Raw genomic sequence first — 121,896 nt, 5'->3', positions numbered from 1 at the left:
ATTTTTCTTCACAAATCATGTCGGGGATAAAGATTGTCAGTCAACATTAAATATAGTCTTACAAAACAGACACTTTAAAATGGAATAAACATCTTGTTGTTTGGATAGTTCCATCCAAAATAGATAAGTTCAGTCGAGCTGTACTTCATGTTCATATTGTCTGCAAAAGATCTTAATAATCTATAACTATTCTATAACCACCCTCCTTAATTCATATGGCCATCCTTTTTAATAGATTTACAATACATCTGTGATTTGTGTACACTTTTTCGATTTACATAAATCTTACAAATACAATTAGAATTTTGTATTGATTTGTTACTTTGCTTATTTATTAAAGTCCCAAAACAACATGACAGTTAATCTTGTGTTGTGAGTTAATATCTCATTAATTGATAATACTGTAGTGAGACCGAGAGAAATTTACAGTGATGATGTAAAATTAATGTTTGGTGCTGTCATCTGTTTGACTCAATTTGGGTTACATTTTACAATTTTTTACACATCGGACTATTAATTAAATCGGTACTGTTTTGCGTTATATTTATTTAGACACATTTATAATATGTGGTTGGCAAATGCTATACTGTTCAAATATTGAATGACTCTTTAAAGCTGTTAAACATTTAATCACCATGAAGCTTGTTTTCTTGCTCAGATAATCTGAAGCCAATCGCAGCTGAGGATCGGCGGGTGGAGGAGGAGGAGAAGGCTCGTCGAGAACAAGAGCGCATCGCAAAACGTCTTGCAGAAGGTAACTAATCCTTCACTGAGCTGTGTGTTTGGTTTTTGTTTTAGTGCAGCTCCAGACAGATCTTCTTTGGACGAAGGTCTAATAGGGACGTGTTGTTTCCGTCTCAGATAATTGATGTCGGTGCAGGAACAGGTCCTGTGCTGCACTCTGACATCATTGTAGTTTCACAGGCCCAGTGAAGTTGTTCAAATCCTTCTAGTGTGACATGTGTGATCTATTATTGTAGTGTTTCATCGAGTGAAAACATCTGCAGCACTGTCGACAGCTTGAAACGACTGATATGAGTCTTCTCTCTTCACAGAAAGTGCAGACTCCATCCTGAAGTAAACCAGTAGCTGAACTCAACGTTTTCCCTCTTTGTTTGGTCAGACTTCACCTGCTCCTGTCGTTTCTCCGATTCCCTTATTCGTCTCAAATGAAACTGCAGTGCAGCTGCACTTTAAGTCTGTTGATGCTTTGTAAAGAATTTATATTTAATTAATAAACTAAAGTTCAATATGTCTCTTCTATATCAGACTTTTTTTTTTAATCTAAACTTCTTTTTTTTTTCAAAACGACAGGTTTCGTTTGAATGTAGGGGATGATGGGAAGACACACAAGAACACTAATATTAGACATGTATTCGTTTATCAACTTCGTCAATGAGAAACATTAATGCACTCGCCGCACATCAGGGGTAGTATTCTCTCAGATCCTCTTCAGTGCTCAGTAATCTTTCTTATTGGGACAAGAAAAGTTATCGTAATCTGCCTCAACCAGAGCTGAACACCACAAATTATCAGTGGTGGCGAGACGAAGCTTTGTACCTTTGAATTACCTTTCGGTTCGAGAGCTGCCTTGATTCTTTATGCCATAAACTGACATCAACTTTCAAAATAATCTTTCTTGAAGTTGGAGGCATAAATACATGTCCATATAACCGTTGGGATTTATCACTTTTCTTCCTTGTAAAGACACCAAAACACATCCAAATATCTCCATACTGCTCATCTGTAATGTCCTTCTCTAAATGAAGCCCTGGCATTAGAAATTGTTGCAAAACAAATTCGTTTTTTAGGTTGTTTGTAGTGAAAGATACCATCGTCTCAGTGTAAATCATAATTTTTAATTTTAAAATTCAGAATGGTTATTTCTATAGCACCTTTCTAGACCAGGGTCACAAAGTGCTTTAACGGTCATGCATTCCCTTATTCACACACTGATGGGAGTAGGCTGTGAGGCAGTGCGCCAGCTCTGCCATCAGGAGCAATCAGGGTAAAGTGTTTTGCTCAGAGACACATGCTGGTCGGGAGCTGGGATTGAAAGATTTAACCTTTTTAATGTTAAATTCAACCATTCAATATTCTGATGGAACTATAGGTAAACAATAAACAGCACAAAGCGCCACCTACTGTGGCTTCCAGGTGTTGCATAAATAGTTCTAACGGAAGGGAAAACACAAAAGAATTAAAGGTTACACGAAAGAAGCCTTTAGAGTTTTCCTCCATGCTGGCAGATCTACTCTCACACTTGACCAGAGGATGACCCATTCAGTGTCCGTGACCTGACCTGACTGCTGAAGAGGAAACAACAGTGAGAAAGTCAACCACAACTACCATCTATTCTGGGTCCACTGTCTTGCTCATGGGCAGCTATCAGCCAGATTAGAGTGAAGGTCGCAGAGTTGGTATCGGATTATGTCAGAGAGATTCATGTTATCTAATCTATCGTGCAATAATAATATATAACCTGGATGCACAGCAGCTCACCTATAAATGGCTACAGGTGACAAAAATATACTCATGGACTAATCCCTCGTAAGTGAATACTAACTTTGACCTTGTAATAGCAGAAAATAAACTTTTTTCAGCCGACACACAATAATGATGCTTTAACAGTGAATCCACTGGAGAGGGGAAATGAATCAACACTCATTCATGGTCCTCATATGGTCGTGTGTCAGGCTCTATTTAAAGGTCTCCGAAGGTAGTAAATAGGTACACGAGTCTGTTGACATAACATGGCAGGCTGTTACCGTGGAAACAAGCATGCTATAAATTGTCTCACATGTCGCTCCCTAAACCATCATGTCTCTGAAAATAGAACGCTTAAGAAATAAATATAATTTTCGCATACATTTTCTTAAAAATAAAAATGGTTTACTTCTACTGTTTATCTGATCTTTTCACTTTTGTATTTCCTCTAAATTAAAATATTGTAAAATAAATATAAATTATTTTCCCCAATTAATTGTACTTATTTCACAGACCCTTGTGACACTACTGGTTTATGAGGCCCTAGTTCTTTCAGAGTTAGGGTTCTCACAGCGTAGAACACTATTCATTCGTAAAAAAAAATGCCCCCTACGCCACTTGAGACACAGCATCGGTGCCCAATTCTCACCGATCAAAATCACAGCTTAGGGGCCCCTAAACTGATTCCACAGGCGAGAACCCTGAGAGTTACATATTGTTGATCTGAATATGATGTTTGTGTGGTTTTTCTGTGGGCATTTTGATATTACCTAAGCAACCTTCAATACATGTCTAGTGCTCGTCTACACTGAAGCTTAAAGGCTGTTTGTTCAAATCCTCTCTTCTCAAAAGACCTCCTCTTAGACATTATGAAATAATTCAACATATTGCAATATTATATTTTGTTTATTAAATTTATACCAGGTTTCTCAGATTTAAACTATACAATATAATATTCAGAACTCATGGTTCCTTTATTTATAATGAAAAGTGAGGTTAAAAATTATTATTTAAAGAATTAGAGATCATACATAAATAATCTCTCAAAAAATAAACTAGATACGTATATAACAACATAACATCTTGTACATAATGCAATGTTTAAATAACATTTCGTTATGAGAATAAAAGGTTTTTCAAACAATATTATGCAATATTATTTGTATTTTCAATTCAAAAATTCATTTTACTACATGTGTAGTGTAACCTGGAGCTGTCACATCTATAGCTCACTTCCTGAAACGTTACGAAGGCAGCATGTGAGAAGATTCTCTGCGAGTCGTCTCCACATAAACAATTACATAAAGCTCAGCATCTATTACGGCAGCACATCATCAGCTTACAGTCTGGGATTGTGCTAAGTGGATTTAGAGCAGATTATAACTCCACATTTAGTTCCAAGAAGAGAAAATAAACAGCGAGCCGTTTGTCCAAACAACTATAAAAGACCTCCAAGTGGACTTCCCACAGCATCTCTGACTGGCTGTAGGACCTGAACAGAACTTCTACCTCTTCACCAGGTGAGAACGCGCAGCACTGACGGACACATTGAGCAACATTTCACGCTGTGATCGTAATGTTGTTTGTGCTGCAGAATGGACCTCCAGATGTTCTCCCTGTTCATGCTGGCTCTGGCCTGTGTAGAGCAAAGTCTGGCCTCCTGTGTGGTCGACAGCTTCACGGTCAAGGAGGACTTCGAACCTCAGAGAGTGAGTACACTTTTGTCTGATGACAAAACATGGACGATAAGTAGGAGGAAGTCTTGGTTTAATGATGGAGCTGTGAGAGAAGTATCCAACATGTTGCTGTCCTCTTGTCTACGAAGACAAGTCAGACCGGCGTAGGATCAGACATCAAGCCTCACACTTCTTATGCTCAATCAAAATACTTTAGGAATTTGACTTTATTTTTATTTGATATATTTATCCTTCATCTAAGTTCTCTTGGAAATAATGAACATATTTGAAGCACAAAATAGCGAAACATTTGTGAGTAAAGTTGGAGCTTTTCCTGGCAGATGTGGATCATCTCTACTAGTCTCTATGACTAGTGCATGGTAGGTCTAGCTTAAACATGTCACTAACTAGACAGCTTGTCTATTGTTTAAATCAATATATTGAACTACCTTTTTTGTAATGATGGGTTTAACTTTGACCAGTAAAGAATCATGTAGCAGAACTCTCAAGCTATTATTTAAAAAATGTTCTTCACTACGTAACTTTGTCTGGACGTGTGAGTGTCATCTCTGCTGCTCTGCTGTTTTACAACAGTAGGTCAGAGATGGAGTTTTCATGTGTAGTTTCCGGACTTTTTTAAGTTGCCAGGAAGATAAAACAAGAAGCTCACACAACAAAAGCCTTTATCTTGTCAAGCAACCAAGTCCACATGCTGTATTTGGCATTGGCGCATATTTTATGGAATCGCAGTAACACTTTTCTGACTTGCCAGGAGATTTTATTTTAAACATACAGATTGTAAAATCTAGTCATGCATTCCTAAAGAAAATACAGATCCTTATGTTTGTCGTCCTCAACCATTGTGCCAAAGAAGACTAATTTTATTTAATTCAAGCCATTGTTTTCTTCAATGTCATCTATTATGAGTGTATTCAAATGTTTAGTCATGTCTCAACAGTATGGAGGAAAGTGGTACGCTCTGCAGAAGAAGGATCCAGAAGGTCTCTTCCTGCAGGACAACATCTCAGCTGAATACACAGTAGGAGACGACGGCTCCATGGTGGCCTCCTCCAGGGGCCGAGTCACTCTGTTCGGGTCAGTGTTCCCACATCTCAGTCATTGAGTTGTTTAGGAAGGTTTCTGAAAACAAGCTTCCACCTTCGTTCAGGTTCTGGGTCGTGTGCGCCGACATGGCGGCTCAGTACACGGTGCCAAACCCAGAAAGCCCAGGGAAGATGTTCATGAACTACCAGGGACTGGCCAGCTATCTGTCCAGCGGAGGTAGAGTGGCAAACACACACATGCATACACAGAACATACACCTGAGGCCAACCATTTGCTCTTCCAGGTGACAACTACTGGGTGATCGACACCGACTATGACAACTACGCCATCACCTACGCATGCCGCAGCCTGAAGGACGACGGAAGCTGCGACGACGGCTACGCCCTGGTCTTCTCCCGTAACCCCCGCGGCCTCCCCCCTCCCATCCAGAGAATTGTGCGTCAGAAGCAGGAGGAGATCTGCATGGCTGGACAGTTCCAGCCAGTGCAGCAGAACGGTGAGACGAGGATGTTGTCACAGTTGACCCTAAACAATAGATACAATTATCTGGAAGTTTTTAATTGTTAAGTCACTGTTACATCAAGATATAACTTTAATAGAAGAAATACTCTTGTAGAACCTTCTTAGACGTCCATACATATGATCTAAAGCGCTGTCGCTTCTTTGTTTTATTTGTTGTTGTTAGTTTGTTATTAAAACATTTTGTGTTTCCCTGCAGGTGCTTGCTAGATACTTCTTCGACAAAGACGCTGCGTCTCTATCACGCCATCAAGATTCTGCTCCTACTAAAATATTTCAACAGTCAATATAAACATGACTTTGGACTCAAAACAATTCTTAAGTTAAACAGCCCGAGTGTGACACAAGAACAGATGAATTCACTGCTTCGTAATCCTGTTTGTGTCAATAAATTTTCTAAAGAAACCAATGTTTTTATTTGACTTTCTTTTAAGGATGAATATATACAAGAACCTTTTTTTTTTAATGACAAGAAAATGTCGACAACAGAACATTTTTAAGCATAAATTGCCTTTTTTTATAGAAAAGTTGTACAGTTTCATTTACAAATGTTCAAAAGTGTAAAAATCTGATATTCTACATCCCAGCAAGCAAAAATTGATGAAGAAGCGATATGTAGAAGAGGTTGTCAAACTCAATCATTGTGTTTTTATTCTTGGAGGCTTAATCTATTTGAATCATCTTTGTTTGACCTCCTCAATCACATTCTACTTCAACATCAGTTGAAACTGTAAAGGAAACAACTGTATCTTATTGTTAGTCTCTGTATTGCAACATCCATGATCTCCGTTTCTTATCTTCTATTAAACACAGGCATCTTTAAAAGTCACTATACAAGACAACCATTTGTTGGGCCACATAAAATTATTTGGCTCGCCAGAACTATGATGGGATTATCATGGGATCTAGAGTGTCTCTCAGAGACATTAAGGTTATAACAAGCACTCCTGCTCCCTGAGAGAGGCAGGTATAATAATAAACCTAAACATAAATTCTGCAAAGTATGTTTTTTTCTGTGGTTAATCTTCCTTGCAGTAAAAGTATACTGGTTAGTGGTTTAAAATAACAACTGTTACAGAAACGTGGTCATTCTAAACAGCTATGAATTGGAAAACTAAAATGTAAATATTTACAGTTATCGAGTTCAAATACGAGTTAAATTGATCTAAACTTATAAAGAATGAATAATCTGCCGTGACTGAAGGTATTTGTAATGCTGTGATGTGACTATAAATTGAGTTGTCTCTCTAAAAAAGTTTTTTGTGCTGAAAGGCAAAATTACTTACTCTTCTTATTATAGTTTGTAATGTGTTGCATTGTTGTAAATCTTTCAAAGATGTGTATTTTTTTACTATCAAGTTTTGTCTTTGTTATGAAAGCACTCAGATGAACCTGCTCTTTAAGCTCTAATGTTAACCTTTTTGAAAATTTGCTCTTAAATGACAATTGAATGCAACTTTTTAAGTAAACAAAGACATGCTTAGTAGGGATAGTCCCAGCATGTGTGCCACACCTCAGTTTGTCTATGTGTCCTCAGAATACTTCTCAGGCGGCGAGTAGCGTCCAGGTCTCCCCCAGTAGTCCACAGCACGAACTCTGTACCAACCGTTCACTTCTTCATCCACTGCAGGTTGGATGAAGAAGTTATAGTCAAACATTCTTGTCAAACATTGTGAAAAGATATCATTTAAAAAGCCTCACCTGGTGCATAAACATAGGAGGTGAAGATGGTGCATTGCTTGTTGATTCTGCTGAAATTAGTCTGTGCGCCAGAAAATTCCACTTCAAAAGTGAGAATGGACCTGAAAGTCAAGGTGCAGCGATGAGTCTCACAGCAAATACCCCTTCTCTTGAGTTCTTGTACTACTCTTCTTAAGTTAACCTACTTGGAACGAACACAGTGGTCAGACCAGACGATCAGAACTTGACCTCTGGTGATTCGGATGAAGCGTAGTCCACTCACCTGGGAAGAAAAGTAATACAAATAGATTAAAAGAGCACTAAACCATCATGAAGAAGACACTCCAGGAACAGCAGACATTACTGTAAAATATCTGATACAAAAAAAAAACTAACCCGGGGCCAAATCTCTTTTGGAAGAGGGTTATTGGTTGATTGGATGATGCGAAAACGAACACGGGCAAAGAGTGAAAGAATTCTCGTTTAGAAGTTTAGAAGACGATATTAGCGTCAACACTTAGCAGCTTACCTTGCTTTCATTTTAGTATTAGAATAGAATATTCTAATACGCCTGAATATGATTGATAGAATTTTTTTTTTCAAATAACGACGATTGTATAAATGATGTAATTCAACAGTGAGCCTGGTCCCCTTTCATTCATGATTGATCATCATTTAAGTGTTATTGATGAGGATCTTGACTCGTCAAACACTGACCTGCTCAGGCTCATCTTGGGGTCGAGCACAAACATGCAGGAGTAGAACAGAAGGCAGCAGGAGTTTAAACTTCAGGACAAGCTTATCCCCAACAGGAACTGGCCATGGTCCGTCAATGTGGGCGTCCTGTCAAGAGAGACATTTAATTCAATCTTTTCTTTCCCTTTCATTCAAGGCTAGAGAAGGTGAAAAGTTAAATGTTTTCAAACACAGAACCCAATGAAAAGGTGGTTCTATATTGGCAGCACCTGCATGTTCCTGAGCCGTCTGAACTGGTCTGCTGTGGGGAAACTGGGGCTGCCCATTGTCTGCCACAAGTTGTAAGGATTGGTCTTGTTGTTGTCCATGTAGTAGGTTACATAAACCAGATCTAGCGCAAGAGAATTAAAACACTAGTCAATACAACACTGCAAGAAACTGTCTTGACGAGCTGTCAAACCTTTCCGTGAGGCCAGTCCTTCGACTGAGACGGTGACATCATCAGTCCTGCTGCTTGTTCTGTTGTCGTCACTGTTGTGTATCAGCACACATGTCTGCCAGATGTCTGAGCCGCCCGACACTCGAGGTGTGTGCGTGCTGGCCAGTACTCCCACTGTGCTGCTGCTCACCTCAGCCGGGCTCAAAACCTGCGTCCAGACCTGCGTGTCACCTCAAGACGGAACCAAACCAGTAAAATGATATTTATTTCTGTTTTGACTTAAATGATGAAGGTTTAAGAACCTGGTCTCACCCAGCAGTGCCAGCAAACCCATGACGGTGAGGATTGGTTTCCGGATCATCTGCACATGAGGCGGGCGAGTGTTGTTGACCTGGAATCGGGCGACGAGTGTGCGCTGGGTGAAAGGGTGAGGGTGGTAGCTAAGGAAGGCATTGTCGTTACTAAGAAGCGTGTAGTTGATGGTGCCGTTTGGGTTCGACAAGATGTAATCCTGATGCTGCTGAATCACCTTCGGAGATAATTCAATTATTATTGGATACATTATGTTCGTGAGTCTCTTGTACTCGTCTCACTTTGACGGCCATGGCAGCGTAGGTGACGTCCGCCCTCCACTCCTGAGGTCGAGACCAGCCCACCAGTGGATCAGCCTCATCATTGTAAACAGGAACGTTGCTGAAGCCAGGAAAGTGCTTCTGAATCTCCTCCATAGTCTGGATCTCCTGCAGCAGGATCGGCATGGATGCACCTCCGCCCTGCAGAGAAGGAGCATCACAGATATTTTCATTTAAAACTAGACTAAAATCTCTTCAATGAACGAGAAGAGAAAATAATGGACTTGACCTTTTTGTGCAGAGCGATGTAGTCGAGTCGCACTCCTCTCTCTCCTGTAAAATAGTTGGTACCATTGTAGCAGTGTTGGAGCATAGCCCAGCAATATGGGGAGTGTGGGGGAGAGTGACACGAGTCTCCAGGACCCCCAAACTTTAACAGGGTGCTAGCTGCACGCAGACCTTCAGAGCAGGCATCATAGTAGTTAAGAAACCCTGGACAAAACATTTTGTTAGTTATCTACACTCATATATAAAAAAAAAACATAAACAAGTTAGTTAGTTGTGTGTTTACCTTCAACTGAAACGCTGACATTGTCAAAGTCGTGATTATTTGGCTCATTCCAAGTCTCAAAGTTCCACTGAGAGACGTGTCCTAAACCAAATCTGTCTGAGGTTCAGAATAAGTTAAATATATTTTAATACAACTAAAATACACATTTTCAATAACATCTGTCTCTTTCAGTGAGCTTTATAAACATAAGACTATACGACACATACCAATGTACCTCTTGGCAATTAGATAAACCAGGTTTCTCCACTGCACAACTTGGGATTTGTCTTCAAAATTAGTAAAGTAGTTTGAGACGCTGCCCATCAATTCAAATCCTGCGAAAGATGAAAATAAGTGAGTAAGTCCATTTTTATTTGTAAAGTGCGTTTCACAGACCAGACGCTTAAACAAAGCAATCCACAGTTAAAAATAAATATCGTACTTTAAAGGTCAGAGAAATGGTAATATAATGACTTGATTTGTTTATAAAAAATTTTGCCAGTAATAAGTAGTGGTACAGAACCTGGTTTTAGTCCGTTCATCCACAGGAGTTCTATAAGTTGGTCCAGCTTGGTGAAATTGAACTGTGGTTGTCCATCAATTACTCTGGAAATATAGAATAATGGATAAGATGTTTACAAAAGGGAAATGGTTTTCATTTATTATCTCAAACAAGATAGTTATATTTTTTTGTTGGTGGAATTTTGTTACCAGGACAAGAGAGATGATTAAATCCATTGAGCTACATGTAGCAATAATAATGGTTAATTAAATGTTTTCACATATCTGCGATTTATGTTCTTTTCAAATGAAATTGAATAAGATGAACATAACAATGATTTCTACTATTGATATTTTTCATGTTTTAAATTCAATTTAATTGAATTTCAATTTAATTAAGTACATTTTTCAACAGCCTTTACATTAAGAATAATGGGGTCAAGGTTAAATTTTCAAATTCCAAGACATATTCCAGGATGAGGGAAGATAAATGTATCCGAAAGTTAGACTACTCATCAATGTATGATGTGCATTCTAGTGTGGTTTAGTTTATGCTCTTATAGCGTAACTATCCTTACATAACAAAACCAATGTTAGTGTGCATGTGGGCTCTGTGGTCCAGTTTAATGATGGCAGGCTAAACGTTAGCAATTCAGGCATTGGTTCAGTCTTTAAATAATAAAAACATACCTTTCAGTGAAATGATCTTATGGACATAAAGGTTGGATGAGATAAGGATGGTTGCCTATAATCATGGATATGTATCCAATGTCAAAGTCTACGCGCCCCAAAACAGATTTATGCCAGAAAAGATTGCCAGATGTTTCCCACTAGCTCCTGGACTTACTGTGCAGAGACCAGCTCCAACATCCAGTGAATCCGGACCTGCTGGATCCCTTCATGAGGAACTGAGCCCACATAGGCCAAATTCAGCTGCTGGTCGATGTTCAAGTCGAACTGGTGTGATTCAGTGTGTGGAAGTGGTGGGCTGGAAACATAAAATGCCATGTTTAATGCGTTTATTAAATAAACAGTAACATAAAAACAGCAACTTCACTGAATCAGAATCAGGAACGTTTATTTTCTCACTTATGTAGAATTGATAATGCTCTGGTAATATTGGACTGAATGATGGTTTGCTTTTATTCAACGTAAAGACTAAACTATAAGTTTAAAATACATTTAAAACCAGAGTGTTCGTCCAGGTAAAAGCTTACCTACCAGAATCCCGTGCTTCTCCAAAAATGCTTCAGCTCTGTCACAGGTCTTCCTACATCTACTTTGACGTCATATGCAGAAATAGTTGTGCATTCAAAGAGAATCGCGAAGATTAAAAAACATTCCCAGTTCATTTCTAAAACCCAGTAAATTCATCAGCCCCGCCAGAACTAACAGCTCGCTAGAACTTTTATCACATGACTTCTTCGGTGAAGAAAGTGAACTATTCGAGAGCTCGAGAAAAAAACAAAACACTAGAAACTTCAAGTCGCACACACCCGACGCCGGTGACGTCAACTTTATGCGACACTTTACAAACATATTATTTATAGTCTTATAGTGTTGCGTAGAAGTGTTCATTAGCAACAACGTAATAATAACTTAATGAAAACCAGTTAGATTTTTTTTTTTAATCTTCACAGATGAGAATGGGAAAAATAAAGATAATAAGTCAATATGTCAGATTAAAATTCATTATTCAGAACTGAAACATCACTAACCATGGCATTCAAGCACACCTGGGGAATGATGAATACGGTTGTCAAAATTGTCACGTAAAGACTTCCTAACCATTTTTTTGCTGACTAAACTTTTATAAGAAAGTCCCAACCATTAAAAAGATGAGATAAGACAATTGTTCCATCGTATTATAATGGGTGAAATTTAAAATATAGACCTTTCCAAATCAATTCTGGAAACTGTACTTCCACTCCTTCGCGATAGATGGCACTACACGCTCTCTGTTTCGGGTGTTTGACACAGTGGCCAGAGGCGGATTGTTCCTCTTCTTACAAGATACTTAGAACAGGATTATTTAGAATCAAGTCCCAGGTAAATTCATTTACATCTTTATATGACGTTGAGTAACGAATAATGTTGCCTTTCGTGATCCTTGCTTTAGTCGCGGTGTATGAGAGCGACGTTAATGGATCTGTTGACATTCCACGCACACGCGTTGAGATCAGACATTTGAATGATACAAGCCGAGCCACGTTCCAGACATCCGGTCGAAATAGCCATTATTGTCTCCATTCAGAATTAAAATATATATATATATTTGTATTCACATTTAATAAATAACCGTTTCATTGATGGCCTGTTAAGGATTTAACTAAAAACATCTGTTCTACCAAGATCTAACAATGTCTAAAGTAGTTCTAACTTCTGGTACATTCTAATCGATATATTGACTGTGTAGACTTTAGTCAGGGTACAGACTGTTTAACTAACCCGGTTGAGTGATTTCAGACCAATGGAATCTCAGAAAAAATAAGTAAGTTTTATATTTTAAGGGCCTTTCACAGACCAGGGTCACAAGGTGCTTAAACAACAAAACAATACACAGTTAAAAATAACAGGGCATTAAAGTAACCTTTGGGTTTGTCACAAGCCAAAGTCTAAAGGAATAACTAGGAGCTTTCAGTTGTACCATTTGTCTTTTTTCCTCATATAAAACAGAACCATTCAATTTACACCGATGTGTTTTGTTATATAACCAACAGGGATTTGCCATTGGACTGGGATTCAAGATGAGTGACAACCAGGTGATTCTGCAGTTCCGCTTCGCCACATTTGGCGACTCCATGTTGCAGAAGATGAATCTCCTGCGTCATCAGAAGCGTTTTTGTGACGTCGTTGTTTGTATAAACCAGTTGGAAGTGCCAGGTCACAAAGTGGTGTTTGCTGCCGGCTCATCTTTTCTCAGGGACCAGTTCATTCTTCAACAGAATTACAAAGAGGTTCGCATTTCCATGATCCAGGAGGCAAAGATAGGTCGCCAGCTGCTGCTCTCCTGCTACACGGGTCAGTTGGAGTTCCCTGAGCTGGAATTGGTCCATTACCTGACGGTGGCAAGCTTTCTCCAAATGGACCATATAGTGGAACAGTGCACGCAAGCCCTCAGTAAATTTATTAAGCCACAGGCACAACGCAAGATGGAGGATTTGGAGATGAGTAGAGAGAGTGGGGATGAGGATTTACTTTCTCAGGTACTGAGAAAACAAGATCAGTCACAGGTGGAGCCCGTCCATCAGGATGTTGAGGAGGTGGATGAAGTAGAGGAGGAGGATGAGGCAGAGCTGATAGAAGACAACAGTGGTGATGAAATAATTATTGATCCTAAGCCACCCTTACAGATTCCAGTTGCATATTCTCGACAAGGTATGCAGGAGAACCACATTGATCATGTGAAAGTGGAGTCCGGTACAGAAGAAAACTCCATCAGTAGTCATTTCTCTACTAGTCCTGCTGCTCCCCTGTGCTCGCCTGAGCCACAGCACTCCCTCATCAATTCCACAGTGGACGTGGCAGGCCGGGGCAATGAGGTGGCAGCTTCACCAGCGTCTGCCAGTTACTTGCCAGGCTCTGCCGCAGTCTACAACCCTGTTGAGAAGCATGGCGGGTACCAGAGAAGCTATGACAAGCCCCCCCACTGGTACCACCAGTGCCCAAAGTGTGCAAGAGTGTTTCGGCAACTGGAGAATTATGCCAATCACTTGAAGATGCACAAACTTTTCATGTGTCTTCTGTGTGGAAAAACCTTTACACAGAAGGGGAACCTGCACCGGCACATGCGCGTCCACGCTGGCATCAAACCATTCCAGTGTAAAATATGTGGAAAGACCTTTACTCAGAAGTGCTCATTGCTGGATCACCTCAACCTGCACAGTGGAGACAAGCCCCACCGCTGCAACTACTGTGACATGGTTTTTGCCCACAAGCCGGTTCTCCGAAAGCACCTCAAGCAGATTCACGGGAAGAACAGCTTTGACAATGCAAACGAGGGCAGCCTGCATGACGGAGTTGCTGAGGATTATGAAGCCTGTGGACATTTTTATTCAGCTGTTAACCCACCAAGCTCGGACTTCCCTTCCAGTTTAAGACATTGTAAAGATGATTCTGTCTAAGGTTGACACAAATCAAGCAACAATCAAGTGACCAAAAATATCTTTTGACATCATTCAGAGCATCTACAGTGTAATTATAATTGGAATATAATACTCTTTTCAACATTCCATTGTGCCAAAATGACAAGGAGGCCTCTACTAGACGTTGTAAATCTTAAACTGTTACTTAGTGATGTTCATGCAGATACCGTCAAAACTTAAAACTATATTATAGCCCTCTGGATTCATTCATCTGTACTGTTGAAATACTTTTAAAAATGTTTATATGCCTTGATATATATTTTAAAATCCACAAATATTGTTAAAGCATTTGGGTAGAAAGTTAATGACATATAGCAACTTAAATGTCATGACGTAGCTCAGATGTATAGATCAAAAAATCATGCTTGTGTCTTAGATTCAACCATCAGAAAGACAATGTCACCTCAGCCTCACGTGGTGTACTGTATATTAACTGTCAAGACAGATGTGTTAAGATTAAGAAACAAATGGTCTTTGTGTCGTGTGCTGTATACTCTGACTAGCAGGTAGACCATCATTTCTCACTTACCTCTTGTATCTCAAGAATTCACGAAAAGACATTGTGATTCTTTTTGTCACTACTTTGGTTTTACTCCGTGGAAGAGTATTATTTTTGGATTTGTATTGTACTTGAATAATCAACACTGAAACAACAAATATTGTTTTATTGATAAAGTGGAACAATGATATCAAATTGTATACTGTGGTAGCCCACTGTTACAGTTTTTGAATCTGTGTACTTGTAATGTGGGGACAGTAAAACTTACTCAAAAAAAGAACAGTTGTCACTTTAAAAACGGTTGTACAGTAAATATTTGCACAAAGTGATGCTTGTCCTGTGGAAATGTACAGTTAGGGGAAAAGTGTATATAACAGCCAGATTGTGCAAGTTGCCCCAGCTAAAAGGATGAGAGGTCTGTAAAGTTTGTCATAGGCACACTTCGACCGTTAGAGACAGAATGAAAAGAAAATAGGACATTGAATTATTTTCAAAGAGTTCATTTGTCATAATGGTCCAGAAAACAAATATTTAGTACATGCAAACAAGTTAGTTTTCTGGCCCTCACAGACCTGTTCTTAATTTAGTTCTATCCTCCACTTGTTACCTGTATAAAATAGAATAAATACAAGATCACTGATAATCTTTGCTGACTTGGGGCTCCATGCAAGATCTTAGTCCGTTGGTTACATATGATCTTGAGAACGGTGAGAAAAAAGCATAGAACCACACAGGAACTGGTCGATGGCCAGTAGCAGAGTAACAAAGGTTACTATTAGTACCACACTACTTCATGGATTTAAATCTTGCAGTGCCTAATCCAGCACATGTCCAGGCCCATCTACAGTTTGGCATTGACCATCTGGATGAGCCAGAGCAGGATTGGGAGGATGTCATGTGGTCAGATGAGACCACAATGGAACTCTTTCAACGCCTCTTGCCATGTTGGTAGGGAGAAGAATGCTTGGTTGCATCCCAAGAACACCATGGCCTCTGTGAAGCATGGGGGTGGAACATACTTTAATGCTCTGGGGCTGCTTTTTCTGGATATGGGGACCAGGCAACTGATCCCTATTATGGGGCATGATCCCAAACACATTACATAAAGATGAAGGTTTGGCAACATAAGAAAGCATTTCAAGGTATGCGTACCTCTATCCAATAACAAAGACTTAAAAGTCCTTGTTGCCTAGCGACAGCCCCAATTCATCACAGATCTGCATTTAAGAATTGTCTAAAATACTAGCTAAAGTATCTACAAACCTGTTAAAGACCTATATGAAATTCATCTGCACCAACATACAAACAAGTTATTTTAAATTAAGCAACGTGATCGCCTAGATTTTGTTACGTTCTGCCACTCATGTTTGAAGAGCACCTATGACAAACATTAAAGATCTTTTCAAGTGGGACAATTCGCAGAATCATTGACTGCCAAATAAATTTTGCCTCACTGTATGTCTTAAAATCTATCTTATGGGTTATATTGCTGTATCCCTCACAAACCATGCATGCTGCTAAATAGTTATAAATAAATATTGAATACTCATAAACATTTGACGCTTGACTTTATAGACTTTAACATTAACATCTTTTTCCTCAGTGCTATAGTTCTTTCTGGTCGGCCCATTTCCTTCACCAGGGGAGTCGAAAAAACGGCATATCTGAGTCATCTCTGAGTGAAAAGGTGGTGTTATGAGTAATTCCACAGCTGAAAGGATCAACTGTTATCAAAAACATGTACCTTTACAACAGATATCATGCTGCCTCACATTGTACCAGTCGACACAACTGGTGCTCATTACCTTTACCTGCACATTCTGTAATTGTCCGTAATGGCAAATAGCAGGAACTACATTTATCCATTTATTGTGTCTTCAAAACACTAAAAAGTAAAGTAACTACCTTGATACTGGACTTAAAGCTTGACCTCACTGAGTGATCATTTTGTGGGGATGATGTAGTCAAGATGCCTGCCAGGTAGTTGGCAAAGCAAAGATGCATGAGCTCAACTTTACCATAAATGAGGCTAAACACAAGTGACTGTTGCAGTCTCACAGCTGCACAAGATGTTTTTTTCGCAGCTCCATCTTCACCCAATACTTTCACATATTCCTTAAATATTCTACCCTGTGCTCAGACTACAAAACTGCATCTCAGTGTATTACAAATGAAGACCTTGTCATCCAAGTTGCAAACTACCCACGCACTCGCACGCCGAGCCAGTAAGAAATTCAGGCTCAGCAAGACTTTTTGGTTTTAAGATCCAGTCTAACCAATGTGTGTTTAAATGGGCTTGCCCTGGTGCTAGAAAAGTAGCAGACTCTTTATTCATTTGTTACCAGTTATCCTTATTATAGATTATCATTAAAATCTGATGGGGATAACGGTCAACCACTTTTCTGATTACATCTGATTACACTTTTATTCCTCTTCTTCTACCCCATTCATTTCAATGGGGAAAATCTTCAACTCATGTCCAACCCCTTCCAGTTTGACCTACTACTTATACTTTTACGACGAATTCTACTACTACTTCTACTACTAATACGACTTATACTTTTACTACTACTTTTACTTTACTTCTACCTTTTACTAATAATTCCACTTCTTCTACTTTAACTATTCATTCCACTCACACTTCCACGACTACTTCTACTACTAATACTACTACTACTTCTACTACTACTACTACTACTACTGCACAGCTACAGCTACGGCCAGCATTCACACTGCATTTTCTTCTGGAAATGCAATCTTTCTAGTATTAATAAATGCGTTGTTACATGAAATAATTTCATTTTTTTAAATGATGCAATTAAAGTTAATCATAGGTCAAATTAGTTTAAGGATAATACATGTGTTTATAATCTGGAAAAACAAAAACAATACCCGTTATTTATATAATCTGTATAGATTTGCATATTATTGTTTTATTTAATGTGGTTGTTTTTATCATGTAATATAAGTAACAGGGTTATTTATTTGCTGGTTTTGTCGTGTATCAGTCAAACAAACACGTCTTTCTTCGCTCGTGTTTACACGGATCTTGTGGAGGTCTCCTCCAGAGTGGGGGGCTCCTCTGCAGGGGGGGCTCCTCTGCAGGGGGAACAGCTGACAGGAAGCGTTCACACTTTCACCGGAAGCCAGGAGGAGAGGCTGCGTTCTCTTCGTGTTGCTAGTGCGCTGAGGTAATGGCGGTGTCTCGTCGCTCCTCGCAGCAGCAACAAAACACAGTACAGTCTCCGCCGCGAAGCAGCTCCCTCTCCGGAGCTCCAGCGGCCTCTCCGCCGATGGCTCTGCTCACCGCGGCCGTCGGAGCGCCGGAGCTGGAGCGGGAGTGCAGCGGGGGCATCGAGCCTGCTCTGGCCTCACCGGACCTTCCAGCCGCGGCCCTGGCGAGCAGCGCCAGCTCCACCAGCAGCGTCTCCAGCCCCGGGTCGGGGGCCACCAGCCCCTCGGACGCCCTCAGCGGCGTCGGCGGTGCGTTCAGGGAGCTCTTCGAGGCCTGTCGGAACGGAGACGTGTCCCGGGTGAAGAGGCTGGTGGACGCGGTGAACGTGAACGCGAAGGACATGGCTGGTCGCAAGTCTACTCCCCTGCACTTCGCTGCGGGTAACGAGCTAAGCTAATGCGACATTTGTTCGAAACTTAAAGTGACCATAAACACATCTGAACTCTCACCAGACACCCCTGGTTAAACTAGTTAACACCATAGCGACTTATTTGTTTACTACGTGTTTCCTGCATCGATCTAAGATCTGGTGTTTATAGCGGAGTTGAACCAGCTAACGCTGCTCGATCTTATTATCACACTGACCCTTGCTCACCAACACTCGCTTCCTGAGGCAACGTTTCTCAAGAATTATGATAGAAATGGATTTTAAAAGTCATGTTTTGGCTGCTGCGAGGTTAAAGAAAAAACCTATGTTTACGTTTGACGTCATCAGTCACAGTTACACGCAATCAAAACAAACAAGCCATTCGATGGCTGATCAAACAAGATGGTTCGATTATTCAGTGTACATTGGAAATCTGTTTCAGACACTTTTCCAAGTAATGTTTACTCATTATACGAATGGCGAGTACATTATTTAGTCATCATCTGAAATGTATTCATTTTATTCTCTTCACGGTGTCCAACACGGGCACCTTGTTTGCGATAGAAAGTGTAAATAGGTGAAGTAATTATTGCAGTTAATGTATAAAAATAAAACTTGTGTACAATTTACTTGTATTTCAAATAGTAGGCAAGAGTAAATTTATTTAACTGGCATTTTATGTTTTTTATTTATTAAATTATAATGCTTTTAAACTTTAGAGTAAAAACTAATAATTACTTTTTCAATATAACACAATGTTTTTCACACATAATTGAATAATGACAGTTGCTTAAATATTCAATCATTCTCCACCTGCTATCCTGTATTACCTTGTGAATTAAGGTTTTATAAACCTGCATGTCTTAAGGTGTTAAGTACCTTAACTTATTGTACAGTAAGTCAATTGGCTTTTCTTTTCATACATCCAGGATTTGGCCGGAAAGATGTGGTGGAACATCTCTTACAGACGGGTGCCAACGTTCATGCCAGAGATGATGGGGGACTGATCCCTCTTCACAATGCCTGCTCTTTTGGCCACGCCGAGGTCGTGAGCCTCCTCCTATGTCAGGGTGCAGACCCCAATGCCAGAGACAACTGGAACTACACTCCACTGCATGAAGCTGCCATCAAGGGCAAGATAGACGTGTGCATCGGTAAGGTTAAACCTAAACATAATTTCTGCCTTGTTAAGAGTTGTTCATCCTACATGCACAGTCGGTGCCATTATTAGTTTTTACTTGTATCATATATTTGCTAAATATGCTAATATACTACTAATTTTGGTGAAATTCGGCGATTGTCACAATATCATAAGATAAATACTGTCTGTTTGAGATATACAACTAGAATAAATACTGATTAAAGAATTATACCTTTGTATCTGTTAGTAAATAAGAATGCTCCTGCCATTGAAATTAAAAAATACTTTTCCATCGTCAGTTTTGCTTCAGCATGGAGCAGATCCTAACATCCGCAACACTGATGGGAAATCAGCTCTAGATCTGGCTGATCCTTCAGCCAAGGCTGTGCTCACTGGTGAGTTACCAATGTTGTTGCTCATTGTCTTTCCCCTGATGATCCCCTTTGTGTTGGCTCCATGTTGTTCAGTGTAACCTGTAAATATCCTGTTTCTTTAAGATAGTTTGACTAACTAGTGACTGACTAGTGTTGAATATAAAACACTATGCCACAGAAGTATGGTCTGGGGGGAGTGTAGGTTTGTGCCTCTCGGCTGAAGATCTGATTGAAGTTCTGATCAGAAGTTCACTAGTTTGCAAAGATTAAGTATTATAACTTCCCATCACCATTAGACTCATGCTTTAGTATGTTAAGCAATGTTGTATAAAGGTGTATAAACGGTAGGGGTGTGTAATAGGGCAATAATCTTGCGATACGTATCAGGATACAGGGTCGACAATACAATATATTGCGATACTGTAGAAAAGAGGAATAGAGGAAGAGGAAGTAATGTCCGATCACTTCTCTCCGGTGTTGCATCATTTACAGATAGTGTGAATCATGATGAAGTCCTAATCGCTTTAATTGGTTTTATAACCAAAATATCTCCAAACGTCAGCTTTAAAAGTTGCTCTAGTCAAATGTATCCTCTCGTCCTCAGTCATCACACAGATCAAGATTTTATTGTTCCTATAGCTGCGGAGGATGTAATGATGCTTGCCATCTAATGGCAGGAAGTTTAATGGCAACACAAAAATTAACAACTTATAAATAACATTTGTGTGAAACATATAATTACAATTTATCGCCATTTCGACATTTCTAACCCCCCTAATTAACTTGGACATGTTTTTTTTTATACTGCATGTTATTATTGTAATTTAGGTCACTGGTGCTGTTTTTCTGTTTCCTGTGAGAAGATTTCCCATTATACTAATATTTAAACAATTGAGGCAGTACTGGTGGTTGAACAGTACACACTCTCTGAGGAGGATCCTTTGTAACATAAACATAACTCGTACCTTGGATTAGGATTACTGAGGTGTGTCAAGTAGACATTAATAAATTGTGATCTAATCCGATGTGTTCCATTTGCTTCAGGTGAATACAAGAAGGATGAACTTCTGGAGGCAGCAAGGTGAGGGTCTTTGAGAGATAATATGAAACATACTTAGATTAAGCTGTGTAGTGAGTTTACTGGTAAAATAACACCCACACCTTAATTCCACATGTTTGTAATAAATAATGTCATTATGTTGATCACATTGATACATTATTAATGTCTTTATATATTTAAACTGATGCGTTTTACTGTGACCTCAGGAGTGGAAATGAAGATAAGCTCATGGCTCTGCTGACTCCATTAAACGTCAACTGCCATGCTAGCGATGGCCGCAAGGTAAACAAACCCACTTTCCATTTACACGTCTCCACAGTGAATCATGTCATGTCTAGAAGTACCTCTGATTTTAAGACAGTTTTCATCAGACGTTAACTTTAATAAGATTTGTATGCCTGCCTGTCATGTGACTTACAGTGACACTGAAGTCTTTGACGACCTTATTTACCCGCCTGCTTGGAATCTGCAGGCATTTCTTGTAAACAAACCGACTTGTTATCTAATTTAGAATTATAGACATTTTCTCAAGTCATTCATAAGAATAGTATTTACTTTGATTGACTGACTACCATACAATTACAGCCCTGCTTTTCTGTAAAGCATTGCATTGTGATCATGTGTCATGAAGGAAGTATTTCTCTTTAACTTTATTATCGTAAAACATAGATGTTTTTTTTACTTCTATTTATAATCGTTGCTTTCACTGATGTGCTTAAATGTTTCTTAACTGTGGAGGACCATCTGCTCCTCACTTAGACTCTCTCGCTCGTCTCACTCCAGTGTCACAATGACTTCCACACTTCATTAGATGATCACGGTGGTTCATGATCAGCATGACAACTGGTGTGTTACTGACAAGAGCGTGGAGGATAGGAATGATGTAAAAAGAAACTGCCATTTTGTAATTTTATTTTTCATTTTGTTTTCCGTGTGACTCTGGCTACATTTGTCGATCAGTCTACATCTCAAAAAATGCTGGTAAGTGGACCTTAATAACAGCCACTTGATTGATGCACTGATGTGATTCAAACATTTATTTTAATCCATTGTTTTCTGTATCATTTGACCAATAAGCTGGCTGTCACATGTTAATTGCACATTGTGGAACTTGGGTGTACGGGTCACTTATGTATCCTGCCCTGATGCTCCTATGTGTGTGTGGATGTGTGTGCGTGGCATGGGAGTGAGTGGGGTTGGTGCCGTGAATGACAAAGATTGAATCCGTTTTGGATCTGGCGATACTCTCGTATCCACTGCTTGCTACTGTCTGTTCCTCATCTGTGCACTCACCCACACATTAATCTGGCAGCATCTGATTTGACTCCTTCACATTCCTCATCGGTGATATGATTTGATAACCACTCATGCATGCCTGAAGGCCTGCCTGTCAGCAGCATGTCAGGAAGAGAAGGTGTCTCTGGTCTTCTTCACCTCCCTGTGGTGATTCAGTAGCAGTAATGAATGAACATATTGATGTGCTTTGTTTCCCTACATAGTAATGCTTGTGACATCCCACACTCTGTGATTCACCAATTCTCAAACGTTTTTTTCATAATCATTGCATGGAAATCTGAGCCAAGTTGAAAACTAAAAAGGTGGTGCTGCTTTAAAAAGAATCTGATTTACAAAGTTGTGCTCACTAGCTTCTTAACCTTTTATTAGGCTGCGACAGTGCTTCAGAGCTTCGCAATGGTTGCATCTTTGCATGCTTTTATGGTTGGGATTCGATTGCATCTGCTCAAATAAACAACCTGCAATTAGCACAGATGAAATACAAACCAGTTGCACTCAATCTTTAGCTGATGTTCTTAAAATGACATGTAATATATTTTTAATGGATTTTCGTCATTGGCATAACAACAGTGTAGTGCGTTAGTGAGAAACTGAGCCTGTTGACATGCTGTTTATGGACTTGAATAGTCTGAGCTACAGAAAAAGGAACATTTTGGTGCATTTTAAAGTGTGTATAAAAACATAATTGTATACTGAAACATTAAAGCCTTGCTTAAGTCATTGAGTTAAATACTGTTAATGTGTTGTATAATATAAAAATTTGAAATCTTTTAATAAGTTATTGTACAGGAAGACCATTGTACAATGGAAACAATAGCGCGAGTTGGTTGAATTAATACAAAACAATTATGACATATTTGAAAACATATTCTATATGTTGTATTGTAATTTGTTTTAACATATTAATAAAAGAGTGAGAATAGATTCTGTGTTTAAAGTTACAATAAGACATATTGCTCCTCGTAACAGTCACTCTTTTGGTGTAACTGTTAATGCTTATGATTTGACTGATATCAATGCCTTGACAAAACGGCATCAAACTAATCAACATTTGCAGAAGAAATCCAGAAATCCAAATCTTATATAGACAAGAGTATTTAAAAAAAAAAAAAACTAAATAATTCTCAAAAATAATTTAATTTGCAGATTAACTTTTTTAATGCATGTGATATTATAATTAAAGCAATGCCATCGACTCCCAACTCTAATTCCAATGAAGCATTTGGAAGAAGACAATCCGTATTTAAACGGCTCTTTCTGTTTCTGCTCTGCTAAATGGTCATGATCTGGTCATATGGATAACTTTTCTCGCACTTAAGTCACAGGCCATTGTGGGAACCCCCTGCCTGCCTCAAACTCCATTGTCTCCAGACAAAACGATAATTCTCAATCAACTGCTACAGGCCCAGCAAAATCACGTCGCTTCTGGCTCTAATCAGCCGCTTCGCTCCCATGGCCTCTCACCAGCACAACCACTCGCGTCCCAGCGCGTGTTCATAAGAGTCTCTGTCTTTCAGTCCACGCCGCTACATCTGGCCGCAGGGTACAACAGAGTCCGGATAGTTCAGCTCCTCCTGCAGCACGGAGCGGACGTTCATGCTAAGGATAAGGGGTGAGGAAAAATATTCAGCAACATGCTTTTTTTGTTCACATGCTGACATGTTTACGCTTTCATCCCTGCAGTGGTCTGGTCCCGCTTCATAACGCCTGCTCCTACGGTCACTTTGAGGTCACAGAGCTTCTGCTTAAAGTAAGTCATGTGGCGAACAAGTACTTCCTAAACAACAAATTACGAGCAAAAAAAATGTATAACTTGAATTATCTCAAATGAATGTCCTTTGAGTGATGGCTCAGTGGTTTAAACATGAATGTACATGTGATGCATGTTTTATTGTAATGGAACAAGAGAGAAAACATCAACATTTATTTCTGAATCAAGAGTGACAAACTTAATCACACAAGGGGCAAGAAGAAGGGAGCAAGCTGAACAAAATGTATATTCACGATTTTGACATTTTCTTTCCATTGTTGGAGACAATATATATATATATATATATATATATATATATATATATATTATATATCCGTGTTTGTCCTCCTTCACAAAACATTCCTTTTCTTGGTCACTTTACTCTTATTGGATGTCTCTGTATAATTCATGAAATCCATAATCTTATATTCATCTTGAACATTCATCTACTTTGATTTTGAGACGTATAAAATGCCCTGGCTGGTTGTATTTCGCCCCCGGACCTTGATTTTTACATATGTCATCTAAATAATGAAAAATACCTATTCGTGTCTCAATACATTATTATTTTATTGTTTATAAACCGTACTTTTGATTGATAGTTTTGAATCTTACTTCTGTTTGGTCAGAATTGATAGGCATTTAAATTTAATTTAAAGAGGAAAAGTCCTGCTGCTGGTGTGTGTTGAGATGGCCAGTTACTGCAAGTAGCTTTGATATTTTAGTTTTTTTAGATTAAGTTCTGTCCTTTTGTATTTTTTGTAGCATGGTGCGTGTGTCAACGCAATGGACCTGTGGCAGTTCACCCCTCTACACGAGGCGGCATCCAAAAACCGCGTGGAGGTTTGCTCCCTGCTGCTGAGCCACGGTGCCGACCCGACTCTTCTCAACTGTCACAGCAAGAGTGCAGTGGATATGGCGCCGACCCCCGAGCTGAAGGAGAGGCTGACCTGTGAGTTTTGTTTGTACCTTACCTAAGTTTACAGAGCAGCAAGACAAACTTGTTTTCTTCTCCCCTGTAGATGAGTTCAAAGGTCATTCCCTGCTCCAGGCTGCAAGAGAGGCTGATATGGCCAAAGTGAAGAAGACATTAGCTTTGGAGATCATCAGCTTCAAACATCCTCAGACCAATGAGACTGCTCTGGTGAGGAAGGAGCGCCATCAATTGAATTTATATATTAATTATTTAACATTACTCATATTTTAACCAGCGAAGATATTATTTGATCCAAAGTGTCGGATATCAAATGATCTTCTGAAATTGATTCTAGCACTGTGCTGTGGCCTCCCCCCACCCAAAGAGGAAGCAAGTGACGGAGCTGCTGCTGCGGAAAGGTGCCAACATCAATGAGAAGAACAAAGAGTGAGTCTTTTAATGACATTTAAAATCAGCTGAGAATAACTTGCCTGGATAGATGGATAAATAAACTTTATTGATCCCTCTGATAGAGATTAATAAACATGTGATAAAGCATGTCTTTGTTTTTTTTAAACGTAGAAACATACAATTATTATTAGTTAGATTCTCATTGTTATCAGGTCCAAATATATGGAAGTTGATCAATTCCAACGTAATATTGAAAGGTTGAATTCATTTCAATTACGCAATATTTGTTATATTTTAATTTTGATTATTCAATATTTGTTATATTTAATTTTCAATTATTCAATATTTGTTATATTTCAAATTCAATCATTCAATATTCTGATGGCACTGATGTACTTCCATACAAATACAAATCCCTCTTATAATGTGAGCACTTTTTGCTTTTCAGCTTCATGACTCCTCTGCATGTTGCTGCTGAGCGAGCTCACAATGACATCCTGGAAGTTCTGCAGAAACACGGAGCAAAGGTAATTTTTTGGCTTATTATGGTGTGTGATCTGAACAGCCATAGAATATTCATCCTCTACCTCCGACCTAAGGTCAATGCCGTGGACACACTCGGGCAGACGGCACTGCACCGAGCAGCACTGGCAGGTCACATCCAGACGTGCAAGCTGCTGCTGAGCTATGGCGCCGACCCCTCGATCGTGTCTTTACAGGGTTTCACTGCAGCACAGATGGGTAATGAAGCAGTGCAGCAGATTCTTAATGGTAATTTCTTACGCTTTTCATTTTATGCGTTTCATTTATATACGTGTAACATGAGTTTCAATTGTAGACCGAGAGACTGTCTCATCCAGTAATTGATTAAAAAATGGTTGTATAAGTATAACTCCCTTAATTTAATTTCTTTTTTCTTGTGTTTTTTAACAGAAAATGTTCCCACCCGCAACTCGGATGTCGACTACAGATTTCTGGAGGCGGCAAAGGCTGGAGATCTGGACACAGTGCAGGTACGTGGCTAGTCATTGAAGTTGATTTGCTGCATTTTTTATCATATTACTGTTTTTAAAATAAACATCTAGTGCAATATAAAATACATTTATTGTGGTTTTTAAAAGGAGTTTTTTAGATGTAATTGCAGTTTGTTTTTTGGATTATTGTCCCGAATTTTAAATGTTTACCTTCTTCAGGAAATGAAATATTATTAAGTAATACAGTCTCTCTAATAAATTGAAAAAAGTTTATTTTTGTTTTGTAGTTTTCATAGTTTTTACCAACATTGAATAGAAACAAAATGCATATTCATAACACATATTGATAATGCAAAGCTATTAAAATATAATTGATATTTGTACATTAAAATAAACATTTTTTGTTTGCTTTTGTGATTTCATTGAACTTTATTTCCTAAATATTTACGTTTTCCTCTCACATCTGTCTATGTTTGATATGTCTTTGACCTGAAACCGCAACAAATATATATATATATATAAAATAATTAGTCGGTGTATATCTTGATTGGATATAAGTTTGATATTTCTTTGTCTCTCTTCGTCAGCAACTGTGCACTCCTCAGAATGTGAACTGCAGAGACCTGGAGGGTCGACACTCGACACCACTGCACTTTGCTGCAGGTTACAACCGCGTGGCTGTGGTGGAGTATCTGCTGCACCACGGAGCTGACGTCCATGCTAAAGATAAAGGGTGAGCTCCTCAAACGGCTCTTGTGTTGATGTTTTCATTAACTGTCTCTTTTTCCCTCCAGTGGTCTTGTTCCTCTCCACAACGCCTGTTCTTACGGTCACTATGAAGTAGCTGAGCTGCTGGTCAGACACGGAGCTTCTGTGAACGTGGCTGACCTGTGGAAGTTCACGCCGCTTCACGAGGCTGCGGCCAAAGGCAAATATGAAATCTGCAAACTGCTGCTCAAGGTGAGAAAGACCGGGCCTCAAATAAGTGGAAAAAGTAATTAAGAAATGAGTGAAATCATCACAACAAATCTTGTTTCCAGCACGGAGCAGATCCATCCAAAAAGAACCGGGACGGCAACATGCCTCTGGACATGGTGAAGGACGGAGACACTGATATCCAGGACCTGCTCCGGGGTGACGCTGCTCTGCTGGATGCTGCTAAGAAAGGATGTCTGGCTCGAGTTCAAAAACTCTGCTCCCCTGAAAACATCAACTGCAGAGACACACAAGGCAGAAACTCTACGCCGCTCCACCTGGCAGGTATGTGACCACATCTGCTCACAGGGTTATTTCCTGATGTGACCGTGGTGTTCCCTTCTCAGCTGGCTACAACAACCTGGAGGTGGCTGAGTATTTGCTAGAGCATGGAGCAGATGTCAACGCCCAGGACAAAGGAGGTCTCATCCCTCTTCATAATGCTGCTTCTTATGGGGTAAGACCCAAATCACTTGCAGGGTCATTTATTAACTGGTTTTAAACTCCTTTTGACAATTGAACTAGTTAGTTGGACTACACTGATTCATCGTTTGTTGCCGATGTAACGTTCATTGAACGATATCTGGGAAGTAGTGACTATTTTATCAGTTTAAATTTAAAACACTAATTTAACAACATTTATTTTGACTTGCAAACTCAACACTGAGGTGCGACTCAACAACCCTCTCAGTAATGGTTACTGGAACACCTTTGATCATGCTTTGCCGCCCAGTTAACTAATCACAGCTGTCGATCACTTTTGACATGGCAACATAGACGAGGAAGAATAAAAAGATCTGACGATGACCAAGATGGACACAGCGTTAAGTACTTGTTAATAGAGTTTCTCTCCTCCTCCTGCCAGCATGTGGACATAGCAGCGCTGCTGATCAAGTACAACACTTGTGTGAACGCCACAGACAAATGGGCGTTCACTCCTCTTCATGAGGCGGCTCAAAAGGGCCGGACGCAACTGTGCGCACTGCTGCTGGCTCATGGTGCTGACCCAACAATGAAGAACCAGGAGGGACAGACGGCACTGGACTTGGCCACGGTAGTAAATGGGAGCCTAATCAACAATGGTCTTGACTCGCTTGTTTCAAATGATGTCATAATGAAGGACTTTCCCCTTCAGGCCGATGACATCCGAGCCCTGCTCATGGACGCCATGCCTCCTGATGCCCTGCCCAGCTGCTTCAAGCCTCAGGCCACAGTTGTCAGCGCCTCCGTCATCTCCCCGGCCTCGACGCCTTCCTGCCTCTCGGCCGCCAGCAGCATAGACAATCTTGCCGGGTCGCTCACAGAACTGGCCGCAGGCGCAGCATCGGGTTCTGCTGGAGTTGCTGACGGAGCAGCAGGAACTGAACGCAAAGAAGGAGAACGTAAGTTCAACCAGAGCTGTGTGACAACATGGCAGTTATTTGACCTAACAGAGCTTCTCCTATCACAGTAGCAATGCTGGACATGAACATCAGTCAGTTCCTGAAGAGTCTGGGTCTGGAGCACCTCAGGGACATATTTGAAAGGGAGCAGGTGAGCTTTAGAACAAATATTTAAGTTGAGACTGTTGGGTTCAAAATGCTTAATGAGATTTTCTTGATTCAGATAACGTTAGACGTCCTGGCAGACATGGGCCACGAGGAGCTAAAGGAGATCGGGATTAACGCCTACGGTCACAGACACAAGCTCATCAAAGGCATCGAGAGGCTGTTGGGCGGCCAGCAAGGTTTGTCGTCCTCTGTAGCGATGACACCTGAAGACTCTCCTCACTTTCTCTCACCAACGTCTCATTCTGCTTCTCACAGGCGCCAACCCTTATCTGACATTCCACTGTGCCAATCAAGGCACCATCCTGATCGACCTCGCCACTGACGACAAGGAGTATCAGTCTGTGGAGGAGGAGGTGAGTCAGTCGATCGTAATCACTTCGTTGTTACTTATTATGATGACAAATCTAATCTTCACTGAACTCTGTCTCTCCTCAGCTTCAGAGCACCATCAGGGAACACAGAGACGGAGGCAACGCCGGCGGAGTTTTCAGCCGATACAACATAATCAAGGTCGGGAACATGGGAACAGTCGAATAAAACCAAGTCGCTGAAATGAATTGGCAATAATAAAAAACATATTTCCACAGATCCAGAAAGTGGTGAACAAGAAGCTGCGGGAGAGATACACGCATCGACAGAAAGAGATCGCAGATGAAAATCACAATCACCACAACGAGCGCATGCTGTTCCACGGTAAACCAACACTCCTGATGTTCTGGACTGTCCTGGCTTAATATTTAACTATCATTATCAGCTTCAAATGTCCTGTCAGCAAAACATGTTTATGTTCACTCGATAATAAACATGGGTTTATAAAAAATAAATGTACTTTAAACCTGAAGAAATTTAAAAAATAAATTGTTCTGTAGTTTTAAGGTATAAGAATACGTTTTTTGGGTCTTTTTATGTTGTTCAAAAAGTTTCTTAGAGAGCAAACAATACCTGATGTTTGTTTGTTAAAATCCTCCTCACACCATCATTTCAGCCAGAAACCTAAACAATCTAAACAAAAGAGAAACATTTGAGTCACTTCTGGAATGTTGTAAAAACACTAAGTATTTTAAGTGGCACTTTCTAAACAATAAGATGCTAACATGTCAAAGTCAACTGGCATCTGGTCCATAAGATGAGGCGCATCTTTCGGAGCTGATGTTTCAGGTATTAGGTAGCCTTGGACTTTACTATATCTTCACAACCCTGTGAGGTGAAGACCTTTAAGTGTCCCTGTGTGTGTGTTTCTTCAGGTTCTCCCTTCATCAACGCCATCATCCACAAAGGGTTCGACGAGAGACACGCCTATATCGGAGGAATGTTCGGCGCGGGAATCTACTTTGCCGAGAACTCGTCCAAGAGTAACCAGTACGTGTACGGGATCGGTGGAGGAACAGGCTGCCCGACACACAAGGACCGTTCCTGTTACCTTTGTCACAGGTGAGTGAGTGTCTGTGTTGTTGACTCGAATGTTCTCACATCACTCACATCTTTATCTTCGTTTTATGATTACAGACAAATGCTGTTCTGCCGAGTGACCTTGGGGAAGTCCTTCCTACAGTTCAGTGCCATGAAGATGGCTCACGCCCCTCCAGGACATCACTCTGTGATTGGCCGGCCCAGTGTCAACGGTCTGGCCTACGCAGAGTACGTCATCTACAGAGGCGAGCAGGTAGGTCCATCTTTGCTCGTTCATATTCTACACCTGTGTCTCATGTCTGACCCTCATGTGCTGTTCGCCCCCCCAGGCCTTCCCAGAGTACCTCATCACCTACCAGATCCTCAAACCAGAGAGCGTGGCCCCGTCGGCTGCAGCAGCGGAGCAGAAGTCATAGTCGCTCGTGACACACACTCATGGACTTGTCGCTTGTTTCTGCTAGTGAAATCCTTTGACTCATCAGACACATTTCCAGTTTCCATAGTGACCAGATATGCTGTAAAATAATCGTGGTTTTGACCATCACTTCTCACTCTAGTGCATCGGCTGCATGTTGGCACGCATGTTAGGCCCAATAACGTATGTGGGTTCAATATCCTGCTCCCCCTCCCTCCTCAGGCCTCAGGAGAGTTGCTGTAGACAAGTTAGGGATTAAGCATTAACACCTCATTTTATTCTTATTATTTTTTTAGTCCATGTGACTACAGAGAAGTCATCTCTAGACACCCCCCCCCCCTTCACTGTCCTCCGCAAACATGGTGACTTCACCGTTACCTTCTTGACACTCTGAGCATTTCTGTGGAGTGCAATGTCAGGCGTCCCGATCAGTCGCCGCTGCACTTTCAAGCGTCAAACGTATCAGTGTGAGCTTGTGATGCTTCAGAAACACCCGCCGCCAGTGAACTCATCACAGCGCCCACACTCTGCCGCCATCGTCTCCACACGGACATAAGGATTTGCACTTTTACATAGAAACCTATTTAAGTTATTTTGAATTTAAATTGCAAATTTTTGGGAAAGAATATTTGTACAGTTTGTGTAAATGGTTGTGTATAACTGTTGCTGTTTAACAGTGTCATTGAGTTGACCTTCTAATGACATGGATTTTGCTTTCATGCCTTCTTTCTTCCCAATTTTTAAATAATAAATCCCGTTTAACGTTTTTCCTGTTTCTGTTTTGAACGTCAAATTTCTGACACAACACTCAACCGTAACGATCAGTTTTAAAGAAACCATTAATTACATTTACATTTTCTGCCTCATATTTTCAGATTTATGTAGTAAGTAAGTAATGGTTATTTGAAAACCTCCTTTCTAGGGGGCACGAAGCTCTTGAACAATCAAAAACAATACACGGATAAAACTATAAACTATAAAAGGCCAAGACGCATAAGTCGAACTATAATTATTTTAACAAAATTGTTCACTACCTAACTTTGACTAGACCTGCCAGGAGCCTCTGTGTCATGTGACCACCAAATTCCTTTACGACAGTGGGTCAGACACCATGTTTTCATATGAATTACTTGCCTTTTCATGTTACCAGGAAAATAACACCAGTAACTGGCACAACTTGAAACTTTCTCTTGTTTCGCTAACAAATGAAGACAAGGTGTAGAGGTTCCACGAAGTTGAAGTTGCACTGTTTTAACGCTGGGGGAGCCGGAAAACATGTTTCTGAGATTTTTTAGAAATAGTATTTTATTTGGAAGACTTGACGAGACACATTAACATCCTTGGACAAGCAGAGTCAATTAATCATATACAGGGAAACAAGCAAGTTATTGATAAGGGGAGAAGTAATTACTTCTCAATCTTCATGATGAGCTGTCGATTTCACCCAGCAGGGGGCAGTAGCCCACCAACAACATGTAAGTAAGAAAATCTTGTTGTAAACCGCCTTTCAAAGACCAGGGCCTCATGTCAGTATTTCATACTAATGGAATCATTCTGATGGACCACATGTTTACATTGGTCGATTACAAAGATGGCTACAAAGGTAACTTGTTGCTATGGGTGACACCATGCAATAGCAGTGAGATCAAGGTAACTGTAACTGAGGCCCCTCGACACCTCAAGTTGAATAAACTTGCAAGAGCGACTGGTTGTGAGCCACCGGAAGTCGAAACTTTTCTCTTGACTCGCACCAAGACACACTAGAAATCTATCTTTGTGTCTGACCTCTTTTACAGACCGTCTACAAATTACTTACAATGAAAAACAGGTACAACGAAAACATATTGGCAGATTTTAACTAGAAGTATTTAAATGTATTTATTTTACAAATAACTAACCTTCATATATTGTCTCTGCAATTGTTAGTTTTTAACATTTTAGTGTGTTGGTTTAGTTATTAGAAATACTTTCATGCAATATTCAAAACCCATTTCGTAATAACTCCTAGTTTCAACTTTGATGGGTAACACATTTATGTCACTTATAACAATCATCCTTATCATGTTATTACATTCCACAAATTTCCTCTAAATTCTTTAATATCAATATTTAGATGCAATTTTTCATAAACATTGTGTAATAAAGAGCTATATAAATACAAATTACTTAATAACTTACTTAATAACTTCGTTATTACAACTCTGATGGTCACTAAGTTCATGTCATGGAGTAGCTTCATATCATGTTACTACACTCATTTGTATTAAAAATGTTTCTCTAAAATCTTTTGAATCAATATTTTCATGCCATTTCTCATAGAAAAAATTGTAATAACTTTGTACTTACAACTCTGGTGGTCACCACATTTATGTCACCTATGGAGGACCTTCATATCATGTAACTTCACTCATTAGTGGTTATTTGTTCCTCTAAATTCTTTAAAATCAATATTTTCATGCCATTTTTAATAAACATTTTGTAATTATCTTCTTTGCCACACTCAGAAGGGCTGGGGATCCGTCTTCACCCTGGCATATGCCACGGCAGTTGAGCTGTCTGATAGCACTATGACATTCGACTGTGACAGTTGGGGAGAGAGGTGAAGCAGGACGTTGCAAATTGCTTTCAACTCTAGGCATGATGTGTCTGTACACCGGTCTGTTTCAGAACAACTGATTGTAATGAAGGACGCAACCTAATGGAACACTCTGTCTTGGGTAGGCTAAAGAGTTCCAAAACTTGATGTCCTGCAAATCCCGAGCGGGAAGGCTCACTCTTCGACCTTGGTCAGGCTTTGGGTCTAGCTTGAGATGACCAAACCATTTCTAGAGCTCCCTCATATGCAGCAAGCCCAGCCGCACTGGCGTGTGAGCTGCTGCCACAAGCCCCAGGAGGGACATAACAGCGCCTGCTGTCGTCACATGACGAAGAAAACAACCAGCGACAAAAGAGGAGCTACTGGAAAAGTATGCAGAGGTCTTCACTGGTCTTGGTGAGTTTCCTGGTGTTCAACACGTCCACTTAGATCGACCTGTCACACCAGTGATACATGGATGCAGAAATGTGCCACTGTCAATCATGGACTCATTGAAAGAGAAGCTTGAAAACCTAGAGAAAAGGAAGTGATTACAGCCGTGAATAAGCCTACAGACAGGGTCAACGGTATGGTGGTCACAAAAAGAATGGTTCAGTAAGGGTGTTTAAGAGAAGATAGAGAAATATGGTTACTGGCAAATAAAACTTCAACACACCATGGGGTCGGTTCCGCTTTCTCAGACTACCATTTGAGATTATGTCGGCAAGAGAAGTGTTTCAAACATTCTGTAACATTCCAGGAGTTAACGGAATTGCAGACGACGACATCATCATCGCAGCATCGTCAGAGAGAGAGAGCATGACAAGATACTAGAGCAAGTGATGGAGAGAGCAAAGACGGTTGGACTGACGCTTAACAAGGACAAAATACAGTTCAAGGTCAATGCTGTGAAATACATGGGACATGTAATTACTGAGGACAAAAAGGCTGATGACACAAAGATCAATTGTCGACATGCCAACCCCTGAAGTCTTCAGCGTTTGCTTGGTATGATCAAATTCCTTGCACAGTATATACCTAATGAAGCTTCACTCACTGCACCTCTCAGGGAGCAGCTGAGGAAAGACGCTATATTTGCAAGAGGTATCCTCATCACAGCCAGGCACTAAATACGCTTAACAAAAAACTCACACAAGCTCCAGTGAAATCTGCTTACAATTCAAGCAGACTCTTCAAAAGATGGGCTGGGGATGTGTCTGATGTCTTGAATGTTGTTAAAACACTGTCCAAGTATTTTAAATGGCACAATAAGATGCTAACATGTTGGTTGAAGTCAACTGGCATCTGGTCCATAAGATAACCAATTGTGCCCTTTTTTTTCCAAAGTTCTCATCATGTGGAGAGTGCAGTTCAAGCAGGTTTATGTGGAGAACTTTAAGGCTGTTGCAAAAACTGGACTGTGTCCCAACCACAGATGCGGCCCCAGCCCATCAGGGTTGCTCAGAGGTACTGCCTGTCTGAAGTGGATCTGAGTGCTTCAAAAACGCAGATTGAGCAGGACGAGCCTGGACTAGCTTAAAATGATCAAACCCTATCTGAAGCTGCCACCTGTTCTACAGTCCAAGTCTGACCACTGGTCTGATGACATGAGACCAGAGACCAAGGAGCCTAATTGTAGCTGCTCTGGCAGAGTTCAACCTTTCCCCCGGACGGTGAGAACCTCCGTCTTCAAGCAAAACAGCCAATCTTTAGACCGGACATAGATCCACAGGACTCTAGAGAATGTTGAGAGCAGAAATAAATGTTGCTCGTACCCTTACCTGTGCACTTATGACAGCCACATTGTGAACTGGAAATTCAAGCGTGAATAGCCTGTGAATTTTCGATCGTCTCTCAGTATTTCAGATGTGTCTCTGACCCACTGCTGTAGAGTTACATATTGAAGACAATTCTTAGAGTCCAACTGAGAAGTCGCCAGTGTAAGCAACCAGCACAACACAAAAGCAACAAATGTTGAGAAACATTTTATTCAAATATTTACAAATAGGATCACAAATAGAAAAGTGTAAGTTGTTTGTCAGTTATCACTGATGTTTGGCAGCCCTGTGAAAATAAAATGGTTTTAGTTAACATAAAGTTTCTTTGTGCAGTTGACAGAAAGCGGCCTACCATAAATAAGTGTATCCAGCTAAAGCTGCTAGTGACAACAGCGCCACAGACGCAGCAGCGCACAACGATGCGAGCCTCAGAATGTAGGCGGTGCCTGCAAACATCCAACTGTTGGTTAATGTGTACAAACAAACAACAATGAACCAATAAAGATCACCTTTGACTTTAGCCCACAGTACACAGCTGCTGGTCATGGCCTGATAAGAAAAAAAGTGTCAATTAAAATTAAAACATGATGACCGGGAACACAGGAAAGCTCACCCTCTTCCACCGACTCTCCACTCTCAGGATGATGTAATAGCTGTGGCCGTTTTCTAGTGGTGCGTTCGAGAAGCCCTCGTACCAAAGTCCGTCCCCGACGGTGAAGTTCATCTCCGACTTCACTCGGCTTACATGAATGAGAGCTGAAATGTAGTCGGCTGCAGACTTGCTGAAGCCGGAAGAGTTTGGACCTTCTGGAGTCAAGCAGTCAAACACCATCATGTTGTCCACTGGAAGCACGAACACCTGGTACACACTGTGCAGGAGAAATAGAAATCAATGGATCTGCTTCTTCATCCCCCCCCCCGCCACAGTAATCTATGTTAAGATATTAAACAACCAGATAAGAAATTAAAAATCCATTTTAATTTTGTGTGCGTTATCGACCCTTTATAAATGTATTTTCTGATGCCCTCTTTTAAACATCAAAATGTATTTTTCCTCCACATTTACATTTTTACTTATATAGAACATTTTAAAGTGATATCATTAAAATAATGAATGCCTATTTATCTTAATATTACACAGCATCTTTACAGAAATTCTTGATGTGGATATTTATTTTCTTTTCTTGAGTAATAAATTATCTAATGTATTATCCTGTGTCCAAATATGGTGGTAACAGCTCTGAATACAACGTTTTCAGTGTATTTTATAAAATTGGTTTTAAAATGCTGTTGAATCAGGTTATTTACAGTATTTTGTGCTATATTGAATGAAATTTAAATACAAAATAAAAAGGGCATCTAGTTTGAAGATGTAACTGTCTCTTACAATGATCTTGGACCTCTATTGTATCATCAGTATGCGTCTGTTTGTACAAAACTCTCTTTTCATTGAAATATTTACATTAGAAAATGTGCTTAAGCCCCACACACTGAAAATAGATGAAATATTGTCAACCATAACCAAACCGACTTTGTTGTGATTGGTCAAGCATCAAGGTTGATCATGTCACCATGCGTTTTCAATTCCGGTAAGTCTCCACCTATAAGGTACTTATTGTATAAACAAAGCGGGCGTGATTACAACTGGCTAGAGGAGGAGTGAAGACCATTATGTTGAACTACAACTTTGACTGTATTGTTAAAAGTGTAGAAGGTATAAAACCGATTCCAGCTAAGTAAGCTACATTTTTACCATTCAAAACTACTAACAATCAAAACAACATTCATACCAATCATTCATTACGATGGGTCGGCTTAACTATTCTCTATTCTCTTCTCTTCTATCTCTATACAGCACTGAACCTTCAACAGATGACTAAAGGTTTTCATTTAAGCGTGAGATTATTAATTAATTGGTTGCATCCGTGAAAAACACCAAAAACTGACAAAACAAGAGTGAGATAACTTGTTTTGGTCTCTGTCTTGTTTCCACAGTCTATCGGCTTGTCGTGGTCTAGGTCTTGTGTTCTCTCCATCTTCTGATCTCAGGCCGCAATATTGATGTTCAAGGGTAATGGACTGTTATTATTTATTATTATTATCTACTCTTTCAGTGAACACATACATGAACCAACTCTCTCTCTCCTAACAGTTCACTCCACGGAGATCTATTGATCGAAGTAGAAGTCCTATATGATGCAGGTTTTTTACATGTTTTCTATTTTTATTTTTGTCTTGGCCTCAATCTGGAAAAGTCTTTGTCTCATCCTGGTCTGTGCACTCTTGTTTTGGTAGTATCTTGGTCTCGGTTCAGTCCAGTCAAAATGCTTTAGGAAAACATCAGCTACTCCATCTTTACTTTATGGCACACAAAGTCATCTCTAACTGTGTCGTCTACATTCTGATCAAGAATCATTCTGTTTACCTCAGTGGGTCCAGAGAGTTGGGCGATCTGCGAAGACTCAAAGTCGGGACAGGAGTCTGAAATTCTTTGTAGTAAACGGTTGGAGCAGAAGGAACTGCAGAAAAACATTTCATAATAGATGTAAGGACATGGTGAACTGGTAGTGTGCAACAGATGGTTCATAACATTGAAAAGAGTTTCAACTCTTAAAAATATCTTTTCATCTTTAAACACTTATTATGATTCAAATATTGCACATAACTATAAGACTATTGGTAAATTACCTCATGATAAAGAAAAGTCCCAGAGTTAAATGTATAAATAAAGTGATTCTATTTTACCAGATTTTTACAAGTAAGACAGGAATTGCAATGTAGGTGATATTATAAATATAACAATAAATTATCTTGTTTATTCTGGTATCACTGGAGCTAATCTTTTCATCATCTTCAATTTAGCACTAGATTTACCTGATATTACTGACTTTCTTAATATAATTACTTATATATGCAGGCTATACAACATTAAACTTAAATAATAGGTATAGTAGCTAAAACATGAGTATGATTGGTGTTTGTTGAAACAGAACTAGTGTGTACCTGGTAAACTGGTGTTGGCACTGATAGAGACGGTGAATCTGGCAGAAACTGCTGAGATGTGAATAGTATAGTTGGTCACTGGAAGCAGGTCCAGACAAACGTCAACCTGGGAGGACTTGGATCGAAGAAACTGTTTTCTCTGGTCACGGAAAGTCAGGTCGAAGTCTCTGGATCCATCGTACGTTATCTAGTAGATGTAATGATGTTGAATTGAATTAGTGTTTTTGGTCATCAGTTACACTTGTTTAAAATGTTTTAATGATTCACTGTGACTAGGGTGGAAGTGTGTCAACTGTGTGTCCAAATATGTTGTCAACAGACAGTATGAAGCCAAATAACTTCACTTAAAGACATTACCACCCAATCTCTGTCATCTCAACAGTCTTGAGCGTATTCAGTCTCAACTGTCCAAAACTAGTCATTGGTGAGTGTCCACAAGTAGTAGATCCATCAAATGCAGAGAGAGAGGAAGATTGTTTCAAAGCTTAGGAGCAACAGCCTGGAAGGATTTCCCTCCTTACTACAAACAAAAAAAACTACAAACAATCAAAACAGTATTCAACAAAGTATATACTTTAAAGGTCAAGATAACACTGAGAACAATGACCCTGGTCTGGAAAAGCGCTATATAAATACAAATTACTGACTTACTTACTTGCTTACTTACTTATTATTACTGCAAAAGATTCCAGAACAACAACACTGTGTTCTCCTCTCCCCTCTATTGAAGTTTGTGGACACTCAACAATGACTAGTTTTGGACAGTTGAACCTGAACTATCTATTGTTTTAAATCAGCGTTTCTAGTGAAACTTCACATTATTTTTTAAATATGTAAGTGCGCCACCTACTGACAAACTTCATCTTTTTCTCTTCACTGGACCACTTAGAACAATCCAAAAACACATGCTCTGCTGCCCTACACTATACTCTTCTATTTTCTCTCACTGTATCCTCCCTCCCTCTTTTATCCATTCATTTGTGCATCCATCCATCCTCCCAGTCGGTCACAGGAGTCTGGTTCTGCTCGATCTTTCTGCCTTCTAAAAGGACAATTTTCCACGCCACTTTCAAACTGTGATTCAATCATTTTTCATTGCCTGGGATCTGTTTTTTCTCCAATATAGTCTTACTTTAACTGTAAAGTGTCTTGGTATTACTTTGTAATGAAATGGTACTTTAAATAAAATTGAATAAAATTGACATGCTTATAAACCAGACCGAGCTGAGCTTATACCTTGTACACTTCTGTGTCTTCGTCAAACTTCTCTGCTCGCCAGTGTAAACACTTTTCATCAGCTAGAGAGAGATGACTGATCGCAGGCTGGATTTCTGATGATACAAAACTATTAGAAGGTCTTGATAAACACAAACAATTCTTGTCTGCTGACTCTCTTCAACATTTTTTTGTGATTACCTCTGTGTTTACTCACCAACACAAGTAAGAGTTGCTCTTTGCCAGACGCCAGAGCTGCTGCACACTGAGGTGTTGTGGCCCCGCCAGCTGTGGAATCCCAGGACACACTGGTGGACGGCCACACTGGTGTTCTGCCAAATTACCTCGGAGTGGGCAAGGACAGGTACTGGACCACACTTGGCTGATGGACACAGATTAAGATACACAAAAATGAATAATCTCATCGAAACCCACACAAATTCCAATATCTCAACAAAAAGTCACACTCAATGGCACAACATTAGACATGTTTATATTTTAGTTTACTCAGCTTAGCTGGCTCTGTATTGTATGTGGCTTTTATGTGAATATCAACTCCCATGTTTTTAATCTTAATAGCGCAGAAGTTGTTGAAACAATTTTCAATATTGCATTTAAATAACAAATCTCAGCACCAGTATTGTTTTAATCATTTGATTATATTTATTACTCTCATATTTGTTATTCTCCACTAAGGGAGAGGGAAATGGACATCAAAGTATTATTAATTCTATTATTTTCCTTGTGGACAAGGGCGACTGGCAGATGCTCTAGGCAACTTTATAAAATGAAAAATTAATAAAAAATAGCAAATGTATTTGAAATTGATGCATTTAAAATAACATAATTTAAAATGCAAAAATTGTATTTTAACACGACGTTGTTAACTGTGTATTTCTCTTAAATATGCATCCTTGTTATTAATTTTGAGTATTTATAAGTATAATTAAGTATAATAAGTAATTGGTTCTGTGCTCAACAGTACTTATGCACTTACAAAATGGCATTTTTCATAAAATGTAAACACTAGTTACAGTAACACAGTGACAGAAAAGATATATAGTGTAGGGCAGCAGGAGCATTCTGTTTGGAAAGGTAATAACAAATGCCTCTCTAAGTGATCAGTTTGTGTCAAAGATAGGTTTGTTAACTTGGAAGACAATATTAGTTGATTAGTTTATAACTGTCTTAAGTACATCTCATTAAATGACAAATGTAAAAAAAAACAGTATGTTCAGAATATCAATTGTCCTTCATCACCTTACCAATAAAGTTGAACCCCATAAAGTGAAAAATTCCTCAGTGCATTTGTGTTTCTTCAAAAATGTACCTGTGCATGTGAGGGACACTTTGGTCCACTCCCCTGAGGTTAGACATGCGATCACAGAGCTCCCACTCTCCAGGTAAAAACCTTCCGCACACTCATACATAGCCACACTAGATGGACGAGTGGAGCCATCCCACAGCAGGTTAGTATGGGGGAGTGTTAGTGGGGAGCCACAGCTGACTTCTGCACAAACAAATGTTGAGAAAGTGCATAACATCGGAGCATCATGCTGACGGTCAGTGTTTTACTGGTTCCAAAAACCATGTTGAGTTAGTCATTTACTGGAAAATAAAAACACTTTGAGTGGTTGTGTCGTCACACCTTCACACACCAGATCGACGTCCTCCCAAATTCCATTCTCTCCACAACGCGAAGAGTTTTTCAGGCCGAGTGTAATGAATCCTTCATTACACTGGTATTGGACCTCACTGTTGAGCCGTGATGTTCCGTCCCACAGAAGCTTGCTGTTTGCTTTGTGAACCGGCTGCTGACAGTTGATTTCTACAACAAAGAAAACATCAAGGTCATCAATTATGCCCTTCTGTTAATTTTTTTTTAACTCTAAACAAATGAACAGATATCAATGAATCTCCAGTTCTGTTTGATACAATAATTTAGGGTGAATATGTGTTATAGTGTGAGACATGATCATGTGGGCTAGTCTTGATGCACAATTTACATTACAGCGTAACTAATGCATTGTTACCTTATTAGCGAGGATTAGTGAAATACCTATTCAATGTGATTAGTGATTGATTTGATGCAGTGATAGGAACACCCACTACATACACCAGGGAGACCAATGAGTTTATCTACAACACACCAGATTGGTGGACTGTACAATCACCATGAACAAGGAGCCGGGACCCACGCAGTGGCGGGCATAAGAAAAAGTCTTAGGTATGAAGAAAAGGACAGCATCAGGCCTGGACATGATCATGTCTGACCTCACTTCATGAATAGCCAGCAATACAACCAAACCAACTGCTGAGAGAAGTGACCAGGGATGGCTGATCCTCAGAAGGGAAAAAGTCAGATTTAACTTGCCGCCAATCACCTGCCTCTACACAACATGGAAACTCCTGTCAGACACCACTGCCGCTAAGTTGAGTGGATCAAAACATGACAGTGACACAGAAGGACATTGGAAAAAATATCAGGGGTTCAAAACACCAACTACTGGATGACGAACAGAGACTGTAGAACCAGACTGAATAACCTGTGGGTTGGTAGCAAGAACACCTATGACTCAATGCCCCCTTGATCTGAAACTGTACATGGTCAAAAAGACTCTATGGGCCTTTATTGCAAACACAATGCGGGAATGGAATACCATCCTTGAGGTAAACGTCAAGCCTATTGCACTAATATCTATCAAATCAGTATATCAGTTTACAACTGAACCCCACTCGTCAAAGTAATCAACCAGACTGGCTAAAGAAATTGAAACCCCGAAATGCACCGCCTCCGCCTGGATGACATCAAGCTATAACCGAGGATGAGCCACAAGGTTTAGCGACTGAGCCACACTACCAGAATCTACAGCAGTGACATCAGAATGTCATTTGAGTTGGAGAAAGAAGCTTCTCGACATGGGAAGCTAATCCAAACAGAAGGCATTGCACTTCAGAATTGCAAAATTTGAAGGAACAGTCCATACCCTAGCTGGCATACCATGGACAAATGGCGATCAAAAAGAGGCTGCTAGTAAAGGACTGGCAGATAAATAGCTCAATAAACTAACAAAATGAAAATAAGGAAGAGGTTTAATGAGCATTGGAGCCACTATTCAATATGAAACATCCACATACCATTACTGCCTCAGGAAGATGGTAGAGATATACAATAAGTGAATGTCCTCAAAAGTCCTGAAGTGGCTAATATGATTCAATCCTTACAATGGTTAGAGACGGCTGGACTAAATGACAGGGCAGAGGCATTCATAGTGGAGGCATAGGAAGAGACATTGAGCATGAGAGCTAGAGACACCCTGATCCACCACACCAGACAAGATCTTAGGTGCAGGCTGTGCAAAGAGGGCCCTGAAGCAGGCCAGCACCTAACAGCATGGTGTGAGATGCTGGAAGGTAATACATGGGACACCATAACCAAGTATACAGTATAGCATTCAGGAACATCTGTGCAGAATACACCCTGAAAACTCAGAGCTCAAGATTGGAAGCACTTCAATTTTTCAGCCAAGATCCTGATACCGATATTAATCTTTCCATCTGGCAGTTTGGTTGAGTGCTGGCTCATCTCTGTCCTGTTTTCACAAGAACACTCTCTGAATTGAGCCATCATAGTGTAGTTTGACTGTGTGATCCAACATGTACATTGATGAAGTGTCACAAGAGTATATATATACTGTATATATAAATATATATATATACTTATATAAATATATATATATATACTGCAAACATGAAGCTGTCACTCCCCATCAGCCACAGACACATTATTATGACTGAGCAGGAAGAGGTGTTACCTGTACACGAGATGTTGGGCTCAGTCCAGTAACCGTCAGGCGTACACAAAGCTACATAATTTCCTCCGTCAGAGTAAAATCCTGCTTGACAGCGATATGTTGCTGTACTTCCTGGAGTGAATCTGATTCTCACATTATGTTCAGCGTTTTGCAGCGCTGGAGGGTCCCCACATAGTATCTCTGGGACAAGAATGATGACATTAAGTTGTGCTATGACACAATAACATATAATATAAAACAGATGAAACGTGATGGACCAAAGTTAGGCTCAAACTAGCAGGGTTACACTCTACAAAAAAACATTTAAATACATGAATATGTATTTCTTATTATTACATTTGTTGTTCAAAATGTTGTCTGTGACATTTCACGGGTCCATGAAAAGTCTTTACCTTGACATGAGAGAGTGGGACGTGTCCACTGACCATCGAACCCACAGACAGACTGATTGTTTCCTCCTGTGCTTTTAAAATCGTCTTTACAGAAATACTCCGCTGAGCTTCCTGGAGCTGAGCGACCACTCCACAGGTGGTCAGTGAGATCTATCCGAGGAGGATTCCCACATTCAATCTCTGCACATGACACGGCAATGTTGACTGGTACAAACAAAACTGTCCTGAAGTCAGTGGGGGAGTTCAGTGACGGTACCTCGACAGAACACATCAGCTCCCTCCCAGTGTCCTGCGGCTCCACAGGTGGACACGTTACTCCCTCCGGTGTCATTATATCCAGAGTCACACTGATAGAATACTTTGCTGTCCAGCAGTGACCTCTGGTCCCACAACATGTGAGAGTGAGGGAATGTAGGCGGGGAACCACAGTCTACACCTGAGGGCCACAATACAACACTCACAGTCCATGTGGTTCTGAAAAAAACACATCTCCATACGTGGACATTAAAGCGTGAGTCTCTAATTACTCACTATGTGAGCTAAATCTGCTTCACTTTAAAAGCCTCATCTGCAATTTACTGCTGAAGACCAACGTCTCATCTGGTAAAGGAGCTTTGAAGTGGATATATTGTCTATTCTCAGTCTGATTGCTACACTAGAACACATGCTAACCTGACAAAATGTTATCTATATGTGTTATAGTTAATTCTTGTTTCCATTGATTTAGTTTTTTGTTTTATTTTGGTTCTAATTGAACTAGTCATATATGGATTTTTTGTTTCTATACATTTACTACATAGATGCATTTTAATTGTTATTTTTCTCAACAGTGGTTCTATTGATAATTCGAATCTAACTCCCTTTTTGAAATGTTTGTTTCAGCCTCTCGTTGGTATGTATCGCTGAAGCTTCATGAAGCAGTGTCAAATTTGATCATTAAAATTATGTGAAGTTTCAGTGGAATCACTGTTCAAAACAATAGATTATGGAGCAGAGAGTGATTCTGTAAATGAAGACAACGCTTCATCAACATATAACCTTTGGTCTTCCAATAGTTTCTGAATAATTTTCAGTTGAAATAAACTATATTTGTAGAAGCCTCTTTTAACTCTCACGGCCCATATATATGAGGACATGACGTTTCAGAGAATATTGATATTAATTTAAATTAATTTTATTTCCCAGATGAGGACTCATCTTTACTCATACTGTATTCTGGATCACAACCAAAGTTCATCAAGAAATTGTCCTCATCCTCACCCTCACAGATGATGCTCGGCTTTGTCCAGAGTCCGTCAGCGCCACAGACAGACGTGTTGTCTCCACTCCTCCAGAGGAATCCTTCCTCACACACCAGCATCACCACTTTGCCATACGTGGTTCCGGTAGCTGACCACAGTGAGGTGTTGTACGGCAGCAGGGGCGGCCCGCAGTTCACCTCTGAGATTTGCCAGAGTAAAAAAACTTGTTTACTGACCACAACTACTTTTGTCTGTGAGTGACCACAGCGTCAGATATATGGCACGAGTGTCGGTGAGTGGGTCCTTTCTCACCTCTGCAGGTTGACAAATCTCTTTGAGGGTGAAAAGGTTCTCTTCCGTTGTAGATCGTGTAACCCAGCTGGCAGCTGCACTCATAGCTGCCCTCCAGGTTTGAGCAGAGAGCTCCTTGTCCACACAGACCTTGCACTTCACACTCATCGACGTCTGCACACCCACAGCATCAGTGTCTCACTTAGATGAAGCAAATACTAGAGTGCTATGCTCTTCACAACAAATGCACGGACTCACCCCGGCAATGCGTCCCATCATTGGGGATGAAGATGTTCATGTTGTTGGAGGGGCTGTAGCCCTCCAGGCAGGTGCAGTAGTAGCTGCCGAACGTGTTGTGACAGGTGGTGTGTGGACCACAGATCCGCATGGCTCCAATCTGACACTCATCTTTGTCTGTGAAGGATATCACCTCCTGCTTTGATCACTTCAACTTCAACACGTGGCCAACTCGAGAATTAAACAATGACAAAAGTTACAACTGAAACTTAATTTTAACTTTTTTTATCCTACTTGTGTTTGGATCATTCTCCACAGCTATTACGGTATTTGAAAACAGACTAATGCTACAGTATTATAATGTATAATTTCATAATAAGATTAATTGCATAATTTAATTTAATTAATTTAATTCTCATTAGTAAATATTTTATTTTTCAATCACAAAAATAATTTATAATGTATTTACATGTTTAACTCAATTTCATTAACTGACTTCAACCAAGATTATCAAGCCCTCACTGGTGAACCATGAGCCACACAGTTGTACTTCAACTCAATCATCAATGCCCAAAAACAAACTAAAATTAAATACTCCAAATATAACTCTACTCAACATTTACTTGAGAAAATTAGAGATCACCTACATATTTGAATAAGTGTCATCCTGTGACACTGCTAAGACGTTGACCTTCAGCCAGTTATTCACAGATAGCACAGATGATTTTCTGCCTTGAAACCGCTTTACACTTATTTTTTTCTTAACTCAAAATTTCAGTCCTAATTCTAAAGTTCCTTTTTTTTTATTCGTTTTTAATCATTTACTTGTTTATTTGCAAACGCTTAAAAGAAATCTATACACATAACATTAAAAACACATTCATAAGAAAAGGTTTTGACAGTTTATAATCATGTATGACAACTTATTACAAGCCTTATGAAATATTATACTGTACGTGATGAACTTTATTAACTTTAAGTCAAGTGTAAACAATGTCTTCTAATTATATTGTATATAACAAAATAACACTATAAAGATTTGATTTAAACATCTTTTTTAAATTTGATACTGTTATTGCTAAGTCTTTAGAACTTATAATATGTAATTTATAATTCACCTTCAGTGGTCCTAGGATGAGCTAGAAGGGGACCAGATCACTTATGGTTCGAGCATTTAAAAGGCTGATCCATAAACTGATTCTCTCACAACGTGTTTTATTTGAGGACACCATTTTGATCAGACAAAGAAAAGTGATTTTTAGATAAAGATTGACTGATTTAAACGGTTTTAAAATCATCATATGACCATTATATGCTGGGACAATGACCTCTGGAATAATGACTTTCTCCTTCTCGTAAGTTCTGACTTACCTTGGCATAAAGTCCGTCCGTTCCCAACGAACCCATATCTGCAGTTACACACTTTCCCAGAATCATACAGCTTGTCTTCGCATGTGGCGTTGATGTGGCAGGACGCGCACACGTCCAGAGTGAAACCTGATGAAGGCTGAGCTGAGAGTGAGGAAGAGAAGAAGGACCCAAGTCAGACCTTATCTAGAACCAAACTTCAAATCAGAAGACTCACCTAAGATGAAGCAGAAGAACAGCAACAATGAAGTCTTGTGTCTCTTGTCCATCTCGGCATCACATCTCCTGCAGTCGTCCTCACCAAACACTTGACCTCTTCTCTTCACTCACTCTGTCCATCTGAGTCATGTGTGTGTGTGTTTGTGTGTGTGTTTGTGACAGCAAGAAGAAGAGGAAGCTGGGTGTTTGAGTTGCGGTCATGCTGAGAAACTCTTTCTTTCAATGGCTTTATCTGTCCTCCACTGACACATTCAGTTACACATTTGTGGTCCAATTCTTTCACTCTGGTGACTGATAACAGCTAAATTTAGACCAACGGACCTCTTGAGTTATGTCACCATCACTCCAGGGTCTATTTAGAAAGGGTAGCAAGTGTCAACGCCCTCACTCAGTGTGAGAATGAAAGATCTTACCTCTGTCTAGAACACTAAAAAAAAAGTATATCTGCTCAACAACATATTGATGTTTGTAGATGTTGGACCCCAATGAAACCCCATGAGGGTTGAACCAGGGGCCGGGGGCTGACGGCTCGTGTGCAGCGCGAGATAAGAGTGAAGAGCTGCTATCTCTGGTGCCAGCAGGGTCTCACTGGGGTCTCACTGTCACTCCAAGGTTTGTGTGCCTGATAGGACCAACAGTTCCTCACGATGACAACGATGATGTCACTAACACTACGCTGACACAGCAGTCCTTCATTCACAACAAGTTGACGTGAATGTGCGTCCTGAGGCGGTACATCGCTGCATCACATCTATAAAACTCAATTTTCAGAAACGTTTGGAGATGGAACTACTCATCTGTTTGTATTTAAAGGGATCAGCAGGGTTGTGGCTGTTTTTATAATGTAAACCAATAACTGTGGTTTATGATGTATCAGGTTTTTTTTCACAATTTCCAAAAATCTAGATATCCAAAAGGGTTATAGTGCATAGTAAGAACAAACACTATGAGAAACCAGTGTAGTTCTTTTTCAGTACATGTTCAGTACATGATCCTTTCGAAAGAGAAACAAAAAATACAAAAATAATGGATTTTTTTTTTTTTTACATTAGCTTTGTTACCATTGTTTGAATATAAATATGTTTCTGTTGTAGAGAAGATGATTTCAAGAAGAAACTTCCTTAAGAAGAAATAACTAATAAATAATAAAGGTGTGGATTAAAGACCAGGTTAAAGTGCAGCGTTTTGCCCTCATCGGGTCAATATTAAATTATTAAACCACTTTTTAATATTATAGAAATTACTTTGATTATTTAATTTTATGTTCAATTAGAGGCATCAATTTATACAATACAATATAGTTTGACCTTTCAAATTTTAGATTAATTAAAAATTTAATTTGATATATAACATTATTGTCTTTGGAACAATAAAAGTCTGCCTCGCCCATTTTCCTTTCTCCCCATTTAATAACAGTGAACTTGAAATAATAGTACTTTATATACTTTGTTCAAGGAATTTTTTATTAATTTATGTTTGTTTTGGGAAATCCAAGTGTTTGTCCATTAAGCAGAATTTATGTTGGAAATCACACTGGAAAATACTTTTATACAGCATTTTAAGCTTCATTTTTTATGTTCTCTCTTGGCGAGTTTTGTGAAATTACTAAGGCAACAATGGGTCTGTGGTTTTCATCCCAATATATATTCTTTGCTCTTGTCTTGTCAGGAATTATGGTCATCTGTAAAAGTGTAACTTCATCTTAAGGTGTAAAAAGTACCTATAATACACTAATAAGTTATTGTATTAATTGTGTATGGCAGCTGAAAAGTGATTGATTCATCATTTGGTTAAAACCTTTTTTGTATTCATCAGCATATGTTATACAGAAATCACATGAGGTGAAAGTGTTTTCTGCTGTGGCTGAGGGAGGAGGCCAAAACGTGACCAATCTGGTAAAATATATTGCCTTCTGTCTATAAAAAGTGTGAGAAATGGGAAGTGAAACCAGTGAGTTTGGAGTCAACAACAACATGCATGAACAGGGTGTTCAGAGCTGAAAGGAGAAGCAGTTCTTGCCTGACAAGAATCAGCTTGTCACTGGCTCATCTTGCATCACTTTGTTTCAGAATTCAACATTTTCACAATTCTTATAATTTTAATTTCAATTGTTGTAAATCTTCTTCACAATCTGTGAACTTTTATACGTGTGTATTTTGTTTAAAATGTCTACATTTGTGTGGAATTTGTTTCAAGACTTTGTAAATTTGTTTGAAATGTTTCACAGTGGCATACATCACTTCCATCTGGAGGCGAACTGGGCCTCTCTGTGCGGTGTTTCCTAGTCTTTGTGTGGCACTCTGGTTTCCTCCCACAGACCTAAAACATACAGAGGTTGATTCAGAGCTTTAAATTATTTGACTAGGTGAATCGTTGTGTGCTCAGTGACTGATCACCTGTTGTGGGATAGATTTGTGAATCCTTTCATTCATTCTTTTACTACCGCTTATTCACTTATGGGGGCCTGGAACCTATGCCAGTTTCTTTGAGCGAGAGAAGGGGGACACCCTGGACAGGACGCCAGTCTGTCGCAGGGCACACAAAGCCATTCAACCATTCACACACACACAAATACCTATGATTTCCCGAAAGTTCTCAATCAACCTCTGTATGTTTTTGGACTGTGGGAGGAAATGAAGTGCCCGGAGTAAACCCGAGTAGCCCGAACATACAAACTCTACACAGAAATGATGTAAGTCGCCTTCCCCCAAACCGGCAAATGAACTTGCAATCTTGTTTGGTTATATATTTTTGGAAACATTCTCTTATCCCTCCATGATAAAGTGTTACATTTTCCTTTTTATTCTCCTTCCACCCCTCGCTTTACTTTCCTTCTTTGCTTTGGAATTCATCATTTCTATCATCTTTAGTTCTTCCTATCCACACTGATTCTGATTCATGAATGGTTTATCAATGGAAACAAGAATTACTGTAGACACAAATGATCTTTTTTATTCAGGAGGTGAACATCTGGACAGAGAGGTCCAGTCAAGGAGCAGAAGCGTGCACACACTTAATTATCAAAATGTTAGAAATGCTACGAAGGTATTTCAAAATGAGCATCTAAAAACTCACACGAGCGAAGAGACATACCAAATCTAAATGACTCTAATATTTAAAATAACTTTCTTAAGTCAGTCTCTAGAGTGTCCTTCACTTTGAGAAGGTCTTCAGAACCAGATCCTGGCAGTCTTCAACCTCTGGACGGGTCATAGAACGGTGCAGGAGCAGCATCGCTGTGGCGTTTGCAGCTGCTCTCTGTCCTCTGCAGGGGTCAACACGGGACTCAGAGCGTCCTCCTTACCTTCAGACATGGAGCCACTGGAGGTGGACAGCAATCTGCCACAGACCAGCTCTGCTGCTCTCCTGTCCATCACACTCAGGTCTATGACCGTCTTCTCCCGTAGAGACATGTCTCCATCGTCATCATCATCTATCAGCACAAACTCCTTCAGCTGGACAATCTCCACGCCCTGAAGACTGTTTTCACCCGAGTCCTCCATCATGTTCCCTTCTAAGTAGGTGAGGGTGGAGGTCTCGGTCATGGTCTCGTGAGGGTCGGTGGAGTCCTCTGGTCCTGAGTAGACCTGGCTGCTGGAGTCCAACGTCCAGGGAGAGCTTCTGTGACTGTTGAAGACAGGAGACATGTTGTCCGTGTCCTCCCTGTAGAGGAGCTGCTCCCTCCTGCTGTTGGGCTCATTGTCCACCGTGTGGCCGTTTCCAGGGTTCATCTTGAAGGCCACTCTCTGGTAGTCATGGTACACCTGCACGCTGCTGCCCCCTGTTGGAGAGGGGAGGCGGATGCTGGCTGTGCTGCCTTGATTCTTCATCAACCTTCAGTAACCTGCAGAGAAGAAAGAGGTGATTTTCTCAGCAAAAGTGGGGGCCACGTTTTGTTCCTGTAGTAACATCTTATTGAAATGTTCAATTAAATGACATTATAGACTTACACATCCGGAGAGATTCTGCTGCTCCTCTCTGCCCACTGCAGTAAAGTTATTTAATAAAATAATATATGTTTTTTGTTTATAACATTTTTATAACTCCCGGCCCTCACTTCTAAAGTGTGTTCATGTGTATAAATGTTTATTGATTTATCAATATGTTGTTTATTGTGATGTACCCTTTTATTTTAAGGGTTTCGTTTTCATTATTATTGTATTATTTTTTTCGTATTTATTTTATTTATATATATATAAATAAATAAATATATATTGTATATATATATATATATATATATATATATATATATATGTTCACCTAATGTCTTAATAAAATGTATTTTTTAACTGCTGTGACCATTTTAATTTCCCCAAGGCGGAAAGAATAAAGATTTATCAATCTATACTTTAACAAGCCTTTTTATATTTCTTCTTGATATCAGTCAAAAGAAAATGAAAAAAACAAGTGCATTTGATCCTATAAACATGGATTACACAACGGTATTTCAGATATCTTCACATTTAAATTGAGCATCTCGAAAAAATTCACTTAATTTGAGGCATACATATTGGAAATGTCTTATTAAGTCTGCGTGGCCCTTAACAACAGTCACAGTGCATAAAAGTGGCGCCTGTGAGGCAAAGTCGTAGCTCACCTCTGGGGTCTGGCTTAAAAACATGTGATGTGAACATGATGACATCAGCGCTACTGCATACAGGAGGCGTTAAGTCTCTACTGAGTGTTACTTAGCAACACTGTAAAAATGTTGAATGAATTAAACCACAGTTTCATGAAGGTTGTTTGATTTTGGGCGACTCAATTTGACGTTTTTTTTTGTGGCTAGTTCAAATCGCAGTTCCCTCGGTTGAGCAGCATTACTTTTTCTCATGAACAAATTCAAAAAGTTAAATATTTTTTGTGGTTATTTCAGTTAACCCTTGTGTTATCTCAGGGTTAATGTGACCTAAAGGCCCAGAAACAAATGTTTTTGTGGTATCCCTTGTGTTGCCTGTGAAGGTCAACAACCTCCACCGCTGCAAATGTATTTTTAGAAGCCAGGGAGGTCGTTCACCTTCACTCAGAAGCAAAACAAACACATTGTCTTCGTGCCTATGGCTCACATTGACCCTGAGATAACACAAGGGTTAAAGAGACAGACAGACATAAAAATGCTACAAAAACATAACCTTGGTTACATGAACAGTGAGAGCAGCTTGAACACATTGAAGCACAGCGACACAAATTATGTTTATAACTCTCAGTTTTGTTATTATCATCTATAAAATACAGAACAAAATGTAATGATTACTGTTACCTAAGAGGCCCAGTGATAAAGGTGACGTATTGTTGTCTGACCAAACTAAAATTTAACAGTTGGGATTGAACCATTATCACCATGGTAACACTTTTAGTGTAACAATGCCCCAACTCCTCTGTTACACATCAATAATTTAAAATAAGTAAACACACTAGTATATACAGGGATGAGTCGTCAATTCAAGCTTTGAGACTTCAATTTTAGATCATTTTCACTCACTGTCATAAATAATATGTTTAATCGTTATTTTTGGCGACTTCTTCCATAAATAGACCATACTAAATATACTCGCTGCTATTTTTAGACAAAGGTTCGACTCAAGGCGTTTCATGATAAAAAAGATGATGCTGAAGAGAAAGTTGTGGCTCAGTTGTGACCTACATTCATCCAGCTCGCCAAAGAAGCCAACATTTTTATTTGAGTCCCTGGAGAAGAGGCTGGTAACAGTTGGATATGTGCACACACATTTCTAAGAGCATTTTGGGATGTCTGTGTAGTTTAAGGTGATCTGAAAGGACGTCCTGTCACAGTCAACAGCGCTGCTCAACAGCGACGAATAGTTCCATGTTCTTCTCGTGCAGCTTGACATGCTCTCAACCTGCATCTGAACAGACCCGTCGTCTTACACTTGAGTGAGTCACATGCATGACAGAATCAGGACTCTATAAATGAATAATAACAGCAGCCCTCACGTTCAGGCGGGGAGCGGTGGGCCGCACCCCGGCGCTGCTGGCTCAGGAACAAAAGATGGAAAATAGAATTAATACACAGTCCTTGATTCTAATGATCCAGTGTTTTGTTTCAACAACTGAAGAACCAACATATTTTACTTCATAAAAATATTCGCATGTATAGTGTATTATGAAAATGTTAGATCAAGAACTAAATACACATTTAAATGAAGTTAACTTCAACTATGATCTGACAGTTAATATTTTACTGACATTTTGATATAGATAATAATTGATTAAGCCTTCATTAAAACATGGTTAATTATATTACAATAAGACTAGAACAACTATTCCTAATAATCTTACTTTAAATGTCATTTTCATATATTCTAAAGAAAAATGCTCTTTTGTTCTAATTCAAATAAGTTCATAAATAAATGAGTTTTAGATTTAAATAGTGACTTTAAAATACAGACCATCAAATTATACGGTTAAAAAACATTAGATCAATCAGATTCAGAATTTTAAACAAATTAATAAACATATCAGAGGAGTGGGAGAAACTAATTGTACGTATCAACACATTTTTGTGAATTACTTGATGATTATTGTAAGATCAGCTACCTTGAAGATACATTGTATTATTACTCAATTAAACATAATTTACCTTGTTCAGTCCACAGATGTCAAACATGCTCCTCTAGTGAAAATCCCATGTCAAAGGTGAAACCCTGGAGTGTCTCCGATCTGATGATGAGTGTTTGGCTCTGAGACTCCAACTCTCCTCCTCTCTGGTCTACACCCTCACTCTCTGAGCGGGGAGGGTGTGGACCGTCTCCTGGTGCTCGTGTTAGAAATAACATGAAACAACTTTTTTAAAGGGATGTGTTTCGGAAACAGGAGGCGCAAACAAACCAGCAATGTTTTTGGTTGTGTAAGTCCAACCCATCTATAGACAGGAGACAGACTGGAAAAGTGTCCATCATAGGACACATACAGACAGACGACCACTCCCGAACACTCAGACCTGTCAATCATTTGGAGTCAAAAGAACCTGAGAAACTTGATATTGGGCGGCTTTAGAAATCAAAGAAGTGGAAATGAAACACACAGATTGAGCTTTACATGAAATTGCCTTCCAATATAAGTAAGTAAGTAAGTAATTTTTATTTTTATAGCGCTTTTCCAGACCAGGGTCACAAAGCGCTTAAACAATCAAAACAATATTCAATAAAGAATATACTTTAAAGATCAAGATAAAACTGATAACACAACAGGAGTTCCAGAAAATCAAGGAAAAGCCTGAACAAATAAAAACGTCTTAAGATGTTTCTTAAAGGAGTCGGTAGATCCATCAAGCGCAAAGAGAGAGGAAGATCGTTCCAAAGCTTAGGAGCAACAGCCTGGAAGGATTTCTCTCCTCTGGTCCTGAACCGTGTGAGGAACCATCAGTAGATTCTGATCCACAGACCTCAGAGGCCGAGCTGGGGTGTGAGTCTGGATCAGATCACTGATGTAAGGTTCTTAATTCATTTATTTGAGGATTAACGCAGACTACTACACACATTATACTGGTCTTTCCATATAATCCAATCACCTGGAGCCAGCTCTGACACTGACACTTAGTATGAAGTGTTGAAGCTGTTTAACCACAAATTCAATGAAGAAAAAAAACCTTATCTATAATGCAGGCATGCCTAGTGTCAGATGTGAAATCATTATTGATGATAAAATATGTATAGTTTCTCTAATTAAGAACTTATGGGTACAATAATAAAATCATCACAATAACTGAAGTAGTAGGATTTTATTAATGAATATAGTCACCCCCTCAATCCCTAATGGTATTGTGAGGAGTTGGAGCAATCCTAGCTATTTGGGGCAAGAAATAGAGAACACCATGAACAGGTCCCCTATTGCAGCGAATGCAAATAGACAAAAAAAAACAACGGCCCATCTAACATTTAGATGATCAACTAACCCGTAGTTTTTTTGGAGCAGAGTTCTTGGAGAAAACTACAAACTCCAAAAAAAACCATACTCTTTGCCTCAAATGGAATCAAACCATGAACTACTGTTGCCTATGAATACACTGTAAAGGACTGATAAAGGAACTCTGGTGTCTGAATACATTTAAAGATAAAACTGGGTGTTGTGTCACACTTTAATATGAATAAAACAATGTCAACTAGGATAGCTGCCACATATGCACTCCATCCAATTTTATCATATTTATTCTTACACTCCTGATCCAACATAAGAAACACTAATGTAATTTGAATTGCTCAATGGTAGTGGCTAATATTTCTGCCCATAAATATTATAGCTGTTAACACCTTTTTGGACTCATTTAAAAAGTTTTTTAGTCAATAAATACTATACTCAACATCAGTCACAGCTTTTCTCTTTTAGAATTGAGACTTTTTTATCTCCAAAATCACTCATGTTCTCTGGTCAAGAAGCCAGTATGGTTTATATGACTAAAGTGTCAGGATTAACAACTACGTCACATATGCAGGACTTTAAGACAGAGATGTTAAATGAGACCCTCTTTTGAAACAGCTGTTTATGTAGAAGATAGTGACGTTTAAGTGACGTAAACTTTGATTATACAGCTGCACACATGAACAAGTTTAACTGAATAATAGAAGAGTTGAGACACACATGGAAGCTGCTAACAGCTTTATGAGAAAGATCAAATATTGAAGAACCTTCATTCTCTTTGGGGACGACTACACTACATTAGTCCGTGAAGAAGACACACACACGCACACACACACACAGTATCATTGTGGACCTGATCAGCTTGTTGAATATCTCAGCTATAATATTTCATTTTAATCTTCTGATAAAACGTCTTTAGCTTTAAACTTTTAGCCCTTTTTTTATAGAAATAACCTGTACAAAATGTTTTATATAATTAAAATGTAAATACTTTGATCAGCACTTCCTTAAATTTGTATTTAATTTTTAAATAGTTTCGACAGATGTAGAACAGCTCTCTAGCGATTATTATAAAGACTTCTTCACTACGTAACTTCATGGGACGACCTGCCTGGAGAGTCTGTGAGTGTCATGTGACCGCCAAACTGCTTTACAACAGTGGAGTTTTATACGAACTATTAAAATACTTTTAGCGTTATCAGGAAAATAAAAACATATTTTTTAACAAATGCACATGCAGTATGTGACAATGGAGGTTCCATGACGTTGTAGTTACACTATGAAGACAAGTACATATTTTATTTCAGATTCAAAAAACATTTAAAAATGTATTTTAATAGTTTTGAAGACTGGTTCAGCTGGCTTGATGATGTCATCACAGGGACCTGGAGATGTTTCCCTCCATGAGGCACAGACTGTCTTCAGGCTGCATCATTTTGAAGTTGAGGCATGGAACTGACAGGTGGCTCTTAACCTTCCCTGTTTCCCAGAACTGGATGTTAACCTTTCCTGGAGCTCTCAGCGGCCTGATGAAGTGCACAGAGATGTTGACCGGCGCCGTGATGACCCCGACACCTGACCACATCACAGAGAGACTCAACCACTGAAGACAAGTTCAGGTCATGAATGAGCCACAATTCATCTGCAAACCTTTGTGCTTCTCCACCTCCGCCAGCGAGACTGACAGCATCCATAGACTCGGGGCGAGAGTCTGAGGTCTGTGGCCGAGGAGTCGTGCAGGTCGGGAGAGGAGTTGAAAGAAGGACGAGAGGTAGTACGGACGACCACCACACGGGACACTGACCATCACCTGCTTTACATCTTCAGACACAAGTGCCTGATTCCCACCTCAGGAGTCACAGGAAGACATTTTCGTCAACACTGACTGTGGCTCAACGGCCAATTTTTTCTTTATTTTAATTATATTTTAATTATATTTTAATTTTACAAGAAGTACTCGTCAGCTTTTTCTCACCTGAAACTACAGTCAAATCTGTTGCCACAGTAACAGCATCATAAATATTCTCAAGGAACCATTTTTATGAAATAAAACAAATCATAAAACTAAGGTCAACACATATACTTACTGTCATTCTGGTCCTTGTTTGTGGTCTTTCCAGGCTTGCTGGTAGAAAACAGCGTCAGGACACTTTCCCACACAAGACTTTGGAATCGGGACACAGCAGACAGATGGACGTCCACCTCCACTCCTGCATCTACTGGACGATACTCCAAAACACAGACCCGCAGCATGAAGCGGCCCTTCTTTAACTCGTCCACCGACTGGTGAGTTCTTAAAGTCTGTCGCACACAAATCAAACCTGGAGAGAAGACCCATCGAAAATCAGGAAAAATGGAGAGAGACGTTTGAATGTCTGGCTCACCTGCAGGACTGAGTCTAAAGTTCTTGTCGCTCAGAACCATGAGGAGAGGAGTGCGGCAGAGGAACTCTGGGAAGCACAAAGGGATGTCTCTGTATTCACTGTCGGGATAATCCCAACCATATCCAGCTGAATCACAGAACTTCCGCAACACTGACTCCTCCAGCCTGAAATCATTTAAAATAAAAACAGGATTAATACAAAAACAATGATCTCAGAAATTCTTTTTTTTTGTATTTGCTATGTACAGTATATGGCACAAATGATGCCTTCAAGTTTATGTTATTTTGCTCTAATTTATTGTAATATGTAACAGGGCCGGGTCTAAGCAGGGGCAAGAGGGGGCCTGGCCCCCTCAAATAAGTGTTGTGCCCCCTCAAACTTACATGTAAGTAAGTAAGTAACAGCACAATGCCCCCTCAAGATTTGTGGCTGCCCCCTCATACATGCCTGTCTAGACCCGGCCCTGATATGTAACTTATTTATGACATTAATAGCTGCTCTGCAGTTCATCCAGACTCACCTGTTGTGGCTGACGGTGTAAACAAGTCTACTGAGGTCTGAGGGCGTCGAGCTTAAACGACCTCTCGTCCTCGACAGAGCTCTGCGGAAATATCTCAAATACAAATATGTGACAGATGGAAGTTTGTCGCTCCTGAATTCGCGAGTTTTAAAAAATTTAAAAGAGCAGTAAATGTGAAAATAGATCAAATAAAACGAACACGCAGAGGCGACAACGTAACTGTGTACATTTCCCATCTCTTCTCAAAATGTATATGAAAGTTTTGACTATTTATATGCTCAACATATGAGTAGTACACATTTATGACACCAAACTCAAGCCTGATCTGAGATCAGACTAATGTTATGACGCGAACAGTATGCGCGAGGTAACTCGTTAGACGCGTGGAATGACGTCACTCCATCTTATTTTAATTTATTTTCGCTCTGCTTACACCTTTTACTCGTTTTGAAAAGTATTTAATAAGAGTCATAAGGTCTACAAAGTGCAATCGAAACAGAAGTGTTATTTATTTAGCTTTTCCTGATGATCTGAGAGCATAAAGTACGATAGCCGCTTTAGGACAAACAACCAAAACCGAAAACTTTCGAGAGTTTTTACCAGTTATTCATTTAATTTTCTACTGACAATTATCTTACGGGGAACTGGATGTTGCGTTCAACACATGATTTCTCTGCAAAAATACAAGTATTCACATAAATAATAAATTTATGAATTTGACTGTCCATGGTGTCCCCCGCCTCTCGCCCTAAGACACTGGGATAGGCTCCACATCTGTCCAAGAATACTGAAAACAAACTGGCATGTATTGTTGCTTCAAAATGTTTGTGTTGCATTAGTGACTATGACAGATATCTGAAGACAATGGCAATGTGTTCAGGATGATGATACATACACCTCTATAATTAATTTACTCTTCCAAGTATACGGTCACTCTGAATGCATTTTTAAATGGGCTGACAATGTCAATGTCTTTTCATGTTTACTTAAAATATATTCATGCAGCATTTTCTTCCTGGTTTTAAACTATTTTATTTTTTTTACCGAAGCAAGAGCACAATTTCATCTAAACAGGTATTGCTATCCCAGTTATAGAACTCTGGGATTCATTTGAACAGTGTTGTAGAAAAATAAATAATAGGCTTGGATAATTAAGATAGCTGGTCAACTTAAGAGAAGAGTAAATGACTTGAGAGGAAGAAAGGGGACATTCTTGTGTCGCAGAAGGCTCCAGATGCAGTGGTGGTGTCAACACTAGAAGTGTTTTCCATTGTTGGCTTCTTTCTTCAACCAAACAGCAGCAACAGCACAATGCAGACCGAATTCACTGCTATCAAGGGCACTGAAACAAAATCAAAAGTTAACAAATACATTTGTAACATCATGCATCAAAAGATTGCACCACATACCTCTCATGACTGTCCTCACTGAGCGGATGAGATTCATGATCTGAACTTTGACTCCTGGTTCATCACCAAAACCTCCAACACTCTGATCCACCCCCCAACCAACTGGTTAGATATCAAACACAAAACACGTCATGGACAACAATATCACGAAGACACAAGGTGCATGTGAGCTACAATATAAAGTTCAAGTAGTATATCTTTCAAAGCTCATATCTCACACTACCTACTGTAACCAGTGTAGAGGAATTTGTAACATTTTTATAACCGTAAAACTCTTAGAATATACAGTAGTTCCTGCAACTTCTAATATCGTTTTGGAGTCAGACAAGTCTACTACTGACCAGTAACAATATACATTTTCTTTTTTATATGTCATTTGAACCGGAACCGGAGTTTAGCTATGCTAATGTCCGCGCCAGCTAACTAGTAGAATAAGGCGAAATATCGAAAAATCATAACAGCGAGCTTGGAAAACTTACTTTTACTTAAGAATCTCTCTTCGTGTAAAACAGCAACAGCATTCACACACAGAAGCGCGGCCTGGATAAGCGAATACAAAGTAAAAGCCATTTTTGTCAAACCCCAAAGTTAGCAGGCAGTGTTTACGTGTGACGTTGCCTACGGCATCCGAGGAAGGACAAATCCTTAACCCTTGTGTGACGCTTACCGTAAGTAATATTTATTTATATAGCGCTTTTCCAGACCAGGGTCACAAAGCGCTTTAACAATAAAAACAAAACTAAAAAAGTATATACTTTAAAGATCAAGATAAAACTGATAACACAACAGGAGTTCCAGAAAATCAAGGAAAAGCCTGAACAAATAGAAACGTCTTAAGATGTTTCTTAAAGGAGTCAGTAGACTCCATCAAGCGCAAAGAGTTTCGTTGTGTTCATAACGTTGTTAAATCGAGGAAAAAAGTATCGAAACAAATGAGTGAGATTATGAATCAATTATAACTCATATGATTGAGGTTTTTTTTTATATGATAATTTAAGACAAACCAATAGAATGTATTAAAGGAAAACGTTCTCAAACAATATATTTTTTGTTTGACAATTAAAAAGACAATACGCAGAGTCATGAGAATAAAAATCTTTATTAGTGTTTTATGAAGTCTGCATAATATGTCACACGCCTGAGAAGCTTATGTCCGAAAAAAAAAAAAAATTGCTCTATTAATACCGCCCTCTACTGGTAAAACAACAGCGACAACTACTGTACTGACTGCTTTGCAAAAAAAGATTACTTTTAAATACTCACATACTGTACTACTATTATGTATATGTACGTCTGGTCCACTTCGGTATTTGTAAGGTTTCTTTTTTTCACATTCATATGTTGTAGGCCAAAGATAAAAAACAATGTAACACTGGACCCAACACATGACTCGTTTCCCCAAATCCACACGTCACTAGGTGCACTTGCAGTACAATCACTAGTGCCATGAGGTGAACACATTTACATCAAGAAGGGAGAAAACATGTTTACAGCCACATACCGACATTGAGGGCAGAAACTGAGTGAGTCCTGATGTATAGACTGTATTTTACAGACAAAGACAAATACAGACACGTAAACACTGAATGTCCCAGAGTGCAGGCACATTCACACTTCCTTTTTCGCTAAACGCTCTCCTACCACATTTCTTGTAACATCAGGAGAGCCAATAATTTTTGGTTAACCCTATCATAGGATACACGTCTTCATCTGGTTTTAGTTCAACTGTCTTCAAACACAAAAAAAACCACGATTAATGCCAAGGATATTTGGACCCTGAAACTATCAAAAACATCTCCTGAAATTTCGAACATCTTAAATTCACCTAATTCTTTGGAAAAACTAAGTAGGGAAAGTGAAATACTGAACTTGTGGGGCAGTGATTTGCAACTGAGCTGAAAACAGAAAACTGAGGACCGTGTCCTCTACACTTCAGTTTAGAAACATCTGTGGTCTTTGAAAATATTACTTTAATAAAAAGTGAACGACAAAAAGTTTAAGTATATTTATATAGAAAAATACATGAGAATACAAAAAAGTAGCAAAACAATGGGATATAGGCTAAAAACAGAATTAATTCATTGATACCTTCAATTTCTCCTGCCGAGACCTTAACGCTCCCCCTTCAAGACGCCCAGAATTCCCAGTGTCGAATAAAGGAGGAAAAAAAAAAGAGCAAACTAATTCTCTGGTCCCTGCCCAGCACTCTCTTGCACAGACCTTCTCACAGAACTCAGCCTCAGAGGGCTGTGCAGTGACAGGCCATCAAGAGATCTAAGGACACTAACAGTGCCATATAATGACAAAGACTCAAGCTACAGCCACATTGACTTCAGTTATTTCGGGCATGAATTCTTCTTCTTGACCCGACATTCCTATTTATTTAACTAGTGTGTCTTATAAAGACACACGAAAAAGCTTAAAGACGGTACGCCACGATGGCACTCTTTGATGTCACTTTAACCCAATTTAATAGTTTTCCCAGGGAGGAGAATGGCATAAATGTAGTCACAACTTCTCCTCTGGGAAAACAAAAAGATGGAGGCCAGTTTACTGGAGAAAAGTAAACTTTTGTTCAGAACAATGGTCAGTCAACCTGGACACAAATCATTTAGCGTTCCAGCTCGCATTACTCATACAAGCAATCTTCAATACTGAGAAAGTCTTCACAGATATTTTTGGTATATCTACTTCCTGGACTAAAACCAATATACATTTCATTTGTACCACAAATAGATCTAATATTAAGGATTTAGGGAAAGCAATTTAACAAGGTGCATGACGAAGATGAGAACAAAGTGCCAATTTTTTCTTTTTACTGAGAAATTCATGAGTGTGTGAGTGCAATAAGTGTAAGTGTTGTGTATTAAAGTTTAAAGAGGGATGTGGAACTTTCACCACAAACACTTTGAAGTATGTTACAGAAAATTCATTCTAAGGGTTTTCCATGATTCATGACTCACACGAAAAGAATTGAAAGATCCTTGTAATGGGCTGATTTTTTTTCTTTTCTTTTTGGGGTGAGGGTGGTCCAGTTTAGGACATACTCGAGCAGCGTGCAGACGGGGAACCCATCTGGGTCAGAACCTTGTCTAGCCACTGCAGCGGACCGTTCAAATGTAGCTCGATCCAGCAAGGAGTGCTCGTTACGGTCTGTCGCCTGGGAGGGAAAAGAAATATATGGAGGCTTTTAAGTTGTGGACATAAATGTAATAATTTGTTTGTTTAAAAAAACAACACATGAATGCTTGTAGAAAACACAAATGTTAAAAGAAGAATAAAAAGATGACACGTAAAAAGCAGTGTTGCCCTTATACCAATTAAAACATGTAACTAATGATCAACGCTGATACTCAACGATCAACACATATAACAAAGTCAGTCTTTTTAATGACTTGAGATCATCATTTAGTCACAAAGTGCTACATCAAAGGGCCACAATTGTCTCTGAATTTCAAAGATGAAACAACTGCTCTGCAGTGTCTACATTTATCTAGTGAGCAATCCAAGCACAAATCATTTCCTTTCAGGGGTCAGATAGGAGGATGCATTAATAGAACATTATAGCCACTTTTACACTTTAGGGGGCGTGGAGACACTGCAATCATGTATTGGAAAACAGTTTTGAGCTCTTCCTTGAGCTGCTTGGTCAGAATGAAGGATCATTTAAGGTCAGCTTAGACAGAATCAATTTGGGGGAAGAAGAAAACATAACTGAAGATGTACGGTAAATAACCAATGTTGTTACGTGTCCCCAATATGATATCCATTTACTTCTTTACATGTATAAGAGGTCATTAGTAGGTTGTTAAAACAAGAGTTCACATAATAGTTTGATAACACCATGCATTGATAGCCAGGTCAGCGCTCACCTGTACTCTGCTCCCCAGCCTTTGACGAAGCTCATGCGGATGGTACACATCCTAGTCAGTTGGTAGACGGCTTCAAAGCCCTGGTTTACAGACTGTGCGAGGAGAGCCGCAAACTCCTGGTTGTTGAAGATTTTTAAATTACATCCTGAGGAAGCAAAGATAAACTTGTTCAATGATCTGTTGGATGAAAACCTACCCAAACCCAAGCTTTATATCAAATAAAAAGATGCCGTTTTATTGATGACTACACAGAAATAAGAGCCAAAGTATGCAGTTGCATATTCAAAAAGCACAACTGTTGCCTTTACTTTTCATGTAAAAGATGAGAAATATAGGGTTGCTGTAATATAATCCGTTTGCTCTCACAGACAAAAACAACTGGTTTCTAACAATAAAAAAAAAAAATAGTAAGGTACTTATTATAGGGGTTTAACAAAATAAATAAATAAAAAGAATAAGGAAGAGCAGTAATCATTCATGATCCAGTTTACATGCACAAAGGTATTTCACAACCACAATGGAAAGATGACACTCGCCTCTTGCCATTAAAGTAAATAAATAGACGATAAAAAAAAAAAAGTTATGTTTTCTATATCTCACAAATGTTGCCAATTTATTAAGCACAAAAAAACCCACTAAAACTGAATTCCCTTGTAGGCTACTTATCATCAAGACCATCTAACTCTTATTGTCTAACAGTTCTAAAAACAAGCATATCCATTGTCCGGACATAATGGGTCAAAGGAGGAATTTGTTCAGTCCTTACCTGGTGGAATTTTACACACGGTTGCTGGATGCCAGCCGTATCGCTGGTTGCAATTTGGACTCTGAACAAAGATGGCACTATCACTCAGGCACTCTGCAAATACCTCACCGCCAATGTAGTAAAGTCTAACTCCCCTTCCTGTCATTGAAAAAAACAAGAAAATATCACCACAGATATTTTTAACTAGTATCATCTAATGGCAATATTGAAAACTCAGAATCTTGCCTATGTGCCTCCTAGTCATCTCCACAGTAGCATTCCTGTTGACATTAGAAAGCAGACCCAGGCAGAATCTTTCAGAGTTGGACGGGTCTGTGAATCCATCTACTGTCAGCGAGGGTTGGGAGGCGTGGAATGTCTCTCCCACACGCTGGTTGAGCTCGTAGTAAGCTATCGAGCACCAAAAGGCCGGCTCTGAGTAGGTAACTGGTTGCAGGTCTGTGAAAACAATAGACAGCTCAGTGGTGGTTTACATCACTAAAAGAATTTGGAGGATATGGAAACGGCTTCATATGCAATTGCAATCCAAATGTGTCAATTTCTTAATATAATCAACATAAGTAATACCTACTGGGTATTCTGTCTCCTGAATATGTCCCTCTTGGAAATGTTATGGTGTTTGTTTCTTTTCAGTTCTTTTTAAAACTTCATTTACATTTGGCCAGACTTACCCATGCTGTGATTAACAGGTGACAAGGTGCTGGGTGACAGCTCTGCTGGTGAACCTGAATGGAAAACACAGATAGATGTTCATATAGATGTCATATTATATATAATCGTATCTCTAGAGTTCAAAGATGCATGGAAATCAATGCATCAAATATGAAATACACTTATAAGAGCACAATCAAGGGTTAGATAAAACCTAAAAAGGTTCAATCACATTTGTATATATGGTGAAAAAGGGTCCTGGATGGTAAAGGAAGGAACTAGTCTAGTATACCTGTATCCATACTTTGATTCATCTGTTGATCACTAGCCTCTCCATCCTCACTGATGTAGCCTGGTGGTGGCGTTTCTATCGAAGGGAGGAATAGAGGGAAAAAAAACACAAAGCACTTAATATGCACTCTATAAATTATATGAAATGTGACTCATATAGGTTCGTTATGATGAAATGCCTGTGTAACACATTTCTCTGCATCTAAAAGAAGGCACAGATTAAAGATTTACCAACCTGGTATATAATTATTTGGAGGCTCAATTCCTGCAGGAAAGTTTGTATTCTCAGGTATGGAATGAGTATAGTCATCCAGAGGCGGCAGCTCAGTCAAGATTTCACATTGTCTTGGCACGAGAACTGGAGGCAGTACTACAGTTTGGAGGAAACAAAGAAGATTCAAATGGTTTAGTACATTTGCAACTTAATGGACAAACATGTTTGGTCTCACCTGGTGTCTCCACCCTCTGGTAGTGGTAGGGGTTGATGCAGACCTCATCCTTCTTCAGGTGGAATGCATACTCACAGGCCTCGATGGCGCGCAGCTCATGGTGGCTGTGAAGGTCCGGCCATCGCCACAAGCGGCAATAGATAACATGAGGAAGACCCTTCCTGTGGGAAACTTGCATTCTTCCATCTATGGATCTGAAGTGAGAAAATACAAAGCAAACATTAGCCAAGTACGCAAGCAAAGGGATCTAAAAAGACGTAGAATACAACATGTAAGATTAGGGTGGTCACCTGGTTTGGTCAGTGTAGCTGTATAGGCCTGATGAATCCCACTGTTCTATCGTATTTGGTGTACTCAGACCCCATATTTCAGAGCAATTGCTGTGCAGAGAGGGAAAAAAATAGAATAAACAATGATAAAATAGGTCATGGTACAACTCGTCATCTTTAAATAAGTGTAAAAAGTTCTACAAGAGACTTATAATATATTTTGTTTTGATTTAGAAAATTTAAAAGATTTGTTTCCCAGATGGACTTCAGAAAACTATAATGCAAACAGAAAACAAAAATGGTGGTGAAACCATACATCATTCCACAAAGTGGGAAGTTCTTTACCACAGTTGTGTATGTAGGGATAAATCTGGCATCATTTAAATAAACATTGAACACAATAGAACCAAACAACAATATATCAAATTAAATATTGAAAAACACAATAAAAAGCACTGACAGACAAGGGGAAAGAATGAGTGGTTGCCTCAGAATAACAGGATAATAACAACATTCCTACATCTAGAATGCCGCAAAAAAAACATGCACTACTTTGAATGGAGTGTGGGCAGAAAATTACAATACACTGATTCACAAAAGGCAGGAAACCCACTTTTGTTTACCAATGATGGAGACGCATTGTTCTTCACTTTTACAAAGACTTTCAAAAATCACAAATATCTGTTATATAATAATTTCAAGTTACATACAAAACCACCATTGATCTGCACATGGTGTGTTTAAGCCATTATAAATATTTATTGACATTTAGTAAATCTTTCCGCATTTTAGTGCTAGTCATCAATGAACCATTTGAATTTTTTGCAATTTTGAATGTGAACCAAAAAATAACGTTTTAAAATGATACTGTATAAAGGTTTTGATCTAAAAAAAACTTTTACTTTTACACATTAGAATTAAAGTCATCTTAAATTATTTTTAATTATCTTTTTTTGACTAATCAGTAATTGTAAAATGTATTACATTTATTACAGAATTCCTGCATTGATAACAAACAAGCAAAGACCTGATACTCTTGTATAAAATAATATATATCATTTAAATAGCTTAACGTATTATTATAATGGGAGCAACAAAAAGGCACCAGCAGAAAGTCATGAAAAGGAAATAGACAGTATATAAATCCAGATAGCATACCTCGGGATAGTGACACACTTGGTGTTGCAGTTTTGTGTTGTTATAGCTTTTTCCAGTTCATCTAGCTGACCGGTCTTTTTCAGCTTCTTCACCAAGCTCTTGACAGCTTTCTCGCACCACTTCTCCTCCTGACCATTTTGGTCTCCACCACCTGCTCCACCAGGTCCATTATTTGACTTCTTCCAGCCCAGCAGCCTCTTCACCACAGGAGGAGTGAATGGCAGGATGGAGGACATTTTTCTTCTGGCCAGGTAGTCAGACGACCAACAACACTATACAAGCTTCTTGCTCGATTCCTGTCACAACGTTGAAATTCAGAGGGAACCAGGAGCAAAGTGTGGGCCCTCCCTCTGTTAGGGCCCCTCAACTGACCAGTGGTTAGGCCAGTAAAGGCAGGATTTCAGATAATCAGAACCTTGTGGGAGAAAAAAACATTAGAATTATTAACAGTACAGAGCAGATATTTAACTAAAAGGTCATGTTGTGCAGATATTCGAAAGGATGTCAAGCCCGTGTGCTGGTCAATTACTCCTTTTAAGACTTTTTGAATGTTAGGCAAAGAGATTCAAGACAGATAGATACACGTTGTTATATTTCATTGAGCACTTGTATATTTAAAAAGGCAACAGTCACTTTAAGCATTTGTTTTCTGTAGATATGTTTCAGTCCATTAGACATTAAATCTTCCATTTCCTTGTCAACGTTGAATACTTTGAGAAGGCGATGTTACATTATCCAAGTCAGCTTTGCTGAAAAGTTACGCAAAGTGCTGCTGCTATTCAAAAACTACAGTTTTAACACATCTATTATTTATGAGCGAATGGACCAGTCCAAATTGCGAACGACCAGATCTGGCCTGTTGGCCACAAGTTGAATAGCATTGGTACAGAGTGAAACATCAATAAAAAGAACCTGCTAAAATACGTTTTCTCATGAGGACAGGAGTATGATAATACACTGTGCCCATGTTAGAACTTTGAAGGTTTGTTGTTGTGATGTGACAGAGCTAACCACAACAGAACTCTCACGTCTCTGTCATTGGATATATCTCGACCCAAACATACAGAAAATCAAATTCAATTGTGTAAATAGTAATAGTAACGCGCACAGTGATTCATGTTTGGAAAATAAATCAAAACTCTAGCAGTGTTCTAGTGATAGTGAGGGTTAGGAGTATTAGGTGACAGGCCTCTGCTAACACCAACTGGCTCACGAAGGCCGGTGTTGCTACCTAGTAGATGCCTATTTGAGTAGATACCCAACTTAACATTTTAGTCATGGAAAAAACGTGAAAAACGCATGCATGCCAGGTAAAAAAAACAACATTGCCAAATATAAACAGGTAGCTTTGTAGCTAGGCCTCCATTTGGCACGGCCAGCTAACGTTAGCACACCTCAGCTAGCTTGTTATCAAAAATCCTTTTGTTGTGATCCATGGATGCGCAACAGTCAAGTCCACTTATCACAAGAACACCAAAGACAATGTTATAAACACACTAAAACACGGCATAGGCTTGGGCGCCTTTATAAAAGCTGACAGTATGCGAACGTTCGTTTTAATACTATAAAGACGATGGTGCAAAAATGAGTTAGCATCGAGGACGAACTCTTCCAAAACTCCAGCTCCCGCTTGTTCTCGGACACTAAACAAAACGACGCAAAAGTCGAAAACCATGGCTGGATAGTTCGGATAGTTACCCCAAGATGTTGCGTTCCCGAAAGTCCAGCGTAAACTCGCAGCTCCTGTGGCAGAAGTACGAGCGTGAAAACAGTCGAGCAAAGTGAGGTCCTGCTAATGTTGTTGACGAGGGTTCGGGCTCCACTCCAAGTGCTGCTGCTGGACCCAGTGAGCAGGAGTCGGTGGACCGGGGCGACACTGCTCTGAACACCCCTCAATAAACGGCCATTTAAAGATGCGATTGCGATTTATTAAGCGTTAATGGTTTATTAACACCATCACCACTAATTTACAGATACATATACAGGATTAGAATAATTATTTGTGATAAACCCAAATAAATAAAAGGCTCAGGTTTGGGACCCTGAAAATAAACTCCAAAGAAACAAAAATACATTAAAAAATCAATATCTTAAAAGTGCACGGGAGAAGCCACGCCCCCTCCTCAGGTGTTTAATTAGGTGCTATTCTGAGCACCTGTTACCTATATTAACACGTGGGCGGACTGTGGACACGTTTAGTTCATTTTATTTTATCCCTGCCATGGATATATGTCTTCTTCTTCTTCTGCTGATATGGAGTTTTTCAAGGTGTTTACAAGGTGAGACAAAATATATTTGTCTAACATATACTATTTCTTTTAAATGTTGTACTTTTTCGCCAACTTGTAGTTGGTGCCGGTCCTATGAGGTGTGGCCGAACCTCAAAGCCGTGCAGGGATGGATCAGAGTGCGTGTTCTTAACTCATGTCTGTGATGGGGAACCGGATTGTGAAGATGGCTCTGATGAAGAGGACTGTGAAACAAAATGCACTGAAGGTAGAGTCCCAAGTCTGGGTGTTTGGTTTTATGGGCATTTCCCAAACAAGCTCTGAGTTGTATTTTGCTTTTCACATACTGACAGAACAGTTCCAATGCTCTCATGGGAAAAAGTGCATAGGGAATGATCAGGTCTGTGACGGTGTTCCGGACTGTCAGGACCGGTCGGATGAACTGAATTGCGTAAAACGCACTGAAGGATGTGTTCACTATTGCGACGACAACAGCCGTTGTTTGCCTGAAATATTTCTGTGTGACGGTGAGAAAGACTGTTCTGATGGCACGGATGAGGACAAGTGTGGTAGGTGTTAAGTTTTTGAAATCTGGGACTACATTGTGGTCATTGTGTGAACCGTTTGCACATCTTGTTTGACTTGCGCTCCAGAGAAGGAAGAAGAGACTCGTCCAACCACTCCGCCTCCTGTTTTAACATTGACTACACCTGTGAAATGTCCCCGAAACTCCAAACACTGCAAAGACAAATTGGAATGCGTTTTCTACATCCATGTGTGTGATGGGGAAGCTGACTGCAAAGATGGCTCGGATGAAGAGGAATGCTCAACGGCTTGTGAATCTGGTACAAACGTGTTCTACACTTAAGTGTTAAAGATGTGCATCTCAAAAATGTCTTTCTTGGGCGGGACCCACTCTTTTGTGACAGGAAGGTAAACTTTGCAAATATTAAACCGTATTTAAAAATGTGAGTTTACTATGCTTTATGTTCTCTTTAAAATTGCACAACAACCCTCAAGGAAAATGATTAAAGAAAAATCCATTTTAAAGTTAAAGTGACTTGATTAAACTTTTTTTTTTAACTGATTTAACTTTATTTTAGATTTATTCCCTGACCAACATCAGGATCGAATCCCCTACACATTTGACGAGTCTTGAATCCTAGTTAAGAGTCTAAAAAAGATTGTGCTTTTAAGCATCTCCATGTGACTTTTTCCTCAACAGGCCAGTTCCAGTGTGCCCATGGTATGAAGTGCATTGAGCAGAGCCAGCTTTGTGACGGTGTCTTGCACTGCCAGGATCACTCTGATGAACTGGATTGTGCAGTTCAAATGGAAGACTGTGCTCATCAATGTGATGGGAAAAGTCGCTGCCTCCCGAAAAGCTTCCTGTGTGACGGAGAGGGAGATTGTCTTGATGGAAGTGACGAAGCCAACTGTGGTATGAAATTTTTTTTGTGCTCCATCTTATTGTGAACATTGCGTAATATCACTTCAACCGTGTCTGCAGAGTTCAAGGTCTGCAGCGCTAATCAGTTCAAGTGTACCACTGGTCAGTGTGTGTCTGCTGCCATGCGCTGTGACGGTCACACAGACTGTGTGGACCACTCTGATGAGAAGAACTGTATCGAGGCACCAGTCTGTGACATGATGCTGAGCTGCCCTCAGAGCAAAGAATGTCTCCTGCAAGAGTGGATGTGTGATGGCGAGCCAGATTGCAGAGATGGCACAGATGAAAAGGTTGAGTATTACATTTTGCTTGTAATACTACCTTCCTAACCAGACCGCTGTTCAACTGTACTAAGAAATTTGCTTTCAGAATTGCTCTGTGTCTTTGCTGAACTGTGGCGACTACCAGTGGATGTGCAATTCTAAGTCTCAGTGCGTCTCCTCATCCTGGAGGTGTGATGGCATGAAAGACTGTGAAGATGGAAGTGATGAAATGAAATGTAAGTAGCTCTACTCTGGAAAACCACTGCTTTTTATGCAGTATTTTGTCAAAAAAAAATACCATGGAATGTCACACGAAGTAAAATAAAAACAATGTTCCTTTCCTTAGGTGGTGTTGTGAGCTGCCTGCCTCACCAGTTTATGTGTGGTAGTCAGGAATGTCTGGAGCCAGCCCTGGTGTGTAACGGCATCACCAACTGTGCTGATGGTTCTGATGAGGAGGGAAAGTGCCAACGCTCCTGCACTGAGGTGGATCTGAGCTGCTCTCAAAGTTGCTACAGTACACCACAGGGGCCTGTAAGAATATTAACTAAAACTAAAACGATGCTGAAATGTATAATAAAGTACGCAAATGGTTGTTTTCCAGCGTTGTGGCTGTGCGCCAGGGTTCCGGCTTCTGGAGAATGGCAAGACGTGTGTTGATATTGACGAGTGTGAAGGCTATAACCGTGTGTGTAGTCAGCTGTGCACAAACTCTGCTGGGTCATACCAGTGTGACTGCCACCCAGGTTTTGTTATGGAAGCTGATGGACATCACTGCAAAATCACAGGTGAGATTCTGAAAAAAAAAAGTACAGGTATTTTGTTGTGCAATAAAGTAGTATGCTCTTGGTACAGGTCAGCATCCTCCACCCGTCTTGAACGGTCTTATAGTCAAACCTACAGTACCCCCTTAATGTTCTTATTTTAAAACTTTGCTCCTTTTCTTGCACCTCATAAATTTCATCTCCAACATTATGTTCAATGAATGAGGGTTATTGTCCGGCCAATAAATGGGTTCTAACTGAATTACAATAGAGAAGTTTGGCATAAAGCATTTGACTGCATGTCTAGTTTGGTGGATAAAACTTCATGAAACCTTTGAGAAATTGCGGTCCCAGTCGCCACACTAGCCCACAGAAGAACAAAAGGAAAAAACCTGTTCAGATTAATCAGATCGAAGAGATGAAAAATGACTTTAATAAAAAAAATGAATAATGTTAGTAGTTTATAAAACGGTCTAAGTTGTTTAACGAATCCATGTACATTACACCTTAAATGACTTGAATGCTATTAAATTGCTAAGAAAGTACATCTATTTTAAACCTCAATAAAACATGAATTTAGAATTAAATTAATGAAGTAATATTGTGGGACATTCTGGACATGAAGGGAATTGGTAATCTATTTTGTTAATACAACAAAAGGGTTTTTATTAAATACATGCATTATATACTTTCCATTATATTTTGGGATCTTGTGTAATTATACCTTAAATTAAATCTGTGTTAATGGCAATGTATTACATTGGGATTATTTATAATTTTCCTTGCAGTGTTATTAGAAAATATTTTACCCAAGCAAGATAAACGCCCTAAATGGCTAATTCTAGCTTCAACTAGCAGTCTCCCTGGGTTTGAAAGACCATTGTTTATGAGGTTGCAGCATCCTTTGGGAATACACTTTCCCCGTCTGTAGCCCTTGCATGCACAGGAGTTCTGTGACAATAATGCAGAGGTCTTGGTATGTGTGCTCCATTAGATGTACCCTTCTTGTTGGTGTCTGTCCAAACGGACCTCTTCGTCCTGGGTATAAGGAGCAGCTCGCTAGATATCATCTCGACCTCTGCCCGTAACGCAGTCCTCACTGTGGATTATGATTTCACTGAGCAGAAACTGTTTTGGGCCTGTTTGGAAACCTCCGTTATTGGTTGGTCTTCAATGGACAACAAGACTCAAGGGGTGCTAGTAGAAGGTAGGTTGAACATGACAATCTAGATTATTTAAAATGCATTTCACTCTTCCTGTATTTGGTCTTTTGTGGGCACACAGGTGTTCGAGCTGATTCCATAGCTGTGGACTGGTTGGGGAGAAATGTGTACTGGATTGATGGTGTAATCAGCCAAATTGTTGCAGTCAGACTAATCCCAACCACTGCAAAAATGCGAGACCTAACTGTAATTCTTGATGAAGACCTGGACCAGCCTCGTTCACTGGCACTGGCACCAGAAGCGGGGTATATGTGCACCAAGTAACTGAGATTGAGAATATTGAGAATAAACTTGTTTATTTTCTCTTCCTACCAAGTCTTATGTTTTGGTCCGAGATTGGTAATGCAGTCAAGATTGAACGAGCAGGAATGGACGGGTCTGAGAGGAAGGCACTAGTAACTTCAAGCCTTGGATGGCCAGGGGGCATTGCTGTGGACCCAATTTCTGAGAGGATCTTCTGGACTGACGAAAGGTTTAAAGCAATTGGCTCTGCAACCTTCGATGGAGAAGACATTCTAGTAAGTACCTTATTTAATTTGGGATATATTTTAATTGGAGAAAGTAACAATTCTTAACTTAAATAAGATAGATAGATAGATATAAATAAACATTAAGGGCGTAGTTGGGATGAGCTACAGCAATGAGGGAATCGGCAGTATATATTTTTTTTTTTGGGGGGGGGGGGAGTAACGTATTTTTGAAATTCAGTTAAATTGAGCAAGTTAAAATGGTCAATCACCTAAAATGTCTATTGCTCCCGTATCCTCGTTTTAGAGTAGAACTTTGAATATTCTAAGCGCCACAAATGATAATGTGAGACTTGGTGTTTCAGATTCTGCAGATGAGGTCAACCAAAAACCCGTTTGCTCTTGTTGTGCTGGATGACACACTCTACTGGTCGGATACCAAGAGAAGAGTTGTACAAGCTGCTCATAAAATAACTGGCAAAAATCATAGAGTCCTCTTGAAAAGGCCCAGGCAACCCTTTGGAGTCAAGGCAAGTGAAAATCTTAAATAATGAAATGTTAAAACCGGCTTTAAATGGATAACTTGCATGAATGATCCATTTTGTTGTCACACTCTTATTTGATTACTTATTTATGGCTTTTTTTCCCCCTGTAGATCATACACCCAATCATCCAGCAGGGTTCTGTTAGTCCTTGTGAAATGATGTCATGCTCTCACATGTGCGTGTTGGCACCAGGCCTCAAAGGAATCTGCAAGTGTCCGGCTGGCCTCTTACTGGCTGAAGATGGTTTAACCTGCTCCACTCCTGTTGATTCTGCCTTCCTGTTGATGCTTTCTCCTTCCACTGTCACTCAGGTAAAGCACTCACTGCTATTTTTTTCTTTTTTAATAGTTTTTCATAAAGCAATTGGTTAAAACGATGCCTAATTATGCAAGATGACTACGAGTGTTGGTTTTGCATCAATACCAAAACCAAATTGCTGCTTTATTAAAAAAAGAATAAAAAAAAAAAAGTTTTGGGTAAAAAAACTATACAATTTACATCGGCAAAGTTGCAGTAAAAAGAGGATTCTTATCATTTCCATCAGTCTTAATGTGTTACAATCTCTTCTAAACTCTGCAGATCTACCTGCAGACATGGCACCAGACCTCGGTCCTGAAGGGCTGGCCTGAACACATTGCCCTCCAGATCCCAAATGTCAATGAAGCAGCCATCTTGGACTATCGCATGCAGGACCACACACTGTTTTTAACAGATGCTGGCACAACTGGGCTGAGTTCTTTCAAGCTGAACGACTTGGAGCTGACTTTCCATGGTCACATCCTCAAACTCTTGGGTGATGGCATCAGTGCAATGGCTGTGGACTGGGTAACGCTGAACATTTACTGGAGCAGCAACAAGCAAAACAGACTGCAGGTCACTGATGGGACTCATGCATACATGGCAGTTTTGATAAAGGAGGAGCTCACCAAAGTTGATTCCATCGCCCTGCACCCTCCCAGTGGTAGACTCTGCTTTAACAACCTTGGTCTAACAGGGCTAGGATCTGAAGCAACTGTGGAATGTGCCAACATGGATGGCTCAGAGAGGAAAGTTGTGTGGAAGGATGCAGTTCAGCCCACATCGCTCATCTTCTCCGATGAGGGGGATTCTATTTACTGGGCTGACACAAGTAGGACATTAACCCATTTTGTCTGATCTTAAATTCTTGCTTTTAAATAATTATTTGCTTATTTTCATGGTTTCTATTTTAAGTCTTTATCTTGATCAGTTTGGCGATTTCAAGTTTCCAGGATTTAGTTGATTTTACTTTGATGTATACTTACTCAAAGTATAACTTTCAGATTTGGAAGTAATTTGCTCCGTCCAGCTTGATGGATCCAGATTCAAAGAACTGAAGGTTGGTAAAGGTCTGTCTGCTGTCGCTCTAAGCGGGGACCGCCTGATCTGGATAACTGTAGATGGTATGATGCATACTTCTATAGTAGACAATGCAGCTGTAATCTGTAAATTACCTGGTATGTGATTTTTGAACACCCATGTCTGTGAACTCCTAGAAAAGACCCAACTCTGGTATGTGGATGAGCAGCAGCAGAATAGGCTGTGGTTTGAGGTTGGATCAGAAGTGACTGGATTGAAAGCGTTCAGCAAATCCAGCCAGTCTGGTATGTCTATGGCCAGTAAGTTTTTGTAAGGATCGTCATGACGAGTATCCCTTTTCTAGGTACTAATCGGTGTGAGAAAAACAATGGCGACTGTCAACATTTGTGTCTGGCTGTACCAGGAGGACGGACATGCAAGTGCGCTCATGAATTTGTCCTTCAGAATGATACACACTGTGCACCAGAGCAGCATTGTCCAGCTGGTAAAAGATCTTGTCTGGATGAGCACACGTGCCTTTTGATGGAACAGTTTTGTAATGGTCATGTAGACTGTCCGGACCACTCGGATGAAAACTGTAAGTTGGTTCCATGCCTCATGAATCGCACATAAACTGTTTTGCTGAAACGTCTGTTCTCTTTAGGTGTTAACACAAGGCCCTCGAGTGAAGCAGCGTTTCCATTTACCACCAAGTCCCTCGGCTCAACGACATCGCCGCCATTGAGCGAGGGACCAGAGCTGGACACCGGCCACGATGACGGTCGCATGTTCTTAAACCTAGATGCTCAGACCTGTAGTGAAAGCCGCTGCAGTGGTCAGGGACTGTGTGAAGAGGATGGAAATGGAGACCTGACCTGCACCTGTTCATTTGGATACAGTGGGGATTCCTGTCAGGATGGATTCCTGGAAACACTACAGCTTCCCCTTGTGTATGGCTCTGCTGGTCTCTGTGGAGCTGTGGTGCTCATTATCTTGCTGGTAGTGGTGGTCGTACGAAAGAGAGGCTCCAGCACAAGGTTTTTATCAAGCACTTTAACAAATAATTTCTCTAACCTTGTTCACGGGAGTCCTTGGGATATGGGAAAATTGTTAAGGTGAAAATGGCAATTTTTAAAATGTATTTGCCTTTTAAAGATGAATTTGAAAAAAATTAAATTAAATCTTACTAGCTGAAATGGACAGATTGGCATATTTGCATTCAATCTCTTTACTTTTTTTGTGACAGAAGAGTTGGACCCGGAATCAAAGAAACCAGTATGACTAATCTTGAAAATACAGCAGAGAATGCCGGCATGCCTACCTCGGAGAATGTGCAACGGATGGAGGTAAAGGTACAGCTGCAAACAATTCTTCCTGATCATCAATATAGCCTTGTCTTTGTTTTACTAATGTAAACGTAGCAACTTTTTGTAAGGACTCTATAGTAGACAGATAAACCAATTGCATTTAGCATTGACATTGATAAGCTTGTCAATTAATTTTAAAGCATCAAAATCTGATTCGAGTCTTGGAAGATGCGACAAGATTGACTTTTACTGTTCATATTTCAAATAAAAAAAACCCCATGGTATATGAAGAGAAAGGGGTTTTGTGTAATTTGTTTTAAAAAGAAGTTTTAAAGACCTGAATCTAATCTCAAATTTCTTTACAGGAGCCACGGTCATCTGTGCATTAAATTAATGCTTTATGTATTTGTTTTTTAATAAAGGAAACTGACATCATCCTGGTTGATCACTGTGGTACATTTTAACATTGAACAGTTTGCTTGCCCTGGTTAAATTGTGAGGCTTTTCTGCTGAAAGTTTGTTTCTAGTCACCAATGCGCCTTAGAGTTTAGGACTGGCTCTCTGATAAATCAATAGAGTTCTGGACAAATGTTAAAAATGATGTACTAAAAAATGCATGTCTATCAGGTCAAAATATACACTAATCTTTATCCAATTTAAAACAAAATTGAACACCAGACAGAACATTTACTGCAAATGACTCCTAGGTTGGACTTGTCATTTTTGAAGTTGGTGTGATTAAAAAAAAAAAAAAAAAAAAAAGGCAATGTTGCTTGTTTGGAAGAGTAAGAAAAAACAAAAAAACATTACAATCTAGCACATTTTAATACTGATTGTCATCCTCACATGCATTATGTACTGTACATAAAGATCACTTTGACCTTGAACCCACAATAAGTTCATCAAGCTGTAGAATGGCAAGTTATTTGCATCTATTAAATGACATTGTGTTGACTAAATAAGTTGATGTAGACCTTAAAGGACAAATGCCTTTAATCCAAAGACGGTGACTCTGGTTGATTTTCAGGTTCGTTATCAGTTTCCGACTCGCTCTCAATTGCCAGCTCTGCTTCCTGGGTGTCTTGTAGTTCTTGTTGCAGGATCAGTCCACCATCCTGTGCCGTATTATAGGAGCCACAACTTTTGCATTTCATTCCCAAAACGTGAAAAGGCACATTGCAACGAGCCTGACAGTCATTGCATATGATCTGTAGCAGGAAAAAATGATTGAAAAAATTTGAATAATCAATGACGAATAACTGATTAATAACTGCATTACGTTGACTGTAGCGCCTTGGTACACAGCCGGCATTGGAGTTTGAGTGATCTCTTCATCTATCAGACCCCACTGGTCCTCCATGTTGCAGACAGAATGCTTACAAAGGGGACAGCGATACACACTGGAAGCGATAAGGATGAGCGTTTAAAAACAAACATGAAATTTATATTTTTTACAAATTTGTATATCATGACCTAAAATTAAACTTACCCAGTCCTGACCATTTGTTTAAAACAGGTCCTGGGCAAATAAAATGACAATTTAATACAAACAAATGCTGCAAAATGAATATTTGTATCTTATTTCACAACACTTGCATATTATAGATGTGCTTACTTGTGTAGAAGATGTCCACATGGAAGGACCAGCGCTCCAATTCTAGAAGTGTGAATATCCTGAATTTCAAACAGATGTATGAGGGCAAGCAGTTTGATATCCATGAGTCCAAATGAAATGCTAGCTTACCTCCATACAAACTGGGCAGTTCTGCCTTGAGACATTCTCAACACACTGAAGCACAAGTTTAAAAAAATTAAACATTTTTATATTTTCTTAGTCTTAAATCATTCATTAAAAATTAAAATTCACCTTATGATTTCCCTGGAGATCAAGGCCTAAACAAAGGTTGCATTTCTCACAATGAAAATATTTTTCTTTGGGTCCAATCCTAAAAAAAAAAAAGATTATACCATGGACAAAAAGAAATGAAGGCATACAATTAAAAAATAAAGATCCATTATTATGTTTTTACTTGATTCAATTCAGTAAAATACCTGCAAATGCCACACGATATACAGTGATACTGTTTTTTGTCCTTGTCAAACAAGTGACAAATATCACAGTAATATTCTCCAAACTGGGTCTGGCACTGCTGACAATTCTGCTGCGCCTGGAAGAAGAAGAATTGAATGTTACTATGTTCTGAAACAAAACGGTTTGTGACGCATGTTCCCATTACCTGTTGTACTGTAAGACACTCGGAACATTGCACCTCTTTCACTTTGAAGCGATCCATTTCATGGGTTTCTTCTGCATCGTGGCACAGGCGACACACATATAGTTTACCACAACACGGAGCCTGTAACATAAAGATGACAAAAGTCCATGAAGCGACCGTTTGATATATTACACGATGGTTATTTTTTTCCACATGATTTTCAGGCGGGCACAGGACAACTTCTGACTCTCGATTTAAGTATATATGAAACACAAGCACACTCTTATCATGATAATATAAATGTAAACGCTGTTTATTAGCATATTGAGAATTATAAACGTACTTTCAAAAGACAGCTCCGTCGGTAATGCTCGCAACCAGGAGGAGAAGCCATCGTTGTTTTGGTTGTATATTGTAATCATTATATAGCGCCATCGTCTGTTCTGGAGTAGTACGACCATTTTTCTCCATTTTATACATTGCCCTGATCTGAAACGTAAAGTGGTGAGATGCATAAATAAATAAAAAACCTAAAACTCAAGTTTTAATATGCACATAATAAACAATAAAAACTCCAAAAAAGTGAATAGGAAGCAACATTGATTCTTTAAATAGTATTAGCGAGCTTGTACCAACAAGTGCGCCGCTAGTGTAGTGGTATCATGCAAGATTCCCATTCTTGCGACCCGGGTTCGATTCCCGGGCGGCGCACATTTTTCTCAAATCTGAAGTTGTTGTCAGTTCTTTTGTTTCACGTTTGACAAACATTCTTCTTTTTTTTTTTTTACTAATCATTAAAATTCCCAAATTTTTCAAAAACAAGTATGCAAACAAAAAAACTACATCACAATATAGGGAAACTATAATGTTTCCATCTGGTCAAGAAAAAGTCTTACGTCATGTCTGTGGTCTTTCATGACGTTTTTATTGTTGCTTCAAATACAGGTATATATATATTTTTTCATCTTGTGTGTATTGTAAAATTTACTCAATAGAAAACTAACCACATGGAAAAAAAAACAAAGAGTATGAACATTTTTCACCAGTTTGCATTTTTTGTTCCATCTATTCTTTTTCTTGAGCCTGTCATCACACGAGCCGCCATACAGATGTGGAGACACATCAGTCTGTGGTGAAGAAGGCGCGCTTGATTTGTTCTCCCGTACAGCGCGCAGGTGAACGGCTGGCGACGCTCCTCCGCCATCTTCAACTTCCTATTGTTTGCATCAGACTGTCTGCCGTGTGTATGTAAGTGGACTCGGCTTGAGTTGTAGCCTCACACCGTCACCGTAAGGCTGGTTCATCGCGGTGTGGTTCGAGCTCGAGGCAGAGTAGTTGCATGTTTGTGAATTAAGGACTTCTCTGCCACTCAAAACAGCGATGATGGACGACGAGCAGCCCCGAACCTTGTGAGTACGAGCGGCCTTGTCTGTGTCGTGGAACAGGCAGCTGTACACTGTAGCTGCGGCGACATGTTTCCATGACTCGTGTCGGTCAAATACGCGATCGCTTGTTTTTTATAAATAAACTTTGATACATCTTTACGTTTGAATTTGAAACACGTGTATCAATAGGAATTATTCGTAGTCGTATTGTGTCGGTGTGGAAATGAAACTGAGCAGCAAGCTAACGGTAGTTGCAATTAGCTCAACACCAAAGACGATGTTATAACTTAGTAAAGGCTGTAAAACTCTCTTTGAATATGTGTCACTTTCCATTACGCCTGCAAAACAAATTTAAACGCCAACTTGCTTATCGGTATGTTATAAATGTCTTTATTTTGGTTACTCTAGCAATGGGCCCCATTGTAGCGACTAGCTAGTAGCCACGTCAACGATCCAGCCGCACTGAGATCTCCCTCACAAACAATCCTGTTTTTTTTTTTTTTAGGTTTTAGTCGAACTGTTACCAATGTAGTCCGTTTATAGTGTGATGATATTTATACTCGAATAAGAAGACGGCGAATGAGGTATTGTTATTAGCAGCGACCTTAGCCTTTGTTTGTTTGCCACTTCCTGTTCCATGTTTAACTCCTGCCATGTGTACCCTTTCATTCAGGTATGTGGGTAACCTGTCCAGAGACGTGACCGAACCCCTCATCCTTCAAGTCTTCGCACAAATAGGACCCTGCAAAAGTTGTAAAATGATAGTAGATGTAAGTATGAGGTTAATCAGCATACCATTTTGTCTGGAAAAATCGGAAGGATTTTGTTTACATCAGTTCATATACATGTATAAATGGATGAAGCAGTTGGTTCCACAGTTTACTAAAATGCGACCCCATTTCTTATCATTTAACAGACTGCAGGTAATGATCCGTACTGCTTTGTGGAGTTCTATGACCACAGACACGCTGCTGCCTCATTGGCAGCTATGAATGGAAGGAAAATAATGGGTAAGGTAAGCTATCGTATCTACAGGGTGAGTGGGCATGGGAGGGTTTGGGCAAAGTCATAATTGTTCTCCATAAAGAACTATTTGTTAGCTATTGTTTTTGTGAGTGAAATCACTTGAATCTTGGTGGCTGGAACTTGTTCACCTGGTCTGTGCTTGTTCACAGGATGCCAGCTTAACAAAACAAATTATCGTGTTAATTGTATTCTCAATAAAAGGCATTAATAATAGTGAAGCCAATGAATGACTTCACCAAGCGTGTGCTGGCAATGGGATGAGTAACTAGGAAGCTAAGACGGGCTGACTTGCTGTGTAAACGTATGAAAAATGTACAAAATCGGAGCGCCTAAGAGAATCAGTTTATCAGTTCAATCTAAGCAACATCCTTATTTATCCCTCACTTAAAGTTATAAAAGAGTTTGCGCTATCTTGAATTAGAAATATTTTCCCCCATTTAATTTAATATTACTTGTAGGTTTTTTCATCAACCAAGCCCACGTTGTTCCAAGTGTTTTTAACAATGTTTTTCTAATTAAGTCAAACTAAAATAATTAGTATTTTGAATGAGCTTTTATACTGTATGTGATGTAAACATACCCCACCTGGTTTGTCTTTTCTTTGCATCTCTTCAGGAAGTCAAAGTCAACTGGGCCACAACGCCAACTAGTCAGAAAAAAGACACAAGCAGTAAGTAGAGGAATTAAATCTCTTGAATTTATTCTCTAATTCCATTTATTATTTTGTTGTGTATATTCATGCATACATGGTTTGTTCGTTAACAGATCACTTTCACGTGTTTGTCGGAGACCTGAGCCCAGAAATAACCACAGAAGATGTCAAAGTTGCCTTTGGTCCTTTTGGTAGGATATCGTAAGTGTCTTTTCAAGAATTACAAGTTTAATGAAAGGCCCTTTGGAACAGGTTTAACAGGTTCCACCCCACTATAATGAGCTGGCTCTTACTCGCATGGATGAAAGGCCTGCTCTGATTATTGTCAAGTTGTTCCTGCCTTCCTATAGTGTTCTTAAAAGCCATTCATTACATTACAATTCACTTGGAATAAACAAAATGTTTGATCAACAGTCTTTGTGTCTCTGATGGATCAGGTAGTTTCAGTTGTCTGGATTCTACAGAAAAGTCATTTTTCACTTGAACCCTATTTTGCAGTTGAGGGTTTGAAGGCCCCCTTTAGTCCTAAAATGTCATATTGTCAATTTCCATTTAATGTTATCCTGTTTTATTCGCAGAGATGCCCGCGTGGTGAAAGATTTGGCGACGGGGAAATCCAAAGGTTATGGCTTTGTCTCTTTCTTCAACAAGTGGGTAAGTAAACAGCATCTCAACATTTTCGCCATAACAAGCATCTATCTTGAATCCATGTCAACCGTGTCACTGATGTATATTTCTGACCTATATTGTAATTGTCTGATCAAATGGGTGTTGACACAATCAATCGTCAAACTAAATCTGCCATGTTGCAAGTCTAGGTATCTCACCAAGGCCAAATTATCTCAACCCTTTTCCTAGATAACAATTTACCTTTTATACCTTAAGCAATTGGATAAGATGTCACCAACAAGACAATGTATAGAGACATGGCTGATACTTACCAATTGTTTTGGTCATAGGATGCTGAGAACGCCATCCAGCAGATGGGCGGCCAGTGGTTAGGAGGTCGACAGATTCGAACAAACTGGGCCACAAGAAAGCCCCCCGTCCCAAAGACGAGCTATGAAAGTAAGACCACAAACTGAAGTCATTATATTGGTGTGTCAACTGTCTTTCTAAGTGAGCTTTCATCCTTCTCATGCAGGCAATTCTAAGCACCTTTCATTCGAAGATGTCATGAGCCAGTCCAGTCCCTGCAACTGCACCGTGTACTGTGGTGGAGTCAGTTCGGGCCTGACGGGTCAGAATCGTGCTTCTTCTTTTGTTTGTGCCTGAATCATTTCACATGTTTTTTTTTAGTTCCTAACTTAATTATCTTCAATATTTTTTGTCAACTCTCAAAACATTTTCCATCATCTTTACAGAGCAACTGATGAGACAGACGTTCTCCCCGTTTGGACAAATTATGGAAATTCGAGTTTTTCCAGACAAAGGCTATTCTTTTGTGAGGTAAGTTGAATGTTTTTGATCGTCACACTTTAAGGTTTAAACCTTTTTATTCAATGTTTCTCTTGTCTTCAGGTTTAACTCCCACGAGTCAGCGGCTCATGCTATTGTGTCTGTGAACGGCTCAGCGATAGAGGGTCACATGGTCAAGTGCTACTGGGGCAAAGAGACGCCCGACATGATGAACCCAGTGCAGCAGATGCCAGTGCCCCAGGTAAGAATAGTGATCTATTAATCCCACAAGACGGATCATCATATGACAAATGTTTGTTCTCCTGTATGTTTGTTCAATATGTCTTTCATTTTTGGAGAACATTACATAATAGAAAACGTGTAGAAATCCAAGCCTTGGATGTCGGCTTGAAGAGTAAAGAAGTTATGTGTGTATGACTAGATGGTGGAGTCTTTCTGTTCTCCAAACAAATCCATTTTCAGCTGTGGACCACAATGATCTGCAGATGTGTTGAGTCATGGTCCATGTACTTGCATGGTTCTTATAGAGTTGGTTTCAGACAATATTAACAATACAGAACCATTGGGACACGCTTTAGCTGTGAGGTTTGATTTCAGACAAAACATTTGATCTTCTAGTCTGAATTCAGCTTTGTGTGTTTGTGTCACGTTGTTTGTCATGTTTCTGACCTGTGTTGTGTGTGTTTGACCAGCAGCAGAACAAGGTCAGCTTCCCTGCAGCTCAGCCATATGGCCAGTGGGGTCAATGGTACAGCAACGGTCCACAGATCAACCAGTATGTTCCCAACGGGTGGCAGGTGCCCACATATGGCGTCTATAGCCAGGCCTGGAACCAGCAGGGCTTCAAGTAAGTAGCACTGGGCTTCCTCTTCGGTCTGGACCAGGGCAGCCACACCATGATCCCCCAAACCCTGCCACCCACCCCTCACTCAGTCATCTTGAGAGAGAAAAAGAACTTGCTCAACAAAAGCTTTTTAGTTTCATAAGTGACTTTTGTTCCCCTTGACTATTTGCCTTCGTCCATAACGATACCTGCCAAACATGGTGTACATCTATGGAGAGATGTGGATGGAGCAAAACCTTTCAGTCTTTGTCTAGAATTCATGTTTTACATGTATGTTTGCCCATTTTTTATTTTGTCATTCTTTTCATGACCTGACTGTTACTTCTGTTTGTGAGTGGCAGTCATGTTTCCTTTTAGAATCATCACCTGATTTTGACCTTTTTTTGTGCAACAAAGAGAAATAAATGAATGGCCGCAAGCTGAAGCTCTCTGTCAGAGTAATTTGGAATTCAGGGAAAAGTTTTGGCGATGGTTTGAAATGAGTGTGGTCAAGTGTTGAGCTATTCATGCAGTGCTAGGTCGGTGTTTTTAACTTGGGAGGGTGGAGTAGTTTGCATCACTGCTTAACATCTCACTCTGTCTTCTAGCCAAAAATACATCATCAGTACTTGAACTCTTAACCCACCTCCCTCACCTCTGTTCAGACTCTCATTCTCCCTGTTCTGTGCAAATCCTTGTAGTTCTATTTTAAATTGTCCTCTGACTCTTTCACCTTGTCTCCTCTAACCTGCAGCCGTGTCTCCTCTCTCTCTTTCTCTCTCTCTCTCTCTACTCCTTGTTTTTGCAGTCACTTACCGGCCAGTGCTGGCTGGACTGGCATGAGCGCCATCAGTAACGGTGGGGTTATGGAGCCCTCACAGGGATTGAATGGCAGTATGCTAGCCAACCAGCCGGGTATGGGAGCCGCAGGATACCCCACGCACTGATAAGCAAGCGGCCGCTTGATTGGTCAAACTTCAGCCCCACGGGGCTTTTACAACGCCTCCAATTGTGGATGGACTGAGACTTTAACTGGGATGTGAAGCCTGACGGAAAGGTTGATGTCTATAGGGATGTAAATGGGGTTTGTTTGAGGTGACAAGTGCTAGAGAGGAGTCCTTTGATCCACTCGCCTGTGGCAAGCAGGACTGGCATGAATCAGGGTCTTACCATTTTCAGTTGTAAATTATTCTAAAACTGAAGGAGAAACTTTTCTTTTTTCCTTCCTGAGTTTTACGACCGGCTTCCATTTCCACGTCCTTCCACTCTTGGCCACAATACGTTTTTTTTTATTTTTTATTATTAAACAAACTGAAGCTACAAAGAATCTTTTTGAGGGCTGGAGAACTTCTTTAATTACATAAAATAATCAAATGCAGGGATTGTTGCCACTGATGTTTCTGTTTAAGGGCAGACAAATATTGCACAGTTATTTCCTTAAATTCAACAAGCAAGAGTTTTTTCCCCTTCCATGTGACGCCTCAAAACTTTTTATCCACGTGTAAATAATCATCTAAAGTCATGTAAGTAAAACGCAACTGTTAACTGTGGGTGCTTGCTTTTTTCTTTTGCTTTTCAAACCGCAGTTAAAGACTTGTACGTAGCCGAGTGGCACACTGCGATTCTTCCATACAGGGCAAGATCACACGAGTAACCGCTAATAATAATAAAGGGCAAATACGATGGACAGTTTTTCTTTACTCATCCATTGAAACAGTGTTTTCTATTCGATAGTTGAGTGGACTCTACTCTCTCTCACTCGCTGCTTTTTTGTTGCCAGATGAACAAGAGGCCTACATTGTTGCTGTTGCCTTATAGAGCTGGTTTCTTTTAGAGACTTTGAGAATTAGGCAGTGCCTACCAACAAGTTGACAACGTTTTGTTTAGAGAGGCGTTTGCCCTGACTTCTACTGTATTCAATGTTCTTGCTTTGTCCAATTAAATCCTGATGCACACGGACCAAGTGTGCTGACCTTTTATAATAAAGTGGCTACTGGAAACTCCAATGAAATCTTCATGCTTGATTATTTAACTTTTGTTCAACTACCACAAAGCTTTTGTTCAGATTCATGTACAACTGTTGGAAGGTCTTTTTCAGTATATTCAGTTCAGTTTATTTTAAAAGTTTCTTTCCAGAGTCTTCATTTCAACAACTTCCTGCAAAAACATCCTGCATCGACTTGGCAGCTAATATATTGGTTAAAAACCTTTCATTTTAAAATGTGAATTAGTTTATTCCTTCAAAGTCATTCTTTTAGTGATACTCAGAGACGGCAGCAAACCTTTACGGGAGCCAGTGTCTCAAGCATGCAAGTTGATATTCAATTTCCATTGTTGGTAGTTTTAACATTAGCGATGTAAGTGTTGTGAACACTTATTTAAACGGAAACTAATCTAAATTACATCTTTTAAATCATTTTTATTCAAGTTTTTGTTTTTTAATTATTATTTTCGGTCTGAAGTCGCTGGTACTTTACAATAAATCGTTAATGTTTTATTTCTCCCAAATTTCTTTGAAAATCATTTCCCATTTTTCTGATTTAATGTTTGATATGCTTTCGTGTTTTCTTTTTCATTTTCATTGTTTAATAGTTCATCATCCCACCCTGTTATTATTGATTTGAAAGGGAAACACTTTCATTATGTTGCGTCATACCTGCAGTAGCGACAGGTGTCATCTGATGGCGTGTTCTCGCTCTGGATGATGTACCAGCCTGATAAATTACAATACTCGGTCAACTTAAAGTACAAAAAAAGGGTCACTATTTTGTGGGAACACACAAACCGTATTAGTATTAAAAATGCAAATATATTCCGATAAACCAAAATCGAAGCAGCACCTAATAACAATATCAACAAAAAATAAATCTTGAATATTTAAGAAGGTGATTATGGTTCCCATGTTGAATATAAGGTACCATGGGCTAAGTCATACTTAATACTACAAACGCTTCCAATAAGGATTTCATTCTTAGTTTGTAGAGAATAACGTAATGGCACTTCTATACAGAAGAGGGCGGCAATACTCCAGCATAGAGACCGATCACGTTTATTTAACAGAAGTGTAAGAAATCTCAGTAAAAGTAATCAAATAATATTTACACAATGAACTGATGACTGATTTCACAACATCATTATTTTGATCATAAAACTTGACAGTAAGGACAATATACTCGTCAGGTCTGTGTAATGGTTTTATTTTAATATATTTTCCGAAATCATGTCCTATTTTGTTATACTTCTAACTTCTATTAAACAAATATTTTAACATTGGTCCTGATGTGACGAAGTTTTGTTTTCTGTGGTGCTTTTTGTCGCGAGCGTGCATGGTGGTTGTTGTTGAGCTGCTAATTCAAATTAAACTATTTGAGTTATCAGTCCAGTCTTCACTGATACTTAAGAATGAAAAAATGAAACATAATCCGAGTTGCCGAAAAGAAACCAAATGTATAAACTTAATCGTGAAATGACTTCAGAACTCGTGACTCTTCCAGTGGCTCCCCCTGCTGGACATTTGACTCATCTCCAATTTTGCTCTATGGATTTGAACTTTTCCTCAAATACGTGTTTAACAAGCTTAAAACCTTACATTGTCATCATTTTATTTGCGAGTGGACCCTTTTATTACAGTGGCAAAATATGGTATTTTTAACATTTTGTTTTTAATCAATGTAAAATAATTCTAATCAATTAAGGAACTAAGGAATCAATTTAGTTCTAAAAAGTTCAATTCTTATTAAACGTTCAATCCAAATTTGCCTTCACAAAAGTCTAATTCCATCAGTCAACTCTGTGGTGTCAGTTAGAACTCCTCATGGTTCACAGATGTGATGTAATGATGACACATTTGTAATTAAGCACATCCAGGTGTTTGACAAGCAGCTTCTGATGCCGCTTTAAAGACTTCTGTGCAACCATTGTTCCTTCTGAGGTTGATGGATGTGATGCTGCTTTCATAGCTGCAGCGGGATCTTCGGGTGACGTGGAGCCGTTGACCTGTGAATGTATCTACAGTGGATTGTGGCGCCCCAACAAATACACGCTGACTCAGCCGAGTAGGAGGGGCAGGAAAGACCGGCAGACTTGAGGGACACGAGGTGAAATCTTTGAGTGAGCAGCATCTGTGTGTGTTTGTCTGTGTTTCCATGCAAGTGACAGCTCGCTGCAGCGACTGACAGCGAATAAACATGTTCCAGTAATTAACCTTGACAGGCCCAATGTGGTGCCAGCAGCAGAAACCTGCTAATGACACAATTAATCCATAATTAAGGCGTTCTGTCACACCAAAAACTCTCTCGCACACGCAGCCACAGCCGTGTGTGTCTGCTGGATGCTTCGTATTGATGCTGGCAGACGCTTGGATGGTTGGAATCCACTCTTTCATAAGTTTCTTGAAATGTTTCCATTTAAGGTAGTTTATGAAAACTATCTTTATCTAAACTTCAGGTTTAAACAAACGCTTGCTTCCATTACGAAATCATCTGCTAAAAGTAGTGATGGGTTGATGAGGCCTTGTGATACATCATCACTTGTTTGAGGCTGTATCATCATGCAGTGACAAGCATTTGATTGATTTTGAAAGGCCACTAGATAGAACTCTACGTTTGAAAATGAAGATTTCACTGACTTAGTCAGTGACACAGGGGTGTCCGAAATTTCAGAAAGTGGGCCAAACTGCCTATAAAGCATCTATATCTTCATCCAGTTCAACAACAAATGGACAAATTAATTATCATCAACACTAATCAGCTTCACCTTGAGCTGTTTTCAATTGATTCGTGACCTTGTTTGGTCTTGAATAGGTTGTTTTCAAACGTGAAATAAAATCAAGTGCATTGTTCATTCTCTGGATGAAAAATTAAGCTCATAATGAAGACGTGGTCCAAAATAAATCTTCTCAAGGGCCACAAATGGCCCCAGGGCCTGTCTGAGTTAGTAGGTCAGAGCCCAACTTTATAAAGCAGAGAGTGCCACCTAGTGGCCTTTCAAAGTTAAGACACTGAATCATGACACGGATCCAAATAACTGATGCAGTACATTAAAAAAAAGTAATACTTTCTTTCAGGGATTTACCTAAATTAAGCAAATAAAAAGTACTATTTAAAATGATATTGGGAGGGACATTATCAAAGATTAAAGAAAAAGAAAAGAAAAGAAAACCTCTGGAAATCTGTCTATAGCAGACCTGGGCAAAGTGCGGCTCGAGGGGCCACATGCGGCCCTGACTGTATTGGGCCCTCGTAATGTCAAAGTTTGATCATGTATAAATTGTTCTGATGCATTAACAAATGTATTTTGCATTAATTATTCATCTACATTTTCACATAACACTTATTTACTTTCCCCCTCCTTTTTGTGTGTAATTTTTGGAGTATATATTAATCCCTCAAAAAGTTAGTTGAAGAAATGTTTTGAAAAAAACTTGTGTATATACAAGAATAAAATTGCAGCTTATTTATCTTAATAAATTTCATGGCCTAATGACGAATTTCCTGTTTTTTAGGGATTTTTACATCTTTCTTTTTGCTTGACGGCCCCTAACAACATTCACAGAATTTAATGTGGCCCTTGAAGAATTTTAATTGCCAACCCCTGCTCTATAGCCTAACCCAGCTTTGCACTTCCCCACAAATAAATCCTGGACCTGTCTGGTGTTTCTTGGACTTCATGATGCTCCTGCTCCCCAGTATTCTCCAAACAAACCTCTCAGACCATCACACAGCTGCTGTATTTGAGCTGAGATTACATTACACACAAGTGGACTCGGTTTAGTCGTTCAGGATGCATCAGACAACTTCTAAAGACAAAGAGGAAAGTACTTATGCACACCCAACCTTCATGTTTTTATTCATAAAAAAAAACATGTATACATTTTCCTTCTTTATTGTGTGTTCCGTAATGTTTTTCACATAGAATTTCAATAAAATACATTTATGTTTCTTGACCTCAGCTTGTCAAAAAGAAGAGCAGTGGATACTTACGCAACCCACTGTACAAAGTCATTAAGAACAAGTTGTGCTGACTGACCAAACATGTGATTGTCTTGTTATTAAAAAATTAAACTCAAGAAGTAGCCCGTGGAGAGGCTGTAATTGTGGGTTCAGTCTGGGAAGAGGTGCAAATGTTCTGATGTCATCTCTGACTCTGATTAATAGCATAAATGCTGCCCTGAACGAAATGTTGAGCTTGTGAACGTTGACAGATTAATGGATGTAATTCTGAGGCAGTGAAACGCCCAAAGTTGTCCTTGTACTGTTTGTGTTAATTGCGCAAACTGTATTTCTTAAAAACATAGTTACTAAAAGTACAACCTTTTTTGAGAACCAATAAGGTGTTAAAAAAAAACCTTTTAATTTCCTCATTCCACCTGTCATTTTTAAATTTCCACCTCCATGGCTTCCAGAAATACATATTCAGTGGTGATGGTTGTTCACCTTGACTCAGAGGCAACACAATGGATACCTAAAACACATTTGTTTTCAGGCTTTGACCCTAAGATAACAGCACATATTTGTTGGCTGACTCAGTCCAAACCTCCTCTGACTGAGGTGTGTCTGTCTTGCACTAGACTGGCTGTTGTCGCCTCACAATGATGTTATGTCGAGTGAAAATCTTTGTTGGCTTAGTTCGCCACAGCTCAGTGGATCTCAAGCTTGTCTGTAGCAGACGTCATTTGATCGTTCTGACTCAAAGGATATTTCACTTTTTGTCCTGGAACTCCTTCTATCCTTCACCTTGTCTGTCATGTTCACCTCTTTCTGCCCTCCCCGGCCCCCTTACTCTTCTGCTGGATTAATGGCTGGTGCTGCTGTCATGAGATTTAAAGAAATCGAGATGAACCCATAATAATCTTTAATTAATTCATTTATTAATCTTGCTGACAAGTTGCTGAGAAAAACTCTCAAAATCATTTATTTTCATTTAGATTCAATATTTAGAAGTTTAAGTTGGTTTCCACCAGCAGGGGCTCCATGTTGTGTTCAAAATATTGCAGGTTTAGATCATTAAATATATAAAGTGCTGTAAAATACAACTACTTTTTGATAATTCGACATACAGTATATACAAAATCTGAACTGAAACAGTTAAACAAGTTAACGATTCAATATTATATCTCAGTGGTTTAAAAAAGCACACATTATTAATGTAATAAATGAAACAGGAGGACATCATTTGACAAGCAGAATAATCAGACGCTGACACTCACTTTAACCAACGGCAAAAGTCTTTATTACCTCGGACTCTCACAGTCTACACGCGGCTTTCCTAGCATTGCAGTGACTCACACTTTTCTGTCTGTGGAGTAAATCTGGTAAAATACAAGATTGGATGGCTCGGTAAATGGTGTCTATTCAGTCTGTAAAGACATTTGCAACTTAAATATTGAAACTACTCGGTCCAGGAAGTGGTGTTTCTGAAGGTCCAGCTGAGTGGACCAGCTCCCCAGTAGTTCGAATATGAACTCATGGGCTGCTTTCTTTGTCAGAAGATTCGCCCATTGAGTAAAAGTGCAAAAGGATTTCATTGGAGCCACAATAAAAACAGCTGATTCTGTATTTTAAAGATTGCTAGATAAGACTAATGAAGTGTTCTGATTGCATCGACCAAAAAGTAGGACGTTCCCTTAATCGTTGCCTGGTTCTTCTGATAACCAACCAAAGTATGTTTTGAGGAGAGAATTCACAACAAAATAAAACTCCTCATTCTTTTGTTTTACGACTACTTCTGATCAAAAACTAAAGCAGATCAGCTCCTTGAAGCTAAAGCCGAGGTATGTATTTATTCATAACATTCTCCGAAGCTACTTCTGTGTAAACGCCGACCTCGTAGAAACGATTTCTTCCATCCTTATTCCCTAACGTTTGAGAATTGACTGTCTTGAGTCCATTGAATAAACCACAGTTTCTATATTTAATCCCTGTTTGCAGGATGAAAACACAAATGCATATATTTATGAGGAGGATTTATATCTGCAGTCAAGCGCATGATGTCACCATTTATTCCCCCGAACATGATGAGTGACCTACAGCGCAGCTATTCATTATACCCACCAAATAATGATAATAATTACACGTTGTCAGCGAGCGGCCGATGATTTATTCTATCCTGCTTGTGCAGGGGATGTTGGCGGCCATGAGTGTTTTTGTGGTGGATGATATTAGATGCAGAGTCTCTGCCCTGGTTTAGTGGATTTATGTTCCTGTTTAATATTCCTACACGGTCTTTTCGGCACACCCCAAGGACGTTTGTAAGTGGTGTACAATGCAGCCAGTGTAAATATTTAAGATCAACATCTCCAGCCTCGTATCAGGTACGGAACGACCGTTACAAAGTTCCACTGAAGTGCTCAAAGAACAAGTTCGCCTCGACTGAGTCATGACTCACTTTTATGATACTCTTTGATTCGTTAAACAAGACACTCCAAGAGAGTACAAGATAATAAATACATTGTTTAATGGGTGAAATATATAATCTTTTCACGGAAACATTCATTTAGAGAATAAAAGAATACAAGTTTCCTTTAATCCTTGAGTTTTCTCAAGTTCAAGTTGACCCAAGGGCCCGAATACAAATGTGTTTGTAGTTCACCTTGACCCAGAGACAACACAAGGGTAATGCCACTACGGGGTAAAAACATTAGTGTGTAAGTACACAGATCTTATCTACTTCCTGAAAGACCAAACAAATCATGTACAAAGCACGGGCATAATTCATGATTTATTTTGTAAACATTCAGACTTTCCTTTAAAAATATATAGCATTAAAACATAATTTTAATAGTGATAGTAATAGTGAAATTAATAAAATTAATACAATTAATAAAATTAATAAAATTAATAAAATTAAAAAAAACATTGTTAAAAGATTCATATTTAGAAAGTAATTCTAAATATTTAAATAGAAACACATAAATTCATAGGTTTGACCTTTTGTAATACTAATGACAACAAAATAACACAAATGGCAAGTAAAGTAATGAAATAAGCCACACACCAGGGTTGTACTGGACAAACTCACCATCTAGTGGTAAAACGTATAAAAGCTGGTTAATGAAAACCCAATGCTTGGCTCAAGACATATTCTGGTCATTATTTAAGAGGAAATCTTCATAAAGTTTATTTAATAAATAATTGTACAATTGATGTTGTTGGTTCTTCTTTAATAATAATAATAATAAAATAGACCACCTGACTTAAATTAATGAGATTATTTATACATATTGGATTTTACTTTTTGTTGCATTGGACTATTAAGGAATGTTGAACACAGTATTAAGATGTATTATATGTCTGTCTGATGTCTAGAGTTTCAATAACCACGATATTGCACAATATATCTTTGCTTTCATCAAAGGACAAGTAAATAAAAGATAAAAGATAAAGCATTTTTCTATGACCTTGTTCAAATGTACACACGTAACTAACATGCAAAGCAGTGACATAAACTCAAGTAAAGACACATGACAACACAAAATTATAGCAATACATTTACCCACAATTCTTTAATAGGCATTAATCAACTGTTGTTTACATGTGTACCAGAACACGAACGGAAACATCGGACCTGCTCATGGATTTGTGGTTCCAACCGGACTATCACTCCGTCTGAACTGACACCAGAAACATTTTTACCAACTACTTCATCAGCATCTTTGACAGCTTTATTATGTATTTTGTACACAAAGTCAAGTTCCTGGAGTGTCTAAATCGACTTGGGGGTGATTTTCGTGGCTGTCAGGGCGTCAGACAGCTTTGAGTGATTTACAGACGGCGCGTCAAACACAAGCAGAATAATCCAGCGGGCAAAAACAGATGAAACTCTGCTCTCAGACACGCTCAACAGTGTGTGTGTAGGCAGCCGTTCAACCCTTATGTGGGTGTGTGTTAGAGGTTTCATCAGGCTCGGCGCTGATGACAGGTCGGTGTCACCTCATCATTCAACTTGTCATCGCCGCCCATGGGCACGAGGAGACGAGACGCCGATGAAGGACACCGTTTGGCTGATTCTCAGCTCGCGCCACTTCCTGTGCACACAGTGGAGACTTGGAGAAGTCCTATGTAGGACAAACGCTGCCTGCGGCTAGAGCTCAGCAGCCCCCATTACCAATGTCTATATCGCTCAAACAGAAAAAAATCCCTCCATCTGACTTGACTCATCGCTCATCACCACAGAGCTCTGCAGATCAAAGCCTCCCCACTCACCAAACCTTTTTCTGGAAAAGCCAGTCGGAGAATTGTGTGCTAGACGAGGACAGCCTGTCAAGATCCTCCACTTGAAGAGTGTGTTTATGTAACTTGTCACTCACGAAAGGAGACGTGTAAATCCAAACGTCAGCATCTTCTGAGGTACGCCACCTTCTAGAAATTCCTCTCCGCTCCACGGACAGCTGGCCGACACACACTCTAATGGAGTGCCATAGAAACGTGGGGAGAAGATGGTGGAGGACGTCTTTTGGATGCTGAGATGGTGGATCATACCAGAGCCAAGGTCAATATTGTGTATTGTGCGAGCGGGCCAAAGCTTTCAGAGTACAAATTGAAGTGAGACCTCTGCAGCATTGGTGTGACACACTAATGGAGGGTGGGACATGTGTGTGTGTGTGTGTGTGAGAGGGCCCGTCGCCAGCACTCAGTGACTCTGCCACTCACCAGTACATACACGAGTTTGACAGCTCCCGCTTAATGTGTCACTCGACATTACCCATGAAGCAGCAGCACAGAGAGGGATATTAGAGTGCGGGGATGGGAGGATGGGGGTTAGATATGAGTTTGTATCTTGTAAGAAAAACAAATAGAGAGCTATAGATTACCATTTAAACAGATGCCATGATGTAGATCTGCTCTGTTTCCTTCCTGCATTTCCAAGTCGGTGTAAAAGGAAGTTAAAGGTTAACATGAAGACGCCAAAATTAGGTAATTTAAAATCACTGGGGGGCAATATTCTGTGTGTTTAGTTACTTTAAGTTACAACAAGAGTAGGTCAACATGTCAGTGAGCATCTTTTGTTAAAAGAAATGTTTTTTGGAAAGGGTGCTGATAACTATGATGATGTCATTACTTTTCATCTTTATAATGTCATGTTGTTGTAATATGGCAACTGCACAGGGATGAGTCATTGCAGTCATACCTCTGACTAGGGTCGTCAAATCGTCTCCAAATGTTGCACACGGATACGAAACTCTTCTATGACTTTTTTTTATTTTTTTTATTTTTATAAACCCCCAATTGTTACATTATTCAAATGGAATCTGTTCTTATTCTTGGAGACTTTAATCTTCATGTTGATGACGTCACATCTTGTTCTGCTAAAGAACTTTTAACTTTAACAGAAGCCTTTCATTTTTAGCAACATGTTTCTGAACCCACTCATCAAAAAGGCCATATTTTATACTTAGTTTTTACTCTTGGCCTGGACATTTCTAATGTATCTGTACATGATGTCCATCTGAGTGATAATTCTCTTGTCTTGTTTAACCTGGACTTCATCCCTGAACCTAAGCCTTTGAAAGTTAGGTCTCAGAGGCGTGTCATCTCAGCCGATACTGCAGACAGTTTTTCTGCTATGTTTGACCGTCTTTCCTTTGATGACTGCCCAGACGTGGACAGTTTGATTCACTGTTTCACTGGTCATTGTGTTGAAATACTGGATCAAGTGGCACCTGTTAAATCGAACTTGAAAATTCAGAAAAAAAGGTGCCCTTGGACAAATGAAGATCTCCTGAGTCTGAAGAGACTTTGTCGAAAGACTGAGCGTCTCTGGAAGTCCACTAAACTTGAGGTGCATAGACTTCACCTCAGGGATCTGATGACCTCTTACAATGAGATGGTAGAAACTGCTAGATCTGATTACATCAGAAAACTGGTAGCAGCAAATAGGAAAAACCCCAAAGTTTTGTTTGACACGATTAATTCTCTCGTGTCTCCTGCTCCTCAAATCACGCCTGTCTTCTGTGAAGCTGACAGCAATGCATTGTTGAGATTTTCATTGACAAAATTAAATTGATCAAAGAGAAAATCTCTCCCCCTTTGTTTGGAACCCCTACTGTCTCTGAGCCCCTCTCCTCCTCTTGGTCCTCCTTCACTGCTGTATCTTTGGGTGATATTTCGGCACTAGTGAACAAGATGAAACCCTCCTCTTGCTCAGATGACATCCTTCCTTGTAGGCTTTTTATCAAAGTATTTGATGTAATTGGCCCCTGGGTTACCAATATGGTGAACCTCTCCCTTTCCACAGGGGTTTTTCCCAATGCATTTAAACATGCCATTGTGGAGCCTCTGCTCAAAAAACCAGGCTTAGACCCAACTGACCTCAGTAATTTCAGGCCTATTTCTAAGCTCCCTTTCTTGTCCAAGATCTTGGAGAAGGTGGTGTCTGAGCAGCTGTCTTTGTTCCTGGATCAGAGTGACATCCATGAGAAGTTTCAGTCTGGCTTCCGTAAACATCACTCTACAGAGACAGCTTTATTGAAAGTGTCCAGTGACATCATGATGTCGGCTGACTCGGGTAAATTCACTGTTCTGGTGCTCTTGGATCTGTCCTCAGCCTTTGACACAGTTGATCACCAGATCCTGCTGAGAAGACTAAGGGATGAAGTGGGACTGTCTGGGTCTGTGTTAGAATGGTTCTCATCTTACCTTTCTGGGCGCAGTTTTAGTGTATCTGCCAATCAAATGAGGTCTGAATCGGCAGATCTGTTGTGTGGAGTCCCTCAAGGTTCTGTTCTGGGTCCTTTATTGTTTTTGCTGTACTTGATTCCCCTCGGTAAAATCATTCAGAGATTTCCAGATGTTTCTTATCACATTTTTGCTGATGACATCCAGCTCTACTGCTCTTTTGACCCAACTGAGCCCCAGAGGCTGAACGGCTTAGTCAATTGTTTGCTAGAAATCAAACAATGGCTGAGTGAAAACACTTTACAGCTAAATGTGGACAAAACTGAAACTCTGGTGATTGCTCCTGATGACAAGATTCCAGGGTTGAGTCAGTACTTGGGTGACTTAGGTCAGTCTGTCAAACTGAGCCTGAGAAACCTGGGTGTTGTATTTGATAAAGACATGTCTCTTGTTCGACACTGCAGAAAACTGACCAGAAACTGTTTCCTTCAATTGAGAAAAATCTCTAAACTTAGGAAAATGTTGTCGGAACATGATCTGGAGCTTGTAATCCATGCGTTTGTTTCTTCTCGTCTGGACTATTGTAACAGTTTGTTTTCATGTCTTAACAAGAAGGAGCTGTCTCGCCTGCAGTTGATTCAGAACTCTGCAGCGAGAATTCTAACCCGCTCAAGTAGAAGAACTCACATTTCTCCGATCCTTAAAACTCTTCACTGGCTTCCAGTTTCTTTCAGGATCAACTTTAAAATTCTGGTTCTTACTTTCAGAGCTATTCATGGTCAGGCTCCTCCTTACATCTCTGATCTGATCCAGCCTTACACCCCAGCTCGGGCTCTGAGGTCTGTGGATCAGAATCTACTTATGGTTCCACGCACACGCCTCAGGACCAGAGGAGAGAAATCTTTTCAGGCTGTTGCTCCTAAGCTTTGGAACAATCTTCCTCTCTCTTTGCGCTTGATGCAGTCTACTGACTCCTTTAAGAAACATCTTAAGACGTTTCTATTTGTTCAGGCTTTTCCTTGATTTTCTGGAACTCCTGTGTTGTTCTCAGTATTACCTTGATCTTTAAAGTATATCATTTTTTTTAGTATTGTTTTGATTGTTAAAGCGCTTTGTGACCCTGGTCTGGAAAAGCGCTATATAAATAAATATTACTTACTTACTTACTTACTTACTTAATATCAGTTATCTTTGCTTTTTTCTTGGTTATTCAACTAAAATTATATCAGGAGATCTTTCGTGGGTGATGGAAATCGCTTGCTTTTGTAAAGAGAGCCCAGAAGCTAATGTACTTACTGTGTCAGTTGAGGAAATTCCATCTTCCACGGACGATGCTGGTGCAGTTATACATTGCCATTGTGGAATCCATTAGCACCTCCTCCATCCCCGTGTGGTACTCTTCTGCAATAGCTTTAGACAAGAAAAGACTGCAGCGGATTGGCGGCTCTCTTCCATTTCTGCAGGAACTGTAAGTCAGCAGGACATGGAGGCGTGCAGGCAGGATCGTAGCTGACCCCTCTCACCCGGAACCCCCCCTGTTCCAACTGCTTCTGTACGGCGTACGACTGAGATCGTTACGGTCCAGAACACCATGGTTCAAGAAATATGTTAATTTATGTTGCCACCACAAAACAAATCCACTATTGTGTTTACAACACTTGCAATAAAAGTTTTCAGATTCTGATTCTCACTATAAATTTGGTCTCTTTTTATCCTTGTGGCATTTAAAACGAGTATCAAATATTTTCATCAGAGGGTTTATTAAAGTTATCTTATTAATCATAACATGGTTACATGAAACATGATGGTGACTATGATTTATACAGAAATCCAAAAAGTGTTAATTGAAAAAAATGTGTTAAAAAAAAAGTTGTCAGGAAAAAAGTGTTAATAGAAAAAAACGTGTTACAATAAACATTGAATGTTTCCAAATTGGTCTACATTTTACTATTAGCACGCTGTGTTCTCTGCACCTCACCAACTGATGAGACATAAATGAAACTCCATAATGACAGTTTCACTCACTTTTCTATTAACACTTGTTCGGAATATTCTTCCATAATTGGTCTCTGAAATATGAGCCAAAAATCTCTCCCTCTTGCACTTTCTAGCGTAGTAGTAATCTAATATTGAGGGTAAAATAAAAATTTAAAAACATCTTATTGCATCAGAGGAATATTTAGCAGCCGACACCTCTGATAGGGAGTTGGACAATTACACCTCCCAATAAGTGTTCACGTATTAATCTCCTGCTGTGAACAGAGACATATTTACAACAAAATATCTATACCATTGTTATTTGGAATCAATAAATCCACCACTAGTTAATTGTCTCTCACAAACTAGTGATCAATTTTATTGGCACCAGTGAAAGCAACCATGACAGTTTCAATCAAGTTCACTTTTGACTTTAGATCACCTCTGTAGATGTCAATTTAGCTTCCTCTTAGATAGTCATACATGGTCGGTGTGACTGACGTTTCCCACAAATATAATGATAAATTAGTTGAATAACGAGAGAAACTCTGATCCTTTTTTTGTACTTCAAACTCTCCGTTTTTCTTCGCCCCTCCAGAACAAGTTCAATTTGGCAACTAATTTCATTCCCCCAGGCAAGAACATTGCATGCACTAGGGGAAGGATGAGGAGGCTTATAATCTGAATCTTTAATTTGGCTTCTCACCAGACCGATAAGTATTCAAACCAAGTGTTCCCACTCACACAAGGGGCGTGCAGCGAAATGTTGATCCTTGAACACATAAATTACAAAGACAGAAGTGAAGATTTGATGAATAGTGTTCTTCAGCGCAGATTCAAGGGTACACTAGTCGCTAGGTCTCCCACTGTTGATGTCCGTAAGTCTGTAACTGCTTAAAAATGTAGGCATTAGTATTACCATCAGGCGGTTTCAAAGAAAAAGGCAGATTTTATGTTCCTGCCTTCCACACCGACCTTGATTTAACCAAAAAAACGATATTTTACGAGGCGATAATTCAACTCCCATCATGACAGATGGGAGACGCAGCAGCAGAGGACGATCAAAGTGATGGACGGTATGTTAAGTGGATATTGTACACACTTTTGGTGATTGGGAGGATTAAGAAGTGACACACAGCTGCTTATTAAGCCTTAAGCTACTGACTGACACATGTTGGTGAGTTCTTGAAGCTTCTACCACCAGAACTTTCTATGAACTTCCCATTTATGTCAAGACTGGATCCACTCGTAGACCAAAACTTTGTGCTTGATCTCTGTCACGTACCACATGAGCTGCTGGTTGTTTCAGATTGCTGTGTCTCTGTTCCACGATTTACTTTTCTTACTGATATTCTGCAGATATATGTTGAGTTCAGAGTGTGTGAACCGAAGAAAGACACAGACGTAGAGAAATGTATATCTATTTTGTTTTTACAGCGACTCACAACAGTGACTAATCTGGGAATTAAACTGCACATCCCTGGTCTAACTGCTGAGGAAGTTTTCTTGCGTAACAAAAAGACTCAACTCTGTACTAGTGGTTTTCGACCTTGACTTTTTGTTTGGAATTCAATGTGTTAACAACAGGGGCAGTGATAATCTTTAAGATACAACATTTTAAATTTTCATTAATATCTACGCTCAACATCTACATTGTTGATTGTCATTGAACTAAATATTAAAATCTTTAACTCAGTGTCAGTAGAGTTCAGTTCTAGGTGTCACTCCAGCAACAATGGAACTTTTACAGCACCAGGCCAAGACAAATCTCATAGAAATTCTTGTCTTTGGACAAACTCATCTGTTGTCTACTGTAAAGTGAATACATCACAGGGATCTTTACGAAAGCACTGACTTTAGACCATAGAATTATTGATGATAAAAAGTATTCTGTGGACCAGATGTTTGGGGGCGTTGATGGATAATGGTTTGTTAATTTTATGTAATATTTCTCAGACAGAAGAAGGTCAAATTGAATACAAATATAAAATATAGAAATAGTACAGAAACAAGTCTAAAAGCAGGAAATAAGAGTAACTCTTCAGTCAATCAAGAAGTTATTTCTAATTGTATTTATTATAATAGTTGTTATTGTAGACTTTTGATGACAATATTAATAATGAGTCAATCTTCTTTGTTAACGATAAACATGTCCAGAGCCCAGTTATGATGTGTGACTGTGTTGAGAGTTGACTGGTGTCTGGAAGTGTCTATCAATGCAGCGGGAAGTTTGTTTGGGTGTTGGTTTGATTGCTGGAATGTCGTGTTTTGTTGTAAAGTGCAGTCAAGTGTTGGAGCTGATTTGACGGAGACACAACACCCACTTTACTTCCCTTCACAACAGCACACACACACAAAAACACACATCTGCAGCCGTGGCCACCTGAGGAAAAATCAGAGACCCACAGCTGCAAACGCTGGGTGGCAGGTCCACTATCCACGTGTGGTCCCTCCCTCTTAATCACACGTCTGCATTCTTCCCCTTTTATTCTCTCCATCCCAATCCTATTTTCTCCCCGTCCATATCCTCCTCTCGCCTCCCGCTCATCTCTGTCTGCCCTTAATGTGGGAGTGATGGAGGATGGCGCTACGTGCAGGCTGACAGAGCTCATCTCTGGCCCATGATGCATTGCTTCCCTGGGCCTCCCCGCAGCCCCATTACGCCCTGATTAATTGGCCCTGCTTAAGTCAATAACTCATCTGTTAAAAAACAAAAAGCTCCAGTGGAGAGTGAGAGGAGGGGGAGGCTGGAGGTGGGAGAGTTAATGAAGGATGCAAAGGGGAGCAAGCAAGCCACAGAGAAAGATGTGAAGCGACTGAAGGGAGATTAAAGGACGAATAGATGGAAAAATGTCTTGCTAACTCTTATCATTTTATTTCAGTGTTTCTGTTGTTGAGATGTAAACTAATAGCGGATGAGGGCAGGCGTTTACGTGCCAAGGAGACCCTTATGATATTAGGACAGCACTACAAGAGATTGAACACATTTGTCTCTGGCTCCCCCAGTGTCAGAAAAGTGCAATTGCAAAAGCAGCCTTGACACAGTCGACATGTGGAACTGTTTAAAAGGCTCTTGTTTGGACTTTTTTTTTTTAAAAGGTTCAGAAATTCTGCAGTAGTTTAGCCATTATGAAAGTGAATGCAAATCCTATCAACGAACCACTGCTTTTAAGCAGTTTGTTTATCATGTTGGTGATCAGATGTGTGGTCCAGTCAAAGTTGTGTAGCACTGAACTCCCTTTTATTAATAGCCAGAGTTCCCGCTAAGTGTTTTTATGTGGCCTGCTGGATGGTCGGGTCACATCCAATTAGATTGATGTTTTCTATGTTAATGCCCCAGAATGATGCCTTGTTTAGGATAACATCCTTCTGTGAGAGAGATTATAGATGTCAATAATTATACAGGTGTTTTCCAAAAGAATAACACTTCTACGGAAGGGCTTTGATGGGAGAGTTTGATGAGGGACTACAAACAGAGATAATTAGGATAGAATCACTCACGCTTCTTGTTACAGTACATTTAGAAGGTAAAATAAATCTGACACCAATTTTAACCCTCATGTACGAATGAATACTGCTGAAATACAACAGTACAGTTCACTCCTAATTATTGGAGAAAAACTAAAACGAATGGCACTATCTATAGACGGGCTAGTGTGATGAATGGGGTCATATATTGAATTAAAAATTGGATTAACACTGTCACTGTCACCGTCTGACAGCTACAAACACACACGACCTGCCTTCCCCACCCAGCTGTAAGCCATAGATCACAGCGTTGGAAAGCAGATTATACCTAATCACCACAGACACTTAGATCAGCGCGGTGATCAAATAACAGCTCAGCTGTAATGTCAACACACACACACACACACGCAGTTATCCGCTCGCTGAGCGATGGATCTGAGAGCGAGTCTCTGTTATCTTTGTTATGGTTTGGAGAGCTGACATGTTTGACAGCAGTGAATGTAAGTAGCGATGTTATGACATGTCTGAGCGACCGTGAAAAAGGCCTCGCGGTGTCGACCCGAGCCCGGCTCCTAACGCGGGCCCTGACACGACCCAGATAAGAGCGAATAAACACAACACCACTGTACGCCGCCATTGTCTGTGTGCCGAAGAAAGCTTTTGTTTGAGAACATTTGTAGATTCATACAGGCAGGACGAGTGTTTGTCCATGTGTGTGTGAGGCTTGAAGTTAGTGGATCATCTCCTCGTGTCCAATCATCACCATCTTTTAATCTGCTCTCCGGAGCAGATAAGACAGACTGCGAGGCTCCTTCCTGCTCTCAGATAGGCTCGGTATCGCTCTCCCTGCGTCTCACTCACACACACAGCCAAAGCTGTCACGGTACACATGCGAGCCTGGCCCGGCCTCTGAGGAAACACGGCCCGGCTCCAGTCATAAATAATAATGGGATTGGCTACATGACATGTTGAGTGATGGGGCCCCTCTCAGAACTCATTTACATGGCTTTGTGTAGCAATCATCAGCCCCCTAATGTAGCGCAAAGCAAATGAGCCTTTTGGAATATTGTGCAATTTATCGCAAGTCAACTGGCACCGGGCGAGCGCTCTATAAATCACGCTGGAACACATGCCCCCAATGACAGCTAAATCAACATGGAGTAATTGCTTTGAAATGTGGAGGAAGTGAGCAGGCAAGCTGGACAAAAGTCGGCGGCGAGCAGGGGGGTTGTGTTGCTAACCTCACCGTGACTCTGGAAATGTAACTTACAGATGTTGCAGAGAATGGTGCACGGCTCAGGGGAGAATCAAAAGCTGAGGCATGATGGCCGCTCTCAGTGGTGTGAAGGGAATATGAGTGTTCCGAGTGACCAGCAGAGGGAGTGACTGTCGACACACACACAAACACACACACTAACACACACCGATAATACCATTCTAGATTCTTCAGTCAATGCATGTCAGCTGTGGTGAATGACTGACCGTGTATTGTGTGTTGTGTGTGTGAAGGGAGTGTTTAAACCTGTCAGCACCAAAAGAGCATCGGTGTGTGTGTGCATGCGTGTGTGTGATGTGTGCGCAAACACAATCCTGCCCATCAGTGTCCATTACCCTGACAGCAAGTGAGATTAATGATCACAGGGTCAAATAGAGGCACATAGTCCCACCCTGTATGGGCAGACACACTCGTGAACACGTGCACACACACACACACACACACACACACAAACACACACACACACACACACACACACACACACACACACACACACACACACACACACACACACACACACACACACACAACTCCACCTTTTATTCCATAAGTTATTTTTGAAAAAGGAATACCAATTTTTAAACTTTTTGTTATCATTATCCGTAGTTAATCAACCTTATACAGCAGAAAACAACATTTGAATTATTTAAAATAAATGTAATTTAGTGTGTGATGAACTGACATTGATGTTCTTTTAAGTGATTAAGCCAACATTCATACAAGGCAGCTAGATCTGTGTAAGGATGGTAATAGGGATGGGTAGATGATGTTTCATGACACATTGTACTCATTTTCAAGGCCAATAGATGGCACTCTCTGCTTTATACTCTTTAGCTCTTAGTCGTTAATTCAATGAAACTTAATTCAACTGTAAGAGCTCAGAAATCTCGACACTGTATCATGTGAATATTCGCTTGTATAAGGCACACATTTTCTGAGTCAAGTTATAAAAAAGCCTAAATAAATCAACTTTTTGTTAAGATAGCAGCTTAGAACAGAGCAACTGTTTTGTATGTGTAATAGTGCAACATTGTTACTGTGATTTGTATAAGAAGGAGATCTTGCAACAATAAACTGATCTAATAAAAATGTTTGGCGTGAATGAATCAGCTTCTCACTTGTGCCATTTTGGAGCTGCTGGAGCAACTCAGATAGAAGCAACTCTTGTTGCTGATAATAATTAAAGGGTTTATGAGTTGCATACTTTTGTATTCAATAGTCGACAAATATTTATTTTTCCTCACTGTTTTTCTGAAGTGCCTTTTGTATTTTTTAGATTTGTTTTGTTAAAAAACAAAAAAACACAAGTAAGAACAATCCTTGTAACATTTTTAATTGTCATTTTAGACAAAGCAATTCTAGATGATTTTAAGTCGAGTGACGCCAGTGGACGCCAGTGGACTAAAGTGGTGTTGTTTAGCCTGACGGGAATCCACATTTCCCATGAGCACTCGCCAAACGTCGCAAAAGTTTCATTGCCCCGGTTTGCAGCAGTTGGACAAATTTTCTGTTTCCAGACTTCCATTGGCTGAATGAAGGATGATACCGATGAGGTAATGAATCATATTGTGGATAATGAAATATGATATGCGTTATGACGGCTTTGTAAATAACATAACTTTAACTTTGTTTTTGTACCGTAATCCCAGCCCACCACAACCAGTGTGATATGTATCATGTTCACACCATCCCCAAGAACTATTACAGTGAAAATAAAAATCACACAAAACACCTCAAGTCACGGTATATGAGTCATTCAACTAGTTTTAAGTTAATGTGTCATCACAAGTTTTATGAAAATATTTTTAGTACAAAAATATTAAGGTGCCTTAACTACCTAGAGCTGCTTTAAACTGCAGCAAATACAAAAGACCTTTGACAAACTGTAAATGTTTACTAGATTTTTTTTGTCTGGTGATCAAAGACTATCTCTGATGAGAACCTAATTCTTACTAAAACTGATCAACACACACATAAACCTAGCTTGTTGCTAAAGTAATCAAATCAATTTAAAATTATTCAAAACATGTTGTTTAGAAAAACAGAACAACAAAACCTAATGTTCACTAAACATCCAAACTAATTATTTATAAGTACCTCATTTTTTAGATACAAATAAATGTACCTAGTGCGCCCTGATTACCTTCTTACGAAAGTCAGGATTACTTGTGTTACTATATGACCATACTTCAAACAGATTATGAAGTCATTCTAGTCATTTTCATGTTAATAAATGAAAGCATGGCTAAATTACTGATGGATTAAACCCCTGAAGTCTCTAAATTGAACTCGTAATCAACATCTTCCAACTGTGTCTAGATAAATGCAAGTCCTGTCTGGAACATCTGGTGGCTCTCTGGCCAGTCTTGGTCAAGTGAAGAGACTTTGAATGAAAGGTTTTTAACATTATTAATGAGGCCTGCTGCTCCGATATCTTAAAAACCATTTGCATAATGAGCCGGCGCTGATAAGCCACTCATCAGAGCTAATGGAGTGGTTTTCATTAATTAAAACATCTCATTCTTTCTGCTGTCTTTATTGCTCCTCCAGATGGTTGTCATTACATCTCTGCCTGTCAGTCAAAGGCAAAGTAAAGTGTTTGTTCATAACGGGAGGGAATGTGTGTAAATTATCTCAAGGGCGTTTAAATGCTTACTTCAGCATTTCATTAATTTAATGTTCAAATCATTCAGTTCAAGAGGGTGTTTAATAGAAAGAAAGTTGCGTAACACTCCATGTGCTGTGTTGTTACGTCAAGATGAATATCGGTTGTATTTATGTGGGGCATTAAAAACAGCAGAATTCACACTCTGTTGTTAAGTTCCTGTGAGACCGGACTTGTGTGTGGTGTGTGTTTCATAAATGCAACACACTCTTGTCCTCAGGGGAAGACAAGGAGAGATCAATCAAATCACATGTATAAATTATCCTTGATGGTCAATTAAGTGTTATTGTTGCTCGTTTTACATTATTTTAGTGTTGCTGGTGGTGGCAGTAGTTACCATCAGATCAAGTTTGGGAGGAAAGGAAAAGAAAGCCTAAACAAGCAAAGTTGAAGAAAACTATTTTTTATATTAAGCAAAGTCAGCTAAACATTGAACCCTTGAAATACGGAATATCCTCCTGATTTAAATGTAAATAAAGCATGGTGATATATGATTTGTTCTCTATTTCTATGATGATAACAAATTGCTGGACATATAAATAGAAAATACAATATATATAAAGAAAATTAATTGATTTATTAAGGCATAAAAGGGCAGAAGAATGTTTTTTTAAATTAAACCTCCTTATTTATTATTTTGACTGTGAAATGATTAGTGACGTCCTTACCTTTATAATCATATGTGGCATAAGCAATACAACTTATATTTGGGCTTAGCCAAAAAGCCCACACATACAGTATATTCTCCTATATATGCGGAAACACAAAATATACATTCATGTCGTAAATAGTTATACCTTAAATTATTTATAATATTAACAGTTTCATAAGTCTGCTTTAAAATAATCGGTATACATTCATATTGCTCAACTAGTATTTAAAGGGTAAATCCATGGGATTTAAAGTATTGTTTCTGTCTCCCCCAGTGTTGGAATAGTGTTACTGCAATCTCGTAAATTCTTGAACCGATGTTCATCTAATACCCAGTGACATGACATTATCATTAGGTGACGGCTGAGTTAGTTGAATAAAACACAACACATTAAACATAAAACTAGGCTTTAACAAATATATATATATCCAGTAAAATATAGCAAGTTTATTAATAAACATTATTAATTTATAAATCATCATCATCTCTCTGTTGGGTTTATTGTCACATGCTAACTGACTGAAGACATACTTATGTTTCTACAGCGTTTACATTCATCCACCAGTGTGTGGAAGCCCAGGGGGGAATTGAGAAAGCTGTATATAATACAGAATATGTTGACATGTAGCGATGCCGACGAAGAACTTGCTGAGTCTGCAAATGGTGGCAGCGATTACTCAGTTCTCCCAGCATGCAGTGGGAGGAAGACTGAGCTGTGGATGGCAGGTTGGTCTTTGCCCGCAGGCACTTCCTTCTGTGACTCTTCGGAGAGCGTTTAATACGAGTCAGGAGGACTCATTGTGAGAGCTCAGAGTGTTTAGGTGTGTGTTTGTGCTCATCTGTGTGAGGTGGAAGGTTACATTGGGACAACATTAGCGTCGCAGAGTCAACTAGTAATTGTGTTTCATTCTGTTCCATTGAACTGTCCAATCCACTTACTTGTCCGGCGCTCCCACTAGCACAAGCATACCCGGGAAGAGCGGAGGGAGATGGACGGATCCGTAATTGTAACTGACTGTCCTCGATGCAGACACATCCCACACCATGACCAAGAGCACCGCAACCCTTCTGTATCCTTTATCTCTGAGAATGTGAGCCTCTTATTAACCAGCTAAAGGAATCTGCTCACTCTCATTTCTTTCTACTCGGCCTCCCGTTCTTTGGCCGTGTCCCCCTGATTACCCAGATCTGCTGTCACAACTAATCGAACCCCTACCACCTCCCACCGCCACAGACAGGACGTGTCACAGCCGCCCGGCAAAGGTCAGAGCCTGGCAATTAAAGCAACCCTCGGAGGGGGAGCCTGGTTGAGGGGAGAGAGGGGACAGTAGAAGTGCTGCACTAACATGTCACCATGATAACCAACAGAATTAACAGCCAGGGAACTGAGAGTCCGACAAACTTGAAAAAAAACAACCCTTAAATTCATTTTGTTGGCTCCTCCAGTGTTGAAATTCTGTCAATGCAATCTTGTAAATTCTCTCATGCATCAGTAATTAAAGTAGTGTTTTCGGCTCCCCCAGTGTTGGAAAAATGTTACTGCAATCTTTTGTTGATTTAAGTGTCTCTAAAATTGATCTCGGACCTCTGTTGTACTCATCAGTATGTGTCTGTTTGTAAATAAATATTTACTTTAGAAAAGGGGCTTAAGCCCCGGCCTCCGAAAACCCTTGGTTTGTCTGGAGATTAAATCTTAAATAAATAACCACTCTTGTTTACTGAGATTTCAAACAGGGAGAAATTTATATTGTAATAACTTCAAAACATCATCATGATGATGGACTTACTGTATCTTGGAAAGGAACACTTCAATATTTGAAACATGCAAGTAGGTCAGTTGGATCTCCAAATGAGTTCTCCTTTAAGGGAAAATCCAATCATGTTTATATAAATTAACATTATTTAATGTCACGAAACTAAAATTCCACTCAGAACACTTCTTGCTAGTTAAAGTTTCAATTTCAACCATGGAAACTTGCGCTTGAACAATCAAAAGCAATACACAGTTAAAAATACCTACACATTTAAAAACTCTTAATGGCCAAAACAACATAAGACAAACACAGGAGTCCCCGAAAATTAAGAAAGCCTGCACAAGTAAAATGTCTTAAGATGTTTCTTGAAGGAGTCAGTAGATCCATCAAAGGCAGAGGGAGAGGAAGATCGTTCCAAAGCTTAGGAGCAACAGCCTGGAAGGATTTCGCTCCTCTGGTCATGGATTGTATTTGCTATCCTTGGGTCTGAACCAATTGATCGTGATTCCGGGGAATGGGATCCCGCCTTGGGTGGCTGAAAGTTGGAAAGTAAACCAGGTGGAAACTCAGTGATGTTGGTGCTGGATGCTGGGACTATGCCTGGCAAGTCACTGTGACTGTGATCCAACAATGTGAGCCTCAGAACCTTCTGGTTTATAGGCAACCAGAGCATGACATGATCACCAGCACAACACATGAGTGTTGTAGCAACTTTTACTCGAGTAAGTCTGGAGACCTGCCTAACTTTGGTTTAAAATAGTTTTTTTAATTTTCAATTAGAAATGCAACCTGTAATATTTATAATTGTGAAATACAAACCTCTGAAATGAAAATGAAAACTTTATTATTATTTTTTTTAATTAGGCTTTAAAATGTTTGAATGTGCGATTTGTTCAAATCGACTTTTGAATTTCCCGCTCAAACATTAATGTCTAATATTGTGTTTCTTTTGTAATTCTTAGATAAACTTAGTAATAATAGATAATAGTTAATTTTTAAAGCTTTAGTGTGTTATAGATAATTTATTACACATTTTCAGGGTTAAATGGCTAAATTTATTGGCTAAACGACTTTATAACATATCTCATAACATATATCACACAAGCAGCAGAAATAATGTCGCACAATCGTCACAGACCAGATGTTATTCATGTTGAAGGAACAACTGACTGTGATGTTCACGTCGCCAACATCACTGCACCAGAAGATTCCATCGTCTCCTCGGATTCGTGAGAAAGCTCATCTGGGAAGTGTGATAGCAGCTTTCCGTGTGAACATGAGCGTCACTCACGAGCACTCGTCTGTTTAACAGTCCGCCTGCTTCTGTCCTTGCACTGCTCCACCCTCCACACGTCTGCCTCATCCCTCCAGCCCCCCCTTCGCCCCTCTTTCACGTTCAGCACTCCTTCACTTGCAGCCAGACTAATCTGTGCCATCGGCACCTCCTCTGCCATCCGTCAGAGCCCTCACATTGTTTTGACGTCTAGTTAATTCTGGGCCCGATGATTTATCAAACTCTTATTACGGCCTGCTGAAAGCCTCATTTATTGTCCTGATGTATGGTAATGATAGCCCTGCTCCGCTGCCTGCCCTGAATCTTAACCAAAGCACTTTTGTCCTCTCATACTGTCTCTTCCTCTCTCCCAGGATCCCTCTTTCTCAGAGCATCATATGCGTCTCTTGTTTTGCGTATTGTTGTCCTCCATGGTTTTGCGCTACTCGATCTTTTGTCTTGCAGTCTGTACGGCTCCATTAACTCCTCGCTGCCTACAACACGTCCAGCCCTCTTTTTTATATCTCTGTCTATTGTTACCGATCCTGTCAATGCCTCTTTTAATCCTACACCACACAGAGAAGTTGGTCATCTCCTGTTCCGTCTCATTCCGCCTGTCTGTCATGTTTTGAAATGAAAAGCCTTAAAGCTGCCCGGGACAATATTGGGATTCTGCCAGATCCTAAATATCGTTGTCACAGGCCTTCTTCAACCCGATACTGAGCCGCCGTGTGAGTGTACACGCACGTCAGACCCACGGCCGTTGAAAAACATTGCTCTGCTGCACTGAGAGGAGACATTTTACTCTAACAGCAGATCATCAAATATCGTAGCTCTCGAATTACCCCGGCGGCGCTGACACAAAAACAAAACGCTGCTGTTGAATAATTCAGACTGTGGCAGGATCTTTGGGGCATTAGGCATCGATGGAGTGCAATAAAAGCTGGTGAGAAATCAATGGAGCGAGACTATACCCATTGTCCACCAAGTAAGATCCGCTCCTAATGTGTCTGCAGTCATTTAAGTTGAAAGCCCAGTGTTTGTTATGCTGGTGGTTGATGTCTTCCAGCCGACACCTCTGTCACAGGAAGCTGAAATCAAGATGTGTGTCCTTTGTTAACTTTTGCTCTCGGTCGGACACATTGGGATGTTTGATTACATGAACAGTGTGGGCGTACCACTAACTCAAGGTCTGTGACAGATATTTTAGAGGCCGGTTCTCAATACTCAATACTCAAGACTCAGATCCAAGGTCACTTGTGAAAGAAAAGCTGTTTTTACAGGCAAAATATAAAATGACAAAGAACTTTATTCAGTTGTAGAGGTCAGTAACTGAAAGACTTTCCTTTCAGAAGGCAACAATTCATGGAAGTGAAGGCAAAGCTAAGAAAAAAAAGATCAACTTCTTTTTCTTCTGGTATTTTCCATCAGTATTTCACAGCATGTCAGTCTCCGCCAGCAAAATCTATCTTGATCATCCTCACCGTCCAAACCTGTCATCTCCGTGTCAACTTTATTACATACAAAGACCTCGCCCTCTTTTATCTCACGCTTCCATCTCTGACATTCAGTCTGTCCTCTCCAATGTGTCTAAACAAACCCTAACTTCTAAGTAAAACCTGAGCATCTTCAACTCTGACTCTTCTGACTTTCTTTTTTCTCTGTTTGTCTCTAAACCATTGACTCTGGACCGCTGTTACGCGGCATCCAAGTGTTCCTTTGGAAAATTGTCATCTTCTTCTTTGATATTTTTTTTATTTTCTCATTTATGCTCAAGAAATGTTGGTGAGTTTTTTGGACAAAATCAAAAAATCGTAAAGAGGTTTCCCTCAAAACATTACATCCTTTGACTTTGCCTAGATATTTGAACTGTTTACACCACCATGAATAACTCTCTTAAGTTCTTCACCTCTCCATCTTCTCCCGCTCATCTCTACTCGCACTAAAAACCACTATATCATTAGCAAACATCATGGTCCATGTAGACTTCTCCCTAACCTCTATATGTAGTCTGTCATTGTCGACAGCAAACAAAATATATCTAAAATACAGATATAATAAATCAGACATTAAATGCAACACACTTAATTTGAGCCACAAGTTCGTGGATGTACTCATTGTAATGATAACAGGAAGTCAACAAGTCTGACCTTTAATCTAAAAGTCTTGTTGGAGCTGAAAAGAAAAAAAACAAGAAGGGGAATTGTGTTTTATTCCTTTTTATCACATGTCTTACAAGTTAATATTTGACTGATGGTTAAAATTACTTTATTGGTCACCATTGGATGAAATGTTGTACAGGTCAACATCCATTATTAGAATGTGAACCTCCCGAAAAAAAAGAGAAATGTATTTCCGTATCCAGTGGAATGCAATGATGGCAGTGATAAAAAGGTTTCAAAAACATTTTGGTAAGTAATCCTTCACATCACATGTTTTCAGTTGTTCACAAGAAGTGCTTCAGTACTTTTGATGGATTGAGTTTAAAAAAAGGTCAAATGCTGGGAGGGATCTCAAAGAGAACTTTCAGAAATACTTGTTTGCCTCCAGGATTAGATTTAATTGACATAAATTCCACATATTCTGTGAAGTATGGACAAAAAGCAAGAGCCTTAACTTAATATTTCAAGTCCAGATTAAACTGTTGTCAGACCAGAATATCAATTATCTGACTGTCGATCTAAGTGACATGGATTGATTATTTATTTTTCATCTGTGTTAGGATTAAGATCCATTTGAAAAACTATCAAAATAATCTAAAAATAGTTTGTATTGACTATTCAGAAAACTCTGAATTGGCCTTTTCATTCACAACACACACCAGTGGTCCTTTAAAAATAGATCAGTTTAGCTCCTGGCAAATTCTAGAGGAAACAAATCCACAGGCCTTTATCTAGTACGTGAAATGGTCACATTGTCATGTGATTGAAAGTTTACAGGGGAAAATGAGAAGCAGAGTCGAGCTTCTTTGATATTCAATCTGAATTTCTTAGTAGTGTTTAGTCTTTAAGAATGTCCACCAGCCCTTAAGCCTGTTTACCAATCATTTCTTTAAAAAAAAAATCAAACTTTTTATAAATAATCTCTTCATGGTGTTAAATGTTCACAATTTCTCAACGTAATGCAGCATGAAAGTCAAAAAACCTTGCAGTTGCAAGTGCTTTGAGTCCAGTGTTACAGTCCGACCCCAGAACATGTTGAGTTGCACATCAAGCAGGAGGATTAAAATGTTCTGTGCAAGAGTGTAGCTAAAGAAGAAACAGACTGTTTTCATTGTGAGTGACGAAGAAGAACAAACAATATTTTCATATGTATGGAGGATGAAGAATGAACGAAAAATAGTTGTAAAATAATGCTAGATGGGAGGATGTGGCAGATTTTGCTCCAGCAACCCTGATGATAAATTTGAAACACATCGTTGAAGCGACAATATGAAGGCATGAACAGTTTTGTTCTGACTCTTCTTGGGCAAAATATTACCGCCACTAATTGCTCTGTTTGGATTTAATTGGATTATAGGATTATTTAGATTTCGCCAAAGACCAAAAAGTTATGTGTGAAAAGTCTAATTTTCGTTGTCTTTTTCAAATAAAGATTTACAGCTCTATAACGGATATATTAAGAAATTTACAGCGATCTGGCTAAAAAAAAACAGTTGGACCCTTTTAAATTCACGTAAACATGTTAAAGGGAAAATAAAATATTTAAACTAAATTACACAGCCTTTGCATTTTTCATTTAAAATATATTTTGCTGTTTTGTATCCTATAAAAACCCTTAAGCAACGCCGGGTACTTCAGCTACATACAACTTAAACTGGGGTTTGTATGTGCCATGATAGTTGTAGTTTTTTTGAGGTTGTTTTTACTGAAAAATGTATGTTACATGTCAAAAAGGTCACTTTGTTCCTCCTCTAATCTCATTTTCTCGGTTCCGGCGTGTCCTCACGCTGCTCTGTGTCACTCACAGTTGGAAACTTTCAATCCTTTATTTTGGCACCCAGGACGCCTCAGGTCACGTCAGTCAAACACACACTCATAGAGAGTGACGGATGGACATGAGCCGCAGCCGCCACACGTGGAACACATGTGGCTCCAGTGCTGCAGGTGTGCGAGTTTACGTGAGTGTCACTCCTGATCAAACTAGTTCAGGGTGTAGGCGTTAGTGTAATTGAGTGTGTGAGGGCATTGCATTGTGTGTGTGTGTGATTGTGTTGCCCTGGAAGTTAGTGATCTCCGGTGAAGCTAATGGTTCTTGACGAACAGAGTAGAGGGACTAAGAGGGAAACTGTGATCATATCGGCAGACATGTTGACGGTCCAGAGACTCACACTATACACTACACACATGCAGCAACACACAGGTACAACACACACACCAGCGTGTTTTTCTTATTCCCCTTGTATTCTTCTGTGGCAAGGACATGTCGTGAGCGAGGTCAGGAATAAGTCGTGTTATCTGATGACTGTGTGTGTGTTTGTGTGTGTGTGTGTGTGTGTGTGTGTAATGGTCCGGTCATCTATCAGCCTGCTGTCTGCCTGGACTCTCCATTAGTCCTGGGACCTGAGTGATGGCTGAGCTGGTTCATGCTACAGCTCACACCCATATATCACTCACGCTCGCTCGCGCCGGATTGGCAGGTGAAGCTGTAGTTGGATGTGACTTCATTAAAGAATATGTATTGTGCCATTAGATGACTGGCGGTCACCTTTAGTGTCTCACCAACGTGCACACTCTTCTCTTTTGCACATTAAATCCATTCATCCCCCTCTTTCTCTCCCTCGCCTCCACCGTTCTCCTCTCATCAATCCATCACCTCGTCCACTGGCCCTCCTTGACCTAATTAAGGAAGAGACACCTGATCTTTCACCTCTCCAATGATGTCACTCTCTGGCTACTTCATCAACATCTCTGCTCCTCTTCCTCCTCTCACCTCCTCCCCCGATCATCTCTCTCCCTTCCACTCTCACTGAGCCAGCCATTCATCTCACACCCCGCCATCCCCCCTCTCACCTTGCCCTCCTCCTCTCCTCCTCATCTCTCCTCTCCTCAGCTCCTTATTGCTCTATCAATCTCTCTGGCAGAAGATCGATATCAATGCCCGGCTGCTTTTCTTCTCCTCCTTCCCTCCTCGCTCTTCTCACTTTCCAGCCGTCTCATCGTTTGCAGCACAGGATCCTTTTTAGTAGGAGCGGTGTCTCCATTAGCTTCTCCGCTCTCATCGCTCTTAACTGCTTCCAATTTTGTTTTACTACCTCTTCTCTTTCAGCTCTTTCGATAGGACCGACTCAGCATCCAGCCTGACTCCTGTGGGTGGTGTTGTCCTCTTTGGTTTGACACAATCTATTTCCACTTCTGAGCATATCACGGCAATTTTACAAGATTATAGGAATAACAACCTCATAACAGTGGTCCACAACTCCCGCTTTGGAATCGGTACCATTCTGTTTGTTACTGGGCCGCACAGAAAGAAAAATAACTTGTTTAATCTGTTGTTTTTCTTGAATGTGCTTTATTAAAAATCAAATCTCTGATGAAAAATTAGCAGGACTTTTGACTCAAGATGCTTGTTTCAATCAAGTGTATTTTGAAAAAAACCTGTAAATGAATGAAAATGATGAAACACAAACTCTATATGAGACCATCTTGTTGCAGGTAAATGTTCGTTCGTGAATATAATAACAACATTAAACTGCTCCGCAGTGCAAAGAAATCTTTGAGACCCCCAGACTTATAAGACTCATGTTTATTGTTCTATGGAGGTTTGGCTTCAAATCCCGAACAAGGTTAATTATATATTTTTAGGTCATTTAGTTATTCAAGTCCATTTCAGTTTCTGTGAAAAACCTCACATTCATAAGGGAACGTTGCTTTTTCTTTTTTTTCCCCGCACTGTCCTAATAATTAACACTGTATTTACAACTAAAACTTGCATATATGGTGGCGGCAGCTTTTGCATGCAGTGTAACTAAGTCTTTGCAGCAGGGTTGGGTCAGGTTTATTTAAGCATATTTGGCTTGAAGGAATAGATTAATTTAGTCAGATCATTTCCTCTTTTGCAGATAAGAAGTTGTATTTTTGGCTGCTTTTTTCTGTTGGGCTAGTTTTATGTAGATTCTGGGCCTGATCTGGCAACCCTTTCTAGATGAAAAGCTTCACTTGTGCACTCCTCATGATACGCTCCTCTGCTCACACCGTGATGTTTAAATACCTAAATCCCTTTAAATCAACAGTGTCAACTTCAATTACATACATGGCCAAAGTCATAATCACGGCTCAATTCAAGGCCAACTTAATTTGTATGTTTACCTTATGTAACTGGCACATACAAAGCGTATCACTGGGATCTTACGTTTTAGCTTTTGGCGGCTAAATAAAGTATAACTACTTTTGTTTTGGGGCATCGTTTAATCTAAATTGACTAAACGAACGATCTCTGTTTCATATGATAAAGTATTTTCATAGGTCATCATATAAACAAGTTAAAACCTGAAGTTAATAATTATTATCTATGATATCAAACAAAAAAAAGAATAAGAACACTGTTTTCTTATCACCTGGTGACGGTAGTGTAAACTTGGCTGAAGATACTGGCAGTGCCATGCCTTTAGAAGACTTCCTCTAAAGCCTTCATTAGGAATATCAGCTCCAGCAGCACATATTTGATGAACTCTCAGGATGACAGGGTGGTGACTGAGGTGTGATTTGAGTTCAACGTCGACCCGCAGCTGCCAAGATCTTGTGGTCTGTGTGAGGTTTTCTTTGGAGGGCTATACTGTCCTCCTCCAAGTATCCTAGCAAAGCACAGTGTCAATGTAGTTCACACATAGACCCCCGGGTTTGGCAGACTTGGATGTACATCACGCCTGGGTTTCCACAAAGTTTATACCTGTAAAATCACAATAAGTGTTTTTCAGCGTTTAAAATTATATTCAAAATAAAAACTTCATGGCCCTCTTTTAGGTCTTGACCCAGCAGTTGAAAACTGAAGTAAAGCTTGGAAAATATTTGAGCACATTGTCCATTGATGGGTGATTGTGTGGCAGTTATATTCAGAAGAAAAAGCCAATCGATGAAAAAAGATGCAGAGAAAGTACTGCGCATTCTGCATCCATTACCAGACCTTAAGGCTGCAGGAGATTCAAACATCTGATTTAATTGCATGAATTTTATATTAACTTGAGCAAAGGTTGGAGAAAACATAACAAAAACCATTAGGTAGCAAGAAGGAGTGTTCTTTTTCAAGGACTGTTAAAGATCCTGTTTTGTACACTTGTCAGCTGTGTTAACTTTACCTAATGGCTCTCTAAACTTGCCAACGTTCTTGGTCAGTTTGATTTTATATGTATCTGCAGTTTAAGGAAATCAAATCTGTGCTTGATTTTGGTTTTATTATAACCTTTAATTCATAAGATTTGAGCCAAAAGGATCTCCAAATCCATGTGTGCAATCATGTTACATTCTTCCCAAGAAGACTCATTGAGGTTCTATCAAAAGGGTCTCATTATGACAATGTGATATAATTATTAATTTGCAAAAATGTCTACATTAATTTTTTTTCTGTCGATATGGGTTGCTAAGTGTACATTGATGAAGAAAAAAATGAACAGTTTCAACTTAAGCGTGAAGAATGGGATAATTTCCTTCACGTTACCACAATTGGACAAATAAAAGGAGAAAAAAGACGTGTGTAGTCATAAAACGAAACATTAAACACGTTGTATCTAAATTGCTCTAATAATGAAGCAAAAAAAAGACTTCTTACTTGTCAAACATTTCTACAAGATCAGTTTCCTCATATATAATCTAAAGTCATGAGGGACGCATTGATACAGTCAAAGGAACACACCTGTGCGCCGCACCTTAATTCCGCTTAAAGCTGTGTTATTTTTCCGAAGAGAAAGATTTATTCTTAAAACTCTTTAATGAGATTCTCTTTAAAACCAGATGTCTTATTAAAATGAAAACAAGTTCAATACAAAGAGTTGAATAGAAAACCAGTTGAGATTTTATTAGGAAATGTGGCATCAAACCAAAGCCAACACAAAACAGCTGCCTCCTCTGACAAAACAAGAGCCAATTATCCAATATATTTTTGTCGTCACAGGTCATCCATCATATTTGGGTGACAGCAGAGAATCTGATGTATTCCTGTATATTAACTTGCTTCAGCCTCAGATGTTATTTCAGATTTTAATATTTCCATCACATAGCAGCACTGACCCGGCCAACCTGGGTGGTAGGCGATGGAAAATTGAATGAATGGGATCTTCTCGTCAATCATCGCGGACATGAGTGTCATCCGAATTCAAAGAAGAACAAAGACATGTGACCTCGCTGATGGCGGAGATTGAAAGCAGACAGGCGGGGACACGTGACGACCATGCCAAGTCAGGAGTCCGAGCGACTGCCCCGCCAGTCTTTCCAATTACACAGACATTAGCAGGCAGCGAGCAGCAGCTAATTTGACAAGCTGAAATGATGCCCATTCATATCCATCCTGCTTCAGTGGCCCAGAGTAAATATTTCCCCAAGCTCAGTATAAATAGGCAATATTTGAACAGCTGAGTGCAGAGACAGAGCGAGCGAGGAGAAGAAGGCGGTGAGGAGGAACTGAAGGGAAGATCTTAATCCTTTATGTACATGCAATACATATTCATAGAGCAGGCGCTCCACCTGTTATTCTTACCTGGAGGGAACATTATCTGATAGGATGGAGCGTTCGAGTACGACTCTTGCTGCTGAATTATGGGCTGTTAGAAACTTGACATTTCAGATACACTGTGTGAAGAGCACCGGAACTGAACATGAGTTCCTGTTGTTTCTGGACCCGAGCACACAGACCATATATTTATTAGCAATTTATCAAAGACTACTATAACTTCATATTTGCAACAAAAGAAACCCCAGAAACAATCTTTTAAATAAAAAATACAGCATTAAATATTTGGAAAAAAGGTGACAATTGTTTATAGATGACCTAAAATGATTATTTTATCAAAAGAGTAAAATGATAATAATAAGTGAGGTTTTATATATTTAAATGCTAGCTAATGGTTTGAAAACTTCTGTTTGTTTACAGTAAATGAAAAAAAGTTATTATAGATATTTCAATTTATCTTTCAGGATTGGTAAGAAAAAAAGTAAACTTGTGTTCCTTAGAGTTCATTAGTGCTCAGAAGTTTGTTTAGGAATCAGGAATGTTTGAAGGTTTCATCATTAACTTGTATTACATTGATACTCATGGGGTTAGCCCTAGTAAATACTAAACAGGAACTAAAATAAAGTGTATATATTCATGTAAAATATTTCAGTTATTAAATGTAATGAAAAAGCTCTAAAGCTCTTACATGAGAAATTATCCTGGACAAAAAAGGTAAACAAAATATGAATATGAAGACAAGAAATCTGAACATGTACAGATATATTTTGCAATTTATGCACTAACTTATAGTTTGTCAAGTAACAACAGTACGATTATTCAATCATTATTGGTTGTGGGAGAATAAATCGGAAAAAACAAAGAAGTAAAAAAAACCCCCACAAATAACAACAACAGGGATATTAAACAACAACAAAATGATAATCGGAAATAACTGAAATCAGAACTATTAAATATTAGGAAAGAAATAAACCCACAAATGACAACGTTTCTCCACAAGGATGTTCTCCCTCAATTGGAGCAGGCGTTTAAAAGGGGGAGCGAAATGTTACGATGTCTACTAAAAAAAACACTATACTCTCTGCAAAAACTACGTTTATGTGTACATATTGATCAGTTCAACTGTTAACAGACAAAAAATGTAAGTCATGATCTCTCAAGGACTAGATTCTACTGACAGGCCTGCATTACTTTATTTGAACACAAGTATTCCTTCCACTTTCAGATTACAAGCTTTTCTCTGACCATCCACTTGTGGACATGATTGGTTCCCAGCACTCTGGCGAGGCTCACAATGGAAGCCAGACTCGGTATTGTGCCACGCTGGTCCATTGTGCTGTCACCAGGATGGATGAGGCTGGGAGTAGCAACGGTGGCCATTATGGATTGCATTCCGCCGCCGCACTCTTTCCCCGGCGTTCACCTCCCAGAGCACTTTTCTCTCCTCCAGACGAGCGGATTGTTGTTCCCTTTGGGGTCTCTCATTGATGCTGCCAATCACTTCATTTACTGCCTTATCAATGCGGACTCCTACCTCTCCGCGAGTCGCTCCAGACCCAGATTGATCTGCTCACGGCTGAACAGACAAGGCAACACAAAGAGAAATGCTCTCACATTAGCGCACACCTCGGCACACAGCCATTAATCTTCATGAACGACAGGTGTCAGTGGGAGTGAGGCGGGAGTGAAAGGAGGAACACTGACCAAGAGCAAGATGTCAGCGGACCGGCAGACGGCTGATGATGACGTGAAGACCTTTCACTTATCAGTCAGTGACCCACAATCCCACACACACATTCCAACTGACCCACGCATGCCTGTGATTTCTGTCGGTGGATAGTTAGTGTTCATCAGCGTGACGGGATGAGAGCAGTCGCAGAGAAACTAAAGTTTTTTTTGTTTCGATGAGAAAGTCCTCACAATAATCACACGAGGTGTTTGCTTCCCCTCCCCATCAACATACATGTTCTACCTAAAAAAAGAATGACAGGAAGAGGCACGAGTGGGTGAGACAAATATTCAAATCAGAAAAGGCAGATGGATAGAAAAAGGATGTGTGTGGGAGTAGAGGATGAAAGTGTGGGATGTGGATGACTGGCTCCCTCAGGGATGATGACTGTGGAGGGTTTTAGTGGACATCCTGTAGTTCAGGAAAGTCACACAATGTACTTCTTTGTTTTACTTTGTATCTTACCTGACTTCGTGGATATTGATCAATTCCTTATGTTTAAACTGATTCCACTTTTTGTTTTAGTGTTTTGGCCGGAAACAGTAATAGAGATTTTGAATGCTAATGCTAATTGCCAACAATCTTATTAGATATAGTTGGTAAGAATGTATCACAAATGTTCATGTTCATCAAACACACTTAATATTCATCTTCACACTGACGTAAAGAAAAGGGTTTGTACTGATATATTAGTTGTACACACAGCTTTCTGATAGAGGCTAAAGCTAACTTTCTTGAAACTTTGTGTGTTTTGAAACTTCTCACTTCCACCTGGATTATACAGATTAAATGCAATTTTAAGAGAGTATGTAGCAATTGTTTCCTTTTATTATTGAGTTGACCTATTTCTCACACTTTGAGAATTTTAATTGCATTATTTCCTTCAGTAGAAACACTTTTATGAAACTGATTTGTCCATTTGTTTTCCAAATAACCAAATTAAAAAAAAAAGTTATGGATGAACTGCCTACTAGATAACAGTGCAAAATTTATGTTAGAAGCTAAAGATACAGTAAAAATAACTAAAACTAGGACAACAAATTAAGCTATTGTTAGTGCATGTTGTGAGGGGTCAATATTTGCATCATAGTAATACAGTATATTCTGTTGTTATGTGTTTACGAAAGACTCACTATGAATAGGTCACACACACAAATGTGCATTTAGCAACGCTCACGTCGGGTGTCGGTGAACAGAGGGAAACAGACTGAAAGATTAACATGTCAGGAAGCTGCCAGGCATCTGCTGACAAAACCTTTCACCAAAAATCCTAAACACACAAATCAGCTGACACTCACTCACACAAACCTACACACACACGCATTCGCACAAACACACACACTCTTCTGTGAAGTACTGCTTCAACATGCTAAAGATATGCTAACACAAGTCAGCATACAATTTATTTTATGTATAATATAGAAATTTTAATTTTAATTTGTCTTGCACATTTATATGTAAGTAAGTAAGTCATTTTTATTTGTATTGCGCTTTTCTAGACCAGGGTCACAAAGCGCTTAAACAATCAAAATAATATTCAATAAAGTATATACTTTAAAGGGTAAGATAAAACTGATAACACAACAGGAGTTCCAGAAAATGATATGATGCAAGTCCTGCAAAGCTCACAGTTACCACCACAAAACACATGAAAGGGTTTTAAAGTTTAGACATTGCTAGCTTAGCTAGTCAGTAACAATGCTCATGCTACCAACATGTGATCCTTTTCTGTAACTTCAATTATTTTGAGCAATTTTGAAATTTATGACTGGAAAACATTGATTTATTTTCTTTTGAATGGATAAACGGATACAGTGTAACGGTGTTTTATGAGCTAGTAAATTAATCTGCTCTATAACTAATGACGATAAAAAGTATAATATAAATATGGGGATGTATGATATATTATCAGGGGATATATGGTTAATTCAGTCAATAATTGTCTTTATTGTCACGTTTTTACATTTTCTCTTTGATAAAAAAAAATCCTCTCTGGATATAAACCCATTCATCACTCGCTGTGACAGGAGACGGTGGATCATTATGGGATGTATAGTTCTATTCTTGTAGTGACAGTGATCTCTTCTCCGCTCCGGTAACATGAGAGTGATCCTGAAAATAACGTGAGGCTGATTGCTCGACGAAGAATCCGTCACTGTGGAGATTTTATTGGACAGAATCAGCGGGGAAGCTTCTCCCTCCGTCGCCAACAAAGCCTGCTCGCCTCCGCATCACCAGTCCAGATGCCAAACCTCGGTCAT

At 39.5% G+C, this 121,896-nt stretch overlaps 12 protein-coding genes and 1 non-coding gene across 19 annotated transcripts; 6 read left to right on the top strand and 7 right to left on the bottom strand.

Moving 5' to 3' along the window:
- Positions 1-4,081: 4,081 nt before the first annotated feature.
- On the top strand, positions 4,082-5,957 carry LOC148088382 (purpurin-like). The gene is made up of 5 exons (XM_087784969.1): positions 4,082-4,196; positions 5,122-5,258; positions 5,332-5,444; positions 5,512-5,724; positions 5,947-5,957. The coding sequence occupies exons 1-5, from the start codon at positions 4,083-4,085 to the stop codon at positions 5,955-5,957; spliced, it is 588 nt and encodes a 195-aa protein (XP_087641095.1). The 5' UTR covers position 4,082.
- A 281-nt stretch (positions 5,958-6,238) lies between these two features.
- Positions 6,239-11,665, bottom strand: idua (alpha-L-iduronidase). Of its 2 annotated transcripts, none has more exons than XM_087797135.1 (14): positions 11,407-11,665; positions 11,033-11,173; positions 10,208-10,290; positions 9,912-10,019; positions 9,706-9,801; positions 9,424-9,626; positions 9,156-9,335; positions 8,875-9,091; positions 8,584-8,793; positions 8,393-8,514; positions 8,145-8,270; positions 7,634-7,710; positions 7,449-7,549; positions 6,239-7,371 (listed from the first exon to the last, which is right to left on the bottom strand). In XM_087797135.1, the coding sequence occupies exons 1-14, from the start codon at positions 11,535-11,537 to the stop codon at positions 7,271-7,273; spliced, it is 1,896 nt and encodes a 631-aa protein (XP_087653261.1). In that variant the 5' UTR covers positions 11,538-11,665; the 3' UTR covers positions 6,239-7,270. The 2 variants fall into 2 exon arrangements, with proteins under 2 accessions (XP_087653261.1, XP_087653268.1); XM_087797142.1 differs by having other exon boundaries at positions 11,403-11,532.
- Positions 11,666-12,155: 490 nt separating this feature from the next.
- Positions 12,156-15,029, top strand: zbtb26 (zinc finger and BTB domain containing 26). Its single transcript, XM_087797123.1, has 2 exons — positions 12,156-12,234; positions 12,906-15,029. The coding sequence occupies exon 2, from the start codon at positions 12,933-12,935 to the stop codon at positions 14,307-14,309; it is 1,377 nt and encodes a 458-aa protein (XP_087653249.1). The 5' UTR covers positions 12,156-12,234; positions 12,906-12,932; the 3' UTR covers positions 14,310-15,029.
- Positions 15,030-17,975: 2,946 nt separating this feature from the next.
- tnksb (tankyrase, TRF1-interacting ankyrin-related ADP-ribose polymerase b) lies at positions 17,976-31,469 on the top strand. 2 transcript variants are annotated; one of them, XM_087797104.1, is made up of 28 exons: positions 17,976-18,444; positions 19,361-19,585; positions 19,872-19,967; positions 20,991-21,027; positions 21,213-21,288; positions 21,967-21,987; positions 23,820-23,914; positions 23,986-24,052; positions 24,818-25,004; positions 25,075-25,196; positions 25,324-25,415; positions 25,828-25,906; positions 25,979-26,150; positions 26,313-26,392; positions 26,941-27,086; positions 27,148-27,313; positions 27,394-27,613; positions 27,676-27,785; positions 28,194-28,382; positions 28,464-28,710; positions 28,779-28,861; positions 28,934-29,054; positions 29,134-29,231; positions 29,314-29,388; positions 29,466-29,571; positions 30,123-30,309; positions 30,385-30,541; positions 30,618-31,469. In XM_087797104.1, the coding sequence occupies exons 1-28, from the start codon at positions 18,024-18,026 to the stop codon at positions 30,702-30,704; spliced, it is 3,762 nt and encodes a 1,253-aa protein (XP_087653230.1). In that variant the 5' UTR covers positions 17,976-18,023; the 3' UTR covers positions 30,705-31,469. The 2 variants fall into 2 exon arrangements, with proteins under 2 accessions (XP_087653230.1, XP_087653238.1); XM_087797112.1 differs by lacking the exon at positions 21,967-21,987.
- Positions 31,470-35,250: 3,781 nt separating this feature from the next.
- Positions 35,251-47,361, bottom strand: susd1 (sushi domain containing 1). 3 transcript variants are annotated; one of them, XM_087797076.1, is made up of 18 exons: positions 46,836-47,361; positions 46,622-46,762; positions 45,272-45,427; positions 45,035-45,187; positions 44,742-44,921; positions 43,738-43,917; positions 43,482-43,661; positions 43,090-43,269; positions 40,923-41,102; positions 40,605-40,784; positions 39,492-39,656; positions 39,296-39,390; positions 38,060-38,246; positions 37,482-37,575; positions 35,670-35,925; positions 35,566-35,605; positions 35,409-35,502; positions 35,251-35,342 (listed from the first exon to the last, which is right to left on the bottom strand). In XM_087797076.1, exons 1-18 carry the CDS (start codon positions 46,885-46,887, stop codon positions 35,324-35,326), a joined length of 2,532 nt encoding a protein of 843 aa, XP_087653202.1. In that variant the 5' UTR covers positions 46,888-47,361; the 3' UTR covers positions 35,251-35,323. The 3 variants fall into 3 exon arrangements, with proteins under 3 accessions (XP_087653202.1, XP_087653209.1, XP_087653217.1); XM_087797083.1 differs by lacking the exon at positions 40,605-40,784 and having other exon boundaries at positions 46,836-47,355; XM_087797091.1 differs by lacking the exons at positions 43,090-43,269; positions 43,482-43,661; positions 43,738-43,917.
- A 2,464-nt stretch (positions 47,362-49,825) lies between these two features.
- LOC148088377 (uncharacterized) lies at positions 49,826-53,481 on the bottom strand. The gene is made up of 2 exons (XM_087806788.1): positions 53,436-53,481; positions 49,826-50,681 (listed from the first exon to the last, which is right to left on the bottom strand). The coding sequence occupies exon 2, from the start codon at positions 50,665-50,667 to the stop codon at positions 50,047-50,049; it is 621 nt and encodes a 206-aa protein (XP_087662914.1). The 5' UTR covers positions 50,668-50,681; positions 53,436-53,481; the 3' UTR covers positions 49,826-50,046.
- Positions 53,482-56,002: 2,521 nt separating this feature from the next.
- LOC148088376 (uncharacterized) lies at positions 56,003-58,098 on the bottom strand. The gene is made up of 5 exons (XM_087806602.1): positions 57,617-58,098; positions 57,097-57,260; positions 56,800-57,033; positions 56,363-56,560; positions 56,003-56,287 (listed from the first exon to the last, which is right to left on the bottom strand). Exons 1-5 carry the CDS (start codon positions 57,850-57,852, stop codon positions 56,088-56,090), a joined length of 1,032 nt encoding a protein of 343 aa, XP_087662728.1. The 5' UTR covers positions 57,853-58,098; the 3' UTR covers positions 56,003-56,087.
- A 534-nt stretch (positions 58,099-58,632) lies between these two features.
- On the bottom strand, positions 58,633-59,647 carry LOC148088375 (immediate early response 3-interacting protein 1). The gene is made up of 3 exons (XM_087806655.1): positions 59,505-59,647; positions 59,026-59,127; positions 58,633-58,958 (listed from the first exon to the last, which is right to left on the bottom strand). Exons 1-3 carry the CDS (start codon positions 59,593-59,595, stop codon positions 58,903-58,905), a joined length of 249 nt encoding a protein of 82 aa, XP_087662781.1. The 5' UTR covers positions 59,596-59,647; the 3' UTR covers positions 58,633-58,902.
- Positions 59,648-60,105: 458 nt separating this feature from the next.
- Positions 60,106-68,318, bottom strand: LOC148088374 (SMAD family member 2). Of its 2 annotated transcripts, none has more exons than XM_087797055.1 (11): positions 68,180-68,318; positions 66,482-66,896; positions 65,345-65,434; positions 65,055-65,248; positions 64,841-64,975; positions 64,607-64,681; positions 64,335-64,388; positions 63,889-64,101; positions 63,664-63,801; positions 62,898-63,042; positions 60,106-62,185 (listed from the first exon to the last, which is right to left on the bottom strand). In XM_087797055.1, exons 2-11 carry the CDS (start codon positions 66,715-66,717, stop codon positions 62,062-62,064), a joined length of 1,404 nt encoding a protein of 467 aa, XP_087653181.1. In that variant the 5' UTR covers positions 66,718-66,896; positions 68,180-68,318; the 3' UTR covers positions 60,106-62,061. The 2 variants fall into 2 exon arrangements, with proteins under 2 accessions (XP_087653181.1, XP_087653190.1); XM_087797064.1 differs by having other exon boundaries at positions 64,619-64,681.
- Positions 68,319-68,844: 526 nt separating this feature from the next.
- Positions 68,845-76,434, top strand: lrp13a (low-density lipoprotein receptor related-protein 13 a). Its single transcript, XM_087783718.1, has 20 exons — positions 68,845-68,977; positions 69,063-69,278; positions 69,363-69,554; positions 69,935-70,150; positions 70,220-70,449; positions 70,529-70,658; positions 70,769-70,956; positions 71,027-71,210; positions 72,181-72,393; positions 72,471-72,654; positions 72,726-72,927; positions 73,242-73,406; positions 73,532-73,732; positions 74,001-74,550; positions 74,723-74,842; positions 74,936-75,043; positions 75,103-75,336; positions 75,403-75,775; positions 75,985-76,084; positions 76,411-76,434. The coding sequence occupies exons 1-20, from the start codon at positions 68,845-68,847 to the stop codon at positions 76,432-76,434; spliced, it is 3,963 nt and encodes a 1,320-aa protein (XP_087639844.1).
- Positions 76,435-76,851: 417 nt separating this feature from the next.
- On the bottom strand, positions 76,852-78,674 carry rchy1 (ring finger and CHY zinc finger domain containing 1). Its single transcript, XM_087806507.1, has 9 exons — positions 78,605-78,674; positions 78,283-78,402; positions 78,098-78,213; positions 77,913-77,991; positions 77,790-77,834; positions 77,661-77,719; positions 77,535-77,564; positions 77,325-77,445; positions 76,852-77,253 (listed from the first exon to the last, which is right to left on the bottom strand). The coding sequence occupies exons 1-9, from the start codon at positions 78,653-78,655 to the stop codon at positions 77,038-77,040; spliced, it is 837 nt and encodes a 278-aa protein (XP_087662633.1). The 5' UTR covers positions 78,656-78,674; the 3' UTR covers positions 76,852-77,037.
- Positions 78,675-78,901: 227 nt separating this feature from the next.
- trnag-ccc (transfer RNA glycine (anticodon CCC)) lies at positions 78,902-78,972 on the top strand. The gene has a single exon. It is a non-coding gene; the product is annotated as a tRNA-Gly (tRNA).
- A 458-nt stretch (positions 78,973-79,430) lies between these two features.
- LOC148088370 (cytotoxic granule associated RNA binding protein TIA1-like) lies at positions 79,431-85,577 on the top strand. 2 transcript variants are annotated; one of them, XM_087797035.1, is made up of 12 exons: positions 79,431-79,670; positions 80,320-80,416; positions 80,563-80,661; positions 81,288-81,342; positions 81,438-81,525; positions 81,903-81,978; positions 82,284-82,392; positions 82,469-82,564; positions 82,689-82,773; positions 82,846-82,984; positions 83,436-83,590; positions 84,375-85,577. In XM_087797035.1, exons 1-12 carry the CDS (start codon positions 79,642-79,644, stop codon positions 84,511-84,513), a joined length of 1,167 nt encoding a protein of 388 aa, XP_087653161.1. In that variant the 5' UTR covers positions 79,431-79,641; the 3' UTR covers positions 84,514-85,577. The 2 variants fall into 2 exon arrangements, with proteins under 2 accessions (XP_087653161.1, XP_087653170.1); XM_087797044.1 differs by having other exon boundaries at positions 79,432-79,670; positions 83,439-83,590.
- The last annotated feature ends 36,319 nt before the right edge of the window (positions 85,578-121,896 follow it).

This window comes from Callionymus lyra, chromosome 1 (assembly GCF_982586985.1).
Source record: "Callionymus lyra chromosome 1, fCalLyr1.hap1.1, whole genome shotgun sequence".
In the NCBI taxonomy this organism is placed as follows: Eukaryota; Metazoa; Chordata; class Actinopteri; order Syngnathiformes; family Callionymidae; genus Callionymus; species Callionymus lyra.
Note: the sequence above shows the minus strand (reverse complement) of the source record. Positions and strands in the feature narration are given on the sequence as shown.

Excerpts from the sequence above, each read along its gene's own strand:
- LOC148088382 (XM_087784969.1), top strand. The coding sequence starts at position 4,083 with ATGGACCTCCAGATGTTCTCCCTGTTCATGCTGGCTCTGGCCTGTGTA. Across the intron at positions 5,259-5,331 it reads GGCCGAGTCACTCTGTTCGG|GTTCTGGGTCGTGTGCGCCG; the intron begins GTCAGTGTTCCC and ends ACCTTCGTTCAG. Across the intron at positions 5,445-5,511 it reads CAGCTATCTGTCCAGCGGAG|GTGACAACTACTGGGTGATC; the intron begins GTAGAGTGGCAA and ends TTGCTCTTCCAG.
- idua (XM_087797135.1), bottom strand. The coding sequence starts at position 11,537 with ATGAACTGGGAATGTTTTTTAATCTTCGCGATTCTCTTTGAATGCACA. Across the intron at positions 8,271-8,392 it reads GACGGCTCAGGAACATGCAG|GACGCCCACATTGACGGACC; the intron begins GTGCTGCCAATA and ends CTCTCTTGACAG. Across the intron at positions 7,711-8,144 it reads CCCAAGATGAGCCTGAGCAG|GTGAGTGGACTACGCTTCAT; the intron begins GTCAGTGTTTGA and ends TTTTCTTCCCAG.
- zbtb26 (XM_087797123.1), top strand. The coding sequence starts at position 12,933 with ATGAGTGACAACCAGGTGATTCTGCAGTTCCGCTTCGCCACATTTGGC.
- tnksb (XM_087797104.1), top strand. The coding sequence starts at position 18,024 with ATGGCGGTGTCTCGTCGCTCCTCGCAGCAGCAACAAAACACAGTACAG. Across the intron at positions 26,151-26,312 it reads AGTGCAGCAGATTCTTAATG|AAAATGTTCCCACCCGCAAC; the intron begins GTAATTTCTTAC and ends GTTTTTTAACAG. Across the intron at positions 30,542-30,617 it reads TCATCTACAGAGGCGAGCAG|GCCTTCCCAGAGTACCTCAT; the intron begins GTAGGTCCATCT and ends TCGCCCCCCCAG.
- susd1 (XM_087797076.1), bottom strand. The coding sequence starts at position 46,887 with ATGGACAAGAGACACAAGACTTCATTGTTGCTGTTCTTCTGCTTCATC. Across the intron at positions 45,188-45,271 it reads TGATGGGACGCATTGCCGGG|ACGTCGATGAGTGTGAAGTG; the intron begins GTGAGTCCGTGC and ends GTGGGTGTGCAG. Across the intron at positions 44,922-45,034 it reads AGATTTGTCAACCTGCAGAG|AGGTGAACTGCGGGCCGCCC; the intron begins GTGAGAAAGGAC and ends GGCAAATCTCAG.
- LOC148088377 (XM_087806788.1), bottom strand. The coding sequence starts at position 50,667 with ATGAAGAATCAAGGCAGCACAGCCAGCATCCGCCTCCCCTCTCCAACA.
- LOC148088376 (XM_087806602.1), bottom strand. The coding sequence starts at position 57,852 with ATGGGAAATGTACACAGTTACGTTGTCGCCTCTGCGTGTTCGTTTTAT. Across the intron at positions 57,261-57,616 it reads TACACCGTCAGCCACAACAG|GCTGGAGGAGTCAGTGTTGC; the intron begins GTGAGTCTGGAT and ends AAATGATTTCAG. Across the intron at positions 56,288-56,362 it reads GGAGGTGGAGAAGCACAAAG|GTGTCGGGGTCATCACGGCG; the intron begins GTTTGCAGATGA and ends TGATGTGGTCAG.
- LOC148088375 (XM_087806655.1), bottom strand. The coding sequence starts at position 59,595 with ATGGCTTTTACTTTGTATTCGCTTATCCAGGCCGCGCTTCTGTGTGTG. Across the intron at positions 59,128-59,504 it reads AGAGAGATTCTTAAGTAAAA|TTGGTTGGGGGGTGGATCAG; the intron begins GTAAGTTTTCCA and ends ATATCTAACCAG. Across the intron at positions 58,959-59,025 it reads AGTGAGGACAGTCATGAGAG|TGCCCTTGATAGCAGTGAAT; the intron begins GTATGTGGTGCA and ends ATTTTGTTTCAG.
- LOC148088374 (XM_087797055.1), bottom strand. The coding sequence starts at position 66,717 with ATGTCCTCCATCCTGCCATTCACTCCTCCTGTGGTGAAGAGGCTGCTG. Across the intron at positions 65,435-66,481 it reads AAGTGTGTCACTATCCCGAG|CAATTGCTCTGAAATATGGG; the intron begins GTATGCTATCTG and ends CTCTCTGCACAG. Across the intron at positions 63,043-63,663 it reads CGTGTGTAAAATTCCACCAG|GATGTAATTTAAAAATCTTC; the intron begins GTAAGGACTGAA and ends TTGCTTCCTCAG.
- lrp13a (XM_087783718.1), top strand. The coding sequence starts at position 68,845 with ATGAGGTGTGGCCGAACCTCAAAGCCGTGCAGGGATGGATCAGAGTGC. Across the intron at positions 70,450-70,528 it reads GAGATGGCACAGATGAAAAG|AATTGCTCTGTGTCTTTGCT; the intron begins GTTGAGTATTAC and ends ATTTGCTTTCAG. Across the intron at positions 75,776-75,984 it reads AAGAGAGGCTCCAGCACAAG|AAGAGTTGGACCCGGAATCA; the intron begins GTTTTTATCAAG and ends TTTTTGTGACAG.
- rchy1 (XM_087806507.1), bottom strand. The coding sequence starts at position 78,655 with ATGGCTTCTCCTCCTGGTTGCGAGCATTACCGACGGAGCTGTCTTTTG. Across the intron at positions 78,403-78,604 it reads GACGGAGCTGTCTTTTGAAA|GCTCCGTGTTGTGGTAAACT; the intron begins GTACGTTTATAA and ends TTTATGTTACAG. Across the intron at positions 77,992-78,097 it reads ATATCGTGTGGCATTTGCAG|GATTGGACCCAAAGAAAAAT; the intron begins GTATTTTACTGA and ends TTTTTTTTTTAG.
- LOC148088370 (XM_087797035.1), top strand. The coding sequence starts at position 79,642 with ATGATGGACGACGAGCAGCCCCGAACCTT. Across the intron at positions 80,417-80,562 it reads GTTGTAAAATGATAGTAGAT|ACTGCAGGTAATGATCCGTA; the intron begins GTAAGTATGAGG and ends ATCATTTAACAG. Across the intron at positions 82,985-83,435 it reads AGCAGATGCCAGTGCCCCAG|CAGCAGAACAAGGTCAGCTT; the intron begins GTAAGAATAGTG and ends GTGTTTGACCAG.